General features: G+C 37.6%; 1 protein-coding gene across 5 annotated transcripts; it reads left to right on the top strand.

Annotated features, from left to right (window-relative positions):
• The first annotated feature begins 27821 nt into the window (after positions 1–27821).
• On the top strand, positions 27822–71964 carry LOC122327646 (ephrin type-B receptor 3-like). Of its 5 annotated transcripts, none has more exons than XM_043223106.1 (16): positions 27822–28375; positions 52742–52806; positions 56562–57234; positions 60206–60361; positions 61034–61369; positions 63114–63238; positions 63609–63771; positions 63940–64048; positions 65012–65064; positions 65163–65384; positions 66323–66570; positions 66977–67192; positions 67286–67435; positions 67521–67714; positions 69375–69530; positions 70822–71964. In XM_043223106.1, the coding sequence occupies exons 1-16, from the start codon at positions 28312–28314 to the stop codon at positions 70928–70930; spliced, it is 3039 nt and encodes a 1012-aa protein (XP_043079041.1). In that variant the 5' UTR covers positions 27822–28311; the 3' UTR covers positions 70931–71964. The 5 variants fall into 5 exon arrangements, with proteins under 5 accessions (XP_043079041.1, XP_043079043.1, XP_043079042.1 ...); XM_043223108.1 differs by having other exon boundaries at positions 65163–65297; XM_043223107.1 differs by having other exon boundaries at positions 65175–65384.
• Positions 71965–144179: the final 72215 nt, after the last annotated feature.

Consider the following 144179-nt stretch of genomic DNA (forward strand, 5'->3'; position numbering starts at 1 on the left):
CGAGCGTAACTCCTAGCAGTTAACATAAATTAACACCAGTCGGAAAGTGATACCAGTCTGTTCCTGGGAAACGCAACCTGCGTCTAAAATAAACTTTCAGACTCATTCCAGTAATGCAGAAATTGAGTTTATTTATTTTTATTTTATTTATTTATTTATTTTCAATCCCCATTTTACATAATGCAGCCATGTTATGCTGACCACTGCACGACGAGTGGTTATGAATTATGCAGGACGTATACATAAACTATGACATGGTGGGAAGGCTGAAAATAAAATCTTAATAAAGATCTCGAGCGAGGAATGGTTTTATGTTTGCTCTGGGGATCTGTGCGCTTTGGGACCGTGGGGGTCTGTATCGCACCATTCGTCATCGTGACAGGTCAGTGGCGTCAAGTGCCAGCAAGTGTGACATTCCTCAGTGCACTAGACCACCAGAACCGGAGCGTGCTGTACACACACACTGTCCTGACCCCGGCCACACATCTGGAGGGGAAGACGATATGGTATGTATACCCTCTTTGCTAAGCGTGTTACGCCTCCCCAACCCCCTTTGGCTTATGTGTAAGTTCAAAAGTTGTTGGGTCTGGGTGAGGGAGAATTCAAACCTATTTGTATCGCTAATCGTAAATATAAGAGTTAAGATTTTCAGAAGTCACAATCTGCAGACTCAACAAACGGTATTGTTTACGCAACTATCCTGATTACCTTATCTTTATCTTTTGACAGAAAATAAAACGATAAAGTGCGAGGAGGTCATACTGTGGTTAAAGGAGCCGTCAGTTATAGCACGAAGCTAAGTGCTTAAACTAGATTTTAGAATTTTTAAAATATAGATTTTTAATCTTTAATTGTGTCTCTCTCTCTCTCTCTCTCTCTCTCTCTCTCTCTCTCTCTCTCTCTCTCTCACACACACACACACACACACACACACACACACACACATATATTTTCTGCACAGAATAATAAATTGTTTTCTTCCTGTCTGCATTCTCATAATACTGTTCTGCTACATTATGCTGTGTTGCGTTTATTCTAATGTGAATGTTATGGAGAAATAAACTTTTATTGGGTTTTATTTTATGCGTGGGAATAAGTTATAGAGACATTCTCAAAAACCTAGGCGATGTGAACAGGAAGTAGAACAAATATTATTTAAATTTGCTTAAAAATAGGGCACAAATTAGTACGTTTTGTGAACAATTTAGTAAACCAAAGGAAACAAATTATTATAAATATAAAATAATTAACAGAAATGAATTAATGATGTAATATCAGTATAAATGCAGTGCAAAAACATGTATGTACAAAATGAGTGCATTGTACCAAATGATTCATTTAAATGCAAGTAGACAGTAGTTAAGAATATTAAATTTAACCGATTTTGTCTATCATCGATTTTACAAGTTTTAAATATGGCTCATCCAATCAAATTTTAGAGCTTGAACTACACACTTGATATGATTTCACATGGAGGAAATGAGAATTTTGCAGGTTGTAGGGGCGCACTCATAGCTTTTACCCCTGCACCATTCATCCTTGTCATGGTAGCATTAACGCTTATTTAGATTAGTGCTATGATGAAAATTCCACATGTGCTACATCAGACAGTGACTTGAGATGCCTTCGCCTTATGTGAATTCATGAAGAGCTGGCGCCACATAAAAAAAAAAAAAAAAATCTCAAGAACAACAAATGCATCTACACTTATTTCAACTTTTAACCTCAGATGGAGTTCAATGTTAAATTCAAAAGGCATAATTTCTTCAGACTCCTTCCGCCAACATTTTTAAAAATGACTATTATTATTAAAAATGAACATAAAACAAGTTCTGACATAGCCTCAATAAAGTTCTTCAAATTAACCACTTCAAAGAAATCTTTCACTGAAAAGGGTGTTGCGTTAAAACCCATTACACACTTTTGAACTTTAAATCCCAATTGCCCTTTTGTTTCTTTCTGAAATGTATTTCTTTTATGTTCTTTTGTTATTTATTTCTGTTATGAATTGACTGGTTGTCACACCTGGCATAAAAGGGTGATAATGGGAGAAAATCATTAATAGATTTCTTTTGAGAATACAAAAGGGGATACTTGTTAACATTATGAGGTATTGATCAACTCTCGACTAGATCCCAAGGCCACCCAAGCCTGGCCATTATTCACATAGACACGAGAAACCGTAGTGTCCTTTCTTCACAGTGTCCTTTACTTTTTATTAACACTTCAACTGATTGTTGTTGAGAGATAGAGAAAGGATCTACAATTTTCCCATTGCCGCCAGATGTCTTTTGATGCCAGGCATGGCACAAATCTGACAACAGTGGGGTCAAAAAAAAAAAAAAAAAAAAAAAAGAATAAGCGACTTCCACTCAGCAGAACCATCAAAACTAATTACTTGGGTTATGTATCATCTTGCCTTTTAATGGATTCTGAACAGCCAAACTAAAAGAGGTGACCTTGTTTCAAGGGGCAATTTCATTCAATCATTCAATCAGGCTTGGGTTGCATGTGTCTGGCCTGGTCTCATCCCAAGACTGAGAATCTCTGGTCAGGCAGGGCCAGCGCTTTCATCTGTCTATGACGGCGTCTGGCGTTGGAGTCTCTGGAAATGCACCCCAAGCATGGCTGTTGGACCAATCCATCACGGGCACTGCATCCAATCGCTGTGTCCTGTCTATTAATACACTTCTGATGATGATGGACGGTGTTTCAATGGATTGGGTGGACAGAACCAAGTCAATATGCCCATTTCAAGGCACGATTGTGCTTATTTCATTTGTCATGAAAGGTCTGGCATTGGTGCAGAAAGCAAGTATGCATCGGTGTCTTAGATCGTAATCTTTTCATGGTGGGGCATTTCAACAGTACGAACCATGGATGATCTATGCCTTTGGTTTCGTTAATGCCTTCACATGGACCCAAGTCCCAACAATTTGTTTGTTATACAAGTACATCCATCAAAGCCAATGCAAATCCAACTGCCACTTACTGCTCAGTTCAAAGTCACAGAGAGAGAGATGAAAAAATGAAAAATTTGAAATTTGCACTGGCATGCACCCATGGCCATGTAGAGGACAACAATATGTGTTCTAGTTTCAAACAGGCGAGTTCGTTTCCCAGTGGCTTGATGCCACAGTTCTGTGTTGGTTTAGCTACGCATCTCCCATGCTGCTTGGATTTGCTCAACGGGCTCTCGGATGTAACGAGCCACGGCAAGCTGAGCACACATGCAGTGTTCCCTCACCCCCTTCCAATTTGAAGATAATTACAGGCAATTAAACAAACGCTTTCCCTGCTAGGTTGAAGCCCCAGTGTGGGCACTTTCCAGTGTGCATCCTTTATAGACCCTCACAATGTGGTCAAAGGTGCCCGCGAGGGAACAATGAGAAGGGGCTGTGTTATTTAAAAGACTAGGCAGTGCTTGAATGTGGATGAGCTAAAGAAAAGGAGAACTGGAGAGGGGTCCACTTCAAACAAGAGGATCCGAAGAGTGGAAACTTGGCCCATTTTCCTTGTGAAACAGGAAAGAACTGGAGAGTAATTAACCAAGGGTTTCAACTGAGCAGTCATCAAGGTGATACTACACAGCACGTTTCTAAGCTTTCAACCACCAGCGCCGACCACACAAAGCTGTAGATCTGTAGGCGTCAGCAGTGCAAATAGGAAAGAGACCTTGAGTACAACTAGTGCTAGTTTTCAGAGGTTACTGTTGCATACTTGCGTATCAAATGAAGAATCTGTGCTTATGTCAAACTGCATCATAAATTTTCCATTCTATGGCTTCTGTTTACAGACAGTAACTGTCCTTGAACTGTTGCAGGTTAAGAAACTAATTTGTTGGCTGATTTTGCAATGGTCAGGGTGGTCAGCGGCCTTGACCCTTGCTTGTGGCTGGGCTGAATTTAAATTCTTTGCCAGACACAGAGGATCTGGGCTGTTTCTCTTTGAAGGACATCCAGTGACAGCAAGCACAGTCCCTTGGCAGCCCTGTCAGAGCATTGCAGCAGAACCAGACAGACAATGAGCTGTGTGTATGAGGTGCATTTGAGAGTCTGTGCCAGACAGGGGGATATTTTGCCCTTCTACAGGAAGCACAGGAACTCCCATTCCCACTGGGCTAAGTTCTCACTTTTAACTTCCTGTTGACCACTATTTACCATTAATGACATTGCTGAGGGAGCAAGTGATATGTCCCCTTTCTGAAAATATTTACAGAGCTTGATTATCTGGTAGATATTGAATAGGAAAGAAATAATTTAATTTTAAGCAGAATTCACTTTTACATGTTGTTTGTTATCATTTGTTGTCAGTGTGTGTAAAATACCATCCTATATTGCTAAAAATCTACCTGCTCCTTTTTTAATCGCCATAAAGTGTGGCGTCACATTTAATAAGCCCCACCCCATAGGTACATTACACTGTTGTCACTTAATACACAGATCTAACATGAACGTGATTTCTTTCTCAGCTGTTTCTCTTTTTGTAATTTGTGTGTTTTTAACATAAATGTGTGTGCATTTGACAGCACATTAAGACATGTAAGCGTACATGAAAGCAAGTCGCCTGACAGCCACTTTCTACACGCTTAAATCGGACGTGCGTACACCAATATGGTTTAAAACACACAAAAGCATGACAGATCATTGGAGGTCTATTGCAGAACGAGCTGTAAAGGCATAAACCCTATTTTGGAAAAGGTGGCAGAGAACGGCAGCTTATTTGCATTTAAAGAGACATGCACAAAATCTGCGGGTTTCTGCTTCCATTTGTCAAAACAATATAATACATGATCTTTGAGCTGTTCTGAGCTAAAATTTACAGAAATAGTTTGCCAAAAAATTAAAATGACGTCATAAACTGCTCACCCTCAAGCCATCCTAGGTGTATATGACGTTCTTCTTTCAGACAAACATATTCGGAGTATGACATGGCTTATGTCATACATTGAGTCAGAAGTCAACTTGTTGCTCTCGGGAAGGCTCATACGGCCATTCCCAGAAGTTAGTTATTTACGTTATCGTTTTAAAAATAAAAATATATTTGTTACAAAAAAAAAAAAAATGACATAACATAATAAAAATAATAAGTAATAATATGTGATAAACTTTGGAGGTGTAAAGGTTAATTTTACGACACTATACTTGTGCGTATATCTGATTTATGGAGCTTTTAAATCATGAGCTCTATCCACCAGCATTACCAAGCTTGGAAGAGCCAGAATGATTTTATTAAAAACTCAGACTGTGTTTGTCTGAAAGTCATATACACCTAGTATGGCTTGCAGGTAAGTATGATGTAATTTTATTTTTTTGGGTGAACTATTCCTTTTACAGACACATTCTGGGGATACCTAAGAATTATATTATACCAAAAGTGGCATAATAGGTGCCCTTTAAAAGATGAATGCATGACTACAGAATGGCATACATTATTTTTTTCACCTGTTTCCTCTTCATACTGCCAAAGAATTGCAAGTCTGATCACAAATGAAAAATAATAGCATACTTCTCAAAAATGCTATTTGAGGTACGATTTCCTCAACTAAAACAAAACCTGCTTTTTTCCGAGATAGATAGATAGATAGATAGATAGATAGATAGATATGAAAACATGAACAGCATGCTTTGATCAATCTGTACTCTTGGACATTGAGTAATATTCTTCCTGAAAGTTAAAAGAGATTCCACAGGATGTCCAGGGATGTGTACACTGCTTATCATTTACTTTCAGAGCAGATCAGACAAGGCAAGAGTAGTGTGAAGCGGACATGGTGAGCGCGTCCGTAGCTTCCTGTTCCCTCCTAACCCTCCGACATTGGCCTCCGTGAGGCAGCGGTGTGCAGAATCAAACAGGAGTCCTCCCTCAGGGACCACCCCACCCGTCTAAAAGGGGGTTTTGCTTGAGTGAAGCATTATAATGGCTCAAGGAAACAGTGCTTCTCTAAAAAACTTTCAGGGCTGTCAAACGGTGAAGATTAATGCCCGAGCGGGATCCCTCTTGGGGAATTAACTCTCCGTTCTCTCCCCCTTTTCTCTTTTCCTGCTCCCACACTCGGTAAACGTACAAGAACATCTCTCTGTCTCTCTTTCTCTTGTTCGCCTTGTTCGAAGTTTATTTCCTTTTCTAAACATATGCATGTTAAAACATTTAATCCAACTTCAAAAGGTGCCACTCAATGGGCGCATCTGACAGCCAGGCTCAGATCAGCTGAAGTGGGACTCAATGTGTCCTCAATCTGTTCTTGGGGAAAACCCAGTGAGGAGCAGAGATTTTGATTGATCCATGGCCATCGAATGCTTCTAAGAAGAGCAATCTTCTCTCTGACAGAAAAAGATCACACAAAGAGGCTTTCTCACTGTACTTATTTACTTACTTGACAGTTGGATCTCATACGGCCAAAGAAAGGGTCATCTTAGACTTGCTAGAAACAAAGAATAAGGATTTGATGTTATAAAACCACTCCTTTCTTAGAATAAAGATTTCATCGAAAACAGAACACACTTGTTTAACCTAATTTAAGGAAAGCTGTGGTGGAGACTGATTTCTTTGACATCCCAGAGCTGTAGAGACGATATGGATTTGTCTTTACTCATCATGTCTTTCTCTAAATTCCTTTGGGTCAGAGCTTTATTCTGTAATGGAATAATATTTCTCCTGTAGGGATGGACATTTGAACAGTTAAAGACAAATATGCACAATGTCATAAGGCAGAACTAGAGGGCAGATTTGTGAAATATCTTTTAAAACCATATTAAAAGTAAAAGTTACCCAGAGGAATTCCTGGAAACCTCAGCAATGTACTTTGTTTTCAAAGATTGAGGATAGTGTCTAGTATAGTCTCAAATCTTCAACTAGCATTTTAACGGGATATAGTTCATCCAAAAATTCTGTAAATAATTACTCAGCCTCATGTCATCCCACACAACACACATTAAGATGTTGAATTAAATCTGACCCAGCAACACAATTTACACATGACACAAGTAACGTAGTAAGGACATTGAAAAAATAGTCCACGTGACTATTTTCTTCACTTCTGTGTTAATTTCCGTTGCTGTCTATGGAAGGTCAGAAAGCTTTAAAATTTCATAAGAAATATCATAATTTACAAACATGATCGAAGGTCTTACATGTTTGAAAAGAAACGAGGGATAGTAACTAATGACAGGATTTTCGGGTGAGCTATGTCTTTGAGAACGAACAGTATCAACATAATGCTGTGGAACTAATGTTAGTGTCACTGACCATTCAATGTCATTATTTTTCCATGAGGTACATTTAGTTATGTGCTAGTATACCTAATGTGAACCTCATGGTTACACCATAAACAAGCAAGAACATTTTCCCAAAAGACCGCCCACTGCAATGTCTCAAGACACACTGATTACTATGATATTTGTATCGTAGCTCAGAGAAATCATCCTGGGCTGTATTCTATGACTTCAACAATATGTAATAATTTGTAGGCAGTGACCCAAAGACTGAATAACATGTGTGAGGTACTCAGATGAAGCCAATCACAGGAAGTGGAAGCAGTCTGATGTGAGGGAATGAATACTTTCATTATGAATCGCGTTAGAGAGCCAGAATCTATACTTTGGTTTGACCTAATGCATGTCAGATTCACTTTAAGCGAAGAAAGCTGCAGAGTTCTGGATTGTTCTTTGGGTGTATCTGAAATCTGGCAGTCTATTGCAAACCTAGATACATGTGTCTCGCAGACGTTTTCGTAAAGGGCAACGATCACATAATGACCGAGATCTGTTCTGCATGCCCAGATAATCAGCATTAAAAATAGCTCAATCAAAGCATGAAGCATCTCCTTTGGAGCTGGCATCCTACGAAACCTTTTCAACATGATCTCTTTCCCCCACCTCCTTGTTCTAAAAACAAAATGGGTGGCATTCCTCGCCCACCACAAGCACATATGGCCAGTTTTCCTTGTTTTCTCCTTAATCGAAGTCACTGGAGGAGCAGTCTGAAGCGATTATTCTTGCTTGGTTTCTCTCGGTGGATTTGGTCTTGAGGTTAAGCAGGCTTTTGGTGGAGTTGAACGCTGATGTGACCCCCAATGACACGGCTTCTGTCTGACTGGGCTCTTGAGGTCAAGCCAAGCCTTGTGATTGCAGGATCTTTAAGAGGGCCATAGAGGTCAAGTCCATTTCCAAGAGGGTCAATGTTTCTTCTGCAGGTGGACAAGAATAATGATGTGTCATTTTTTGTTACAGGACACTACACTAAACCATTTATGTGAAATAGCACATCTTCCTGGGTCACTTTTGGCCTTCTTGGCTTTCTTTCCTTTGGAATATAGGAGTCGCTACCAGAATTGCCATCTTAAAGATATAAACATGGAACCAACCCAATTGTTTGTAATTATTTTTGATTATATCTTTAGTCTACTATAAGTAAATGAGTAATGGCTGAACTTACCTGCAGTACACATTATAGAAATGGTCGATTGTTTAAAGGGAACAAGTGGAACAACGAATTAAAAAGGAAACATTGCATTGTTAATGGCATATCGCTACCAAAAATGTAAAAATCTGTCACCATTTACAAATTCTGTGGACCACAAACTTTTAACGAACATACAGTAAATCTCAATCTTAATTAGACACCAGATAACTTTGAAACAAAAGAAAGGGAAAGTTTGTTCATAACATTGATAGAAGTTTGCCAGAATCCTAGTTAAATCTCTGAGAGGATTTCATGTTAGCTGAGAAATAAGTACACATTTAAATTGAAAATTACATTTAATATCTATCTAAATAATTTTTGCCATTTGATTAAATAGAGATCTCAGTGATATCTAATACTAATAGTAAATTGTCAAAAATACTGTCAAAATTACTATAAAATTCTTCAAAAACCAAATAAATCTGTGCAATTCACATTATATTTAATTAAAAACGTTTAATAGAACATTATATAAAAGTAAAAGACATGCTTGGTTTCATGAAATTCATTCATTCATGAAAAAAGCACATTCCATACACATGTTATTGTAAAATATTCTAAAATGCAAGTCAATACCAAATGTGTATTGCACAATTTATAAACACTGATATTTTTATTTAAAGGCAAATATATTGAAAATAATTTTCTTTAGTTACTTTAATTTACTTTGCTTCAGAGTCATCCAGTCTTATATTTGATCTATTCCCGACAACTTAATTTAACTTTTAACACAAAAGTACAATAAATCAATGCTGATATTGAAGTTTATTCTTCTTGTGCAAACTAACCTAAAACATGCGTTTATGCCACCTACTGGCCTGGAGTTCAAAACCCTAGCTGTTGTACAGTTTCCTTAACGATTTTATTTTTAAATGGCTTCAGATTCAGATCGTTATTTTTTTGTATTTTTGGTTACATAATTACACTTTCTTACATTTGGCTTTTCCTGCCTTCCACTTGCAGCATTTCTGTTCCACACCAATCTATAGCGGCATAATAAAGCCGAAGGCCATTATGATGCAATTTTCTTTCAACAAATGCACATACAACATCATTAGAATTAAAATCTTTTTTGCCCAACCAGTTTTAATGATTATTGCTGTTCTAGTTCTGCTATTCTTGTCTCCTGACAGCTCGCTGTGTTAACAAAGGCTGATTTCCTGATACTGATTAAATAATAATATCCCTCACATTAAATTATCCAGAAGCCTCAACAGCGGCAGGCGAGTATGGAAGGCCTCCAAAACAAGCGCTGAGAGATGACTGGGAGAGTGTGAACATTTCAAATGGCTTCACCACAGGAGCTGCGCTTCATTAGTCGTTCCCACACTTAATTGTATCTGCTCCGTCATGCGTTCTGTTCTTTTTTTTTTTTTCAGCATCCTCCGGTTCAACTGTATTACAAAAAGACTCTGCCCTAATTCCCTCTACTAGAGGGGTTACGCCGACTAAAATTGACACCGTTATTTTATATCATTATCTTTTTTCTTTACATTTTGGTATTCCGTCAGTGAGTCTTACTGGAGGCTGTTCGTTTTTCGAGAACTAATTAAGGTTGTTTTTTCGAACGCCTCAAAACGCTTTAAGTATATTGCATTGTTTTAAAGAGATAAATATGCTAGCCTACATTTTCTATGACAAGTGGTCACGCATGTTCTATGCTTTGCCGGTTTACGATTTCAGCTAGTCGAAACAGCGTCTCCTTTGTTTGGATCACACAAATAAAAGCTGTTAGACGCTGTTTTAATTTATACTTTCACCTTGACAAATTATGCAAACAGAGCAAATAATTTTTTAACAGGTACATCTGCTTTGATAGTTGAGCTGTGAATCTCATTGAGACTCTGAGGGATGGTGTGAATTCGCTCACTCTCACCACACACACACACACACACACACACACACACACACACACACACACACGTACTTTCAGAGGCAAATTCACTAGACTGAGGGCTATCCGACAGCGTAACCTCTGCTAGATAAGGGAGGTTCACATCCTGGTGCCTCATGTCTTTTTGAAGCCGCAGTCTCCTGTCTCACTTCCTGTTCCATGAGTGACACTACAGAATAAAGAGTGTGTGATTACAGACACTGTTTATCACCGCGTCAAACAAAAGAAGGTCATTTAAAGAAGCTTTTTCATGTACAAAAAGCTAACCCATAGTTTAAACACTTAGCTCACAATATTTTATCATGTGTTTGTTTTGAGACCTTATAATGGAGCTTATGTTCTTAACTTTTTTTTTTTTTTTCTGTTACATTGGAACTAATTACAAATTTAAACGACTAATTACATTTTTTTTATTGTTTCTTTCACTGCTCACACACAAAATCTTTACTCATCATGCAACATGAGCACACAACAAATCTGAGAAATTGTCTGCTAGTTCTCAGCCTTTGATTTATTTTTTTTTTTGATGATAAAATGGAGAGTAAAAGGAAATTTGAACAATATCTAATATTTGGTAAACTGTCAAAAATAATGTCAAAATTGCTATCAAATTCTTAAAATTCAAAATGATCAAAACTGTGCACTCCACATTAAATTTGAATATAAAACGTAATGCAAAATTAAACACTGCCTGTCAAAAGTATTTGAACATCAAGATTTTTAGTGTTGTAAAATAATTATTTTCTGCTCACCAATCCAACATACATAAAAAACATTCATCACAATCTAACTGTTCAAAAACCGGTAATGCATTATAAATTACGTGCTTGGCTGCCATGGAAATTATGGTATGCGATTATGAAAAATAAGCACATTCCGTATGAAGTTTACTGCAAAACATTTAAATTTTAAAATAGTAAAACAATACTATAATGCAATAAAATACAAAAAGTGTATTGTACAATAAAAAATACAGATTAAATGCACTGACAACTGTACATTTTATATTAACTTTGTTTTTGGTATGCATTTTAGTTTATTTCGGATTCACCCAATCTTCACCTACTCTTAAAAACGCCATTTTCTTGGCACAAAATCCTCATCCTTTTTAACATATTCGATCCATCCCAGACTCCTTTTAAAGCATTCGTTTCTTGCAAACCCCTCTGATTATACCTCTTAGAGGTTCCAGACCGAAAAACACAAAATCAAAGCTATGCATGGTCTCTGTCCAGATGAACATGTAGCAGCTGTCAGGAAGCCTTTCATCTGAGACTGAACCTGTGATATGCAGATTCACACTCGAGGGCAAATGGCCATCGACGCTTCTCGTCTCGGGGGTCTCGGCTCGTTCCTTCCTCAAAAGAGTGAAAAATGACAGCTAACGACTCGAAATGACAGCGGCATTGTAAACGCTGCGGGAATGTCTAGACGCCCGAGTTCATGAGGAAAATTACCGGCTGACTGACAAACGAGCCCAGTTTTTGAAGGAAATTAGTACTCGTGGTTTGAAAGGACACGTTACACTGATCGAGAACACAAATAAAGCCCTGGAAAACCAAGCAGGGTGGATTCGGCGAGACCACAGGGAAGTGCCGTCGAAAAATGAGGACTTTCAAATTAAATTACCAAGTAATAAACTTTCTAGATAAATTGATTTTCTAAGAATCGTCCTTGCGGAGCGAGCGCCTGCCTGTAATTAACGTGAGAAACGAGCGGGGAAGAGCCGGACATGACAAGACAACACCGAGCCGCTAAAAGATGAGTGAAGGGCTTTTATTGCGGCGCTCCGTTGAGGCAGAGCTAATTTGTCGGGGACAAATGGTCAGCTTTACAAGGGCTTGAGATCCCAGTAGAGGTGACTAAATGAAGAAAGTCATGGTCAGGGGCTGTAAAAAGCCAGTTGGTCTCCATCACATCCTGCTCAAAACGGTCTTAAGTGAAACGGAGGACTCTGGGTTTTGTCCGGTGTTTGGGATCCTCGAGGGAAGATGGGTCAGTGTTTGGCATCAGAATTTCATATAAAAAGAAGCTCGGTTTTGTGTATTAACAGTTTTGGGAGAACATTGTGACATGCTTCATGTCTTCAATCACGGACAGCTTCTTTTTTTCTGTTATCATAAGTTAAGGTGCCTGCGAATTTAAGCGATAAAAACTATGACAAACTGAAAAAAATTCAGACGAAACATTTGTTGCGTAACTTGTCGTAATTAGGCCGCGTTGATTGTACGCAATTAATAGTTCATGTTTCCTAAAAGCATTAAGAGGGAGAGTTTGAAGAGGCTGAACACTTCAAACCGGAGGCCTCAAGTGATTAGAGCTATTTCTGTTGCTCTTCAGCTTCGCTTTGAAATGAATTGTTAGAAAAAGAGTCGCTTCTAATGATTCTATTTATGACATCACCTAGAATTTGAACGCTTTCATATCGGAGCTCATCTAACCTAATTACACATCTAAACTTGACACTTTGTCACACACATTCTGGAAATCTGAAATCAACTGTTTTATTATATATATATGTATTTAGACTTTCAGGTCAAGGTTATGCGATAAATGCTTACTGGAGCTGAGTTTTGTAACCCATCTGCTGCTGTTTTTACTGTATTGAAGGCATTGTTTTCAGGGCAGGCATATTGGCAGTCTTTCCAGTGTTTCAACAAGATAAATTACATCACAATCTACTTACAAGAGCCCACATTTCATTTCAAACCTCAGCGATATCAGAAAAGTATCCTCAAGCGGCTTCATTGTTTCAGTTTTGTGTATTTAAAACTCAGCATGCGTGCTGTTTGGTTTATAAATAATAGCCTGAATAAAAATTCAATTTGATGAGGAAAGTGACCTCTTAACGGACCTACTTATGGGGGAAGAAAGCCTTATCAAATTATAAAAGCTTATATACGCTGTGACCGTGCACATCAAAAAAGTAGTAATGTGCTCTTCAGAAATTAAAACGTGCTGGAAATGTATTAACCCTCAGGCCGTCCAAGATCTAGACGAGTTTCTTTGTCAGATTTGGAGAAATGCAGCATTGCGTAGGCGTCGCCAATGGATGCGAATGGGTGCCGTGAGAATGAGAGTCCAAACAGCTGATTAAAAATAATACATAAGTAATCCACAGCAGTCCTGTTCGTCAGTTAACATCTTGAGAAGCAAAGAGTGGCATGTTCGTAAGAAATAACAAATGCATCATTTTTGATTTCTCTTGTTTGAAACAGGAGAGAAATATGAACTGATTTAACACAGCTTTAAAGAAATGAGGGTGGACGTTGATGTGAGAGAACGAGAGGAGATGGACTTTTTGAATGGAGGAAGCGTTATCATGCACTGATATTTTGCAAGAAGCAACGGTTTGAAGTTGAAAAACGTCTTAACGATGGTATTGTTTCTTAAAAACACAAAGATTTTTACTTTCCAAAATGTTAACTGGAGTGCTGTGGATTACTTGTGGACTACTGTGATGTTTTATCAGCTGTTTAGACTCGGATTCCGACGGCACCCATTCACATCCATTGGTGAGAAAGTGACACAATGCTACATTTGTCCATATGTGACGAAGAAACAAACTCATGTACATCTCGGATGGTTTGAGGGTGAGCACTTTTTCAGCAAATATTGTGATCTATTCCTTTAAATGGATGGAACGTGCTTCTTTTTAAATGGGTTTTAAGTAAATTGAAGAATAAAGAATGAAATGCTGTACTGTGTTTGCATATGCATATGCACGATTGATACGCTACCGTAAAGACAGGAACACAATTTCGTCTTTCATTCGAGTCTGTGTAAAAGGCTTATTGAATTTGGTTGAAACTTGAGTGAGGTCGATCAAATTAGTGGGTGTGATTTCTCGTAGTTAAGCCAAAAGGATGATATGAAATCACTTCAGTAGCTGCATATACATCAGAAAGATTGCGTGTTGATTAGCTTGACTCTGAACTGCAGGTAATCGTTTTACCGCACAGTGGTGTATAAGAGTGTTTTAATGGAATCCCCCCAAGGTGCTGCTACAATTACTTACAGACAAAATGGCAGGCCATCAGAATAAACCTTACTTCGTACCCTGGAGATGTGATCTGGGAATAACATTAGGATTAGAGTGCAATAACACTTATGGAATTAGGCCAGATTTGCTTTAAACTTTTTTGTGCGTGCGTGTGTGTGTGTGTGTGTGTGTGTGTGTGTGTGTGCGTGTGCGTGCGAGAGAGAGAGTTAAAACAGACCACCTGATCTCCTAGCTGCTGGAAAGTGCCTCCACCGAATGCCAAAGACATACCAGAGAAATAATCAGAATTGATTTTTTTATTTGGGACATTAACATGTGACATATCTGGCTTCAATTGAAGATTGACAGATTTCCACCTGGTTAGCAATTGGAAAAAAAAAAAAAAAAATACATATTTCTATTAAATCTCAGGAGCACGCATATAAATAGTACAGCGAATACATCATTTTTTGCATACGAATACCATGAGTTTTCATTTTCATTTGGCGTACCATTTATATACACATTTTCATGAGACTGGGCTCCGACTTCCATGCCTCATTTTAGTTTTCTTTTAATAAATATTTAAATTGTCTAAGTATTAAAGAGAATTTTAAATATTTTCACTACTGTACATCGACTTGCAGTCATTAGTTCTCACTGAAAACTGGATATCGGGAAATATTTCAGGGTTTTTTGTTGTTTCTGTTCTACATTTCTACAAATGTTTGCCTTCAATATTGTAAATTATAATTAACACATTTGAAACACATTAGTTTTTTTGGAGTACTTCAGGAAGTTACAATAAGCACTTAGCATCATCTAGTCATGTATTTAACACAGCAGAAACCGTATTTATTTCATTGAAATTTAAGAATCGTCAGTAAACTGATTATATATTGCAGTGAAAGTATAGCTACAATAGCACATTCTTTATATGGTTGTCAACGAATGGGATATACTACATTTTATTAAAAAATAGGATATGACTACATTTTGGCATCAATAAGACTTTACCGAGAGATTGAACCTGGTCTCTTTCATGATTCTGATTCCTTTCAACAACAAAGAACTTGAACGCAACAATCTCGTGATTACGAACACAAGAGTGGAAAGACTTAGCTTTACTATGTTTCCTCCTCCTGCCAGTTATGCCAGATCGCATTTGTGGGCGCAAATTCAATCAGCACTGGGTGTGGAGAGTCTTGGCACCAAAATTAAATTTCGCTGTCTCGTCCTGAGGATCGGAAGCGGGTGCCATTTTAACCCCTATGAGCGGGCACCTTTCAATTTGGGGGATTAACGCCATGGGCATCTGATGATCTCAGAGCTGAAGGACGGGACACCCAATGCACCTAACGGCCCCTCCCCCTCTAACCGATCTGATTAAGCTAATTAACTCAGATCTTCTCCACCGATTTCATCTCATCAAGCCGCCCACCCAGTCATGCTTCAGACATGGGCTTTCCCGGTTGGCCGCCCTGGAAAACTAGAGATTGTCTGTTTATTAGGTTACGATATGGTTGGCCAATGACAAACAAGAGCGTCCACAACAAAGAAAGGAAAATGAAATTGTAGTGTAAAATGTATTTGTTCAGTACTTCTTGTTTTTGTATTTGTGTTGGATTGATTTAGAAAAAGCTAAGTTTATTCTTAAGAAAAGTTTAGAATTGTTTTTTCTCAATTTGTCATGTAGTGTAACTATGAAGTAAAAATGAATAGCATATTTCTCTTACATCTTGAATGCATTGAGTGTATACATTATAAATAGTATTAATTCATAAGTGTTGTTTTTTTTGGAGGGAGTTGCTCCATGTGACATATTCAATTTGGATTTAACTTGACTGTTAAAAAAAAATATATAAAAAGTTTAATACTATGTTTCATGTTGATTGGATCACATTTCTTTTGTGGGTTGCACCACAGGGCTTTTACTTGGCAAAATTTATATTCATTAAATATTAATGAATATTTAGTATGTATTAAGTGCTAAATAAGCATTGTTGTTTTTGTTATTAATATTTTATTTATTTATGCATATTGGTTGCACCACATGACTTTTACCTGGCAGGCAAAATGTATAGTTATTAATCATAGATTTTTAGTAGCTATCAATCATAGATTTTATTATTATTTTAGTGTTATTTTAGTGTTATTTATTATTTTTTTTTAAAGAAAATATGCAGTTTAAAAATGAATACAGTGTGCAAGTGTTAGAGGGTCAAAAAATAAATAAACATTGTTGTTGTTATATTTATTTTCTATTTTTTATTTCTGCATATTGGTTGCACCACATGACTTTTACCCTGCATGGAAAATTTTTAGTTATTAAAGATTTTTAGCAGCTAGTGTTAGCCTAGCTAGAGGCCTTTTCTTTAAGAAAACAAGCAGTTTCAAGTCAACAAATAGATACAATAAAATTAGAATACAGAGTACTAGTGTTAGAGCGTCAAATATTTTTGGCGGTTAATGAACAAGTCAGTGAAAGTGTCATTGTTGTGTCAAAAATGCATTGTTCACTTACAGAATGCAAGCTTCTAGAGGGCACGTGATTCTGAAGTAGTGACTTTAGATAAAGGGGCACAGAGTCAGTGGTGGTTTTGTAAGTAAACAGGTACACGTGGGATATGTGGGTATATCCAAATCAATGCCTGCATTAAATTAATTTATTGATGGGATAACAAATGTGTGCAGCATCAAGCTTATCAAAAAATCCTATAGTTTCATAGTTTCCTATAGATTCACTCGCCAGTCACTTAGATGGTACCTGAATCATCTGTAATAACCAAAGCCATACACCAATATTGTTTTTATTATCCCATCTTTATCTAACCCCTAAACACAGGAAAATCCACTCAAAACAGCAGATTTAGCCATGAATCTAGATCTCTTTTTCCAATTAGTTAGAACAGAGAAGGCTGTAGTGCAAACAGACAAGAAGAAAAGACAGAAAGACACTGTCAATAGGGTGTGAAATTCCGACAGAGACCTCCATCTGGCTGATGGCAGGAGACGCGTCAGTGCGTTTGCCCACACCCGCCATGTGGGTGTTCCTCCCCCGAGTGAAGCCTGGAGGTTTATCTGGTGCCCATACTGCCATGGAATCAAAACCATGACATCCGTGAACAGGACGAGTGCCCAGCCGTAGGGTACTTAGTTAAGAGCCAAGCTGCTTTCTGGGTGACTTGGAGCAGCTTGTTGATTTTAATGTTAAATCTGAGGTCGACGTGAGAAAATATGGTTCATTAATGGATCTTAAAAAAAGATTTGCAGGATATGAAAAACACGCATTTACGAAACTGATGCCTACAGTGTAATATACTTTAGATCAGAATAAGATCCACTGCCTTGATTGACACGTGCAGCAGCCAATCAATGTTTGTATGGTTTTAGCTTGTTGTTAGTAGTGGGTACATCTAGATATGTGATAAAAATGTATATGATAAAAAGGCAGACATAACTGGTGGAGAATGCAGGCATTTCAGCATCATCTGAATGTAATAATTACTGATCATTTCAGAAAGTAGAACATTTGGCTAGTTGAACTTCTTTATTTGAACAATGAAATATTAATGTTTATTAAAAGAAAACAAAAATCAATATTAAGTCCAAAAAGTTGATTCCAGAACAGCATTTTTCAACTAATTTCCAGTTTTTTAGTTAATCAGCGGTGGGGTTACAGTCTACTGGAGATATTTCAATATGTTTAGTTCTCTACAAATGGGTAGAGAAAGTCTCTTTAATGTAGACTGCCGTTTGATTCGCGATAAATCTGCGAGTTTAACAGGCCAATGCTCGGATATTTATTTTTACTGGGTCATTTCAGCCTAACGCTGCGATTCATTCTGATGTAAAATAGCTTCTTATTGGCGTGTAATAGGTAAGGATCTGGCCCTGCGGGGGTGAGAGGTTTTAAAGCATTTCTCTTTCAAAGATCGTGTTCTAAACATTCATTAATTATCTCACTGAGCACAGTGATAAAAGATGGGACAGATTCTTGCCCCGAGCTGGCCATCTCGTTTCATTTGAGTTCACTCAATATGAAAAAATCTATTTGTTTCATCAACTGTGAATTCAATTTGCTGTGTGTTTTAATACAGATACACCTTTGCCCCCAGCGCAGAGGACGGGGTTGTCCTTTTCTAATTTGATCAAATGAAAATAGACACAGTGAGGTAGGACCAGTGACCTTGATAACTCCAAACTGTTCAAGCTTGCACTCCTCTCAACTTTTCTCGCATGTACACATTTAAATTCAAAGAAGAAAAGTCATTTAGGGGGAGGGTGGTACATTTTTGTGTGTAACTTCTATCCCTCCTCACTATGGAGAGAAAACTTGTTTACCTTGAGTTTCTGGGGGGCTGTCAAAATCGCTTTGTTTGTTTGAGCACACCAATCAGTTCAGCATAGCAATACATTCTCAGCCAATGGAGGTGTCTGTTTGTCTGACCAATGACAGACAGAATCCAGAATCCTAATTATTTATTTTCACGATTAATTTGGTGTCTCTAGCTCTTTCTTTCTTGCTTGCTTCAATAAATGGAAGTATAAAACAATATTGTTAAAATGCCCATGTAATTGCGGAGCTTGTTAATTTGAATTACATGTCATGAAACGAAGTGACATTTTCCATTTCATATCATTAAGGATGATTAATCTTTATGGGATTGATTTAATATTGTAAAATATTAATATTTTGTTGTCCTTGTTGCACATATTACATGTACTTACTATTATAATAACAATAAATTATGCATAATTACATGCAAGTGACCCTAAGCCAAAGCCTAATCCTAAACCTAATCATATTTATAGTTAATTATTATTATTCAGTGAACACCTCATTTTGTAACATTGTCTATTGATTAATAGCTCCTCACTGTAATATAATTTCTTGTGTTGTGTTTTCTTCTTTTTGCTTGGATCACTTGACTTTGTGGGTCGCATCACATGACTTTAATTTGGTGGACAAAATTCGTAGTTAATAATTTTTAAATTAAGGCAGTGGAATTTTGGAATAGAAATATAAAATCTGAACTGGGACAAAATGTTTAATTCAAAATACAAGTTTCATTTAATTGTGTGCATATAAGGTGAACGTCTAAATACAGGAAACAGATTACATCTAAAAAAGGAAACAATATATCACAAAATTAAAAAATGTATTTCATCCACTAAAGGGATTCTCTGTATTGTGAAATGCCTTTTTGTACAAAAAATGTGTTCACAACGCAACTGGCTTTTTTCACTAAATTGTAAAACTCACCTGACAGACAAACATGCATCTGTGCAAAGATGGAGGAGGCGCATGCACAACAAGGCTCAGGTTTTGCAAATTAGTTTAAAATTATTCCTGGTTGTTTTATACAACAGTACCTGATTTGCCAATATGCATTAAAAATGCCATGCAATTTGCTCGAATTGGTGTTTGCACAAATTCGAGCTGCACAAAATGAAGTTAATAGTAATCTAAAATAGGTAAGTGCCAATACTTCCTGTTTCCTGTCTACGTTTTGAAATAGTGGTGGAGACCGTCTGAATAGGTGTACAACAGAACACAATGGCAGTATTCAGGTGAAGAAAAACAGATTGGGGATCAGGACTGATATGTTGGCAGCACTCAGACACTCTCATGAATAACTAACTCTGCACGAATAGGCAATAGAAAGATAGCAGGGCTTGTATAAATCACGATGGAGGGGCTTATTTAGCTGTGGGTGGGCGTGGAAAGTGTCGGAGTGGCGCTGAATGAGACCCAGTATTTACGTGCTGCATGTCAACAGTGAGAGTTGCCAAACACTGAACCGTTCAATCTGTCATGTGACGTTATACGACTGAACCGGCCCGAAAGTGTACCAGCTCATTTAGGCAACATATACACCCACTCTTTAGGGAGGATGATGTAAATTTTGACAAATAAAATTTTATTTGAGGGCGTCCTATTTCCTCTTACCATCTGATGCAGTAAAATATAGTGGGGCCGAAATTGATTTTTAATTGGCTTTTTTGAGTCGCTTCATAGAGAATAAATGGTGACATTAGTGACAGTCTTAGCTAACTTGGTTTATGATGTGAAATAAGAAAAGTAAGACATAACGTGTCTTCAATATTAACTTCTTCAATATTAACTACGCTTTCTTCCGCAATAAATTCTTAATTTTGGTAGGGTAGTGTTAAGTTTAGCTATTAAGTAGGATTATGGATGTAGAATAATGCATTAATATGCTCCTAATTATTACAATAAATGACTATTTATTCAAAATAAAAGTCTGAGAGAAATGCTCAGTATTAATGAGCATGACACTTCTGATTACAAGCCTGTCCTCTTTAAGGCGACAGGGACAGCATTTCTGCTCAGTCTGATTCCAGGAAGTCTGTAGCAATCCAGTGGTGTATATTACAGAGAATTTAGACTAAACAAGGTACCAGGTGATGTTTAAAACACCAGAGAAGGGGAAAAGCACATATAATGCAGTCCAGCCCGCCTGCGGATTGTCACAGCCAGGGTCCACTTTGAAATACCAGGTGCTGGCTCGGTGACGCCAGGCGTCCTGCATGTTTACATTTCAGCATAGGAGCCAAGAGAAACTCCAGACACCCTCGTTCTGCCGATTGTGAGACCAGCAGCAGTGCTACACCTTCCCTAAGGTACTGCAGCGGAGATGGCTGAAGACAAAAAGGCCTGGATGGCCAAAAAGCGAGTCTGACAGGACGCTGGGAAGTACGTCAATGACCACACATGTTCTCGTCTTCTACCACTTGACCTCAGCTTGAATCCCAAATTGGACTCGTTGAGAAATCTGCATTTCGGGAAAAAAAAAGTGATAATAATAATTGAAAGTTTATATTTAGCAATTCTGATTTTTTTTTTTTTTTTTTTTTTTTTTTTAATTGGATCTTACAATTCGAACTTTTTGAACTGCAAGTTTCTCTTGTTTTCCCCACAAATTTGCAGTCTCTTGACCTGATCGCATGCACACGTATAATTCTGAGAAAGAAAAAAAAGTTGAAATTGTGAAATTCACTTTACATATATTTCAGCTCTGTGACAAATGTGTGTGTGTGTGTGTGTGTTTGCCAAGTAGCCTTAAATATTGCCTGGCTCTTTAGAGGTGAAAGAAACTGTAGTGACACGAAACTTTCATCGATGTTGTTTCCGAAGCAATTCCAGACTTGTGCGCCGACAAACGTTGCTTAAGGGCGGTTTTCTATCAGATTTATTATTTCATAGTTCTCCATCAGCTGCGAGCAGTTAATCATCTGCGTTTGATGGATCGTTATCCGTCAGTCTCGTTTCCAGCACCTGTAAGATGCACAGAACAGGACAGTCTCTGATTGCCGTCCTGGCAGAGTCGGGCCACATAAATATGTGCGGGGGTACCGTATGTGTGCGTTACATTCTCTGGCAGGAATCTCAGCCTTTTTCTCGGGTTGGAGTTGTGCGTCACAACACACCCCGGTGAGATTTACAGGCCACACATTCTACAACTGATACGAACCATAGTTTCCATGCTAATCCCTAGACTATGAGAGCCAAAAGCCTGCCATTTAAAATGTGACTCTACGTAGTTCACTATACAATATATATATATATATATATATATATATATATATATATATATATATATATATATATATATATATATACATGCAGGATAGAGCGACACATCATTTTTCAGGCAAGTTGTGGTGCTTATGATTATAGGTTAACGATGCAATTCTGGTTTGGCGTTTTACAATTCAACTAGACATATAAACTGTGGTTTTAGCACACACACATTTTCGTACGTTTGGAAAGCAGAAACCGGAATGCATATTCTTATCTCAGACCACATCAAAAAATATAAATGTATTTTTTACGGATGATAGACGTAGGCATATTTATGAAGCATTTTAAGTTTAATCGTAGGTTGATTTTATTGTATTAAATACGTGACATAATTGCAGTTTGATTCTGTTCTGTGTGATTTTCTGCTGCCGTATTCTTGTCACGTATAACTTGTTTCGAAGGATTTCATCACTTTACCCAAGACTAAAACTTAAGATGTTAAAATTAATGAAAATTCTGTCATCCTTTTAATCATTATTTAATCATTTAATTATTATTTTGTTTGCCATGGGAAATGACATATGTCTTAAATAAAATAAGAAACTCCGGACTGCAATAATCGAAGCAAGAAAGGGAAACTGTGCTCGGGTTTTATTGGTTTTCCAGAGCTTACATTGTATATTCATATCTGTTATACATATGTATTTCATAGACAGTTTCACTGTTAAAAACACAATAATCCATATACGACTTCCAAATTTGATTCGTTGCTGGTTCATTTTATGCAGATTGTCATGCACTATAAATGCAATAACATTTTGGTTTTGATTACTGCAATGCAACGCACAATCAAATATTTTTATATATACAAATTAACCAGTTTTTGCATAGTTTAAATGAAAATACGAAAACCATCAACCAGCATCCAAACCATTTTAAGCCACTGGTTTAGTCTTTTGGCTTGAGATTCGATTAACTCTGTATATCTTCCCGAACGTGGCATTGGATATCTCTCCGTTTGCAGTTTCCTGCGATGAACTTTATCTGCATTTGGGCCGCGTTCATAAGCGTTGCTCAATAATATCTCCAGGTGTTCGCTGTGAAGCGAACGGCAATAAGATTAACGAGGCCCCCGAAACAATCCGACACTTGAAGACAAAGAACAATGATCGAGTGTGTGGATGCTTTGTCGCGTCGGGGTTTCTCTCCGTCCCGAACGCGTGCATCAGTCAACAGATCCCGGCGAACGTCAGTCAGAAAACACGGCCAACGACTCTGCTTCCCATTACCCCTGAGCTCCGGAGCCGAGAAATACGGGTGGTTTGATCACAGCCGTAGGGGAGCATGTTAGAAGTAGCACGGCTCTAATTCGAACCAGACGCACTTGTGGGAAGGTGCGTTACAGTAAACACTAAAGAGAGCTTTCCGCAAAGGTGCGAGAGTGACTTTGCCCGACCGAAGACGTTATAAAACGTAAAACGAATTAAACGAGATGACAGATGGGCTTTTAATGCCCGCTCGTACGTAATGGACTTTTCTGGATGAAGAACTTATCAACTTCCTTGACCTTGGGATCACCTCAATCCCGTAATAACCCGGCGATGGCATCCGTGGTGCATTTGGAAATGAAAGTGAAATCCCTCTCGCCCCCGAACGTCCCGCTTCCTCTCGGCTTCAGAGGCGGCGCTGACTTTGACCTATTGTGATCGACTCTTAATGGCCGCCGGAGCTGTACGGAGACAGCGGCCGTAATACGGCAAGATGGGACTCGTTTACAGGAATCCGTACCAGAGGTCAGGGGTCAAATAGGAGAGGGGGAATGAGATTGAAGGGACGTCGCTTTGTGTTTACATTTGGATTAGACTCTTTATGCAGCATCGGCGGCGAATGAGTGGCTATTTGTCAGCATAGTAACACGCTGAGAGATTTACCATCACATGATGAAGGCCAATATATGCAGAGTATATTATATATGATGCACATTTTCATTTTTATGGTTCTTTAACATTCTCTCTATCTCTCTAATTATATAATTCAGTTATTTCATTTAATTCTGATATTGATGTAAAATATTTTCTTACAAAAAGCCATGTTTAATATATGAAACATCGGTAATTTAAGTGGATAACAAATATATATATGATTTTAAACAAATAAATGTGGAAGAAATATTAATATAACACATATAATGTAATTATAAGTAATATAACTAGTATAACTAATAATAACTATATATATATATATATATATATATATATATATATATATATATATATATATATATATATATATATATTAATTACATTATTTAATTTAATTCAGATATTTGTTTAAATTATTGCAAATATATAAGACAATTAATTATAATAGTGTTTTGTCCATTGTTAGAAAGAAATATTATTCATAATATTAATTCATTTTATTTATAATTACATGATATTATTACAGTTAAATAATCAAATGCATAATTGCACTTTAGAAGTTATACACTGTAGTTATATTCCATTGTTTTGTTTGGTTAAGTATTATATTATGAGTCAGACATGACTTTCTGTAAGACCTTTGGCACCGATCAGGAGCGTTCGGTTCTGGGAACTGTATCAGTGTTGTCTGTTGGCACAGCCGGCTCTCTGTAGCACAGCAATTATGTTTTGTTCTGCGAGACAATGCATTTCCAAAACCCTGCACTTAAAGTGGGTGAAACCTGTCAGCCAGCATTTCACGCTTATGCCCTTACGCACATGAGTCCATACGAGTCAGGTGTGTGTGTGTGTGTGTGTGTGTGTGTGTGTGTACTGTTTTGGATGGTTTATAGGGACTCGAATCTGTATGACAGAGGTATTACTATGCGAGTGCGGTTTATAAGGGTACTGCCTATGTCTTCACATTCTAAAACATCCCTAATGGTGTGTGTGTGTGTGTGTTTTTTTTAATGTGTTTTAGGTGTATAGGGCGATAGAAAACACTTTGTAAAGTAGAAAAACCATTATGGCTGTTGGGGAGATGTAGTGTGCGTGTGTGTGCGTTAGAGATATCAGTACAGTAGACAGATTAGGTCGTTTGAAGTGCAGAGCGATGGGAAGAAGGCAGTGATAAAGAGAAGGGCAGGCTTTCTGGAGGTGTCAGGACATCAATTAACAATTCATCTCCAACGACGCCATAAACGACATTTCTACACGGTAGCCTACCCGCGAACACCTCACACGTCACGCATCTCCTTTAAAACTCTACTACTAGATTTGAGAAGACATTTCAGCATCCAAACTTCGAAACAGGCGGAAATAAAAACGCGCTGCAAATACAGACACCATGCACCCGTTCGTCCCGTCATTTTAATTAAATATTCATTCGCATCTAATAAATGTAAGATATCGATTTACAGAAATTTTCTTTTCTATATATCCTGAGAAAATATTTTAGCAATTGCACGCTGACGCAAATGAGATCATCATGCGCAGTGCAAATTTTTTTTTTTTTCACACAATAATTAAAAAGAAAAATCTTTATACTAATCAATTATTTGTGTATAATAATAGATACATTTGTAAAGGTTTATCGGATTTTTTCCCCCTACTTTTTTTCACACCTTCAAAAGTAAAACGGTTTTTTTGAGGTGCTTTTTTTTTGTATCCCGCATCCCAGGCCGCCGGCGTCGCTCATTACTGGTCCGAGTCCAACGCGTCCAAGGAGCGACGCGAAGCCAGAACCGTCTTTTCCCGTCTTCTTTTGAACGTTGTAGAATTCTGCCAAAAGCAGGCGCTGACTTCAGACGGGCGGACAAGGGGCTGCGTGTCTCGCGGCCTGCACTTCATCCGCACATTTTCGCTCCGTATACCCAGAAGAAAACAACATGCTCATACCCATGTTGCTTTAGCGCTTGTGTTGGTTTAGCATCAAAGTTAGCGTCGGCGCTGGGCGGGCAGGCCGACGGTGGAAGGGATCGGGTGTAAGTTTGAGAAATTTCCATATGTCCACATGGCAATAAAATGTCTGCCACTTTACTTATTGAGTTTGTAATGAATGCCAGGTGCGTAGTCTGTTTTCTCAAGGCACTCCGTGGACATGCAACTAAAAGAACGTTTCTTGCTGTCGGACCAAAAACAGACTATTTATTAAATACGCGGCATGCTTATTACGATTCTTAGGGACAGAGTTCTCAATGAATTCAAATAATATTCGCCCTTTAAATAGCAAAGCAATAAGGGTTTTGCAAAACAACACGGAACCTAAAGGCGACGGGCCAAACGCTCTATTAACTCGAATTTTCCACTCATGCGAAATAGGCCCCAGAGTTTTCGGTCGGGGGTTTTAGCTCGACCTCGTATTTATGGCTTCACGCGCATACTTTTTTTTACTTCAACAAACATTCGCGTCAGAAGACTTCCTCGGTGCGCGGCTGATCCCCAAATATCTCAATTTGATCTGAAATGCTTTTGCTTTTATTAGCTAAAACTAAATCATCGAACATTTGGTGTGAATCAAGGCTCTGTACTGGGTCCTTTTTATATTTGGCATTTATTCATGCCTCAAAACAATATTATCTTCTAATATCCTCGAGAGACGTATATATTATAGACTTAAAATACGCTCCTACGTGATATTTCTAGAAAATCTTCTGTTTTAGCCGTACACAAAAATGGCGATGCATTATATATCGAAGTGTAGTCTTCCCAGGAAAAAAATGGATCACGAATCCCTCAATTCACTTTTCTCCTATATTTAAATGTGCACATCTTTACTAGTCTTCACGTAAACTAAATCGGTAATCTCCTTTTATTTATTTTTTTTGTGCAAAACATTTTTTTTTTCTGAAAGCTGGAAAAAGTGTTTTTTTTTTTTTTTTTATTATACACAACATACAAGCAGCTGCTGTATGTACATGCGTGTATTAAAATGTGATTCAAAATCGGTTGCTAAATTAACACTGGAGATAAAATATAAAAAAAACTACATACTATAAATTAATTTTGCATTTCATTAAGTATGAATTAGCCTATTCAAAAATGATCAAATATAATGCCTAGAACATAAACCCACAGTAACAAAGAAATAAAAATATTTAGCAGTAATAGCAGAAGTAGTAGTAGTAGTAATACTAATAATTTAAAATATTACTACTACAATTTTACATAGCAAAACAACATTTTTAACCCATTTAGTTTGGAGACAGTTTATGTATTTAAAGGAGGCCTCGCAATTTTTATCTACTTCTTTTACCACAAGCTAGAAAAGACAGAGAGAAATAGCTGTGGGATTTGAGTGTGTAAAAAAAAAAAAAAAAAAAAAAAGATGAAAAGAACTTTGATGAGTTCAGGTCCGTTTGAAAAATTACAGCATACAGCCATTTCATGTAAAACACATTTTAACTGTATTTTAGTGTCATATCATCAATCATAACACGACAAGAAAAAAAAAAGGAGATCAGACAGGTCAACGTGGCACATCTGAAGCGTTTCTCCAAACCTTTTAACAATTCCCTCCTGCTTTGGGTCCGAAAGTAGCGTCCGTAATTCAAACGCTGTTACTAATAATAATAATAATAATAATAATAAAGATCACAGCGATCGTGTGCATATAAGCGATGAGCGACGCAAATGAGCGCGATTTCTCTACACTGTGCGAATAACCTACTTTGAATGAATAAATCTAGCGACGCGTTTTAACGCGCACCTCTAACGACGCGCGCGTCCGTACTGTAACATAAAACGCTTACGCGCGTCAGGTCTGTTCGTTTCCGCGAGAGTCTGAAGACACGCGATCGGTGAAACCCGCCGAGGGGCGCTCTCACCCTGCCGAGCGCGCGGGACCGTCGGGGGCGGGGCCCGCGGAGTGACTGACGGCTGGTTCTGAGCGAAAACTCCTCCCCCCTTCCGCCGCCTTTCTCTCTCTCTCTCTCTCTCTCTTCACTCTTTCCTTGATTTCAGAGCAGCCGATCTTCATTCCGGTGCACATGGAAAGGCAGAGGAGCAGGAACGGTCAGCGCTCGGAAGGTGAAACGCGCTCAGGGATTTTACGCGCAAAGCCTCTGTAAGGTGTTTTTTTTTTTTTTTACGGGACGCGCTTTATTATTGGACTACAACAGAATGCTATTTGAGGCGGAATGGACATTTAAACAACTGTTCTCCGCGTAGGGATTTCACTGTGCAACATCTACAAACGGACGCGCGTGTTCTCCTCTGATGAAAAATAAGCCGGGAGGAGCGTTTACCGGGCGGATGAGTTTTAAAGCTCTTTAGATATACATATATATATTTTTTGCACGTTGGATTACGCGAACACTGCTGCGATCGCGGTTTATGGAAACAGAGCCGAGAAGAAGACAGCTGAAGTTGGAGAAGAGGGTCTCTAAAGCTGGACTGAGGGTCTGAAGGATTTTACAATCTCCTCCCGGAGCTCCACTTTCATGTCCGAAGTCTCTGGTTTATGACAATGGATTATTTGCTGTTTTTATGCGGTTTTTTGCTGCCTCTTTCCTCGGCTGTTGAAGGTAAGGTCGCGCGTTTTATTCATTCTTTATTTCTTTATTTCTTTCTTTTCCTCGCAGTGCTCGCACTAGAGTCTGGGAAGCACGGGTCGATGCCGCTTGACGCGCGTCTGCAGGAGTTGCGCTTTCCGAATAGGTTTTTAAGGGTTTAGTTTCGCGCGGAAACACGCGCCCGGTCCGACGCGCTTTCCCGGTGAAGAACGACACCAACGCGCGCGCGATTACGCCGCAGAACTTCTCCCTCCTAATTGATGTTTATTTTCTTTCGCCAAGACAATAGTTTCTGTCTCTCGCGAAGGAAACGTCTCTACGGGGAGTCCCACTCTCTGTCAGTCAAAGACGCGAACCCCAGGTCTCCCCAAAAAGACCCATCGTGGATTTCGAGCTTTTTTATTTATTTATTTATCTATTTATATATCTATTTATTATCTGTGCAACTCACAAATTGACCGAAATGCTTCATTGTGAATACATTCGGCGTACCGGTTCCTTTTTAATCACAATTACGATTCGTTTATTTCATAATGAGTCCGTTTAGCTGGCTTTTGATTCAATTAATTCCTCAAAGTCTGGACCCCCATTAGTCCGGGGGACCTTTTGACACCAATAAAGATGAAAATGAGCGAGCGCTTAATAGATTTTCGCGGAGAACAACGATGCCGATTTATTTATTTCTTTATTGGTATTTTTAACCATACGATCGGCGACAGGCATGAAATCGTGGACACTTGCTCATTGTACTGCTGCTCAGACTCAGTCTATTGTGAGTCCACCAGTGAAAATTCTTTCAAACAGCACTTGTTATTTAATTAAACACGTATTTTGAGGCCATTAATGTCGACGTTGCCGTATATAACTACAGCCATTTAGCCATGGTTAAAATATTTAATTATTTTTTTTATGTGCTATCTACACACTCTTACTAACAAAACGAGTGGACGCATTGGTTCCCTTGTTTATTTTATTTATTTATTTTTTTACATTTATGTTTCGACTGAGGGAAGTGGACGGATGTTGAATGCTGGAAGTTGTTTGGAGTTCACGCGGGTTGTTTAGTTAATTTTATTTATTAGTCCCCCCCCACCCACCGCGGCGTATATTTCTATATTAGCTTTGCGAAGGTTATTTAAATAAACTCAGCTGGGTGATTTATAATTTTGTCCGATAACACGGCAGAACGAAATGAGTGAGTGTTTATGTGAAAGGCGTAGGGGCCTGTATCGTCTGATACATCGTTCTGCCCGAAAATCAAGCAGAATGTTAACTGGCTTTAATTGCTGTCAGGTATCATAATTATATTGTTTAGCGAAGAGCATAATTTGTAAACACAAGTTGTACGTGGTGACAATAAATAGCTAACTTAATTAGCGACTCGACTTTTTGTGTAGGTTCAAAGGGGTTATTTTACGCGTAGATTTAACAAGTGTGTACGAGTTTGATGCACATTGTAGTGTTCTCGCTGACGACGTTCATGCCATATTCCTGGACCCTGGAGATTTTCCCCACGCGAGGAAAAAAAGAGCAAAGCTGTCCAACACGCTTTAAAATGTCATTTTAATGCATTTCTGGTTTCTCCCGTAGCGTCCAAGTCCCTCTTCTTTTTTTCAGTCCGTCCAACGCCTGCTTTTTAATCCCCGCTTCCCTGCTGTACTTATTATTTAGCACAAAAGTGCGTGATAAACACAGTTTGCCCCGTGTACTTATTCTGAGGTAAATACAGTCATTTGAGGCGTAATCTCGTCGCTAAAACAGGCCTTCGCGGTATAACGCGAGAACGACGTGGACCGTTTGACCTCATAAATCAACGGGCTAAAATACTAACTTTGCTCTTGTTTATCTCCCCAGCACACACTGTATTTACAGTCTTTTAGCCGTTAAAAGCAAGCGTCCCGTGCCTGTGGGGACGTTTTAGGGTTTTTTTTCGGAGCGTTTCTGAATGTCCCATTGAAGTGGTAATTCAAAGGTAAACGCGGTTAACGCAGACAGAGCCCTCACTCGCGAAACGCACTCATTTTAGGGGGTAAACAGCATTAACACGAGAAACAAGAGAATAATTACAGGCCACGTTCGCTGCTGAAGAGCCGCAACGCGAGCTTGAAGAAAGGCCCGAACTCGCAGAGTTAGCAAAACATTTATTTGTACATATATATATTTTAGATTCACTCTCACGTGCGAGGTCTTGGGAACCTGACACGTTGTAGTTCAGGACGTGCCCGTTTTATTTAGACCATTTTTGCGCCGACTGGGAACGATAGCGCTTTTCAGAACCATTTATCAAAACGCAGGATAGGCCCGTTTAAAGCGGAACTGCTGATGGCAAACAAAAAAATTATGAAAAACTGAAAAGAAGTAACGACCGTCACAAAGCAAGAATCGCAGCCTACTTTAATATAAAACCTAAAAATCTTGTTAGCGGCCGCGACGGTAATTTATAGACTACATCTATTTTTTATTTTATTTTAATATCCTGTAAACACCATAACTAAGTAATAATAAAACACATATTATAATTAATAGCAGCATTCGCGTTAGTAATGGTGGTATTATGACAGCTGTTGAGCGCGGCACCCGAATTTTGCTAATCGATGCTACTCCATCGATCTGTAAAATATGCGGTCAATAGGTTTAAAAAAAGAGGTCAAAGCATTGATCCGTTCTTCACACCACACACACGGCCAACACTCAGCCGAGAGGCTCTTTTCTCAACTTATTCAATTACAGAAAAGTCGTTTTAAACGAACACGAGATATGATCGGTCTGGGAAAGTCAGCAGAGCAGGCTAACGCTTTTCCAAATCCGGCTAATTTAAAATAAAAACGCGAATCGCGAAATTTGAGTTCGTATAATATTTGTTCATATGCGTCTATCAATTGATGTTAAATATATATAAATGTGTGTCTATGCGTATATACCTTTTCTGACCTCGCCTATCTGCTGTAGACATAAATGTAACTAAATAGTTAAAATTGGAGAGGCCCAAATTTAAAAGTTTAAGAAAACTCCATTTTGATTATTGGGTGGGTCCCTCTTTCTGATGGAGGGCCTACATTTAATCTATGCTTGAGTGTGAGGCCTTGTGTTAATCCCCTTTGTGTGGTGTATTTAATTGCTTATTCGTTTATTTCCACAGATGTGCTATTTATGAAATAATTATTTTTGTTTTTATATATTAGTCTTGAGCGAGAGCCACGGAAAGGTCATATGTTAAACAGACGATAGGGTGAACAGATGTCCGCTGGCTTTGTTTCAGACTCTCATAAGGAGCTCAAAGGGGTCTCAGACTCGGGCTTAAAGATGCTATGAAAACCAGGCAGAATCACGAGTGGCTTACCGCGGTGCTCCGCGTAAGCTCGCACCGCTAGCCTATAAACATTAGCTCCGATAACCTTTTGAACGCGGGAATGCTTTGGCTGTAAAATTCAACGCCATTCTGAGCCCAGCGTGGAACAATAACGTGCGCTGAAGGCCAATATTTAACCAAGTGCTCTGTTAATTGATGAAGAAGTGGACTGGACGCTGACTGGAATGTAGAATTTGCTCCTTTTGGAGTGTCCACTCAAAAGGGCCATCCTGGCAGCTGACGCAAAGGCCTTTACAGAAAAATAGGTCTTTGACACTCACGACAGTGTGAGGAGAGAATGTGTCTGGGCCCGAACACTGCCAAAATCCCCCCGGTGCTGTCTGCAGCCACTGAAGCGGAATGAGAGAGAGAAATCGAGGCAGAAAGAAAGAGGGATTGAGAGAAAAAGAGACATTGGAGCTCGGTTTCTGTCTTCGGTTGGTCAGGAGCGAGATGGGTGGCGCTGGCAGGGAATATATCTGCTACCAAAACGCCCATTGAAAAGGGGGGCGGCAGCGCAAAATACCCAAACAAAGTCACATGATGACAGGCACAATAAATTTTTCTTTCCATCCGAATGGTTTTCCCTCTCCAGCTCAGCCACAGGGATTTTTAAAAGTTCGAAAATTTCGGAGTTGCTTGCGTGCGTTGGTTCAGTGAATTTAGAGCCAATCTGATTAGGGGGGGACTCAACGGAGAGTTTTTCCCTGTCCAGAAACAACTTTTTCTTAATGCTTTTGAAATTTGTCACATTCGTGCAGCGCCTGTGACCGTTTTATGGACGCTTGAGGATCGTGCCTCTTTAAAATCTAAAACTAGCTGTATTCTGTGACATGGTGGCTGCGTAAACGCTTCACTTTCGAACCACCAGATCAAAGCAGCTCTGTCTTTCTATGTGCATGTATGCAAAGAGAAGTAGCACACAGTGTGAGCTCTGACTATGCAGCTGACATATGATCGGACACACACATGTAGTCTGCTATACTCCTGAGAAATGACTAACGCGTTTTTACAAGAATGCCATAGCCATTACTCTATAGTCAAGCCGTTCTGCAAGTACGATTTGGAAAAGCAGTGTTGCTGCAGTGTTTTTGATCCCTTGCCGGACAATCTTTATGAGCTTTAAACCACTCAGGCCTGCTCTGCTGATAAAGCAGAGGAGCTCTTTAATAGTAACAAAAGAAATGCAGCTTTTAAACCCAAAAACTAACCAAAAGGTCATATCAAGTGATGGTGAAATGCGCTAGAGAGATACTGCGGTAGTTCTCAAACCTAGTTGAGTTGGGGGAATGTGTGATGTTAGAAGCCCTGCAGGAAATGGCTAATGCTAACGCTAGGTGCAAATGTCTGCTTTGATTAGCAATACGGACATGTGCGAACAGGGTGGGGGGTGTTAGGACTAATGATGGCTTCTAAACTCCACGCTACCAATCAACCCAGGCCTCTAGATGGTTAAAACATGCTCCAAATCTCCACATCAAACACGGAGAGCCCCAGGCAGGGGCCCAAAAGCACGCTGGCCCTTTACCCTTTCTGTTAAATCTAGACTCGAATTTGCACTTTTGAGGCACGCTGTTCAATTACACATCTGTGGACTTTCTTAGCTATTCGTTTTGTTAATGCGTGTATCTACAGAAATGAGTTCTGACCGGTTAAATTTTTGCATTTGAGAATGTGTGAGGAAGAGGAAAAGGCTGGAAACATAGTTGTGAGCTATATATTTCTCCTGTAAAAGAATCACTAAAATATTACAATCTTTAAATAATGTACGAAAAGTTTGCAAAATATTTGTCAGTCTTGAAATAGTGTCTTTTTTCACAGTTTCATTTTTACGGTGTCCTTGTTACAGTGTAATTAGACATTTAAAATAAATCAATTAACTACATCTATCTTACTATCTGGTTAGGATTAGGATGAGGTTTTGGATTAGGATTATTGTTATTTCTATAGTAAGTGCATGTAACAAGGACACAGTAAAATAAAACGTTACCAACAATTTTTTACTGTGGTATGCTTGTGTAAGCGTAATTTGTTTTTAGCTGACAACACAAAATGAACTGGTGTTAGACAGGAACTCTTTTAATGCTTACGTGATCTGACACCTCTCCATTTGGTGTTCGAGGTTAGAGCAATGGCACCTCGGCAAGGTGCAAATGCAGGTACTTGTGAAAAGGTATGTGTTGTAAAAGTCCCTGAAGGCATTGCAAGTCTGTCCGCTTTAACTGTACTATTTTGAAATTCAGCTTGCTGGAAGTGGATCAGACGATTCATGTAAATGCAAAGCAAGTGCCACGTACGCATGTGCCACTTTTATTTGGGGAATTCCTTAAGACGCTGATGGCAATCTCACTGTAGATAAAATTTTAGTTTGAATGCCATGCATGTTTGAATGTAAAGTTAATATATTGCACAGTAATTTATTAGTCACTTTGCTTCTGGAAGTATAAGCATACATGTGTTTTCTTTCTGTTGCTCTAACACCACATCCGGTTTCAGCAGGGTCACCAACCACATCCAATAAGGGATTCTGAATGAATATTTAGTGACTGATTCATTTATAGCTTGTTGTCAGGCTTGATCGATCACACTTCCTTCTCACTTAGCCTTTCTGGCAACTGCCCTTTCGAAATGTGCCAAGCTTTCTAGAGCCTCTCATTACCAGCTTTTTAAGAGTGACAGGATGGAAGATCCAATAAGTAAGAATATAGTATCTGTCCAGTGATCTTTCTGTCAACTTCCTTTGTAGATGGCATAGGCCAGAACTGCCTTGGAAAAAGGGCGCTCGTCACGTCTCAAGAGCAACCCTGGAGATGAAATGACATGTTTCTGCAGCGACCTCAGAACTGCCCTTTTGCAGTTGTGTCCCAAGTCTAGAGAATATTAGAGGCATTAGATATAAGGCAGGCAGTCGGGCTCCTGCGATCCACTTTTCAGTTGGACCCTTAGCTATACACTTAGATAATCAAAGTTTTGGGTGCTGATTAAAAAATAATACAGTTGTGTTACAACACCAAAGGTAGATATAAGGCAGGCGGTTGGGCTCCTGCGATGTACTTTTCATTTGAACTCTTAACTATACACCTAGATAATCAAAGTTTTGGGTGCTGATAAAAAACCAAAAAAAAAAACAAAAAGGTAGATCTCCAAGAGGAGGACTGAAAACCCCTCGATATAAGGTATGCCGAGCACCCCCCCAAGTCACTTGCGAGCCACGACGAGTGGCTTATCTTTTATTAAAGTGCCCTCAACCTGAACGGGAGAGATGAGGACATAGGCGAACAAAGGGACAGAGAAAGACTGAGAGAATTGTCCAGTATCCAAAAGGCACTTGGTACAGTGTTGGTTGAGCAGTTCATCTGAAAAGGTGCTGAGAGGAGAGACAATGAAAATACACTGGAGCTGGTCAGATGGGGTTATGAATGCAGTGGGAATTGAGGCAGAGCTCAGGACAGCGAGAGCAGAGAGTTTTCATCTTCTGTCTTGGACAGCTGCCACGGATCTATCTCTGCATCTTAAATTTTACTTGCTCGGCCTAGCTATGCCTGAGAGGAGATCATTGTTTCTGCCTTTTCTCTCTGTCTGTCTTTCTACCTATCACTCTCTTTTTCTGAGCTACCCTAAGAAACTCTTGTTGGGCAAGGGATATGCAAGGGGGTTTTAATGAATCTGAAAAGCCAGTGAGCGTCAATCAATGATGGCCTTGAGCCTGCACATGAGATCAGGTCCACCTGAAAAAGAAGGTTACAGGCTGCATGCAGAATGAAGAAACTCTCGAGGCAAGAAAAATGGCTTCCCAGTGTAACAGACAGATGTTATCTCTTGTGTTGCAACAGTTGGAGGCTTGAAACTGTCATTCTTTTCATTGGTATACTAATTTGTAAAGCTGAAACACCATCTAGATGCATGTCGACTGTAAAAGGGATGACAACCAGGTGAAAACACAGAGAACAAATGTGGGAAGTTCAGAGGCCTCTCCTCCCAACAGGTGGGCTTTATCCAGGCAGAGAGGCTAAAGACAATGCACGTCTTTCTCCACTCTGTTTACAGTTCCCTGTTCCACGTCCCTGTCACTTCTTTTCTACACTTTCCCACCATCTTTTTACAGCCCTCTCTCTCTTCACTGCTGTCCCTGGGCACCTTATGTGGCCATTTCTTATCAGGGAGATAATTCTAATTGTGGCATTATTTTCCCTATCTGTTATCTCACCCCTTCAGTGATATCAGAATCCCAAAACAGGACTAGAAGCTTGGGGACAGGGCCTATTTACCCACCTTTGTTGTATCCAGTCAATGATAAGATTTCCGACTATGTGTGTGTGTTCTTACAACTCTATTCTGTCACAGTATCCTTTGGGAGCTAAGTGGTATGTCTATAAGCAATGTAAGTCAAGCTCTTGCGGGATAGATTTGACAAGTTCAGTCTCTTGATACTTTATTGCCCGTGGCTTTTAAGAAAATCTCAGCGCAGGTTCCCACTCTTGACATCTTATGCAAAATAACGAAGGTGCAAAAGCCTCAAACCATCGTCATCCAAGCACAGCTTGGAGGAGAGTCAAGTAAAGGTCTCTAACTAAGAACAGGAGCAAAATCAGCATGCTGACATGACGCAAAGTCTCGTGGGGTGTGAAAGCAAGCATATTGACGTGAAATGGAGCTGGCACTGGAAACAAATTAAAATATCCCATGGCCAGATGGGGATGGTGAACTGAGGGGCCATATTTGTATCATGGGTGTGAGACGCACCACAGTGAAACAGCTTCATTGCCATTTTTGCCCCGTTGTGTCCTCTGGGAAATGACCTAAAAGGATGGTGATGATTACCGATTCAATTTAGCCAGCCACCCTTCAAATTGGCAGGCAGAGAGGAGATGGTTGCCTGTTGTTGATGCTGCCTTGCCATCAAAATAGGTGGCGATCGAAATGTCTAGGGACTAGATTTCCCTTCCTTGGTTAATTAAGCAAGCAGTTTGTCACTGTTCTTACTTATTCATAAATCTTCTCTTCAATTTCAGACAGCTTGGGCTGAATGAGCTAGCTAAGTAGAAAAGCACTTAAGAGTAATCTATAGAGTTCAACACTGGGCACAGCTTTGTGCCTGGTTAATTAATCAAGACACTGCAGCGGTGTCATAAACACGAAGACACTTACGTATACCAAGGGAGTAATATCTAGAGGTTTTTCTTTTAGGTTAAGCGCTTTTGCCACTTGTATTGATTCAGAAGAGGAAATGAGCCATATTTTAATGTGTTGTACAATGTTTGCTAACTGCTATGTCACCGCAGACACTAGAAAGGTCCAATCATCTATCCATCCATTCTCCAAACCACTTACACAATGTAGGCAGCGGGGATGCTGGAACCTGTCCCAGCATCTCGGGCCAAAGGCAGGGCACCACCCTGGACAGATGGTCAGTCACAGAGCAAGCAACTTGTTTGTTTAAAAGTTTGAGTGTTCAGGAATGCAGAAATGGATGGAAAATACATATCCTACCACAACAAATTTGCCCTGAGCGCACTACACACGTTTATTATTAAAGGTTAAGCAATCTGTTTTCTTATCTCTCTGTTCTTCTTGTCATTCGTTTGCAGCTTTGTTCTCGCCTGTCCTCAGGTTATGAAGTTCAGGCTCAGAGAAGCATGTCCATTCATGCATGACTCGTAAGTACAGGGTTGTCACCAGTAAATATGGTCAGTCCTCTAGTGATGGAGCTCCTGTACAGCTGACTTGTTCCTATGAGTAATCTACGCCAAGGTTCAGTACACACCCTGTGGTTCTTTTGATGAGCGCTTCCATGTCGAGCTCATCCCACTTTAAGACCACCAAGAGATGTAACGTACCTGAAATGCAGAAGTTCACGTGTAGGTTCCAAGCAGTCAATGTGTGGTTAGCAGGTCTGTAATTAGGTTGAGGCCACAGAGTCTTTGTGACGGCACGTCTATCTTGTGTGTGTGCTGGATTTAGTGGATCTATGTGTGTGTGTTCAAGTGTGCGAGAGAGAAGAACAGCAGAAAATTCCCAGACTTCTCATTATCTCGATACCTGTCAATTCCATTTCTTAGCACCTGTACTTCCTAAATTGAAGGGCGTTGTCACATAAAATTCTCTTTCCCAGTCGTCGTCTATACTTCCCACGCACCGTAACAAACCAGCACTTGTACATTTATAACACAATACAGAGACTTTATTGGCTCAGTGTAGACACTCGTTAAAGCCACCGTGTTTGATTTATCAGTCAATGATTAACTCTAGATTGCTATAACCGTCCATGTCACCTGCACTACAAACATACACCCAGCGGCAGCCCAGCATTTCTCATCTTTGGTACACTGTTCCTGTTTATTCAACTCTGTTATCTCATGTGTCCACTTGCCTTAGTTCTTCTATCAGTGCCACTGTCTTGACTTTGTCATTTAAAGCTCCAGATTCACCCGCATTTGGACTTTATAGATTTGATTATTATTCACGTTATGGGTGGGAAATGTTTTATAACCCAATATGGGCCTAAAACTGTTTTAGATATTACATATCCACATAGTGAAAGCATATATTGGAATAAAAAAAATTAAACCCATCTCATGTCGAACTCGGCCCTCCCTCCATCCTTTTCTCCTTCTCTTAGCCTTCTCACCAGGCCCTCTACTGAGACCCATAAATCAATGGAGCTCAGTAGCCTGTCGGGGGTTTACCGTCTGTGGGGGGTATTGGTGGCCCAGGCTCCCCAGCCGCTGGCTTTAGTTACACATCAATGAAGGGTGAATAATACATTAGTCAGCCCCTGACAGTACAGTTATAGGCGGCCAGGCAGACGGAGCCTCCCCTGGCCCTTCATCAGTGCATCTGTGCCATAATCAGCCTCTGGAGATATACCTCTTAGCTTTGGCCTACCTCTCTTCCACCTGATTTACGTACTGTGTATGCAAATATTATGGTGTTTAAACACCCGCTCTGGGGGTTAAAGGAACAGTTCTCTCTAAAATAAAACCCCTGTCATCTGTTGTTCACCCACATATTCATCTAGTCCAAATAGTTGTTAGGATGAACTGTATCTCTATAGAATATGCAGTGCCGATGGTAGTGTATATAAGGTAATAAATGCAAATAAATTGCACCATTCCTTTCATTGAGGCCAGGAGCTGCAAGTGACACCCATAAAGTCTAGGTTAATGATTTGAAGCGGGCAGGAAGTATTGCGCCTGACCCAGGTCAGCCAGCAAAGACTGTTGAGATGGATTGTTGTGGCATAAACGGTCCCAGAACTGTAGCCTACTCAGCATAGTTGCACTGCATACTGATTTATATCTGTAGCTTTTTTTTTTTAAGTGGCCTTTCCTTGCACACGCAATTATAAAAAATACATTCACATGTATCAAGGCTTTTATTTAATTGTTCGGAGACATCTAAACCCCTGGCCATATGGGGCACCCTGGAATTGGATGTCAACCGTTCTATCAACCTTCTCCAGCATAATTGCCCAGAAATGAACTTCCATCGCTAATACCTTCTGTCACAATCTGTGAGTCAATTTGCTGTAAGTGAAACACTTTAGTGCATGATTGTGCAATCGCCAATGACCTAGACGCCCAAGTGTCCTAATCACGCAGTTGTTTCTTTTTTAATCAACAGTCTCGGGGGGTGGAGTCTGTGAATAAATTACTTCGATGACCATCTTCCATACACTCTGGCAGCCTGTGTCTGTGCGTTAAAGAGCCGAAAACCATTTAGAAAGGTCTAACGAGTCAAGTTAATACCGCAGCCAAGAGTGAGATTAATTAACTCAGCAGCAATTAAGAACATGGCTGAAAAGATCTAACAGATAAGCATGGGGAGAATCGCAACCAACATTTTTATTTTTTGCTTTAGCCAACAGGGAGGGTACAAGGAGTAAACAGAAATAACAAGCTATAACCTTCAATTAGAACCCAAGCGCATTGGAAAAACATGCCTGTGGCGACATTTCTGGAAAGTGAGTTTACGTTTCTTTTTGTTCGTTTCACAGCACGTTCATCGTGAGGTATTCAATTGGTGGCGCTAAAGCGAGTTTTTGTTTGTGCTGATATCCGATAAGTGGTGCTTAAACATAAATGCTTCATTGCATTTTGGATATATAATGCCTCACCTACTCTAAACCTGACACTAAATATAACCGAGAGAGTTTACAAAAGCAAGAGTGACATTTCTGTTTGGTTTTACAAATCTTTGAGCTCATTTACCATGACTCGTGTTTCACAGGAAGTATGCTAGCACTTCTATTACATCAGAAAAGTGTTGGAATAAATATAAACATCACTAGTGTTCATTTCAACTGGAAACTCCAGTAATTTCTGTAGTTAGAGGCATGTTTTTCCAGTGAGCTTATGTTGCCAAATTAGCAAATAATACAATTCTCGGTACGTTATTATTATTCACCTAATTAATACATACCTGGATGTATGTACTTGACCGGTTCCTGAACAAAATTCCCATCAAATGATCAGTTTCCTGGCTTGAGCTGTAAAATGTTGATGGAGGAACATGTTTTATGGGGTAACATCACCTTGTACTTGTATGAACATGTAGATTTGTGAGAGCTTCTCAATTTTGCATATCTCTGCGCCCCGCTTTCTTTTATTGACATATTTCTAAAGTGCCAGAGCTTGGTAGAAATTTCCAAGAAGAGTGTTCTCAAATACACCATGAATGATAATGTCCATTTCACGCAGGACAGTTCCAAACCATGCTTTAGTCATTGAGCGTATTCAGAGTGTGGGTGTGTATTTGTTTTTGTGCGACTATTTGTCGGTTCAACATTCACAAATGCCCTACCCATCCACATTCTTGTCGGCAACTGCCTAACCTTTCTTTGTTGTTGCAGATCTGACCTGAATCAGATAATAAGTAGGCAGGTAAACATTAACGAGTGGCTCTGGGCTTAATGAGCTAACGTGAGAAGAGCTAGTCGAAAGAAGCCTGCGCTGCCTCAGGCTAATGTGTCATATGTAGCAAGAAATGTAATAGAAAAGAAGTCCAAAGAACTTAACATAATAACTCCTATTACTCTGTGGTGTAGTTGAAGCCATTAGACATGTTTTCTTTGTTCTAGCAGGTAAACCACAACATATCCTGATAATTAGCATGCAGCATGACAGCCGAAACTGAGCTACGGATTTGTTCCCATGTCTTCAGCAGTAGCTGCCAATGCTAATATGTGACGGCACTGGGAAGTTAGCAGGGTTCTTGCCCTCACAGCTTGGGTTTTCTTCTCAAGAAATGAAAAGGAATCGCAACCTCACTTGCTGCCCCAGACGGTATATTTGAAACATTACGAAGCGATCGAAAGCCACTGGAACGCTGGAAATGTGGACCACATCAGTCCAGTAGCTGCTAACAAACAGCTGTCCCGTGATGCAAACCAGAAATCTCATATTTGACAGCCATTAGAGGTTATTTGTATGTTTGCATAGTAAGATGAGACTGTATATTTGGCTGATGACTATATCAGGAGTAATTTTACCCAGACATATATCTCACTACATAATTTAAAGCAGAACCATAAAAAATCTAACCAAAGCCTGTTTATACATACTACATTTTTAGATCCTTCTTAGAGACTGCAAGGATAAATCCAAGATTTTTAAGGTTTCTTCAACTATGGGCATCTTAGGGTTTTATTTATTTTGTCTTTTTATATAAAAAAAAAAACTGGAACAAAAACAAACAGCATTTATCTTTTTCTTAGGTTGTCACAAATTATTTTAGATAAATATTTAAATGTTCTTTTTGGCTTGTTTCACACATCAAGAATTCCAGTCTTGAAATATGGCAAATATGGAAATCGTAAAATGTATATATGTATGTATTATTATATATATATATATATATAACTTAGGGGTCCAACGATTAGCCTGGCTGATTATTGGCACTGATAATCACCATTTTTATGGTTCATTTATTTTTCAAAACCAATTTACCGTCAGTGTTTCCAAGTATGATATTTTATAACGATTTATAAAATATGAAGATAAGTCTACAGATTTCCAAGTATGGAAAATCTTTACTTCCAACTTTTTGTATCATAAAAATGGTCATATGTGTGATTTTTGTGATCACTAGTCACACTTTCGCATTGTGTGCGCGCCGTTATTGATCGGAAACTGTGATGTGAGCTTAGACATCACCCCCAGCCTCCTTTCACAAGCACCTTCTCTCAAGGTAAACGTGGTTGGAGAAAATGAGGGTTTGGGGGCATTTCAACAACCGCCCCAGTCTGAAGTACCTCCTTAGTGTTATAGCATGGAAAATGCCTTCCGGTGGTCCTGAGGGATCGTGCCATTACCATATATTTAGCCTAGATGTCTGTTGGCTGCCTCTGCAGTGGCATAATGAACGTGTCAAAGGGAGGCAAGTATGGCAAACGGGCTGTTGGAGGATGGAGATGAGTCCCTGGACAGCAGCTCCAACAGACAGCTCCTCTCCGCGGCTGACAGGCAAGGCCAGTGGGCAGCGCAGTGCCAAAATACCTCCATAATGAACCTGGAATGGAGGTATGGGGAAGTCAGACATGCCTCCTGCCTCGTTGTTTGGCTTGGATTACAAAACACAGGAGGGGAATACAAAGATATCTCCAAAACCAACATATTCAGGATTTCGAGGAAGGGCGCAGTGCTCTCTGGAGACCGGGGCTAGTTGTCACAGTTGTTTCTCCAATGAATATTTCTCAGGGTCGGTTTCTTTTCCAATTTCTAGTTTTTACCCTGTAAACGAAGATGTGTCGGCTTTCATGGCAACATGCCTCAACAGCACTATACGAATAATGCTAGCGCACTCAGGTTGTTTTTGATTTATGTGAAAACCTCTCCATCAGGACCATCTGCCAGATTTTGGGACATAGCTTGACTGATAATATGAGTTGTGGGTAATGATGCATCGAGCTCTCTATTGAGCATGGAGGCATATTTTAGAGTTTCAAAAAGATTTTTTTTTTTTTCCCCTTGCAGTATTGGCAGACTTGCATTCCTGGCAGTTTATTACAGCCAGAGTTGAATTTCAACCAGAACGAGAAAATCAATCAAAACATAGTTATCGTGATTATAGTCCTTTTATACTTTTCGCTTGAGGAGAGAGAGAGGTGTTTGACTGTTGGTTAAAAATGCGCTCACGCTAGTCTCAGCCAATGGCAGGATTCATCATGCTCGACGGATTGCAATTTTCTCCGCTCATTTTGAAAATAAGTTTTTTTACACATCTTGGAGGCTTTAGGTTTGCTTTTTTGACGAACTAATGCTACATTGCTGTTTAGACTATTTCCAACTTTTCCCTTTCTGATGATTTATTCACACTTGTTTAATTATTTACTGAACAATAGTGTCTTTTTAGAAAGCTCTATTTCACATTTAAATAGAATGTCTAAATGCAATGTTATTAAATGCAAAAAAAATCTTTTTTTTTTATATATATTTCTGACTGTGTTTATTTATTTATTTTAAATAATAGAGAGATGACACCTTGGTGACACCAGAAACATAAAAGCATATTCAGGCGAAGGTTTTATGTTCCTCGGGAAGTGTTTTTTGGACTGAATAAAAAATATTTCTGTGTATTTAACACAATGAAGCAAATTGGCACTTTTGCTGACCCCTTTGCTTGGGTCGCATCAGTGTGACATTTTGCGACCTAAACATATGTTTTATTATTTTCTCAGTGCCATTTACAAAACGCTTTAGGAGTCAAAGTGTGCCTCCTCCTCTTGCAAACCTTCCGTAAACCTGTTTTTTTCTCGGCGGCTTGCGTTTTAAACCGGCTAGTTGAGTCATCTGTATTTATTCTAGCTGGCCCTGCTCCCCGCTGACAGTAATGGAGACCTGGAGAGCATGATGGACGGGGAGAAAAAGAGAGAAGGGTTTTCAGAGATATGGGGGGAATGAGAGAGAATGAAGTGGATGGAAAGGATGGCTGTGATCACCGTCGGCCTGTCAAAACACTTCCTGTTGACTGATAAACCCTCAGACGCTAGAGAAGAGAAGACAGAGATGGAAAAGGTGTGAATGAAACATTAAAAAGGCAGAAAGAAAGAGCAAAGAGTTTAATTGATGTTCTTAGTAGTGCTGTCAAACGATTAATCGCGATTAATCACATGCAAGGTTTTCGTTTACGTAATATGTGTTTATTATGTGTGTATATATATTTATATATATATATATATTTTTTTTTTCTGAACAAAGTTTGTGTTTCCCTGAGAAACTTTGCGTAGTCGCAAAAGCTTGCGTTCAATAAAGATACTTCGCGTTCTGAGAAACGTTTGGAGAAACTCGCAAATCGCTCGCAATCCCACAAAGAAACTTCACACATTCAAGCAGAAAAGCACAAACATTTCGCAAGTGACAACTACGTTTCTTGGGTAGACGCGCAGCATAATACAAACAGCACTGAAATATACATTTTCCCGCCATTTCCTAATTTTTTCCATCACCACATCCCTTTTATCGAAACTCTCGTTCTACAGTTTTCCTTTTTAATTACATACAAAACCCCAAACAGAAACTCTTTACTTCAATGTCATAAACATGTGACCATTAATCACATGCTCTGACGCATAAATCACGTTACGCTAGTGTTTCAGATGAGGTATCCACACGAACCACATCATACATCATAAAAGTCCAGCTGTCGTTCTCTCTGATCAGCAAGCACTATCATTACAGTTGCATAACCGTGCCTGAAGAGTCAGCGGTATCGAAGACGTCATACTGTAACGTTTTTAAGAAAAAAACGGAGCACCTAAAAGTACACAAGCGTTTGAATGAAACCCTCGGTAGATATTGATTAGTGGAGTACACATTTGAGTCATTTCTATCCAAAAATGATAAATAAAGACGAGGCCTACACATTCTTGTTTGCCTTGCGGCCGTACAATAACTCGCTTCTACAAGAAGAAACACGAACGCATTAATTGGTTGTACTCCTGCAGCAATGTGAGTCTAACAGACGGTTCCCGTTTAGTGTGAAATCTGTAATCGGATCAACGTTCGGTATCAGAATACGCCGGCGTGTTAGCTTAAGTGCTCATTAATAGCTGATCGTGCTTTATCTTCATCTCAACGCATCTCGTGTCCTGTCTAGCCACAACAGAGTAGCTGACGTGCGCTATCGTAACTCTTTCGCTAAGTGCTTTAGGGGACCCGTGCCGAATTCGTGGCGATTGACCTCAATGGGTGTAGGCGCTCCGAATAGTTTGTGTCATTTTATACCTCAACTTTCAGATGTAAATAAGGTCCTAAAATACATATTTTGAATCATTTGCACCCCGTTGGCAGGTTTTGTACCTTTTTTTCTGACTGTATAGTGATTTTCCACTGAACATTTTAATGCCAAATGTTGTATAACTACGTAATAATATCTTTATTACATCAGTATAATTTTGTAATCCATACACTCTAAGAAAAATATTAAATATTGTAAAAAATAATGTAGAACAGGTTATCCCTTTTCCATTTTTTTATTTTAAAATACATTTTATTGTCTACCCATATAGGTTCATAACAGTACCTTTTAAGGTACTAAATGCATCTTTCAGGTGTAAATAAAGTCCAAATATGTATATTTTAAAATATACCCAACCCAATGTTTTTTTTTTTTCTGTATGATGTTCTACTAGGAATTTTAATGCCAAATGCTTAAAATATATTGCATAACTGTGTAATAATATCTTTATTACAACATTGTAATGCTGTAATACATGCATTCAAAAAATGCAAACGCTGTACCTTTTGTACCTTTTAAAAAAGGTTTTTCCTATTTCCTTTTAAGATGCATTTTTATCTTATCTACCCATAAAGGTTCATGGCAGTGCCCTTTAAGTTACTGGGATACAACAACTTATCCTTCGTCACAGTATTTTATACCATATCTACCCCTAAAACATTCATAGTAGCACCTTAAGGGTATGTAATACTTCCCTAAGGTACTAATATCAATGACAAGTCAGTCTCATGTGAAAATATATTACAACTCTAGAGTTATTCACGGGGAGAGGGGAACATTGCTACTTCACGCTACTTCAAGAGCTCTGGACATGCTACAGTAGTAATAAGGACACGCGTTTAGACACTGGGAACACGCAGTTGTGAGCACACCTGGTTAGCAGACAGTCGCCCCAGGGGCTGCCTGTTCATCAGATTGACTCTGCTCTGTAATTAAAGGCCTTGGAAAAGAAACGAGAACGAATGCGCGTAAAGGAGGGGTGCAATGCCCATTTCTAGAGCTCAAGCTGGAATTGAAACGCACTACGGGGTTCATGCAAACACGAACAGGGCTTGAATATTCATCTCGTCCGCGGCTCATCTTTTGCTCTCCGTCTGAACCCGCCGCGCTCGTCTTTGTGCTGTCTGTGAGCGTGAACGGCATGTCTGACTCCGTTTGATCAAAGCAAACGGGCTCATTTTCAACAACCCCGTTCCCTTGATGATGTCAACTTCAAAATCAGACCCCCTAAGACCTCGCGCCAATCCCGACGTCTTCTAATGTCAGCCGAAGAATAATTAACACAACAAACAAAAAAAAAAAAAAAAACGGAGCAGACGCACTTATGCTCTTTGTCACTTTCCTGTCAAATGCTGTCATTTTAACCGGCGTCAAAGCGGTTGAAAGAGTCTTTGAGATTTGCGTGACGGCCTCATGCAGTTCCACAAAATTATGAAATCGGGCAGATTAGTGCTCCTTGAAAAACAACAAAGTAGAGAATTTTTAAAAATTTTACTTATTTCGGAAAATAATATGCTCTAAAAGAACAAAATTAAGTGCAAACAGAATGTTTTTTTTTTTTAGAAAAAATATTATAAATTGTAAATAATTTAAAATGCAATTAGTTGTATTTTTAGAGATTTCTGATCCACTTAAGTATAGCATTTTAAATAAACTTCTATTGTTTTTAAGATGTGGTAAAATTTTACTATTAAATATATTTTTATATATACTTTTGGACACATAATTGCATGTGTATTGCAAATTATTATATATAATTTGCAGAATTTTAAGGTGTTTTCTAACCATGAGTAGGTCTTTGACTTTAAGTGACTTTAAGTGTCGTATAGCACTTCTATTGTCTTTGAAATACGGTTATAATTTACTATTAAATGTATTTGCAAGCATTTCTGGTAAACCATTTTTTGGACACTTGCACGTTTATTGCAAATTTATTATAATTTAATTTTTTTGCGATAAGCTGTGTTTTCAGATCCGCTTAAGTACTATACTGCAAATCTGCTTTGACTCAGTCTATATCATCAAAATATACCGGCAAGCATTTTTGGTTAAACTAAAATATACTTTAATGTAATTCCTAACGTACAAACGTAAAATATTATTTAAAAAGATTTTTTATCATGCCATTATTCAAAATCAAAAAAAGCACACTACTTTAAAGCAATGCAAACTATTATGAAAACAATGACTTAAAATGTACTTTTACTGCAAGTAGATTTAAGTACTCTCTTTAAGTAAACGTAATTGAATTAAATGATATTTAATTCATGTTTGTTACATACAGTTGCACGCATTCAATACAATTAAGCACACTTTTACGTACAAAAGTAAATGATCCCAAATTCGAATTTCGAATAGTAAAATGCGTAAATGTCGCGCAAATTTTGTGTACGTAAGTTTAAGCACACTACAAATGGACGTTCAATACACTTAAGTACACTTTAATTTGCATCTGGAAATTGAATACATGTAACTTTGAGTAGAATTTTATTGTTTTACGTGTTTTAACGATAGTCAAGTGTTTCTCTTGAACAATTCCGAATGACAAATTTTCAAGCAATTTTGCGATTTTACAAATTGCGGTAAATCCATCATGGCATGAGCGCTACATCTGCAGCACTGACAGTGAGTCTTGTTAGTAGGTAAATGGCCGGGAGAGTGACAGGCATTGTTGCGTGACGGATGGGGCCGAGGAGGCTCTTTCATGGGTTTCCCAGGGAGGATTCAGGGTGTTGGAGATCCAACCACCTACATCAAGAAGCGTCCACCAATTAGAGGATGCACGCCAGGCTCGCCAAAAGCAGCCTTCTCCTCTAATCACCACACTCCAGCGGGGCACAAAAGCCCGGGCCGCTCACCACATTTCAATTTAAATAGGATCCCCCCTTTTTCCCTCCGTCCTCTTTCAACGACTTTCCCCCTCTCTCCCATACTCTCTCCCCCACTTTCTGCTGCTTCATCTAACCCCCCAAGAGCTAATAAAAGCAGCAACAAAAGCACACACAAAGCAATCAGTCTAATAGCTTTAATAAGTTTAATGCAGTGTTTTCCCCGCGCTGTTGACACATCTCAGTGTTGGGTGGCAAAACAGAGCTCAAGTGTTTGGGGACGGAGAGTGACATTCTTTTTTTTTTTTTGGGGTTGCGGAGCCTGCCGTTCGGGACCTTTTCACAACAGCTCTGCGGGAGACAAAACTGGCCAACCTTTAGACGCAAGACGGAATGCACAGAATTCCAGAGAGTTCATTTATTATTTAATGAATGAGGAGTTATTTATGCATATGAAAATGTAATGGAAACAATGTTTATATATATATATATATATATATATATATATATATATATATATATATATGTATATATATATACTGTGTATATATATATACATTTATTACACATTTATCATGTGTATAATAACAGTAATATATACAATTAAGAATATATACATATATATAATATTGCTGTCAAACGATTAATCATGTTTAATAGCATCCAAAATAAACATTTATATAATATGAGTGTATATTGTTTACGTATATATAAATACAAACACATACAAGTAAATATTTAAGACACACATGTTACGTGTATATATTAAATATATTTATATATGATATAAATGAGATAAATCTATACGTGTAAATTTATATTTTCAAAATATATACTGTATGTACAGTATATATACATAATATGTACAGTACACGCACTTGAACAAAAATACATAATTGAAAAAGAACAAATAAACTGCTCAAATACAGTAAAATATTTTTAAAGAATTATAATTTCCGCTAGTTTCCAATGCAGCATTTCTCATTTTACTTTTAGTTTGATGTAGTAAAATAAAAAAAATAAAACTTAAACAATTGGAAACACTTCAAAAAGTAACTATATAGTTCTAAACTAAGGAGAAAACCAGTTTAACAACATTTTTTTTTTAATATTGTTATTTTTGTAGCTCCATTTGGTGATGGTAATGATGCAGAAAGTGAACACTTGGCCTTTAATTTCCATGAAATGCAAAAGTATATGTAAATTCAGTTCTCTTTAGCTCTCAGTCTGCACTCTTCTGGTCCAGTTCTAACTCCTGGTCTCCTCCTGACTCCAAGCGTGAAAACGTGCAATCATCTCTCACCTGTCGGCCCACACACTACTGACTCAGGTTCTGAATCCACCGAACATTCTTTGTATCAATAGAGGAGATTTTGTTCACATACCCTTCTTCAAAACCATTGCTTACTGGAACAAAGGCATATTTTAAGGCTCTCGTAAACCCGCAGAATGTGTGTGAGTGTGTGTGTTGATTCAAGTGTTTCTCTGTCTTCCTCTGTTATTAGCACTACTCTGTCATTAGAGGATTAGAATGGAAGAGCTGACCTTTCTTACTTCAATGTGTGTGTGTGTGTGTGTGTGTGTGTGCGCGTGTGTGTGCGTGTGTTTAACATGCAACTCTGAGGATGAGAGTTTGAATGTGTGCAAGTCATGCAACTTGTATGTTTAGTGTTCAAACCAAAAATACTGACTTGTCATTTTATAATTTGAATAGTTATCCATATTTAATTCTAAAAATCTGACTACTCATTTATGTTCTTGCAGTGATGGTGTTTTGATATGCGTTTTAATAACCTCAAATATGTACCTTTCCTGGGATTTACAAACCCTGGGAGTTTATATGAGAACCTTTTTATTATCGCAAATAAATAAATCATTAAATAAACGAAAACAATAAAAATTGCATATAGGTAGATAGATCTAGTTAGTTAAATAATTATTTTAAACTATAAAGTGAATCCTATTATCATTGTACATAATAAAAAAAAAAATATAAAAAAAAAAAAAAAAAAAACATATATATATATATATATATATATATATATATATATATATATATATATATATATATATATATATATACATTAAAAAAATATATTTAATAAAGCTTTTTAATAGTACTACTAGTAGTAGTAGTAGTAGTAGTAGATTTTATAGTATACCGTTACCATTTTCTTTATGCTTCAGTTTTTATAGTTAAAAAAAATGTAATTATTTTTTTATGACCGTTAAGTCAACATGAGGTGAATAAGTAAACCTGCGTTTCATTTTGCGGCAGTCAATTTATGTGTCGGCCCTGTTTTCTCAAGTTTCATACATGTTCTGCCTCACCGACTAAAGTTTATGGCGTGTGCTTTATGTCGTTGAGTTTATAGCCTAAAGTTTGCCCGAGCTTCACACTGAGACATTCAGGTTCGGCGAGGGCGAGTTTTCGTCTCGCGCACTCGTCAATCAGGTTCACCGTCCTTCCAGAAAAGACCCGTATTCTTACGTTTTTCCTCAGAACCGAGGGAATCAGGAAATAAACTGTCGTCTCGCGGCCGGCCAAACAAAACTTTCCCTGTGTGGAGCCATTTTAACAGCAGCGAGGCGTAATGCTGGAGTGTGAATGAATCGTGGCATTGAGGGCACGGCCTCTCGCCCCCCCCTGACTGCGGCGGGACGGGGTGCGTTCTCTCTCTTTGAGCAGGGACTTGCCTCCTCATCTAAACGCGCGCTCAGCTGAAACACAATGCCCGGCTTTGCTGTTTTTCAGCACAGCTTACAAAACGCAAACAAAACCGAACGTTCACGGCTCGCCTGCACCGCTCTGCTTTTCTCTGGGTTTGTCTTGCGTTTTATTTGCGCTGGCGTTTTCTCATCTGGCAGCTGACTTGTGGGTTTCTTTTAAAGGGGTTGGGATATCGGCGGACCTGTCAGTCGGTGACACAATATGACGGTCCGGACGCACCGCATGACATGCCGACAGCAAATCGATGGCCGGTTCTGTCTAAAGAATAAACAGCTGCCTCTGATTCAGTTTCTACTTATCTTACAAACACCTGCGTTAGAAACTTCTCAACCCACAGCTGGTGGGGATTTTTTGTGGTAGGCTACGTCACACCAGTAGTAAACAACGATGAGTAGAAAACTTACAAATGACATAAACTTGGTATTAACAGCCGTTTCTAGTGATCTGCGAAAATTAATCAAATCAAAATCCAGACAGCCATATATATCCATGCTGTAATTTTACAGTTGTATTAAAAAACTATGAAATATAATATATCCATTATATATATATATATATATATATATATATATATATATATATATATATATATATATATATATATATATATATATATATATTTGTATATATGTTTGTGTATGTATATAATGCAATTGATTCTATGTAGTTAAATAAATAAATATGCAAAATAATAACAATAATTCATACATTATAAACATTCAAAATATTGTTATTATCATTAATACTACTACTACTACTACTACTACTAATAAAAGTAGTAAAAATAATAGTAATGTTGAGCCATGTTTATTTCTTTTTAGAATTGTAATAAAATTACTCAAGTATACATTTTAACATTTTACAATAAACTAACTTTTATTTAGATTATGTTTAAACAAACAAACAAAAACAAATAAATAAATGTCCTGCATAGTTAACTAAAAATACAATAAAAATTTGGAAAATACAATGTAAAAAATGGAAATACAATGTAAAAAAACTGTATTATTTTATTAATGGTTGTATTTCAGATCTTTACTTAATTAATCGGATGCTAAAAACTAAAACAAAACTCAAATAAAAATGTATTAAAAACATATACAACAACAAAAACTAAGAAATATGACAGACACGCAGTAAAATTATTAACTAAAGAAAACAGCAAACTCTCTCTCTCTCTCTCTCTCTCTCTCTCTCTCTCTCTCTCATTTACTGAGAATAATAATTATTTTCAATAATTACAATTTTTAAAATTTCATTTATTTTTATATTTATATAATTATATTTTATTTTATTCGATTTTTTACTTGCCCCCAGAACGTCCTACATGTGGTCGCAACCATTTCAACATTTTTACACCTTAAACGAATGTAAATGTTAATACCAGGTGTGACGGTGTTTTTATCGCTCACTTTAGAGGACAAGAATCATCCTCCGATATTTATTTTAAACGCACCCATTCATCTAACTCAGTAAACACAGTCTCAACGTTCAATTGTAACTGCAGTCGCGGCGTATAAACAGCCGAAGCAGGTGGCGGAAGGTAAAATGGTTGACTCAATATGCTGGTATTCTAGGCTGAGCGAGTGTGCTTTCATTATAATAAAAACAGAGAGCTGCACATATGGCTGGTGGGATAAAAACAGAAGAAAACAGACAGGCAGAGCATATTGGGTATTGAGGAAATTGTGAGGATCTTCCTTTTGTGAGTTTTATGGTGCTGTTCAAGAACTCCTTTGCTCTGTTATATATCCTCTTGAGTTTTACAGCTGCTAGCTTAAGGGTGCGAGTGTGTGGATGTGTAGTGTGTGTGTGTGTGTGTGTGTGTGTGTGTGGGAAGGGGAGCGGGTTGTCTTTCAAAAACACTTAGCTTTTCTTTCCCACCCAGCAAATACACGGCTAATTAAATCTAATTAGAGGAGGGTTGTCATAAATCTTTGACAATGCCTTCTGGATCACCCACAAAGCTGCTTTCGCCTTTCTGCCGTCTTTTCACCGTTGATTAGCACGATAGCGTTTCTCCGTTCCTGCACCCATGAATTTACCGCAACAAATTAATACCTATTAACAATACGGACAGTGACGGTTACGCGTCGCTCAGCTCAGCGTGAAATCACTTCCTCCCGAGGTTTTACGTTTCCATTCTGCTGCTATTTTGTTGCCAGTTGTTTAGGCTGATCTTGTTCCTCAAGCTGAGTGGATCTTTATTGTTTGCTTTTTGTTTTGTTCTGCAGAAACACTGATGGACACCAAATGGGCCACCACTGAACTCGCATGGACCTCACATCCTGAAACCGGGGTGAGTTATGATTTTGGTTAACCTGAGGCCGTCGTGCTTATATGAGCCGATCCTTCAGTCAAAATAAAGAGCACTGGGGTGAATCTGCAAAAAAAAAAAATAAAAATTCTCTCCAACCTCAACATAAAAAAATTAAAAATAAACTGACTCCTCTGTTTGTAAGACAACTTTTGTTTTGTCATTATTATTATTTTATTTTTTGTGGATATTTTATTTTGGTTTCTTTGTTCATTTGTTGATTTTTTTATATTTTTTGTTTAGTTTTATTTTTAATTCATTTTGTTTTGTTTTTCATTCTTGTTTTGTTTCCGCCGTTTTGTTTCATTATTTTAGTTTTCCTCCCTATTTGTTTTGATTCACTTTGTTTTCACTTTAGTTTGTGTGTGTGTGTGTGTGTGTGTATAAATGTGTGGGAATTTGTTTAGTTTTGTTCTAAATGTATTTTGTTTCCTAATTTTTGTTTTTGCTGTGTGCATATAAATCTGCTACCTTTATTTTGTTGATGATTTAATAATGATTTTTCTTCCCTTGTTGGCATTTTGCCCATGTCAGACGAGCACATTTTCACCACCATAAAATAAAAAATCAAGGATGTTTTATTAGTTTTTTTTTCATTACAGTAATGACACTTAAAAAGGGCTTAATTGTAATAAAAAATAAATGCTTAAGTAAATAAACTAAATTATAAAGTCACTTCATTTCTTGCTCTTTCCAACCAAGTGTTTCATTTGAGGGTTAAAAATGACTCGCACACGTTTATGACCGGTTTCGTGCGATTTTCTCATAAATGTAGTTACCGAACCTTTAAATCAAGAGGTACTATGAGAGGTCCAGTTACAGCCGTGTTCATATATATTGTGTTAAACACAGGAAGCTCTGAGTTTCATCAGATAAAGGCAATGCCCAGATCAGATTTCAGCCTTAGCCGTGTTACATTCGTTCTCCAAAACTGAAATCTGTGCCCACGAGCTTTTGGCAGACGCAGCAGAAGTATCCTTCTCTCTGTATATCTTTCACAATACCCAGACGCCGCTGCCTTTTCCTGCTTCTTTTGTTGGGGTTTGTCTAATTCTTCGGGTCCTCACCTCTTGTTCTTCAGGGGCCTGCATGTGTCCATCAGCCCCTTCCCGCCCCCAGTCACACCATCTCAGCTGTTGCAGTCACCCCTCCCCAAGACCTTTACTTCCGAGTAACTTAGCACCAATGCACCGAGGAGCAAGAGCAGCCCCAAAGACACAAATCAACTGGCATTTCACCTTCCCCGTCCATATATTATTCTTGTAAATATCCCTCTCACCCCCGTTAAAGCACTAAAACTCACCAGCACAATGGGCCCAAGAACAACCCCTTCACACCCCAACAGATGCCTCTTTTCAGAACATACATCGCCCAATGCTGTCCCTTCTGCTCTCTGTCGTGCTCACCGCTATACATTTGACCCGCGCCGGCCCACTGTATTTTAGGACAGACAGGACAAACGTGGCGGCAGTGTCTTCTTGCCTTGAATTTCCCAGCGTTCTGGACACTTTTTATTTCAGTGCTCCTTCTGGAGCCAGTCCCACAACAAATGCTATTTCAGACTCGACCTAAAATGGAAAATAGGATGTTTTGCGAAAGTACAATTTAATTCATTAATTCATTTATTTTTCACACTGCACAAAAAAAAAGTCTGCATATTTTCCCTGGAAATATAACCGTATTTGTGACGCATTCACATTTTTTTTCTGCAAAAATAAAGGCTATAAATCATATATATTTAATCATTCATTTATACCAGTTATGAAGAATTTGGGGGAAGTAGGGGAGTGTTTTGCTTGCTTATTTATTTTTAGCTAAATATAATGTCTTATTTCTGTCCGAGGTTAAATGTAATTTAGACAGATTTTCCTCTTCTTCTTCTTCTTCTTCTCCCCAGCCACTAGTTTAATTGGCACCCTCCATATCTCTCTTTCCTACGGCACACTCGTTTCTAATTTTGTGTGACACTAAGTTCAATGGTATGTCGCACCCAGAAAACCGAAATGGGAACTGTGCCCAGATAATAAAATACAGGGGCAAGAAGTTGGAATAAATCCCAGTCTGATTCAGCGTTTTTTTTTTCTCTTTACATTTAATCTGCCACAAAAAAAAGAAAAGAAAAAACTCTATTAGTCATTAGTCTGACACCTGTAACCTGAAAAATAAACATAATGACCTGCTGCCGCTTAAACCTGACCCGCTAATTCTTCCAAGATAAACAAACCGAGGATAAAAAAAATTGTAATGCACTTATATATTTAAATAGAAATAAACCACATCATTCCACAGCAGCATTTAAAGTAAATGCATTCATCTTTTTTCCCAACAAATCGAAGAGATGCAGCAAGAGAAAATGAATGTGCATAACTTTTCACCTTGTATCTGAAGTGTGTACTTTCTCATATCAACGAATATGCAGAAATAGTGTAAAGCTCTTATTTCCCTGAAAGAACTAAATTGATTGGGCATCTATATCCTGTATAGACGTATGTTTGTTGCCCCACTATCCCTAAAGGAGTGCGATGTGTGGTCCACTTCCTCGTTCCCATCTTCACTCTCTCAGCAATTTATTCCACTGAACTAAATGCCCATTTACACCTCATCCTTTCTCCTGTCGCATTGACCTGATGCTTATTATTGATCTCAGCACCCTTGGCTCAGAAAGGCAGTGGTAAAGCAGAGACTTCTGGAAGCCCTGTCTACCTTGGGTCCCCAGGGCCCATAGGGATGAATGGCCTGTCCACACAACATCCATATCTCTGTGTTAATTAAAGACTTCACCTCTACACAAACAGCACGCTACCCTCTCAACAAATCTCTCGATGCCATGCTAGTTTTCCTTTTTCCTGTTCGGATACAGCTCTTTCTCTTCTTTAGGATCGCTTTATTCAAAAGCAGTAGGATGGTTGCCCAAGTTTGAGCATGAATCTAATTGTTCCTTTACCGAAATGAATATGAATAAGCCCTAGAAAATAAACCCTTTCTTCTAGATTGCTAATAGGCGTTCTTACTCGACCGGATGGATTTATCTCAGATGCAATCAACTTCTAACCTGTCTTTTCAAAAAGATGTGCACTCTTAATTTTGGTAGATAAGACGACGAGTATTTTGGTAGAGCATTGAAGTATATTGTTGATCTGCATGAGTACAATGTAATCATGATGGTTTAATTGAAAGGTAATTGATTGTGAAGTGATGCAGAGAGTACTCCACGCTCGAGGTATACGGTAAACATCCACTCGTCGCTTTTATTCGATGGCGTTCTGACACTCCACGGTAATTTTGATGAATTTGCCAGGCAGGTTTTCTCATTGAACTGGCGAACGCAGATGAAAGACCAGCGTTCAGCTCCCCACTTAATGACACCACGCACAATACGTAATTGAAAAGGCACAAACCAAAAAGCACAAAATTTAATTTCCCCTCTCATTCACTCTTTTCTCGGCTTGCTCCCGCCGTTATATTGTTTCTTAGCTCCGGCGTGTGGGGCTGGAGCTGAGAAGCAGCAATTTATTGCCTGCCGTACCTCTGTAGCGTAACACCTTCGAGTTCTAAAGCCCTGGATAACATCAAAATGAGAATGGTTTCATTTGTAATACTGACAATAAAGCGTATTGTACCGCACTTTAGATAAAGCATTTGTTATTGCTGGGAGAGTCCTCCAATGCAGTATATATAAAGTGCTAGCTCATTCTGAAGGTGAACTTGTGTGACTCTATTTTCCATTTTTTTCTCAGTGGGAGGAAGTTAGCGGCTACGATGATGCCATGAACCCCATCCGAACGTACCAAGTGTGCAACGTTCGCGAGCTTAACCAGAACAACTGGCTTCGCAGTGACTTCATCCCTCGGAAGGACGTTCTCCGTGTTTATGTGGAGATGAAGTTCACCGTTCGAGATTGCAACAGTATTCCCAACATTCCAGGATCGTGTAAAGAGACCTTCAATCTATTCTACTACGAGTCCGACTCGGATTCTGCCACCGCCACCAGTCCTTTTTGGATGGAGAACCCTTATGTTAAGGTGGACACCATTGCTCCAGATGAGAGCTTCTCTATGTTGGAGTCTGGCCGAGTCAACACCAAGATTCGCAGCTTTGGTCCACTTTCCAAGGCTGGCTTCTATCTGGCTTTCCAGGACCTGGGCGCCTGCATGTCTTTAATCTCCGTCCGAGTTTTTTACAAGAAGTGTTCCACAACCATTGCCAATTTTGCCGTCTTCCCAGAGACGGCCACAGGAGCCGAGGCTACGTCACTGGTCATCGCCCCGGGCACTTGTGTGCCGAATGCTCTGGAGGTGTCTGTCCCTCTTAAACTCTACTGCAATGGAGATGGAGAGTGGATGGTTCCTGTAGGCTCCTGCACTTGCATGGCTGGGTTCGAGCCTGCAGTTAAGGACACCCAGTGTCAAGGTGAGTGCTGATATATGTGTTTTTCTCACTGTGCAATTTGTCTTATCTCTCTGTATCACATTAAGCCAAATGGACAAATCATCCAGTATTTTTTTTTATTGAGTTGTTTGGCCTAACTGCAAATTTGGGCATTCGACCTCAATTTAAGCAAAGCAAAGCAATGCATAAGTCTGTACGTCTATCAGAGTGGAACATTTTGCTGAGAGAAAGGAGCGGTCTTGATGAAAAACATATCAGGTTCAGGCTGAGGTGAATTAAGCCAGCGTGTAACATAGCCGCGGTGAAAGTGAGCAGAGCAGACAGCGGGAGGTCAAGGGTCAAATGGAGAGCTGGGAGTGAGAGGAGACCGGAATCGATTTGCGGACCAAGGGCAAGGGCTGCAGTGAAACATTAATGAAGAGCACGAGATGGAGAAAGAAAAGTAACCCTGACAGTCAAGGCACTAGAAGTGAAAGGTCACAAAGAGACAGTTGGTTCCAGCACATTAAAAGAAGTACAAAGACAGAGCCACTGAGCAGTGAACCTCTGGGGTAAAGAACTAAACTGAACAGCAAATCGTTTGTGTATAAAGAAAAGAGGATTATTTGTGGTGTATGAGGCAATCATAACTGTTTAGATTGTTCATACAGAGAGTTGGAGATTTACACAAGCAACTCTACACAGTTTGTGCATAACACATACATAAATGCTGCTTTAAACCTTAAACTATATATATATATATATATATATATATATATATATATATATATATATATATATATATATATATATATATATATATATATATATATATATATATATATATATATATATATATATATATACTGTATATATACTGTATATATAGGGACATTTTAACTTAAGATGGTAGTAAGAATGCATTGCAGCTCCTTGTCAATACCACAAAACCCTAGCAACAGCATTGTACCCTAAAAAGTTATGATGCCATACCGACAATTTAAAACACCTTAGCATAATTAAAAGCAAGTTTTGCATAATGTATTTTTTCTGAAAATATATGTAGTTGTTAAAGCAATGAAGGACTTTTTATACTACTGCCAAGTTAATATCAAACGTGTGTATACCTCTAGGGAATAGTGGGCAGTCCTTTGGAAAATCTGCTGCCTGATGTACAGTTAAAAACTCATTTGTTTGCTTGTGGTGGCTCAAGGTGAAAACCCTGGCAGCTGTGCCCTGATAAAATGTTCTCTAATCAAGCCAACCGGAAACTAAAGGAGGGATAAATCTCTCTGTCACCTCTCTCCTGCCCGCCTTCATCTGAAGGCCGTTGGTCTCATTAATACCCTGCCAGAGCACAGTTAGGACATTCGCATGAATATTAATCGACAAGACCCTTTTTTCCCTTAACGCTCCATATTTCCCCTATCCGTTCTTTCTTTGCGCTTCCAATTTCACCACAAATTCTAATCACTCCCTTAAGTCCTATGTTCTGCTCTCAATGAGAAAGGGAGAGAGCGAAGAAGGTTTGGGCAATAGAGTGTGAGCAATAGACTGTACTGGAGAGAGTGTACAAGTAAGAGAAAAAAGCCACAGGATTTGCATTTCCTTTGCTTTCTTTTACCTCTCTTCTCTCTCGCTCTGTCAGGAGAGCTGCTAGAGGAAGGATGAGGATGAAAGGAAAGGGCTGACTTCTTACCTTCTTGGAAGCGATTAATCAGCACTTTCAACCCTTCAGAAAACAGCCCGAGTTTTTTTGAAGGGGAATTTCAAGCAGTCTTTCATGGGGGCTAGAACTAGATGGTCTCATTTGTCTCCACAAGATTTTGGTTGATTTATGTACATCTGAAATGCGCTGCAAAACACTGACGACTCATTAATCTCCAAAGTGATACGTTATGTGCGATAAACCTAAACGCACAAGGCCTACACTCTTTTCATTTTTATCTCTATGGGAACTGTTTTCTATGTTCCTTCTTCACTACCTATCTTTGACCTCCCCTGAATAATGGTTAAACAAATAAGCTCCCAAGTTAACAGTATCCCTGCACTAATGAAGCCTTGTGTCAACACTGCACATTCTGAGATAGGGAACTTGGAAGGTGACCTCAGGAACATCACTGGTCTTGTTTTCTGCTTTGAGCACAGACCAGAAACCAGATGTTCAATTCTTTTTTACCTAGCGACTGATTGTTATTTGCTGTTTCTAAGCCTTACTGATTAAACTGCTTGGTAGGTTGGGAACTGTCGCCATACTCCTTTCCTTGTTTGTAATAAACATAAAACTGACTCTTTGATTGACATTCTGAGCAGAAATATCACAGTGGCGTTCCCCTGTTTTTATCGTAGACAGGATATAATGTGTACACAATCTCCGTAAATGGTGTCAGTGCTCCACAAAGGCCAAAGACCTGTGAATGACACACTAATCTTTGTATTCATAAGATAACAGCTCACACTTTCCCTTATAGTCTTTAATATGCTTTGTTTATCTTAGAGGAACACTTCCCGCAGTACAACATTGACATTCCCTGTGTTTGAGTATTGATTGAAGGAGTTCATTTTGAAAAGTGCTCTTGTTTGGAACTAACAGGCATATGTTTGTAATTGAAGTTGACGGTTAGCAAATGCACATGGGGTTTATGCAAGGCCAGGGTATGTTGTTGGAACTCGTCAGTCATGAGGGGGTTATTTCCCTGGAGGAAAACAACAGCAAATTAACGGTGCCAAACGAATACGTAAGCAAGAACCTGTGCGCCTTCGTATTTTACAATGCCAAGATGGAAAGGATTAGACTGCATACTGTGGGCGAGGAAAACAAAAGTAAGAAACTAAATTAAGGCAAGCGGAGCTCACAAAATGCAAATTGCTAAAAGGAAATTGCTATTGATTTTGCTGCTGAATGCAATGAAAGGATACCTAGATGGAAGCATACACCATAAATGAGTAGCAAAAAAGTAAATATGCTGTTACAGCTTTGGCAGTCGAAGTAAACAACTCTTTCTCTCTTCAGCTTGCAGTCCAGGCACCTTCAAGTCCAAGCAGGGTGAAGGTTTCTGCTCCCCGTGTCCACCCAACAGCCGGACAAGTTCTGGAGCCGCCAGCATCTGTTCCTGCAGAACCGGCTACTATCGGGCAGACAACGACTCGCCTGACTCAGGATGCACCAGTGAGTAATGCCCTCAAATAAACTGTTATTTCACCCACCATGAACTTATCTAAACATAAGGAGTGTTGTTTATTTGCCATGTTCTCTGCTCTCAAAAGCCACATTGATCCAAACACCATATGCACATTCATTTGTTCATCCATATGTAAAGCAAATCCTCCATGCAACACCCAGAAGGCTACTGGGATTGTTTCTAAACAATTTTTCTTTCTCCTGTTTTATATTAGCTTTTTTCTGCTTGTGTTCATTGTCAGCACTCTGAATAGATACATGCAAAAAAAAAAAAAAAGTTTTCCCAAGTGAACACCAAAGCTATTTCTAGCCATTTTTGATGTTAAAATGAACAGCACAAGCGGGAAAAACTGCTTTTGCTTTTTAATTTTAGTTATATGAAAACATTTAATCCACATTAAGTGTATGTGAAGCCCCATTTGACCAATTTTATTTAAATTTCCTGCTTAAAAACATTTTAAACTAGCCTAATTTAGTCTTGTCTTAGCTGCTTACCAGGTTGTTTTCCTCTGCTCAACAGCTGCTTGGGTTTAGGGAACTCGGTCAATTGTTCAGCTAAACCAGCTTTGTGATCTAAACTAACTGAATACCAGTTTTAGTAACGGACCTACTGGGAAAGCAAACTAACCAAGGGTAAAAATATATATTTTATCTTTGCAGCCGTGCCCTCAGCTCCACGCAGCGTCATCTCCAGTGTAAATGAGACGTCTCTTGTACTTGAGTGGAGCGAACCTCGTGACCAAGGTGGAAGGGAGGACCTTCTCTACAATGTCATCTGTAAGAAATGTCTTCCTGAACGTGGTACCTGCACACGATGTGATGACAACGTGGATATCTCTCCCCGCCACCTTGGGCTTACTGAGAGACATGTTACAGTCAGAAACCTTCAGGCTCATACCCAGTACAGCTTTGAGATTCAGGCCGTTAATGGAGTCTCCAACAAGAGTCCTTACGCACCCCAGTTTGCCTCTGTAAACATCACCACCAACCAGGCTGGTGAGTTCAGTGATTTCTTTCGATTTAAAGCTACTACCATCCATCATTGTCCAAAAACCATGTCCCTAAAGTGTTTTAGTTTTACAGACTCTAATAACCAGCCTTGACCAGTTTGATCATCTACCATGTTCCAACTGGTTACAAATATTCTCTTCCATGTGTGTCCCTAAATGTTACAAAAATGTTTTTCTTCACATGCTCTAGTTTGAAATAATGAAGTGTAATGGCCTCTCTTAAGATATTTTCAACCCACGGCACTCTACCCAAAGAGCTCAGCCCACAGAATGCATTGATGCCAGAGAGCTGTGCTATGAGGCTCGGTAGCAAAAGCTAAGCTACTCTACGCTAGAGTGTGCTGGTTTAGTGAGATGTAGAGATGCATTAACCTTGTGAAAAAGCCACTTATTGTGTGATTTCAAGTTTTGAATTGACATCAGACTTCTCTGCCGAAATATGCATATGCATAACTCTCCCTTTAGCACTCTGTGCTAGCACAAATGCCTCTGTTTTCTATCAGGGATTGACCGCAGGCATTGTCGTATAACTCAGGCAGTTGTTGCACGGGAGTCAATCCTGGGGTGACATGCACACCCACACAGCAGCCCACCCCCATGGCTACAAAAATTCAGAAGGATCTGTGATCAGATTATCTCCCAGGACTGTGCTTGAATATTCATCCGCCTTTTAAGACAAAAAATAAATATGGGCCATCGGCTCAAGGGACGTCATGGTTACTTCCACTGTCTCCTCAAGATGAGGCCCCTTAATCCTGGGGTGAAAGTAAGCAAGAGGGCTGCCCAGGGAGCATTGTCTTCAGGGTGAGGCTTTTCTGAGCAAGGCCTGGGTTAGAAGGTTGATGGTGTTGGGTTGGGGGAGAGTGAGCTTTTGGGGGAGGTAGACAAAGAGACAGACAGAATAATAAAGAGCTACTAGGGAAAGGATCAAAGAACCGGACCTGGGGATTAAAACGCTTTTAACAAAGAAAGAGTGAGGGAGAAAGAGACAGAGGCAAGAAAGTATGGGATGTTGAGAGCTACTGTAGTGTGTGAACAGAACTTGATAACATCAGAAACTGGAGACGGCAACATCAGGTCTGGGGACAAATGGGGACGGTAGAGATTATGTAAAGCTAGGTGCGAAGATAAAGAAGGAGCTATGGGAGAAATTGTGTTAACATGAATACATGGGTAAAAATGTTTAATCCTAAAAACAAACAATAGATTATATATTGGATAAAAGCAGTTTTAAAGGATGCGATGATTACTCCAAAATTCTAATTTTTAAATTAAATTAAAGAGAGAACAATTTACACTAACCTGATGTAAAAAAAATATTTTACAATTGAATTAATACTTATTTTGCACATAACAGTAATTTGGCAAGGTAAGTGTAAAAATGTCAAAAAAAAAATTGTGAAAGACAGTAAGTCGCCATGGGTCATAACAAAGAGCATAGGGAGTGGACAGAGGGTGTGGGCAGCTATACACATATTTGCATGTGTTTGTAGGTTGTGCGAGCTGGATTTGCCAGATACTAAGCCTTCCGGTTTGTCTGTCATGGTACTTTTCACAAGAGACTTTAGAATCCATTCTGTCTGTGCAGTTTGAGAGTCTGGGGCCCCAAAAAGGCCCAAAACTTACACATCAAAGCAGCTTTTTGGTCATCCTGAATGTGAGCATGCTCTAAATGTGAAAAACATAGAAATTCTGCTTTCATTAAGATTTCTCTCATTTTCCCTACACAGCTCCCTCTGCAGTTCCTACTGTCCACCTGATGGGGTCCTCAGCCAACACCATGAGTCTTTCCTGGCTTCCCCCTGAAAAACCAAATGGCATCATCTTGGATTACGAGATTAAATACCATGAGAAGGTAAGAGCCAGTGTAAGTCAATGAAGCGAAGGGCATTCAATCACAATTCCACCACTGTCATCCTCTGCTCTATACATAATCGTTCATCCTGACAACAGCATCAACCCTTCCTCTCTCTCTCTCTCGTACCCTAACACTCCTCCCTAACTCCTTCCTTGATTCATCCCCTTCTTTTGAACGCTGATACCGCAAGGCAGTTGGAGTTTGGCAGGGATGGAGGCAGGAGGATTTGCATAGAGGAGAATAAAGGGCCAGGCATATCTGCTTCGTGTTTGATGTGTTGTACTGACAGATTAAACCAGAGCTGCCAGACGCTTGCTTTTGGGTGCTGGCTGGTTTTATATGGCTTGTTTTATCACTGTTCCCACAGGACCAGGGAGAAGCTATTGCCCACACCATGACAGCCCAGCGTAGCTCGGCACGCATTGAGGGTTTGAAGCCAGGCACGCCGTATGTTGTGCAGGTTCGAGCCCGAACGGTGGCAGGGTATGGCCGTTACAGCAACCCTACTGACTTTAGCACCAACCACCAGGGTATGTAAAACAACCTATTTTGTTACATAAAATCTATTTTCTTTCAAAGCATATCAAGCAATTGTGCAAAAATACATCTCATAGCAAAAGAAAAGATATAAATAGATCAGAGAAATACCATTCTCTTGAATACATCCCATGGTATCTCTCTTTGTGCCTTTCACACAGCCGATGCAGACAAGACTCTACAGGAGCAGTTACCTCTCATTGTGGGTTCTCTGACAGCAGGGCTGGTCTTCATCATTGTTGTTGTAGTCATTGCCATCGTCTGCCTCAGGTAAATGTTTTTTTGTTTTTTTTACTTATCTTAATGACATTCACAAAGAGTACAAGAACAATTAGAAGTCAAAGCATACCTATGAAAAAAAAATTCACTGCATATGCAATTTAGTTAGATAATGCTTCCTTAGAACATATTTGGCAATTAATGTAAGCAGTTCGAGAAGTATTTTCATTCTGGGTTGTCAGTTATTTTGGATCATGTACTTGGTAAATTGTAGCCAGTGGTCTCAAATGTGCATATGCCCTACATTGGAATTCCGCAGTGTCCTGATGATCGTTGGCACTGGCACTTTCCATCTTGTGGCCACTTTCCCATTTCCACAGTTGAGGGCAAGGCAGCAGTGTATTTAAAGCCTTATCAAGCAAAAATTCTAAATTTGCACTCTTTTTCGTTCTAATCAGCACAGTGTGTCTCAGTATCTTAACTTGTCTGCGATTGAAAAAATGTAGGCCTTGGCATATTCCGGAACTGAATTTGAATTGGAAATGAGATACAAATCACCAGCGGGTATTATTGGCCCGGTTACTAGTTAGACAACAAAGGGATTGCATTAACATGTACTAGAGGGGGGTTGGGTTTGTTGAAATTGCATTGCATTTAATGGACTGAAAGTGTAAAAAAGTGTAAAAGAAGGCATTAAGAGACAGGAGAGAATTAAACAATGTGGCAGTGAAGATTCCTTAGTAACCGAAGCAAGACAACCAATGCTGCTACTGTTGTTCTTAGCTGTCTTTATGCAGATTTGACTTCCGTCATGAAGTGACAAGGGTCTCTTGAGGCTGATTCTGTTGTTCGCTTAATTTTCATATTATTCTCGTTCTTTAATCGACCTCAATTTATATCCCTAAAGGGGCTGGGAAGGAAAAAAACAGGTCCTTTTCAAAATGCATATTTTCCTACATTAAGATAGGAAATCATCCACCTTTTGTAACTGACTGTATTGTCTTTGGTTCACAGGAAGCAACGCAATGGCTCAGAATCAGAGTACACAGAAAAACTGCAACAATACAGTAAGTCTCTACAGAGTTTACTTGCCATTTGATGACTAACAGTGCTATAAATATTGTGTATTATAGCAGTGTGATTCATATGGCTATTCGCGCTATTGAATCCCCTATAGTCACTCCGGGGATGAAGGTCTACATTGACCCATTCACCTACGAGGACCCGAATGAGGCCATCCGCGAGTTTGCCAAAGAGATTGACGTTTCCTGTGTGAAAATCGAGGAAGTCATTGGCGCAGGTAACCAACAACACAAGCTCCTGAGCAACAGGGGGAAGACAGCTAGGCACACCCAGGCCATACCTTTAGAGGACTTCACACCAAGCGGTACTTCAATCAACTCATCCCGCTCCAAAATCAAAACCCTTAGCACCTTACCAACGTCTCTAACAGCTTTACTTACAAAATGGAGCTTCTGAGGTTATCTTCAGAGCTAACTATAGAGCTACCATTCCTGCTAACTTACCAAGCCTGTCCTGAGCCTGATGATACCTCTCGGACAATTAAATGTCTTCTTGACCCTGTGACCTGTCAAATTTTTCCATCCATGGTGCTCCTTCCTTGCCCACTCCCTTATGTTTTGTAAATATTTTACATCTTAACATTAGCAGTTTAGCTTCTAAAAGCCAAAAACAAAAATAAGTATTCTGGTTCAGTATGACTTGTAGCCATGATGTAATGAGTTGAAGAGCCCCATCTCAGACTCCAACAAACAAGGCTTTTAACATCTAACGCTGCTACCTGAACCTGTTGTTTCCTAGCTTTGTCTAAAGTGATGAACCACTACCATGTCCTCCCCTGACCCCTTTGTTCCTCTTGCACTTGCTTACACATTGGCCTAGAATGCAGACGCAAGCCGTCCAATCCTCCCAAGCTTCTGTCCCCACCTTCTTCCCACATTTCTACCATCACTCCCTCCAGACCCTAGCCCTCTCTGATTGTACCCTTTACCCCTTCCTCTCTTCCTTTTTTTTTCTCATTTCCTCTTTTGTACCTCAACCCCCACCAACCCTCTGAGACCTTTTCCCATTGAAGCACTGCTGATCTCACCCTACCCCTTCCCTCGCCCCCTGGATACACTCCAATAGCATCACCTTTAGCCCTGGCTTCTCTTGCTGTCTCCCCCCGCTTCCCCCTGGCTCCTTGATTCTAACCAGTAACTGTCCCTCTCCCCTTTCTCTCCCACACTCCTCCACTCTTCCCTCTCCTCTCTCCACTCCACCATTTCTTCCTCTCTCTCTCTCGTCTGTCCACTACCTATGTAGGAGAGTTTGGAGAGGTGTGCCGAGGTCGTCTGAAACTGCCTGGACGACGTGAAATCATTGTGGCCATCAAGACTCTAAAGGCAGGCTACACAGAGCGGCAAAGAAGAGACTTCCTGAGTGAGGCCAGCATCATGGGCCAGTTCGATCATCCTAATATTATCCGCCTGGAAGGGGTGGTGACGAAGAGCCGTCCAGTCATGATTGTTACTGAATTCATGGAGAACGGAGCATTGGATTCCTTTCTCCGGGTCAGAGATGCTTACCACTATAAAATTAATTCCTAATGTTGTTTGGGGTTTTTTGAGTTTGATGCCTGGATTCTTGTTGTGGGATATGTATGGTAATCCAAGTAATACTTAAATGTATTTACTTCATGAAACAAATGCCACATTTGTTGCTGTCTATCATGAGTTTTAATGCCCCATTAGTTTTCTAAAAGAGTTTTTTTTTCTAAAAAGAGATTTTTCTCACCTGTCCCTTTGAAAAACATCCTAAACTTTCTAAACAGCGATGACAAATAGCGTAGCTGCTAGCTGTGACTTTGAGAGATGAATCATCTCGCTGATGAGTCACATCCTGGAAAGTTAAAAACACTTAGACAGCGGACATTTCTGTTATGAATGGGTCTGTGATTTTTCCCACTCTCTCCAACAGCTAAATGATGGACAGTTCACAGTCATCCAGCTCGTTGGTATGTTGAGAGGCATTGCAGCTGGCATGAAATATCTGTCTGACATGAACTACGTGCACCGTGATTTGGCTGCTCGTAACATTCTGGTCAACAGCAACTTGGTGTGTAAGGTGTCCGATTTTGGCCTTTCTCGTTTCTTGGAGGATGATCCCACTGATCCAACCTACACCAGCTCATTGGTCAGCATTCACGTCTTAATCCTTTAATATTCATATAACAATGTACAGCTTTCATTTGAGATTAAAAAGCATTATATGCTCTTGCATCTGTAGGGAGGGAAAATTCCTATTCGCTGGACAGCACCAGAGGCTATTGCTTATAGGAAGTTCACTTCAGCTAGTGACGTCTGGAGCTATGGCATTGTGATGTGGGAGGTGATGTCGTATGGCGAGCGCCCATACTGGGACATGAGCAACCAAGATGTATGTTTTTTTCTCTAATTTGCTTCTGTTCAGCTTATTTTGAAGCTCAACTAACACCAAACAATAATTATATTTTAATCAACAGGTGATCAACGCAGTCGAGCAGGATTACCGACTGCCCCCTCCTATGGACTGCCCTACTGCCTTGCATCAACTCATGTTAGACTGCTGGGTGAAGGAAAGAAACTTGAGACCCAAGTTCTCCCAGATCGTCAATACTTTGGACAAACTTATTCGCAATGCCGCCAGCCTTAAGGTGGTCACCAGCACACATTCTGGGTAAGGGCATATATGGCCATATTAAAATTTTTGCATCTCCTCAATTAAGCAAATAAACTTGTTCACTCATTTTAACTTCAGAATGAGACCAAAGTTGCAAGGGCTTTTGAATTAAGGGCCTATTGATTCCAGATCATTTTCAAATGACAAACAATATTGTAAGCTGAGAAACTCTGATGTTATGAAAATGAAGATGAACTTAAGTCGATAAAACATTCGATTTAATTGCACCATCACAGTGCTATCGATTGTTTTGCCTGTGAAGCTTGTTCTGATCCCTTTCTGTTTGATATTTAATTACATCAGCTGCCTTCCAGATGAAGTCCCTATATAACAGAATTTCACTGATTGATCAGCATTTCTGCAGATTAGATTTTTTTTTTCAGTTAGACACATGGTAGTTGTTAGTCAAAAGTTTCAGGAAGGTTTTGACCCACCTTGGGGTGTCTACCTCTAGGCTCTAGGTCCTGGGGGAGGAATTCTAACAACCAGGAAACAGTGGGAGACACTTTGTCTACTCTGGAATGATCAGAGGATAAAGGAAGAATCATTAGTTAATGTAATTCAGAGATGGGAATGGTTTTAATTAGCAATTAACGAGATTTTAAAGGGGCCAGTGGAGAGGTGGCCTGCCTGCTGAGTCTAACGAAAGACAGAGGTGGGGCTTGTGTTGTTGCAATATTTGATGCTCTGTGTGCTATCTTCAGTAATCGAATCCTTAACTAAACTAAGGGGAGTTTAATTAGTTAATACTTACACTCAATGCTGAGTTAAGGGTAGTTTAGTTATGTATTTGTTCTTTTAGTTTCCTCATGCATAAGTCTTGCACTTAAAGTCAACGTCCCTAAGATGTGAAAGCCAAGCCAGCTCTAACAATGCCCCATTAAGAAAAGCTGCCTTCCAGGTTAATGACCACAAACCCTTCAGCCCTAAAGGCAGGAGCTTATTAAAAAATCACTCTTCCCATCCATCTACAGACCTTGTGCTCAATAGAGCCTCTGTTCCTTTCTTATTAACTTTTTTCTTATGCTTTTAATTGTTAATTAATCTAATGCCATCAAAAGACAGCTAGGTTCAGCAGAGCAGAGAGCTCGCAGACAGAAGTGTCTTTGCTCTAAAACTTTGCCTCCCTATCCCCACTGCCCAGACCTCACTGTTAGTTATTAAGACCCCAATCTGCTCATAGATCAAGTCTGGTCTCTGTTGGTTTTGTCTGATCTAATTTAAACTGGCTGCTTTTATGCATGACATTAAATTAAGTTGCGCTATAGAGCTAGAAGGATCTTTTTGGGTGTATGCAGGCAGTTTTAATGAATTGTTTCTTTTGGACTGATAAAGGAGGTGATCAGCCTACTTGGCTAAATCATTTTAAAGTGGTATTTTTAGGATTAATGCAGAATTGGAGAATGCCAAGTATCGATACATGTAAAGTCCAGACTTCATGCAGACCCACACCCACAGCGTCATTGCAGTTCTCTCTGGCGGGCACCTGCACGTCTCCAGCCAGTAAGCCACAGTGGCAGGTTCAGGCCCTACAGGCCAGGAGAGGTGGTGGTGGTGGTGGTGGGGGATTTGGGGGTGAGGTTTCGGTGGAGGAGGCCTGGCGTGACCTAACCCTCTCTCTCTCTCTTTTTATCTCCACTCCTCTCTTTCTCTGTAGGGCCTCCCAGCCGCTCCTCGACCGCTGTGTGCCTGACTACACCACCTTCACCACTGTGGGCGACTGGCTGGATGCCATCAAGATGAGCCGCTACAGAGACAACTTCCTTAATGCTGGCTTCGCCTCTTTTGACTTGGTGGCCCAGATGACTGCAGAGTGAGTGGGATTGCTTGTCTTTGTTTTAGTGGTCTCGCAGGAGTTTGAATTCAAGGCTCTGTGCATTTGCGCAAGTACAAAAATAAGCATAGTTTTATAACAGTGCTTGTGGTGTGGACCAAATACGTAGAATTGAACTCTAGTTTGGACCTAAAGCAGGGAATTAAGAAGACAGTAAGGAAATAAAATTTTTCAGTGTTCAGAATAGGGATAGTGATAGAGCTTTTGAGTATGCGATTATTTCCCTCATCACGCTTTAATTTATTGCAACATTTCATCCTTGGAAAATGTCATGAACAAAGTATCTTACAAAGGTCATATTCCAGAAAAGATCTATGATTTGTCCCTATGTTAAATGTCTAGACAGATGTGAAGAGAGCGGTTGGGATCAAATAAACTAATAAAGAAAAAAAATTATAAATTCATCACGGCCATTAAAGTGCAATAAAAGATGGAGGTAGGGGTAATTTGTTTCAATTTGGCAACTTGACAGGTGGACCAGTCGGTGGTTTTCTCGTGCTCTTAATGACTAGTAATTCTCTTAATGGGCTCCATTTATTATCATTTTATCCAACATTGTTGGGCTTGATGGGACCAACAAAGGAAAAAGAGAGAAAACACTTTCACATTGTGTGAAATTACTGTGCTAATGTCGTGCGATTGCAGAGATGAGAAGGGAAGACAGACTGGGGGCCGCCACGGGGCGCTTGCTCCCTGACAACGTCCTCTTTGCTTATCGGAAGGTGGAAAAAAAAGTAAACGACAAGAGTCTGCACTAGCTTTTAGCTACACGTGTTGCTGTGCAAACTAAAACCTCATGAAGGGATTAGGTTACCTCAGCCAATGAAACAACAGGAAGCGTTTTTATCACAAAGCCTGTGGTAACCTTTACACCACACTCATTCTAAAGTATAATGACTGTCTGTTGCGCAGTGAAATATTATTCCAAGTCACGTCTGTGGTTACACTAATAGCGCTTTCTTCACATGAAATTTGACATCTGGTAGCCTTAGGTGCAAAACCTTGCTAATCATTGACCAGCACTTGACCTATCTCCAGTTTGAGAACTAGCTTTGCACCACAAACTTGTCTCAGTTCAGTAGCCAAAGGGTGGGGTTGTTCTATTTGCTCAACCTAGAGACAATTTGCTAACGGATTTGTTCACCTGGCTGCATTCCCATGGGATTTTATCGCTTCAATAACATCGATTCTGTTCTCTCTTTTAGTAACGGCTGCGTACTGTATTGTATAACAGTGGCAATATGATTTCTCCTCTTGTTGTGTTTTGCAGAGACCTGTTACGGATAGGTGTAACACTAGCCGGCCACCAAAAGAAGATTCTCGGCAGCATTCAAGACATGAGACTGCAAATGAACCAAACGCTGCCCGTCCAGGTCTGAGATGGGGGGCGGAACTGTTCTAAAGCGAACTAACAGACGACCCCAGATCATCTCCACTAATCAGATGAAACTGGCTCGCAGTGCCTCGGACAACTTTTTCTTTTCCATTTTCCTGTTTTCCTGTAACGACTGCATTATTTTACACCCGACAGGATTAGATAAGATTATTTTGTACTTATTTTTAAGAACGGAGAGGAAAGCCTATATCCCATGCATGCCTCACGAGGCTCCAGTGTGGGGTTGGCGATTGCATGCGTGCGTGTGGTATTTTCTTTCGCGAGGCTGGCTGGGAAGCCTCCCATAATGCATTTCTCCCTGAAACTGGCTCTGAGAGATGGACTCTCCCGGATGGACGTTGCTTATGGAAGAGATACTCCTCTAATAGTACACGTAACTTGAATATAAAAAGACAAAAAAAACAAAACAAAAACTAGACGTGAATATAAATTCACAAAGCGTGCGGACATGATTGCGCAGAAATCCCTCCAGTGCTAGCAGATGTTCTATTGTGCGTGTGATTTTGTGCTTATTCCCCATCTTCATATTGAAGGTGTTTTATTTAAGGGCACATGCCTCAAACGGACAGGAGGGAGAGGCACAGCCGAGGGCGAAAGATCACGGATGTCGCAGGACCGGATTTGAGGAAGTTGCATTTGTCCACCAGGTTTAAACTGACAAAAGGACTTCTTAGAATATACCTGGTGAACTCAGGATGCTTTCATAGTTTCAAATAATGGATTCTCAGCTGTGCTTTCACAATTTCAATTGATGTTTTCGTTTATTCTCTTCTGTTGTTTTCCCTCAACCTGTTTAGTTTCCTTTCCACGATGAGTTGACATTTAGCTGGTCATCAGTCATTATATCAGGATTCTTTAGCAGTTAGAAAAGAGAAGGACTGTGATAACCTGTACTACACTGCAAGAAATCTTTTTTTTTTTTAAATCAGTAAATTTGTCTCACAACGAATATCACAACATTGTTAAAACAAGATCAATCTGAGAAGTAGCGCATCATATTAATACTTGATTTTTTTTCATCTGTCAAATTCTTAAGCAAAACTCTAACAAAATTCACATTTTAATCTTGTTTTGAGAATGTGGACAAAATACTAGTGCTGTCAAATGATTAAATCGCATTCAAAATAAAACTTTCTGTTCATAAAGTATATGTGTGTGCTGTGTATATTTATTATGTATATATAAATATACACACATACAATATACATTTAGAAAACATTTACATGTATATATTTATATTCATATAATTTATCTCTAATATATAAATGTAACAATTTTCTTATATGCATGCATGGGTGTGTATTTGTATATACATGATAAATATACACAGTACGCACATGCATACTTTATAAACCAAAAGTTTTATTTTGAATGTTAAAAAAAACGCGATTAATCGTTTGACGGCACTCCGAAATACTGATTTGAAAAAAAATAATAATAATAAATAAATAAATAAATAATAATATTTTTCCAGTGAAAAGGTCACTGGCCATCTCTACAATGAGTGAGTGAGTGTGTGTACTGTCAGTATGAGTATGTTGTAGTGTGTGTGCGTGTGTGTGTTTATAAAGCAAAGGGAGAGTATAAGGATTATTATGCACACATTCTGTACATGAACGTTTCAGTTGTGTTCCTCAGGGGAGCACCAATGCATGAAAAGACTTGTGACAAGGCGCTCCGGTTATACATAAATCAATAATATTAGGTTGAGAGACAACAGTTCATTGTGTTTATTTCATGATATCCCTAGAGGCCAAAAAACAACCGTTCTTTTATTTAAAGATGCTATATTAATTTGAATATTCGCATTCAAAAAAAAAAAAAAAAACATTTTTGGAATGCCTTCACGATGGAAACAATAATGCAGAGGAAGTGTATTGTAATTGGTTTAAGAGAAATGAATAGGGGTGTTGAACATCTCATCAACGTCGGGGCAAATCCTTAGTAAATCTTTTCAATATTAAAGCAAAGCCTTTCCGTCGCCGCCACAAAAACAAACTGTTAGTACCAATTGTGAAGCGTTTTGTTAATTTCTCGCAATCGCGTTTCGGAATTACAGGATTTCCGGGGGGGCGTTTCCAACGGAGATCTTGAACCGCAATAGTAATTCACGATAATGCTATGCGGTAGGCAGGATACTCTTTACTTCCTGAAATTCCAAATGTTTTATTCTCCACCTCGTTTTCTTGCTCGTGGGCTTGGGCCCGTCTTTAGAGCCTGCCGCTCTGATTAACGCTAGCAAATCTTTACAGCCCGGACGAAAGAGATGACCAACGCGTGATTGTTTGCCTTCAGGTTTTGAATGGCCCTTGTTCCGGTCCGCTCTGGTTATTTTTCTCCCTTGCCAAACAAGAAAGACGTAAAATATGCAAACCAGTGGCATGTTTGATGGGCTAAGAATCCAGTACAGGACGCTCTGTTAACCAAACTCTGTATCTAGACTAGTTTCAGTGCTTATATACCGCACTATGGGAAACGGTACTGCATATATTCTGCACAGTACTCCTCTGTTTGTGGTTTTGTTTCATTCCTAATTTGAAAATACAAGAGCTCCGTGTAAAATAACGCGCTGAAGCGATTCATCCTTTTCCTTATATGACAGATCTTGATGTATATGAACCCTGTTCCTTAAAGTTCCTGACTTACAGAGACGTTCGGGAACCAAACGTAGCTGCTTTCGTCACATTCAAAATGTCTGATGGTATATTCTCTCATAACTGGATTTGAGCGTGTGTATGTTTGTACGTATGACTGTATTTGGTGCTATTGTTATTGTTTTTGGGGTTTTTTTTTTTAATCGAAGCAGTTTTGGAACATAACTTGCATGATTTTGGTTCAATAACTCTGTGCCAATGGTCGCTCTCCATCTCGGACTCTCTCTTTCTCTTTCCTCCAATCCTCTCTGTGATAGTTTTCCTGAGTTTTGAAGTTACTCTTTTTATAGCAAGAATCGAGCAAAAAATGTTTTTTTTTTTTTTTTATTATTATTATGTTTCCCAAGCGGTCTTCTCATCACATCACAAATCACTGACGTGGAAAAGCGAAATGTCTGCTGAGTGCTGTACTTATATTGAGAGAAGCAAGACACATTTCAATACTTTTTTTTTTTTTTTCTTTTTGTTTTGGAAAGCATTGAGATGTATTTAATGGTGAAGACAAAAAAAAAAAAACAAAAAAACAAAAACAGCGATTAAATAATGCATTCTTGTAGAAATATTTTTAAAAACCCTTTTGCAATTAAATTATTTAAGAAATACCTTGCGTTTGCTGTCTGATTTCTTTACGGCCGTTGTGTATCGACATGTTCGGTTTCGGTCGCCAATTGTTGTCCTTTCCCGGGCATGCTGGGGCCACAAAATTCTTGCTTAATTGAAAAGCCTGAGGATTTTTAAGACCGTCCTCGTCCTCTATAAAAACATTCTGGCCTGTATTTGAGTGGGGAAAGCTTTGATCTTTACAGGTCAGGGCACCTGCCTTGCAGATACAGACTGTGAGAAAGTATGTGCTGTTCAGACTGATCTGGACTTTATAAAATGGAGGATCTTCATGGTCAGATATATTGGCCTTGATGTTTTATTATTTAGCTTTTTATTGCTTCTCTATGCAATGTGTGGTTTTACAGTCTTCATATGCTTACCACTAGTAGGGGGTGTATTATAAACTTTATTCATACATTTTTCTTAATGTAGTAATAACAATAATTATAAGTAATAATAATATAATAAGTATATCAATCACGATTATTATTATTATTATTATTATTTATTATTTCTTTCCCAAATATCAAATGTAATTCCTGTAAAACAAGTTTTTGGGAAGTTGCATCAAGTGATATTTTCTAATTTAACTGACTAATTGTTTTTTAATACATGGTTATTGTTGCCTCCAGGTGTCCTCTAGGATATAATTTTACGTTTAATTTTTCTGTTTTGAGGTTTTATTTATTTTGCGGTTCATTTATACTTTTTTTTAATTCACTTTCTTTGTGTCGTCTGTTTTGTGTCCGTTGTTGGCTTGGTTTATATTTTTTTCATTCAATTTTGTTTTGCGCTTCATTCATGCATTTAAGTAGCTGCTTTAGTTCTGCATGTTGTTTTCGTGTTGTGTTTATATTATATTGTTATTATTATATTTATGCAAGCTGGGTTTATTTTTCACTGTTGATCGTTCAACACGTTGGTGTTGCTTTGTTTCATTATTTATCTCAGCATATCAATTTTTGTTTTGTTTTGCATGTATATATTTCTGCATGTTGTATTTATTTATTTATTTATGCATGCGTGTTGACTCTTAAAATATCGATAAGCATTAAGCACAAGTTAAAATACCAAAATTGAGTTACATTTGAACTGATCGAGATGATTGATTTAATTGATTGTCGTTGCGAACAAGTATTTATTATGACAATTATGGCAATTAAATGACTATGAAAACAAGTGGTGTATGCAAACAAAGGATGAATTGGGACAACGCACAAACAATTCCTTCTGCACCTTCTCTCCTTCTCTTGTTGTCAAGGATCTGTGTGCTGTTGCATGCTTCCTTCAAGACTGCGGCGATACGCTCAGAGGTCCTTAAAAGGAGGATTACTTGTTTGTTGCCTGCACAGAATGGAGAGCCGGAGAGAGAGAGAGAATACAAAGAAAATGTTACCACACCAAACCCTGTCTGCAACCGTTCCTTGGCCGTGCCAGATAATAGATTCAGTTAAGCAAGCCCTGACAGATATTATGGGGCAGGAATGTGATGACACAGTGCTTGTATTGTGTGCTATCTCTTGATTTGCAATGGCAACCAGTCTCTGTCAGTCTCTGCGGTGAGAGCCGTGACATTACAGTGGCTGGCGCGCACATAAGAGCTGTTGTCAGATTGGAAAGGAAAAGGAGGTGCTTCCAGACGGGGCAACCGCACATCCTATACGGCAAAATGTTTTGACAAGAGCAGACGTGAAAGCTTCTTTTGACAGAGATAACGTTTGCACAGATTTATGTGCTCACGGAGCAATATTTCTACGCATTTGCGCCGTTTCAAAAGTTTCTTTGCTAAAGCGAGCCTCGCTTTCATTATCACACATGCTATTTTGTCTTTTTTGGGTGTGCTTTCCTTTTGAGAAATTTTAAGTAATTTTCCCAAACTGTAATTCGAAGTCACATTTTTTCAGTAATCGAATATCGCATTGATATGCTTATGGTTCTCCGACGTTAATGAAGGTGAACATTTATGGAAACATTTATGTTGTTAAAGGATTTCTGACAAATACGAAGATAATAGAATTAAAAACATATAAAGAATATTTTGTGCTCGTAAATTCGTATCAGAATTTTAAATGTCAAGTGGTACGACCGTGATTGATCTTGATGCATGCATTATTATTTATATTATTGGAACAAAAAATATGAGCTAATTATTTACAGAAACTCAAAAAAGTAAATACTTTGTTTCTAAACACTAACTACTGAGAACTTATTTTTAAAACAATGTTATGCGTGGTAAGGAACTTATTAATTTTAAGATGAATAACGGTCGCACCACCTGACATTTTTCATGTTTATATATATATATATATATATATATATATATATATATATATATATATATATAAAAATGCCAAAACAACTGTAATAGATATTATTGTTTTATATTTGAAGAAACTCAAGTTTGATGAAAATCCTTATACCTGTGTATTTTTTAATATATGAATTTATTTATTACATACAATTATATTATTATTATTATTGTTGTTGTTAATTTGCAGTTATGCTTTTTATATTTTAGAAATCTCTCTTCACACACATTATTATTATTATTATTATTATTATTATACAATTATGTATTTAGTTTTATTTGACTTTTTTTGATTTTACAAACAAACAAAACGCAAAACTAGCAAAAGCATGTAATGCGCAAGCATAGTAAATAAAGAAAGATTGATCGTGATTAATGCGTTAACATATTTAATTTAATACAGAGAAGTATTGTTAAAAGAACTTTATTAGCCACTCTGCTCGCTGTTTTTATGCCAATTAGAGAACTGTGTTGTTATCTCAGCTTCATGCTAATCAAACTCTCTCGTGCACATCACCGCATTTTTGCGCGAGAACTTACAAAATGATTACAAGATGTATTAAAAGGCTTTTTGGAGTACATGGCGATGCATTACGTCAACCTCCACGATGCATTAAACATGCAGCCTCCACAGACAGCGCCGACTATTTTAATAGACCGAGCTTTACCCAGCATGCTTTGATGAATATTGTACCCCGTGTTTTGGTTAAAGAAATGATCAGTACAGCCTCAGAACACGCAGAAAGTACAGAGAGAGAGCACAGCCTTCCACCTCCCTCCCGGCAAAGCCTTTCTATGTGTTCTTTTCTCTTATTCCCATTAGATTCGGCTCGTTCTCCACCCACTCCTCTCCCCCTCGCCCTGTTTTCATCCTCGCCCATCTCCTCCGCTCTAATCCCTTTTTTCTTTCTCTCGCGCGGTGCAGAGGTTCGGCTAATTGGTCACGTCTGTGCCGTGACACGGGGACCTGACATAATTGTTGGACAAATAGTGTGCCGTTTAGCATCAGGCCCGTCTCGGCCAAGCAACATGCAGACAGCGACTGACTGGAAACGCTAATTACAGGCCCAGCGCCACAACGTTTAATTGGAAGAGGGTTCCCACAAGAACGGGGGTGTTTGTGTGCTCATGTGTGCAGTTCAGAGGAGCTGACAGCGGGCTGCGTTCGCAGCTGAGGTCGGTGCCAAGACCGGCAGAACCTACTCGCTGCTCCTTGAGGGAAATTAACACGCAATCACGACACATCTGTTTTAAGTGTTTTTCCAGCGCTCATCTGCTGGACGGCCTCAAATCGCAGCTCTTATGTGATTTTGTGTTATTTTTTTAGTTTAGTTTGTTTTGACTTTTTTGGTCATGTTGTGATTTTTTTGTTTTATTAGTTGTTTTTAGTTTGTTTTACGACTTTGCTGTTTTGGTTTAGTCTCGTTCTGTTTTGTGTTTTGTTTAGTTTTTTTGTTACGCTGTGAATTTTTGTTTTATTTGTTGTGTTTTGTTTCGTTTTTTTGTTTTGCATGGTGTTTTGTTTTTACGTTGTTTTACTATTTTTTTATTCTATAAGTTGTGCTTTTGTTTAATTTTATTGATTTAGTTTTTATTGTTTAGTTGTTTTGAATTTTTTTTAGCTCTCGTGTTTTGTTTAGTTTGCTTTGCTTTGCTAGGTTGTTTTCTTGTTTTATTCTTTGTTGTGTTTTGTTTAGTTTGTGTTATTTTATTTGGTTTATTTTGCGTGGTGTTGTTTTAATTATTTAAGTGGTGCTTTATTTGTTTTGTGCTTTAATTTCATTGTTTTGTTTTGTTGGTTTATTTTTTATTTTGCTTTGTTTGTTTTGTTTGATTGTTTTTTTTTATTAGTTGTGTTTGGTTTAATTTGACTGTGTTTTATGCTGCTTATTTTAGTTTATTTGTGTCTTTCAAGTTTGTGTTTTGTTTGCCTTTTTTGTTTGATTTGCTTCTTTGTCTTTATATTTGCTTGTTTGTTTGGTTTGATGTGTTGAGCTTTGTTTGACTTGCTTTTTGTTATATTGACAGTTTGTCTTGTGCTGTTTTCTGTTTTGTTTGTTGTTACGTTTTATTGCATTGCTTTGCTTTGATTATTTCTGTGGTTTTTTTGGCAGTGTGTAAAGGTGCAAACGAACAAATTATGTCCTCCCCAACAGCCAGCATAAAGTAAATGAGGCAAAAGCAAAAACAATTTCTTTCCCTTTACATAACGCTGCCTGTGTCTGCAGAGGCCGATGCCAAGATCTGTCAGAAAATACATACTGCTCCATAAGGGAAGTTAATACACAAGCATGACATATCTGTGTGATTAAAGGTTTTAATTGTTTTTCCAGCGGTCATCTGCTGAAAAGTCACAAATCACAGGTCTTATTATGCACCGATTCATATAGTGTTTCATTATGATTTCTGACTGCGTCTTGATACAACAACCGCAGTCTTACCAGGGGACTAATAAAACCTGTTTTAACAATTCTCGTCGTGTCTTCAGTTCTGTATTTACAGTGAATAATGAGCTCGGATATGTATTTTGGAGTACTGAAAGCTTCCTGTTGATTCAGTCTAAGTTAAACTGCAGAAGGTGTTGGCGACATTGCATTGTCCTCTGGTTTCCATGTCACTGAGTGTACAAAGTCGAAAGGCAGGGCTTTAGCTGAGGTTGCTAGAAGCGGGGCTTTTCTCCATTTTCCCAACCACGTCAAGATGGATTATCCCATTCCAACCTCCAGCCCCTAAAGAAACGTTGTTCGCCTCGACTGATCCATCCAAAATGGCAGCCTGCAATGACAGTGGTCCAACAAGCGGGTCTTTGTTGAGATTTCGTAGAGCGCAGCTGCGCACGCCAGACTGGATTAGTTCACCTTGCGCTGTCTGTGTCATAACTCAGACAATAAATTAATTATCATCTACCGTAAAGTCTCGGATTCATCGAGCGGACCGTGTTGTGGCATTATGGACCAAAGGACGGAAGACTTTGGGTGAATTTGTTGAGGTTGTTGTCTCTTTCGTCCATTTAGCTCCTGTTTGAAAAAGTACTCAGCAACAGTTTTACCTATTAACAAAATGTGACCAACTACATAACTACGTTTACCAAAAAAAGAAGAAAACCATCAAACAAACAAACAAATAATATTTAGCTTTCTTTAGTTTGATTTTATTGTGCTTTATTTTACCGTTTTGATATTTTTGTAACCCTGGTTTTGTTTTATTTGTTGTATTGTGTTGTTCACTTTTATTTGACTTTTTGTTTTTGCGTTTAAATTGCTGTTTGTTTTTGTTTTATTTGTTGTGTTATGCTTTTTGTTTTATTTTATACTCGATTGGCGTTGTTGTTGTTTTTTTTCATAGGGTGTGTTTGGTTTAATTTTATTCTCTTTTGTTTTGCTTCTTTGTGTGTGTGTGTGTGTGTGTGTGTGTTTATGTGTGTTTGTTTATTTTGCTGTATCGTGTCGTTTTACTTTTTTTTTTTTTTTTGTAATTTGTATTACTTTTGTCGAGTTATTTCAAAGCCCAGGAGATGTTTAAGTATAAAAAAATAAAGCTGTGTTTATCAATTTTTAAAAAAGGTTTTTAATAATTTTAGCTTTATGCTACTTTTGAGTAAATGTAAAATGCCTGTACAAGAAGTATTTAGCAACCATCACATAGTTACAAAGAAAAAAAAAGATGCTTCAAGTACATTTATTTATAAGTAAACATAAGTAAATTTATATGTATAATGTATACATAATGTATATTTCACAACTTGTGAAATAACTACACAAATTGTTAGGTATATTTTGAAACAAACAAACATATAACAATAGTAATAGGACTACAGTGTGCATACAACTGCATTTCAAAATAAATAAAAATATTATTATTATTATTATTATTATTATTATGAATACTACTACTACTACTAATAATAATAATAATAATAATAATACGAATACGAATAAATTGTTACAAATACCAACATCAAGCTAGTGATTGAGTGAATGTGCTTTTTATTTCTTTTTATTTTAACACATTTTGTAAGCGCTGGCGGTGATGTGATCATTTTTAAGACAAGCTTATGTACTTAAACATTCAGTTCCTTTGATGTCTATGTGAGGAATTCATTTAATACTCGATACCCTGAACTTGTAATCGTAATGTTCTTCTCGGTTATGAACGGCTCCATCTTCTCTTCCTGAGTCATGTTTTGATGAACATGAACAGCTCAGATACGGGACCAGCGCAGTGAAAGACCTTGAGATATGTGGGAACGAGCCGTCTTGTTTCTTTTTTTCTTTTTTTTTGTGGGTGGAAAAGGTTAGGCTGAGAAAGTCTAGTTGGCGTCTGACATCTCATTAACCGAGGGTTGATATTTATCAGTCTTAATCAAATTTGCAGCAGACATGCTGTGATTATTTCCCAGTGGCCGCAGCGTCTCCTCACCCGCCCTTGATACCCGAGACCACCAAACTTGCTTTTAAAATACTGAAAATAATAGCCATATATATGATAAATTAATACGTTCAATATAGTAAAAATTACATATTTTGCAAAAGTTAAAACATTTATAGTACCCTAACATTTAAAATTTACATAAAAAACATAAAAAAACATTATTATTATTATTATTATTATTATTATTATTATTATTAGTAGTAGTAGTAGTAGTAGTAGTACTACCCACAACAACAACAACAAAACTATTATTATTATTAATTATTATTATTAGTAGTAATAGCAGTAGTATTATCCACAACAGCAACAAAAATATTATTATTATTATTATTAGTAGTAGTAGTAGTAGTAGTAGTAGTATTGCTCACAAAAACAGGAAAAAATATTATTATTATTATTATAAATAGTAGTAGTATTACCCATAACAACAACAACAAAACCATTATTATTATTTGTTATTATAATAATAATTATTATTATTCACTTATTCTGAAGGGTTTTATATTTTTACATGTGAAGACATTTTTGCTGCATTTGTAACTATGCCATACATATTTAATTCAATCAAATCCAATAGATTTTTTAAAACCCTATGTGTATTTTTTATATTAAAACTAATAATTATTCATACTAGCATAACTAGTTTTCTCTAACATCTTATAATTATTATTATACTGCTATTATATTATAATATTATATGTAAGTATTATTATATCTCCCTTTAATGTAGGATGATATTTAAGTGTTTTATAAGTACTTTTTTGTAATATCCAAAATAGTACTTTACTTATTTCACCTTAAAAAGTACACACATATGTTATTCTAAAAACAAAAAGAAGGGTTAGAACCGTCGTGCTCAAAGTCGGTCGCCTTGAAAGCGTTAGTGTATCAGTGAAAAAGCATTGTTTATTAGCAACAATTACATTACTAGCGACAAACTAATCAACGAATTGTGGTATTTTATAAACGTGTATTAAGCCTAATTACTAATAAGCACTAAACAGACCTGCTGTGACCAGGTGGCCCAACTAGCACAGCCTCGGGTGAGTTTTGTTTTTCTAATGCTAGCTGACAGGCAGACAAAGCCGCTAACAGTGGGGGTGTTCAGGGTTGTGTGCTAACATCTCTGCAGCTGTGTGAATTAGAGTAGGAGGTGTTTTTACGTTCAACACTGTGTCGCCTCATTACGCCTCGCACTTCATCTCACTCTGCTGTTGCTGACCTGTAAACACAGCTAGCTGTGAGGACAACAAAGAATGCGACAGAAAGACGACACCGAAGAAGACTCAATCTTCGCAGGAAGTAGACGCGCTCATCACCGACAATGGGACTCGGTATGTTTGAGAATGTGTGAGTGCGTCATGCGAATGACGTTAATATTTTACGATAGGTCGGTCGCAGCTGCGCTTCGGTTACGTGACGAGGGGCGGAGTCTGTTTGCACACGTCTGATTGGTTCGCGCCGGCCGTTACGTGACTCCGCCCGTGGCTAGACTGTGACATAATTGAAAGCGGGGTCATAGAAAGGACAACGAGAGAATGCTGCATTATGGGAAAACATTGGCGGGGATGAGTGGGGTGTTGCAGATCTGAGGGGAAAAAAAGCTTTTGTAACGTTTTTATCATTTCGTTAATTACGGAAATATGTGTTTGTGCTGATGTTTCAAGATTTCAAATTTGTAAAGCCTTATTTTTAAAATACGGGGACCATAATAACCATAATTCTTAACACAGTATTAATGCAAAGAAGAAAAAAAAGTAATATATATATATATATACATATACTGGGGTGTATAAATATATTAGGGGTGGCACGATACACAGATGGGTCATAATTGGATACAATTTCGGTACAAAAGGGAAAAAAAACATCAACAAATACTATGCTCAGTTTCTTTCTTAATTTTGAACAGACAGTAGTACAAGTTAAAAAAAAAAATTTCACCTACATGTGAAAATACAAAATATTATATCACATTATAATATTATATTTAATCTGCAGTACATATACATACAAGGAATAAATTCTTTAAACATATTTGATGTAGTTAACAGATAAAAAGGGGAAAGATCAGAGCAACAGGTAATGTAGCTTATATATGCGTTTCAGTTCATTTTTGTGATATGCCTAATCTGCTTACAAAAAGGAAACTCAATTGTTAGAAAGCCACATCCTATCTGTATTCTTTATTTTATAAAGCCACAATGTATCAAATATATAAAAGCAGACCTTTATACAGTGATGCAAATGGAGTTGAGTGCAAACATTTGAGTGTACTCAAGTATTTACTTATTTAAATCTGTACAGTAAAAATCGAAGGAGCCTTCCAACTAACGCGTTTTTTTTCCACACGATCAAACCCCTCTTAAGCATTCCTATCCGCTGAGCGCTTGGAACATGTCCAAAATACCATGTTAATTTGTCAAAATTAGTATAAAGAATCGTGACATTTGAAATTGCGGTGAGCACACTCAAACACTTTCTCCCACACGCACACACACACACACACACACACACACACTGGATTTCTCCTGTACACTCAGGTAATGAGGTTCCTCTGCACGAATGGATTGATTTGACGGTGCAGTCCGATGCCGATTATGTTAATGCCTCTTTGTGCCGTGGAAAATGGGGCCAGTTTAAGAGCCTTATTTTTTTTCTTTGTGCCCCAGCCGCTTTGTTCACGTCTATCTGTCTGTCTCTCACCCTATGGGTGTCTCTCTCTCTTTGATCTACTGTGACGATAACTGCTTAATCCACACGGCCACCAGCGCCAGCCGAGAGGTCACGGATGGGTCATATTTTCCAGAAATAGTTTAATTGGTGTGAAACGCTAATGCGGTGTGTGTGTGTATTTGACTCCGATATCCAGAAGTCCCATCTCTTGCATCCTACAGCAATCAAACGCATGACTGAGGGAATTAAACATGCGTGTGTGTGAGATCGCCTGTGCTTGCGCTTTTCTTTCTGTTCTTTCCGTCGCTCTCCAGAGCCGAAATCCGCCGTTCGGACGTAATGTGTGGGTTGCGTTGGATGTGTGGAGCTCTGGAGAGCATCGCTATGGCGTTTGCTTTTATCGCATTTGTATTCATCCATATTTCCCTCATGACAAAACTGTGCCTGTAAACAATCACTTCTAAGAGGCTGCTGACAAAACACTCTAGTATATAATTATGTCGACTTCATAAAGTCAGACTTACAACAGCTGTTTATTTAGTTCTATCATTTCAGTCCCATCAATCCATCTGAATATTTGCCAATCTAGCAATCCATCCATCCTTCTAAAATCCATCATCCATCCATCTATAATCCATCTATAAAAATATTTGCCTATCCATCCACCCAAATATTTGCCAATCCATCTATCAGTCCATCCATCCTTCTAAAATCCATCCATCAAAATATTTACCAATCCATTTATTCATCCACCTGTTTATATATTTGCCCAGTACATCTATCAGAATATTTGCCAATTCATCCGTTCATCCACTTATTCAAATCCAAATATCTATCCACATCCATCCATCTATAATCCAGCCATCAAAATAGGTGCCAGTTAATTTAATCATCCAACCATTCACATATTTGCCCATCCTTCTATCACCCATCTCTATTCATTCATCCATCAAAATATTTACCAATCCATTTATTAATTTACCTGTTTATGCATTTGCCCATCCATCCATCCATTCATCTGTTTATCTGAATATTTTTCTCCTATCATCTATCCATCCATCCATCCATCCATCCATCCATCCATCCGAATATTTGCCAATCTATCCATTCATCCACTTATTCAAATATCTGCCAACTATCCATCCACCTGAATATTTATCCATCCATCCGTCCGTCCGTCCGTCCATCCATCCATCTGAATATTTACCAATCCATCCATTCATCCACTTATTCAAATATCTGCCATCCATCCATCCACTTGAATATTTGTCTATCCATCCATCCATTCGAATACTTACCAAGTACATCCATCCATCCATTTGAATATTTGCTAATCCATCTATCCCCTATTCATCTGTCTGTCCATCCATCTATCCATAGATACGTATTCCAGAGTATTTATTATATTTATAATTGTAATATATTACATTTTTACTGTTTTAATTAAGCAACGCAATAATATGTGAATAAAAACAAATGTTGTTAATTTGAAATGTGTTCTGTGGGCAGCAGGCACACCAAAATCCCATCAGCGTGGTGCAGAGGCAGAGCTCTTGTGGTGATGAATAGGTTTCAGTCAAGACTAAAATGGGTTTGGCCATGTAATTGCTCTGAAGGAACCCCAGGCAGTTGTCGAAAAGATTGGAAACTAAGAACTTCATTTGCATGAAAAAAAAAAAAAATCATTTAACCTTGATAAAAGTGAATTTTATTTTCAGACGTGTATATATTTAATCTGCATCCACTTAAAGGCAGCAGGTGGAGGTTGTGAGAAGATGTGTGAGCCGGGCTGCTCGCTCTGAAACCAGAACTGTAGCCTGCATACACTGAAGCAAAACTAAAATATTCATGACCTGGGAGACTAACCCTCAGAGCTAACCAGCTTTACTTAGCAAACACCTTGACGGGTCGCCACTGTAAACAGATTTAAGAAGAACCAAAAAACTACACAGTTTGACACAACAGAACAGAATTCCTCAAGCCTTGAAAAACCAGTGTCTACTGATAGAAACATATGTAAATGCTTAAACGAGCAGGAAGGAAGTGCTCAACCAGGCTTATTTCTTGCGAGAATTTTAATCAAAGTCTGTCTATTAATGACATCTGCAGAGGAGGGAAGGTCAATAACAGTTCATACTGTTTCTTAAAACGAAATAAAGTCTGTGCTGTTCCTGGTGTGTAGCATCTCTGCAGACCTTTCTGAACAATGTCACAAATTACTAAATAATAAGTACTTTAAATGAATTGTGACATTTATATTTAATTATTTACAATTACAATTAGGCAATATAGCAAGTCTGTGAATACTCATGTAGTACCGAGATTATTAATTCATCAAATGTACATTTATTGAATTATTTTCAACGAATTACAATTAAGAATTTTTGCAAGTCTGTCAAACCTCTTGGGGGCTCTAATATATTTTAATAAATTAGCCTTTTTCCCAAAAATCAGGAAATATATCAGCGCAGGGTAAAGAAATAAAGCCATGGAGGAAAGGAATAAAGTCATGAATCTCAGTCTCTTGTTTACAGTTTTTCTCAGTCACTTTGGTACATTTTCAGATCAGAATTGAAATTCTCAGAACTACCTGTTCAATCTCCACATCATTGTGTTCCTTGTACACATGGGGAAAAAACAGTTTCTTATTCTGTGGAACAAATTGTACATTGTACAACTTCAGTTGCTGATATCATGTTGCTAATATATAGTCTTACCCCTCAAAACATCTAGTCATTAGTTCACCGTACAAGCTAGTCTAGTTGTCATAAACTGCCAAAAATATTTTCTACACATTTCTCGTACTTGACTTTGCCAAGAATTGTGCAAGTGAATCTTGACTTTCACTAATGAAAAGAATATAGATCAATTAATTATAAACCTGTTTTCTAGCCCAAAGTTGCATCTCATGAATCTACAATTGGAAAGCACATATAGACAGAGTTACAAATTCTGAGAGTGGACGAACATCCAAAAAAAAACGATCGGTGTCAACAGCCGAGAGGAAGAAGAGGAGTAAAGATTTGTAGTGGAAGAGTACAGAGGCACAGAGGCACATATCAGATGAAATAAGGGCTACTATTGTGGACTGTGTTGTCAATCAAGGTCTTACAATGGCTGAGGAGTGCAGCTAAATATTGGGAGATCGACCATACCCTCAGTTCAATTCGAACTTTTTGAAACAGTCTCTTTCGATCAATATCCCACATACAATAATGTGTAAATTTGTACTTTTGAAATGGATGACACACATTGGAAATGCAGCCTTCTCCATTTCAGTACAGTAACTGTCATCCAAACTGTAGCCAAAGTTTACATCAGAACATCCCTCCAGACTACAGTGTTATATTGACAACATGACTAAGCAATTTGACTGTCTTATCCGTACACGGTGACACAAGGACTTCTCATTCTGATGGCACTGACATGTTTATTGGCACAGATATTTATTTTTGAGAAGAACTAGGGATTTTGAGCAAGAGGCTGGCTTTTGCAGGTAATCCATGGTGGTTTGCTATTTGTACGAATTGTTTTGAGAAACGCACTTACTGTTTTGCAAATGTCAAGGATGATTCGAGAATGCACCAAAGTGACCGAGAAAAACTGTAATAAGTATTTCCCAGGGCATATTATACAACTTGTAATACTTGTAATAATAGACTTCTTGAACTCATTATTGTTAAGTAAAGCTGCTGTTGTTCATCGAGATTTGTTAAGGTCACACAGAATGCTTAAACAAGACTTGGAAGAAGGTGTTCAACTAGAGTCTGGGACTTTAAATCAAAGTCTTTTCCCTAATGGAATCTGCAGTGGTGGAAAGGCTATTAATGGGTCATATTTTCCTCCTAAAAATATATATTTTAATTGATCCGAAATTGATGTAATGAACATATTTTGGCTTGATTCTTAGCCTTGAGCCCCAGAGGGCTCGTTGACTTCCGCCACAGCGGACACAATCACGGCTCCGGCTGAAAGCAGCAGGCAGACAGGACAGGTCACAGCCCAACAGAGGAAGTGTCGGTGGGTCACCCTCCAGAGGACGACACTTTAACCTCCACTGAGGAGAGGCCGTCTGAATGGTGCTATCACACGGCGGGACGTCATGTTCCCCTCTTGCCAACAGCCGAGTCCCGCTGTGGCCCGGCACAAGCTCTGCCTGCTCTGCTGACACGCACTAACACCCTGCGTAACACCGCTCCCGGTGCGTGTCCGGACAAGACCTCCTGTCAGCTCGCAGCTGCTCAACAAACACACTCGCAAACTCCATTGTATTGTGATGCAATATTCCGCAGGTGTGTGCGAAGATCTCTAAGGTTTGCTTTTGTTGCAATGAATTGTATTGGAAACGGAATGTTTCAATGACTTGTGCATGATTCACCTTTGCACCTTTTGTTTCTTTAAACTTCTGATGTCCTATAGATGTATGCATCGCCTGAAAGCCTTTTAAGCGTTCAGAAACTTGCCTGACCGGAGCTATGGAAGTAGGCTATATGTATATGACACTGAACAAAATTGTAACACTTTTGTATTTGCCCCCATTTTTCACAAGCTGGACTCAAAGATCTAAGACTTTTTCTATGTACGCAAAAGGCCCATTTCTCTCAAATATCGCTCACAAATCTGTCTAAATCTGTGTTAGTGAGTACTCCCCTTTTGCCGAGATAATCCATCCGCCTCACAGGGGTGGCATATCAAGACGCATATCAAGATTGCACAGGTGTGTCTTAGGCTGGCCGCAATAAAAAGCCACTGTAAAATGACACAATGCCACAGATGTCGCAAGTTTTGAGGAAGCGTGGAATTGGCATGCTGACTGCCAGAATGTCCACCACAGTGAACTGAATGTTTGTTTCTCTACTATAAGTCGTTTTTCAGAGAATTTGGCAGTACATCCAACAGGCCCTCACACTCATAGACCACTTGTATCCACACCAGCCCAGGACCTCCACATCCAGCATCTTCACCACCGTCTGAGTTGAGCCACAACCAAAGAATTTCTGCAGCTGTCAGATACCATGTCAGGGAAGCTCATCTGCATGCTCGTCGTCCTCATTAGGGTCTCGACCTGACTGCAGTTTGTCATCGTACTTGACTTGAGTGGGCAAATGCTCATGTTCAATGGCGTCTGCCACTTTGGAACTTTGTTATCTTCACGGTTGAATCCCGGTTTCCACTTTACAGGGCAGATGGTAGATAGCGTGTATGGCGTCATGTGGATGAGTGGTTTGCAAATATTTGATAAGCCTTCAAATGGCAAAATAATTAAACAAAATAAACGAACAAAAAAAATCCATCCATTTCCACTCCACACATTAATTATTCATTCATTATTCAATACATTATTTAAATGTCACAGAAGTTGTAAATAATCATAATAAATGTTTCAATTTGAAATAATTGTATGTAATATTATTAAGAGTATTAAATGCTCTCGATTTTTATAAATTGGTTAATATGTTAAATTTATCCTGCTTTTCAAAGAAACAGGAAACCGTTTGCCGAAATGTGGTTTCATTCTAAAATGGGTATGGAGGCAAACACAATGTTGTTTACTGATTAAGTGCCAAAAAAGGATGGCTGGTAATTTAATAACCTGTAATACGACTGAAAACAACCTCAGGGTGAGTGAATCTCCAATTAGACTCAAACAAAGATGACTTACTGAAGCTGCTGTGTGGAATAAAACACGGTTAAAAGTTTCAATTACTACAGACTTGCTTACAGTGACTGAGGCAGTGCAGCAGAATTCATCCACTTCCAAGGACTTTTATAACAGCAGTGATTCAGTGCTGCTGAGCCGATTGTACAGACAGAGAGAAAGTGCAGATCACTGTCTGCATCTCTCTGCTTTTTGTGCTATCTTTGCAGCCCATAGACACACACACACACACACACACACAGAGGACTCTTGCCTCTGCAGTCCTAAGGCGTTCTCTGTCTTCTGAAGTTTCTGGGCTCAGAGGAGATGCAGAGATGCAATAGTTGGATTATTTGTGCGCCTAGATCGGGAGAAAGAATCTAGCGGACTAGCGGACAGGCTTATTTGTTGATTTTATAGCATTTAAAGTGATTCCTAAAACACATTTATCTTAAAGCACATTTGTTGAAGGGTTTGTCCTTAAATGAAAGTGAAATATGTGTTAATATTGAAATAAGAGCAGTCATATTCAAAATTCTACGAATCTATTATTTATTTTTTAAAAATGTATTTACTTTAATAATTATATAATTAATTAATAATTAATGAAATGTAATTACTTTAAGGAATCTATGAATGCATGATTTTTAATAATTATTAATTCATGTTTTTTTCCAAGCATTACTTTCAGGACTATTAAGCGCACCATTTCCGACCACGGTTAATTCCATAACTATTCCAGAATAGAATGGAATCAAATGGAACGGAATAATAATAATTATCAGTATTATTCATTTTATTAATATTATTTCAGGGGGGGGGGGACTATTACACCTATATTTAATAAAATGTTAATAAAAGGCAGTACAAAAATACTATCACAATTTTATGTACGTTGCAATAATTCAATAATGTTTCATACTGTGCGATTTACATAAAAATAATTTTGATCGACAATTTGGATAATTTACAAGTAAACTGTAAAAAAGCAAAACAGAAAAACATTAAAAAGGAACAAAATACAAAAAAAATGTACTGCAGTAAACAAACTGCATTATCGTTGAGTATATTTCATGTTACTGTGAAAAATACTGCAATATATTTACACAATATTTACAGACATTACAACTTAATATTTCACACTGTATGCATGGTGCACTGAAATATGAGAAAATTGGCCTGAAATGTGCATAATGTTCTTAAAAATACTGACACAAACGGTAAACATCGATTTGGATTTAAAGATGAAGTACACAAGTCGTATGTCTTCGCGAGGATTCATAAGATTGCGTTTTCCGTGAAGAAAATCGAACTGCTACTCTCTACATAAACAGAGTTTAGTTTCCAATAGTGTACTTTCTTGGTGCTTCGTCTTTTGGGTCTGTTTGTATCCCTGTTCGTTCCAGCTAACTGCTTTCATCTGTTCTGTCTGTTCTCAAACTGTGCGTGTTTCTCATTTGTGTTATTGAATGACTGCCTTTGTTACTCCGTGTGCTTTTAAGCAAAGGCTTTTTATTGTCTTACCTGCCAACTCCTCATCTGAGCACTTTTTGGATGACGAAGCATATTTGTATTGCTTGAAGCCCGAACCCAAAAGCTATTGAACATTTCTGACTGCAGAACAAATACTCCGGGGCTTTGATGGTTACTCACTAAAACTGGTTAGATAGCAGCCAGAGTAATAGTCGAGTCGCCGACGCGACGCCTTCGCTCTATCGTTCAGGGCGGTTTTAAATGCGAACAATCATTGCGGCTGAAAAGCAGGTGTCTCGTCTCCTGTCTTACTTCAAAGTGCGCAACCAGCCTTTGATGTGACGCCGCTTATGCTGCGTGTTCAATTGTGTACGATGCTTCTTCAAAACGCACACAGCAAAAAATGAGCAGGTGCAAAATGGGGTTAGGTGGATTCTTTCGCTGTTTACACTGTTTCGAGCTAGCAGACTAAACAGAACCATTTGATCTGGAGTTGTTTTGTTTGCGGTGCAGCCGATTTACCTGAAAGTGGTAAAAAGGGCTACTAACTTACAAAGATAAAAGATAAAAAGATACAATGGCTAATAAACAATACCTAACTAACATTGCTTTGATGGGTGGATGGATGGACGGACAAGTAAATGGACGGATGGATGGATGAAAAATAAATATGTGATACTATAATCAATAATACCAACTAACATTACTAAGATGGATGGATGAATAAGTAAATGGATGGACAAATAATTAATGAATAAATAAATAAATTTGATGTTATAATAAAAAATATAAACAAATATTACTCAAATGGATGGCCAAATAATAAATAAATGAATAAAAGTGATTCTATAATAAATAATATTAACTAACATTACTCGAATGGATAAATAAGCAAATGGATAAATATAGAAATATATTAAAAAAAGATAGATAGATAAATAGATAGATAGATAATTTGCTAAAATATCTTGTGAGATACGAGTTGACTACTTTCAAAAATGACAGCTAAAACTAAGTTTTCAGAATTTATTATTACCATTTATTCATTTTTTCAGCACGGGATGCTTAAAAATAAATAAATAAATAAATAAATAAAGTCAGAAAATGAAAAGCTGACGTTTCAAATTCCTGGCGGTATCTGTTTCTTCTCTGGTCCAAGATCCACTGTCACTATTTTCCCACAAGCACTCAGCGGCTGTCAGAAGAGAGAGTCGTCTGCTAAGCATCTGCTTTGAGCCGCAGCTCTCAGTGTCCAAATCCAGCACAGCTCGCTCTCGCAGGAACGCTGAGGACGATCACTGGGCTGCCGTCTTTGTTCCTCGTTTTGTCTCGCGAATCAAAGTTCCCCCTCATTTATTGCATCTGAAATGACACATTGGCATTTCTGCTTATGAGAGTGACTGGATCAGACAGAAGAAGAGGCCGAGGCCTTTGTTTTCATCGAAATGTGGCGAACCGGTTTTGGGAAAACTGCTTTAAAAGTTTACTTAGAAAATACAAGCTGCTTATAACAGTCAAACAAGACAAAACAAACTTGTGCAAGATAATAAGACTAATAAAAAGCACAATTATCATCATTTTAAACGTGATAATTAAAAAAAAAAATTTAATTAAAAATATATATTGTTTTATATTTATATATATTTACTATTTTTTATTCATTTTAATTTCTTTACAAAACAATAAATTATATTACTTATTTCTTGTATTTTGCTAAAAGGTTGATAAATAAACAATACATATTTGATTATTATTATTATTATTATTATTATTATTATTATTATTATTGTTGTTGTTGTTGTTGTTAAACAAATAAATAATTATTTAATGTGCACAATATTTATATTTATAAACAATTAAAAATTATATTATTAAAACTACTAAAAAACATATTATTAATACTACTTCTATTATTATTATTATTATTATTATTAGTAGTAGTAGTAGTAGTAGTAGTGCTGTTAAATTATTTATTTATTTATTTATTAATCAGTTCATATGCACAATGTTTATATTTTTAAACATTTTGTTGATGATGAAGATGACGATGATGGGTATTATTATTATTATTATTATTATTATTAGTAGTAGTAGTAGTAGTAGTAGTAGTAGTAGTTGTTATTTAAAGTAATGTAGACCAAAATAGAAGAAAAATAATTCAGAAAATACAGTGCAGTGTGAAACAGCATTAGTTTGCATAATCATCAATTAGCGGGGGCATGAACTCTCAAAAACTGAATAGATAAAGCACAAGAACTGAAACCTAGTGAAGCGTCTTCTTTCCACCAATCAGCAGTCAAAGCGAAAGAAGGATAAAGCACTTTCCTTTCAGGCCTGGATCCTTCTCCCTTTAGCCGGGAAAAACAAAAGAGCGGGAGGGAAAGGGGTGGAAAAGGCCATTCAGGGTTCGAAGAGTGTTGCTAAACAGGATTAAGAATTTACAGAATGAAATCAACAGCGTGTGTGTGAATGGCGAACGGACGAGTGACGGAGACAAAGGCCAGATTAACCATCTGTGGGGTTCGGTGTGCTGCTGCGATTAACAGGCTTAGGATTCATCGGCGACTGTTTGCACAGAATCAGGCCACAGGGGATGAATGGAGCGAGAAACTGACCCGGCCAAAACACGCCGCTCACATCCAGCTCATTCCAGAGGACGCTCAAAACCGAGGAAGACATGTGCTCTCGAAACTGGCGCTCATCAAAGACGCGCTTCTATCGACAATACAGTAAAAATTACTACATTTTTAAATGCTGTTAATAACCGTTAAATGATCATTCGTTTATTCGTTCATATATTTCCCCTGCTCTCTGAGGTTGCATTTAGTCGATAAAAAAAATACAGTAAAAATATAAATGTTGTTAAATAGTATTACAGTGATTTCTGAAGAATCATGGTGCGCTGAAGCCTGGAGTAATATTTGTCAAATTGTGCATCAAAATTCTATGGAAGCCTGTTTCAGGTGCTGAATTAAAAAATGTAAAAAAAGTTATTGGGAATTTTTAATTTTACAATTCGGCCTTTTTCTCAGAATTGCGAGATATAAACTCTTAAATCGTGACTTCAATTTTGTGATATAAGGTCGCGATTCTGACTTGTTAGATATAAAGTGACAATTGTGAGTTATAATATATATTATATTATATATAACTCACAGTTCAAACTTTATAACTCACAATTACAAGTTTATATTTCACAATTCTCAAAAACATAGAAAATTGTTTTGTACTTTTTGTAATTGTAATAACATTGTTTGTGCATTTTTGATCAAATAAATGCTGCTTCATTCATTACTTGAAATATACTTTAAACAAATAAACAGAGAAACTAATAAATAAGCAAAATAAATAAATAATTTAGCAATCAATTAAATTTATCATTTTGTGTCAAAGATAATTTCAAATGATCATTAATGTTATTTTTGCTGCTTGATATTTTTGTGAAAACACATGGAATGTGTGTTATTTATTTATCAATTTATTTATTAGTTAGCGAGTAAAATGCTTATGTTTTTTAACATTGCACATTTGTAGATATTGTTTGTATTGTGATTATAGTATCACTATTTATAGATATTTGAATTCATATAGACCAACACTCAGATTAGGAAGATTTAAGCAGTAGCTGAAAAAACAACAACAGCAACAAAAAACATAATCAAAATTTATCTAAAGTTATAAATGTCACTTTTAATCAATGTACTGCGCAATGCTGAAATAAATTATTATTACCATTATTATTAATTTTAAAACTAATTATTTATCTAACAATACTTTTTTCCTTATAATTACAGTATTAATTATTAATTTTATTTAAAAAGAAGAGAAGTCTAATTCCATATTCATCACTGACCAGAACTCTCAATGCTAAATAAATCAAATGCAGCTCAGAATGCAACCCTTTTTAATCCAAGCTCTGTACATATTTACAAAACGTCCTGCTAGTGGGCTGAAGGAAGAGCTGCCTAATACAGATTCTGACTGTAGCTAATCTAAAAATAATTCCTCCATCTGAAAGCATTTCCTGACACCCACGTAATGTGCTGAATGTCAGATCCTATACTCCAACCATTCAATACACATTCCAGCAGAATCTGCCTCGTTAACTTAAACGAGTCGCATAATGACTGAGCTAATTTCAGCGTTTTGCAGTCAATTAACATTGTACGGAAACAAAGTTTAGACCTAAGCGTCGGTCTCGAGGCTGTGTTCACTCAATATCAGAAGTATAATTGTGATGGATGAAATCATGGCAAAACCATTTTCTTCTTCAGCGGTTGTTAGAGGGGAAAAACAGGTCACATCCCTGCCCTGCTTTTATTCAAAACGGATCACAATTCATCCGGAGATATGTACTTCTGTCTCGCTTGTCATAATTCACTGACCGAATCGATTATAGTTTGGCAGATATAACTAATTCCATTTCATGAAATACAGTACTAAACCACTTATTTTGGCACTGCGCCTTTAAGACATATATGCTAATTAGCTCTGTTATGATTAGTTGAATCTTGCTGTAGAAATGTAATGTGTAGGATTCTTTATTTAGTTGCTGATAACATCAGATGACTTTAACTTTCATCACAAGGCAAGATTAGTGCAGGGTGTTATACGTCATGCGGTGCGACTACCAACTCTATTTTTTGTGTTTTTGGAGGGAGTTATGGGGGGTGTTAGGGGCGGTCATTCGTACAAATTGACACTGTATAAAATACACATGATTTTTCACAAAACCTACGAACGTGTGCAAGTAAGGTCGTACGAATTAGCTACCCGGTAAAGCATGTGCGAATTTTAGTTTAACTTAGCATAAGCTTATTGAAATAATTAAAAAGATAAAAATTCAAGTTGTCAAGGTGTAAGAAAAATACATCTTTTAACCCGATGGTGGTTACTCTGCGACATTTTATCAAATAAAGTAAAATATATCAAACCTACATATGTATAATAAAAATAAATAAAAAATGATACATGTATAAATAAAAACAAGAACAAATATCGAAACTATAATGAAAAAAAGCTGAAATAAAATAAAACAGAAATAAAATACAAACCTCACGTAAAAACCATACAGTTAAAAAAGCTTAGTACTAAAATTACAACTGAAATAAAAATAAATGTAAAAAGTGAATTAAAATAATGTTATTTATTTGATTCCTTGTTTGTATTTTTATTTATTCATTCATCCATCCTTCCTTAAAGTTAACTCTACGAATTACCAATTTTGATGTAGAGCAAAGTTTGTCGTTTTACGATTTTAACTACAACTCTTGTGCATATCACCTGATATTTGCGGAATTTTACTGTACCACCGCATTCATCGCACCGAAATTTGCGAGTGATTCTACGACACGCCTACCGCATTTCAATATTTCGGTTGAATATTTCACCCCCAGACAAACCGACACCTCGAGACGAGAAATCCCAGCATGCACCAAACCCTCCTCAGAAAGCGTTTCCGTTTCCGTTTGCAGCAACGACCCGTGAACTCGGCTGTTGTTTTCCGTCACAATACGGTTCCGTCTGCACTAATCCTCTCGGCCCGCTCTTCGTCGAGCTCCGTTTGTGCGCGGGACTCAAATGAGGCCTTTGGCAACTTCTAGAGTCCTTCTCATTAATTTGCCGGGTTTGCAAATTTGCCGGCAGACTAAGAGAGGTTTGCTCAGGCTGATTAGTCTGCCGCCGCCGCTGTGAGGAGGATCAGCGCTAGAGAAGATCTCCCGACCGGCCATTAGCGGATGGCGTCTCGTTTAATTAATCAGCCACGCTGCAAACACAAGCTTTAACTCGGCTGTGAGCGCGTTGAAGATATTTTCAGAGCGCCATCTTAAATTGGCTTCTCGGGTACGGAGTTATCTGCCCGAGGTAAATATTTTACAATTGATTGAGGAGGAAAACGCGCGCTCTGCAGTTCCCGTCCTGCGGTCTGCGGTGCTTCTGGGGCTGTATATCACAGAAACAGCAGCTCGCTCGGACCGAACATATCGCTGTCTGCGCAGTTATTAACAGCCCACGCCATACTGAGAGAAACAAGCTCTTCATTCGCTCACTTTCACTATTTATTTCCCATCTACGCTTATTCACGCATATGCTGTGTGATGGCAAGTGTTACACTGCCTTCAATAAAAAATTATTTTCTTACCAATTAAGCACCTTTTCCAGTACTGTAATACACACGCAAAATCACTAAATAAATATTTATGGCACAGTGCTGCATTGTAGCAGTGTTAAAATGAAAATCAGTACGTATACATAAAATATATGTATACTTAAAATCGATATATAAATTTTATGTAAGGCGTGATTTTAGAAAAAACCTTTTTGAAATGATTTATATTATATGTTTAAAAATATTGTAGCGTATGCCACTATAATAGCAATACTAATATTAGAGTACGATACTAAAATAATCATACTAAAATTGCACAGTGCAGTACAACCCCGATATTAGGTGAAAAGCATCATTATAGTATAGTAAGTCCTGAAAGTATAATATAATTAAAAGTATTAAAATAAACCGAGAGCATAAATAAAATCAATTCAAAATATTAAGAAACGTTATAATGTATGGTACACAGATATTGCTTAAAATAAGTGTTCTGGATTTCCTTTAAGCGAATAAATAAACAGAATGCATAACGCAATAATAATAATAAAAATGAGTCAAAATCCGAATTGATAATGCTTAAAATGGGCCTTTCTGTCTCGAATGGTTGTCCCACATATTTATTTACACCCAGCAATGGCATAAAAAGGAGAGCAAGCGGAAACCTTCCTGATTTCTCTTATCTATTGATTTTTTTTTTTTGCTTGTATATTTCGGGTTTTAGAAGAACAATACTACAGGACAGACAGGAAATAGCAAACGTCCAAGGCGTGATTAAAACACAAGCGATGAACGAAGTAGCTAGCGACCAATTAGCATCAAACGGCAGAAATATGCATTTTATGAGCGTTTCTGTCGGTTCCAGCCAAGGGTTTCCGGTCTCAGTCTTTCTCTCGAGCCATAACGAGGACCTTCTTTGAAGCCACGTTGTGATATTTGTCTCTCTTTATTGTAGTGCCCTGCAGTCGAGCAGCAACAGGCTCCTCGGGCTGTTTGTTTACTCTGTGTTTTGGACTCCACAGGTGGCTAATGTGGCCTTAACAGCAGCCTTTCTGCTCCCAGAGAGACAGACTTATCTCTCAAACACCAGGGGCCTATCGCAGATTCCCACACAATTACTTCCCCACTCCTGGCGCTCTTGAAAAGCCTCTCCAGCACGCGCGCACACACTCGATGTCCCGCGTAACTTATAGAGCGCGTCGCGCTTAAATGTCAGGGGAAGAACCTCGACGCAAATCAGCCCTGTCGGGAATCTTCACAGCAGGAACAAAATGGCAGAACAAGGAATGAAATCCTCTAAATTCTTACCGAGCAAACACAGGCATACGCCATCAGGGGATTTTAACCTTGTTTGCAGTATATAAACGTATAAGATCGACGTCTCTTGAGAAGCTGAAATTAATGGTGTGTTAGAAACATTGTACTTATTAACATGAGCGGCACCGCAGCAAGCCATAATTAAAAGGGGGAAGCTTTCTTTACAGCCAAGACTTTCTAGTTTTTTGTATTTTGTATTTTTCTTTATAATTGTAAGTCATTATGACAGTGCTTTCCACTGTTGTGTACATTTTTAAAAATGCATTTTCAAAATTTAAGTTTACAGTTGTCATGCAAAGGTCACGTAAAAGATTAAATAACACGCAAGTCCTCCTGAAAAGTTCTCACGTTGGAAGTGAAGTAGTTAAGGGTGCACCGAAGTCGTGTAGGAAAGAACACGTTTGTGAATGCACATGAATGAAACAACAAAACCCTCATTACATAATACTTTGGATTTCTGACGCGTTACCGAGTCTACGCTGGCAGAAATAAAGTTTTATAGTCAAAAGCACATGAAGGCCACCACAAACTTTTAATACATGGGAAACTCTAGATTTTATTTTAGCAACAAGTTTCCAAGTTAAAGGCATGGTATTAAAAATACGGTGAAAACAATGAATACGACATCTGTGATGATGGCAAATTTGTAAAAAAAAAAAAATGATGCATTGTTTGCATTTCAACAATATTCATTTTTTTGTACTAGACCTCACAATGTAGTAAAAAAAATACATAAAGTTCCATAGTAGGATTTTCCTGAAAAAAAAAAATTATATTGATTACACTATATATATATATATATATATATATATATATATATATTTTTTTTTTTTGTATTTTTTCAAAGTAAAAAAATAAGAAGTCTTTGGAATCTGTATGGAATTTATCTACAAGTTAGCATGAATTGCAGACATTTCTATATTTTGTTTAAATAAAGACTACATTAATTCATTGCATTGTCAAGTCTGTTACTATATATATATATATATATATATATATATATATATATATATATATATATATATATATATATATATATATATATACTAATTATAGTCAATGTTTTTTTTCTTTTAATTGACAAGTCTCCAAAGAAAATTAGGCCTCATGTGTTTATGAGATGTGCGCTCATCCCATAAACGAAATCATTGTGACTGCAGCTGAAGACTGCGTGTAGTTTCTCAGTGTTTCCTTCCTTTAGTGAACTCCTGATGAGATAAAACTAGAGTAAATACTCTCCTTGAAGACAATGATTGGCAGATCGTTCGGATATTGCTTGGGGATGTCTGTGGAAAAATGATTTCTCTCTGCATTATTTTGCAACATCAATCTCTCATAACTAATTTCATTATCAGTGTTTATTTCAAGCGCCAGGACTTCACTAAACAGAATGACAGCGGTCTGTCCGACCATATCTCTGCCAAAAAACAAAAGAAAATTTAATAAAAAAGCTAAATTTATAGCAAAAGTGATGAAAAGGTCTGTTCGGGATGAAAGACATTGGAAATGCGCACAATGGGACGGATGCAGCGGTGGAATTCAGCACAGCTGTTTTTTGTTAGCGCCACTCTGGCTGTGTGAAGATATATTATATTTTGTTCTTCTGTTTCATACATCAAGCTGAAGAAGCCAATTAATTCAGAAAATGCTCAAAGACACTTTGGGATTGGGCCGTAATGACACTCTTAACAATAAACAACGTATTAAGCGCGCATTCATTCCCAAGAGTAATGCCATTTATCGAGGCGCGCAAACATATGAATGTAGACCGTCTTTTATGTTTAATTTTAAACCAGCAATAAACACAACTGCTACCGTTTAGAAATTCAAGCAGAACGAGTGAAAAACATGATTCTTTTGTCCAGTGTCATTGGTGCTAGAATTACTGTGAGATTTAAAAAAAAAAAAAATTAAAATTTTGATATATATATATATATATATATATATATATATATATATATATATATATATATATATATATATATATATATATAAGAAGTATATGAAGTTAGAATTATGCAATTTAAAAAAAAAAAAAAGGTTTAATTTTGATCATTCAAATAATGTGGTGTAACCAAGTTGCTTTTCCTTACACCCTGAATACATTTGAGTATGCAAAACCGAATCATTTTAAATATATTTTGCAAAGCAAAAAAGCCTGGCTTACAAAAATCATCAATTATAAATTCACTTATGTCATTGTCTTTTGAGGGAGTTGCACCGCATGACATTTTACAGCCTCAAACTGAATTGCCATTTAGAGTTAAAAACTCTTATATCTCTGTGATATGGGTTTCTTTAAAACTATAAAATAAAGTTTAACCGGTGGACAAATGCCTTGGTCACACTTTACAATGACGTCCCATGGGTTAACAGCGCGAATGAAAAAAACGAAAATGTTTTCATTTTAGTTATTTTAGTAAATTGAGTTATACTAAATGCAAATGTTGCAGTGGATTTTGGGTGAAATAAAATAACATAAAATAACTATTTAATTTTTGCTTTTTAGAAAGTAATATGGGCAATTTCTTGTTGGGTTTTTTTTAAGCCAGAAGCGATACTTTGAAGTTATAAGCAAAATAATTATAGATTTGTTTACTAGAAACAAAATTTTTTCGCTTCTTTACAGTGGTGTGGATTATTGTGAAGTTATTATTAGCTGTTAAGACTCTCGTTCTGACGGCACCCATTCACTGCAGAGCATCCATTGGCGAGCAAGCGATGCAGTGCTGCTTTTTTCCATATCTAATGAAGACAGATCATCTACATCTCGGATGGCCTAAAAGTCAGTAGTTTTAAGCAGACTTTGAATTTTGCACGAACAGCCCCTCAAGATTTGGAAAGTTCTGTTTCCCAAGTGAAATGGGCAACTAAACAGAATTTCGTTAATTAAAATGACTAATACTTTCATGAGTTACTACAAAAAATCTTGGAGAATTTTTTTTTTCCTCCCTTCCTCAAGCAGAGCAGCTTCTCATCTACCCACACACACACACACACACACACACACAGCGGCGTATCTGCCAGACGATCGGTGAGAACTGTCGAGTGTGTGCTTCTCTACGCCTGCACACCTGCCAGAACTCAAGGAGAAGTGCAAAGCTCTCCAGGAACAAACGTGCAGTTCACCATCCTCCTGGATAGCTTGCAGTACCGCTGTGAAGCCAATATCAAACGTGTGCAGATCTTTTTATAGAGATATTTGTTTTGCGACCAACAGGGCTTCCTGGCAGAGGCTAGCAGTCAGCAGTCCCAGCGCTTCTACAGTCTGCTCTCGGCCAGGAACCCGCTACAACACACAACAGATGCAAGCATCCCGGCTTTATTGGTTAAACAGCATTGTGTTGTCTTGGAGTTCCCCCCCTCCCCATGTTCCTGGTGCTAAAAATAGTTTGGCAAAGCAGAATTTTGCGGTAACATCCCATAACAGATGTAGGAGTGGATATTATTTAGTTGTCTTGCACCGATTGCAGCGCCGAGGAGTGGTTAGATCAAAGAGGGTTTTGTTAATGCCATGAAATGATAATCATAACTGCTGGAGAGATCATTATTAAAGTAGTACGACTGGAATGCGCCGAGTGAAACTTTTTGAAAAAGAAGTGTGCTTAATTGAACTAAGGGAACTTGAAGAGCATTTCAAATCAAAACTTCACTTCATTCCAAAACTACACTTAAACATGTTATTGTATTAATGCAATATGATGTTAATAATAAATAAAATAAATAGCATTTAGTTGGGTTTTAAAGAAGTACGCTTATTTCGATTAGTGCATTGAAGTATATTTAGCATAAATGTTTGTCAGCAGTTTTTAGCAGTGCTTTTTAGCCAATGACAGACTTAAACTACTTGATGTACTCAAGCTACTTGAAATAAAAATATGATATTATTTAAGCTAGTTTCCAATTTTCCAGTGTAATATTTCTTATTTACATAAAGGTTTAAATAATTTAAATAAATAAATGCAATATAACTAATAAAAACAACAAAACACCCCACACAGTTTTACTTTAATTCCAAATATTAATAAAAAAATGATCTAAGTGATACTTAAATCTTGCCAATTTAAATTAAAATTCAGTTAATTAAGGCAATGAAGATTAAAGTGGGCGAGTTCCAAAAAGTCTAAAAAAATAAAATCAACAAATTAAATGAATTAAATTAAATTTGGCCAATCACACAACGAGAAAATCTAAATGATAGTTTACTATCAAATCAAAAACATTGATCGACCCCCGTATATGGCAATGGGGAATAAATAAATAAAAATAATCAACGCCAACTTCTCTGGTTCCCCCACAGTCTTGACCGATGATTTGACTGTGAAACAAAGCACCAGTCAAACCGCATGAATTATTTACACTCTTTTAGAATTTTGGACCCCATTGATTCCACCATCTTATATTTCGTAAGTGAAATGTTCAAGAGTTCACACGTTTTCTATCTGCTTTTGCTCAATGTCTAGTTGTCGTTGGGTGATCCATCAATCTGTCGGCCCCAAAGCCTTTGTTTCACCTTCCTCTTCAACCCTAACTTCCTTTCATCCTTCTTTAAGTGATTCTCTTTTATCTTCTTTGCCTCTCTCTCTCTCTCACTTTGTCACCTTTCATACCCTAACGTCATTTGAGTTTGCTTCCCGGCCATCTGACGTCCCTCGAACACATCCGGCCCGTTTCGTTAGATTTTCCTAGCTAGAAACGAACTCAGATCGGGAAAAGTTCAGAGCGCTTGATGTCGATGTTTATTTGCCTCAAGAAACTTCATCCTCAGCCAAATTCCAACGAGTCCATACATCATTCATTAGAGATCAAAAAGGGGCGTCTTGGCACCCTCAGCACCCTTCAGCTTGTTCACTGTCCCTCAACATTACTGCTTGGCTTGCACTTTTAACACTTCCACAACTCGGAGCTGTTTGTTAATGCACTGCAAATGAACACGAGCCCCGTGTGACTGAAGCGCTGTGATGCTCGTATCGACTGTTAAACACTGGTCATCAGAAGCTTGCTCAAGTAAGCTGAATACTAATGAAAGCTCCAAAGTACAAGACCACTCTGTGTTGTAACGTTGGGAATAAGATTGGAAATGAACACTTTCCAGGGCCAAACCTAAGCAAAAACTGGCTTTTGTGAGGAGATGAAACGGAACGACCTCAATTTGTCAAGAACGTCAGGGTGGTACAACTGCCCTTTTATATATTTTAAGGAAGAAAATAAGATAAAAGAAGGAAATTCTGCGAAGTGTTATGTATAAACTCTTGATATTATGTTTAGTTGATTAAGCTGTTTGTCTGTCAGGTCATATGGGGCAACCAGTGGTCAAATAAGAAAATAAGCCATAAGAAACTCTAAATAAGTGGTTCACTTATTTACAATTGAATGTGTAGAGAGAGAGAGAGAGAGCCAGGTTACATTTTTTAAATTCTCATGGTTAAAAGTATGCTGCTTATTTAACAAAAGGGTAAACATGAGGAAAAAAATCTAAACGTTGGTTTACACAATAACTTGCACAGTTTGTTGCAACTACAGCATGCGGTAATACGAAACATTTGTCATCTCAAGTCAAGCTAAACGATGCATTACAAGTAAAGTGCTTTCATGTTTTAGGTCCAGAATTGGTATGAAGAAATATTGCATTTCGAATGTCATTTTGCACATTGGTGTTAAATAAGGAATATGCTGGTAAATGTAGCTAAAGGTCCTACACTCTTACCGGCAGCTGAAAGAATAATCAATTCAGCTAGATTGTTTAATTAAAAAAATGTAAAATCACGCAAGAGGACGGAATGTGTGCAACTTGATTTGTTGATGACAGGCATTGTAATTCAGCAGAAATCCACAGGGCTTTTCTGTAGACTTCTGCAGTTTTCACATGAACCTGCTAATCATCGCATCTACGTTCTGGAATAAAGACTTTGTCTTGAGTGGAGACCCTCTGCTGGAAAACCTAGAAAAGTAGCTAGTCAAAGCAGGATTAGGAAGTTAACAGTGCATGGCATATGAGACTATCTTGGTCAGCTTGGTTTGAACATACCACCATGTGTCATTCTGGTTTAGATGGCTAATGTTATCTGGTTGACCGGTTTGTATAACATTAATTATCCAGCATGATTTAGGTGTTTCTTTGACTTTGACATGTTTGAATATGAATACATTTGAATATCGTGGTTATTATCTGGTTTAAATTGCTTATACTCTAACAGTTAATTATACTAAGCTATCTATTTCAGAAATTGCTAACTATGTATTTTTTATAGAACTTGGAATATATCATAGACAAAGTTGATAGTAAAACTATTTTGTCACATTGTTAATGCAGGCTACACTGTGGACATTTTTAGCTAAACTAGTGTGAAAAATATGTTTCAAAAAGGTAAAAAAAGTCCACAGCTATGGCTAAAAGTGTCCACATTTGAAACAATACCCATATTGAAAAAGATCTTGTTCATCTGGACTTCCTTGAATCCCTGAAGTCCCACACTACAGGAGCGAGGGCTGATGAAATGCTCCTTTAACACACGGGACGGTAAACTTTCCGATTGTTCCCCACAGTTGTGTTCAGCTCATTAGTGAATCTGAGACATAGATGAGGTCGCGGTGCCATGCGCCGTTGCTGTTTGATCACATGACAGTTCCTCAACATTATCTTCATGGTCTTGGCAACAAACCAGGCAGGGACCGACAGTAGGCAGCCTTCCCATTCTCTTTTATCATCTCTCTTTCAGCCAGCCTCTGTAAAATTATGAGCGGGAAATAATGAAGCCAGAATGCGCACACAACAGTCAAGTTCAGCGAATCTGAAAGGTGCTGGAGTTTCCCTTCACTTCCTCCTTCCTTCATTTCCCAGTTTGCTGCATTGCCTTCATCTCCAGCTTTGATCACTGCCCCTTTTCTAGGAGACATCCTCTGTCTTTCGCTCTATCTCTCCTTCCCTTCCACGTCTTTGATCAGTATCAGGCAGTCTTTCTCATCTCTGGCCTCATTCACTGGCTCCCATCTCAGAGGCTTTTACAGTGAGAATCTCTGCTGCTTATGTTTACGTAATGCTCAATATGTATCTTCTTGGCAGATGCTTCCTCATCAAAACCGAAAAAGTTAATGTTTTTATAGGTTATTTCAACCATTTATAGACGTCTGCTAAATTTGTTTGGGATGTTCGTCCAATGCTCAAAGTATGGGGTGTGAAAATAAACAACAACAAAATGTAAAAAGTGTATAAATCTCTCGTTGTCCAACAGCGACATCGGCAGATCAATGTATAGCAGGCCTCCCCTGAGCCCATTGAGTTTTAATAGATCTCTTAAAGCGTAAACTGACTTTTTTGGGGGGCATTTCCTCCGCCGGGATGTGATATGGCAGGTTTTGCTCAACTGTGATTGGTTCTTGCAATAATCCCACATCCCACATTAATGAATCAGTCTGAACGAACAATATTAAACCGTTAATGTGAAGACAAAACGACTTACACACTTAGATATAACCACTTTGTTGTGTCAAAAAAGACTTTTTGTAATTCAATAATATGTTATGGTAGTACATTTTATTTTTATTAAGTGTCAAATTCATCATTATGTATAATAACAAGTACCCTCAAATACATGACATGGTACAAGTTTAAGTATAATTATATATGTATTTCAATGTAAATGCAAATTTTGAAATTACACATAAAAGTGTACCAGCTAACGCCTATCTTAAAAGATTATAATAAATATGCATTAGATACATACTCTTACACATTCTTACAAGAACATTATTTCTGTGATGCGCTAAATACTAGAGTAGTGTCCTTCTTCACAAAATGACTTTCGTTAATATTACAATTTTCGTGCATTAAGACATTGACTTTAAATTCAAGAAATTGTAAAAACAAATACATTTTACGCGTGTCAGCATGACATCGCAGCGGTCAGGTTGTACAAGTTCTCTGAACATTTTAAAGATGAGCTCTACAAACGCGATTTTCAAAAGTCTGAATATTTAAATTGCATGACATTGCATTTATACTGTTTCTAGGTTGCAACACTGGTTTAAAATATATCATTAAACTCAAATATTAGCTACCTATTCCTGAAACGATATCTTACTATATTATATTAGCAGCAGCCAATGCACTTTTGATTAGAAGTTTATGCAGCAAATCTTTAGAAACCAATGGCTTAAGAAATGAAGAAGTTGGTGCTAGTAATCACTCTAAGGATGATATTTAGCGTTCATTAATTCATTTGCTATATCCTATATTTCTTTGACAACACTGTCCATTTGTGATGATTGCAAAGCAAAGGATAAAGTTTCTTTGCAAATATGTGAACACGCTTGCAAATGGGCGCTAATGCGAAGGTACCTCAGCTCCGAGAAGGTGGTAGTCATAGAAACGGCAAGAAAAGAAGAGAGAAGGTAGGTAGACATTGAACAACGGTGACAGGTCATTTCTTTGCAGGGCTAACCCTTAGCAAACGACAGCTCCATTCTGTTGAGTAAAGACATTACTCCTGTGGAGAGAGGGACATTTTCTGGAGCTAACTCTATGAAGGAGCCATTTCTGGTAATGTGCAATGCCATGAGAGCTTGTATTGGCTAAATTTGCTTGTAGCACGTCTCTCTTGTTTCTATTTATCCGTATCTCTAACTGCGCAGGGACTTAAATCTGCTTTAATTCCAAAGGGACCTATCAAAAATTGCTTTCATTGGGACTTTCGCTAACTGCTCAACAATAAGAGTTGAAATCGTTTATTTTAATCTAATTAGTGAAAATTAGCTAAGAGATCTTAGAAGCTAAGCTAGCATTTTCTGGAAGCGTAGAAACGCAGGATTGAGAGATATCAAAACAAAATTAGTCTGAATTGCGAGATGTTAATTAAAAACGTTGAGAAGAAAGGTCTGAATTGGTAGACAAAGAGTCATAGCTACCTATTTTATTATTTTTAATTTTTTTAAAAATTCTGTGGTGTAAATAACTAAACTGTGTAAACTAAAATTTGCCATTAACAGGTTGCAATTATTATTTTTATAATTTTTTTTTCCCCATTTGCGGAAACAGGCTTAACTGTTGACGTGCGATCGCTTTTACCATTGCTTGGTAAAATATAAAAAATTTTAATATGCAATCTTGTCATTCCAGCAGATATCAGTACAAATGTGAGTTTCGCATGGCGTTTCGTCTCATGAATTTTGTGGCATCGACCATCAGAAAAACGTAAAAAAATTATCAGTTCCTTGGGAGTTGTGATTCATACATCACTATTATACTATTGACTAGGGCGGCAAAACATAGTTGCAATAATCGATTAATCTAACAAATGATTAATCGACTGATAGCTGAATATTTCACTGATTAATAAGTAGGCTTTGTTCTATTATTAAGCTTTTACAGTTAGTTAAAAATATTGAGTTATAACAACAACAACTACTACTACTACTAAAAGTAATAATTTCAGCTTTGAAGTGAATGTCAAATGTCAAACAATTACATTACAATTGGAGAATTTAATGAGAATTTAAATACCATATTTCTGCTTTCTTTAAATTAATCTATTGTACAAAGCTGTAGCTACATGAATAAGCGTGACGTGACTGATGTGCAAAGCCGATGCGAATGTATCCACGTTTCTATGATCAGATATTTTCCGAACTGCTATTTTTCCCACCGCTGTCATTTTTGCTGTTTGTTCGTTTTGTTATTGAGAGGAAAGCGTGCGACACATTTGCATAATCTTGAACCGCATCCGGTAGAGCTGAATTGCAGTTTTGTGCTACAGCGCCACCCTGGTCAAACCATGTTATTGCATGCCCTTAATAGCGTGAGATCAAACGGTTAGTCCACAACAAAAAAAGTATAAAAAATTATATTTGACAAATGCAAATATTTGACAGTTGTTAATTGTCGACATTGTCAATAATGTTGAGTAATCACAATAAACAATAGAAATTTCATTAATGGGATAACGAAAAATGTAGTTAACTCTTTCCCTGCCATTGACGGAATTTTCTAATAATTGATGTTTTCATTGACATACGGTAGGGGCGCTATTACTTCTGAAAGTCTATCTCCAGATCTAAAAACAAGAGGTAGCAACAAGCAAATATCAAATATTCAACAGCATATAAATCAAAACAGGATTAAATGCTACAATTTTTACTTTGATTTGGTCATAATCCAAAACGGACAGTCTCTGAGTAAAGTGCTGTTTTGTTACTTGTGTTTACGTCGGTGCTGACTGGCAATTAAAAAATAAGTAAATTAATAAAATAAATATGAATAAAAAGTTAAGTTAGCTTAATTGTTGACTAACTATTTTTCCCCCTCCATGCTTTGAAATGGCATTGCTTTTTTAGGAAAAATCTGAATCGTTTCCAAACGGCTTCAAACATAGTTATTATAAGTGATACATTTAACTACTTTACGATACCTCTCAAATGATATAATATTGTAAGCTGTAATGTGGATTGTTTAAGTGCATAACGACAAATAACAAGAAAGCACATCAAACATCTCGCTACGAAAATTTGGCCACTCAACCAGTTCTCAGATCTTTTACTAATTACTAATTATCGACTCTGCTTTTAACAACTTGTAATTAGCCGCGCGAGATGTAATTAAGAGTTTGACTACAGGAGGCAGCTCCGTGGAAAGATCTGAAGAGAAAAGGATTACATTCTAATCTCGTCAGAATTCGCAAACTCGAACTCTTAATTGCACGGCTAATTCTAAAACTTCGACTAGCCTAGCGCGCGACGGGAAAAGCGTTTTTTTTTTTTTTCCTCTTCGCCTTTAATAACAAAGGTGCAAAGTTCAATACAAAAGCAGAGAATAGAAAAGTTGTAGTTTACGGAAGAGGAAACTTCCACAACAGAGGAACACGGTAAGCCATAAATGAGCTCTGAGTGTTGCAGGGCAGCTAACTAGCTGTCAGCTGAGAGCTGCTTTGTGGTTTGCTGTCCAAATCCAGGCTGAAGTTGAAGAGGGTGGAAAAGCTTAGCGCATGGCCTTCATTATTTTCGGTTTACCTGAGCACCGGGGATTTAAAGTAAACAGCAGAATACTCACTTTGTTGGCACCAATTAGTCGGAAAGCTTTCACGAGCCTGAAGTGAAAACAATTTGGCTACATAATGATCATCAGCACACCTGAATTCACATTTCAGGGAAATTGTAATCTTATGGAGTAAATGCTCGCTGGATCATTTTATGGAAAAGAAGGGTGCATGTTGGTTTCTTATGTGGCTGTAGAACAAATTGGCAAGGGAAAAAAGAAAGAACAAGCAGAAACTAAAAGAAGCTTCTGGGAATGTACATGTGTCAAGAAAAGAACTCAAAAACTTAACAGTTTGGGTTAGGAAATTTTAGCTGCTTTGAAGAGTTCTGTTATTTTAATTTATTTAAAAATATATATGTCTATGTTTATGTAATGTTTCTAATAAATGTTTTTAAAAATATTTTAGTTTTTTTTTTCTTTTAAGTCGTCTCTTAACAATAATGCTTTCATAGGGTGTTTGCTTTTATTTGCATAAATAAATAAATAAATAAATAAAAATACATATTTTTAAGTCAAATCTTAAGTCATGATTAAATGTGATTTCTTTGTAATTATTTGTGAAATTTACTAGCAACTTTCAGGTGTATCATATTCAAGAAACGTTTAGCGAATATATAAATAAATGCATAAATAAATAAATAAATCACACATATGTTTACCGCAGAGTTTGTAAACAGGAATAATAAATAAATAAATAAATAAATAAATAAATAATGTTTATATGTAAAATATTTAAAATAATTTCCATACTGAAATTAAAACCCAGATTATTATTTATTTGCTTGTTTCATTACTTAATAATAATGATTATTATTATTATTATTATTAGTAGTAGTAGTAGTTTATTTTAAAAAGTCATAAAAACTGGACAAATATTTGTTTGATGAACAGCTGGCACAGAACCTGTTGCTATACATCGGTATCTATTTTTCTAGACTCTTGTTGTGAGTTATTCTGAGACTGATGGCTCTTGACTGCGCTTTGCGTGCCTTACCTGTGTGCTTTGGCTCCAGTCTCGCGCGCTACGCCCACCTAGGGCTGTCAGTCGTGCTCGATCTGTCATAAACTGCCATTATTCACTCATCTGCCGCAGGTTATGACAGCATTGCTAATCGCCAGACACACAACATTAAACATCAAGCGAGTTTCGGATCTGTTAACACGTGACTACGACCGGTGGTGAACAGTCAACTCTCTGAGCTCATCGGTTTAAGAGGCGATCGTAAACAATACCTGAAACTATCTGAAACTGTCTTTAAAGTAACATTTTATTCTAGGTCTCTTAGCTAGTTAGTTCTTAGCATGGGCGTTACCGGAATGTTAGCCATTTATTTGTGCTAATTAAACTCTATATTAAAGCTTTATTCTACATCCCTAATCCTAACTATTAATTAGTAACTATTTCACCCTAAAATGTAAATGTTGTCATTAATAATTTACCCCCATGCCGTTCCAAACCCAAAGGCTTTGTCTTCAATTTTAAGATATTTTTGGCTTGCGACTGTCCCATTGACTGCCGAACAATTTCGACTTTCAAGGTGTAGAAAAGTATGAAAAAGCGGCGATAGAATACTCCATCTGCCATCAGTGGTTCAACAGTAACGCTATGAAGCTACTAGAAAACTTTTAGTATTTCAATTAATTAATTTTTTTTTTTAATTTAATTAATTAAGTACCTGTGTTAAAATTGAATGAATAATGTCATCAGATGGTGAACTTTCTTTTTATTATTATTATTAATAAATAATAACAAGTTATATCGGATATAAATGAGTCAATATTTGATATACATTTTTTGCTCACTTCACCTAAAAAAAATAAATAAATATATATATATATATATATATATATATATATATATATATATATATATATATATATATATATATATATATATATATATATTTTTTTTTTTTTTTTTTTTTTTTTTTTTTTATATATATATAGTTTGCATCCCACATTTCTGACTTTATTTCTCAAAATTACTCGCAAAATTTTGACTTTATACCTCACAATTCTGAGCAAAAAAATTAAGAACTGCAAGTTTATGAGACACACACACACACACACTTTAATTTTACATAGGCCTACTTAACTTAATGAAAATAATTATTGGCTTATCAGTATTGGCAAGAGTTTTAATATAGCAAACAATTTACATTATTTTATGCATATCTAACACTTCACAGTAATCTCAAAGTTATTGTAAAGCTTTAGACAATCAGGAGCGTAGCGCAACAGTGACAAGCAATAAATCTACATTTATATTTATGACACGTCTTTGTCCTTCTTTTGAGCTCGACGTCATTCCGCTGTACGAAAAAATAAAAATAAAAATAAGTTACTCATACGGGGGGGGACTCAAGCTGCTGGACTCGTCCCACGCGCTCACATTCCCCGAGGTCTTCACTGAAGCGCCGTAAAATAAAGTGACAAACTAACATACGCGGGCGAATGCGGTCACAAGCATCCAGACGTAGTTTACGGGTTAAAAGGTTTCGGCTCGCGAAGTCACCGAGGTGAGAGATGATTCACCACCGAGCTGTCGAGCTGCAGGCGAAACAAAAGACTCCCATACCGCGTTGTTACAGAAATGCGGAGTAAATTCCCTCGGAAGTCACAGGACGGGCCGGCGTTTCAAAGAACGTGCGATTTTGTATACGATACGAATCCGCGATTCAATACAATACGGTAACAATACGGTACATCACCGATTCCTTTTCTTCTTCTTCCCTAGAAAGTCTAGACCTTTCCGGTATGTGATTACTTCTCCCGAGCTCTTTTTTCCTCATCGTTTCTGTTGTCAGTCTAGCAGGAGAGACGGGTCTCGGGGGAGATGTATGGCTTTAGGCTGTACAACAGCAAATTTACTCATTCTTCCCGTCTCTCTCTCTCTCTCTCAGGCCGTTCCTGTCTTTCTTTACCAGTTCCTTTCATCTCGTCACCTGTCTGTTTGACTGACACACTTTCAAGTTTATTTCCGGCCTGCACCGCGCAGTCACGCACAGAAAGTCCCAGAGTTAATATTTGATCAATTCGCTCACCTGCATGCCTGTAATTCTTTACTTATTACTTTTTCCGTCTCTGTTATTATGCAAACAGCCTTTGTCATCATAACAGTAAAGCGCGTGAGTTCGGCGGGTACGACAGTAACATGTTTAGCGACGCACTAAAAATAGAACCAGTCGGAAGACCTTTTCGCGAATATTACGATCTTAGAGATTGACTTCAAAACAGCAGGATGGCAGCTATATCCTTTTCCTCTTAAAGTCCTGTCAGCGTTTACTCGCTCCGTTGTTTTCAAAACTCAAAAGAACGGAATTTAAGCAGAATATCAATTATTTGTTTTTTTTATGAAAGTAAAGTGAACGCGGACAGAGCTGTCAAGTTAATAAAAAGCGGGCACTACGCTTAAGTCAAAATCACGTGATAGTTTTGTTCGACGAACGGTAGCCCAATCACTTAAAACGCTCGAACATATTCAAATTTAGATTATAATTCAGTAACGTGTCAGCACATGCATAATAATGAACAACAACTTACATTTTGCTTGAAACATGAATAAGCTAAAATATTCAGATTACACAAAACTTTATAAATACACAAATCTGTTGTACACATATACATATTTGTGAATATACGCAACATATATGTATGTTTGAAACTAGCAAAAATGTTAAACGAATTGCGACACGGGTGTTAAAGTATTCAGTGTTCGATAAAAAATGTTAAAGTTAAAATTCAGCTTTGCATCGCAGGAATAAATGACATTTTACAAGAAAAATAAATAAATATATAGTAAGGGGGTGACATATCTGTCACACGCTTGAGGTATCCAGCCAATCACAGGCCGTTTTATAACCGGCCAATCAAAGCACGCCGTACTTTTCAGAACGGTAAGCTTTGTACATTTTTTTAGACGTTTCAGAAATGAGGGGCATAGATGAGCAAAGATAATGTATAGTATCTGAAAAGTTGTTTTTTTATACCTAAACCACGTAAATGTTGCATTATACACAAAATAATGTTACTTTGGCACTGTCATATGACCCCTTTAAAATTCAGTAAAGGCTAATTAAAAGAGGAAATTGAAACCGGAAAGGTTTCAGCTCATTCATGGGGTCTTTAATAAAGATGATTAAAGTTACTAAAATATTATCAAAATGGCATTAAGCAAGTGTAATTTCCTATTAGCTGAAGTAGATTATAGGGTGTATAGTAGAAGCATTAACAGACACATTAAATAAACATTTAAAAGTTTTTCTTATTCAATCTTATCATTTTTTTTAGCTTTGATTCAGAAGAAAAAAACAGAGCAGAGAACACGTCTTCAAAACAAGGTGGAAATGAAACCTCATGCCCGCATAACAGAAAACATCTGCACGTGGCGTTTACTGGCCGTATATAAAGAAACGGAGAGAAGCGTGTGGGCTGATGGGAGTCTGAAACAGACGCAATGCAGGTATGTTTCATATCACCTCGAATCAAACAAACAACTCTTGAGTTAAGGAGAAGACGTTCTGATGAAAGCAACTACGGGTGGCATTTCGACATCTCGCAACAGACAGTTTACCGGCGTAATCTGGACCATCTCAGATGGCGATAAACGCTGTTTTGGCTACTTTGTTATTCTCTAGTGATCACTGCATTTGGACGAAGTTTGAGTCGAGATAAAGCTTCGTAAAAAACAGAGATGTGATACCGGACGCTTTCGAAACATTTTTCAAAAGCAGCAATGATAAGCTCAACATTTTCCAAAGCTTCAAAATCGCCTTGAAATGCACTATTTGTTAGCGAAATTAAATATTTGGCTTTCTTGTAATTAAAGCGCTAAGGCCAAAGCGAATTATTACAATATTACGTGAGGCATTTCATTTCTCATTGGCAGTAGCAAGGCATGTCAGAATAGAATACTATGACTGTTATGAATCTCGTGACTCCTGACCAGTTTTTAGAAAACAAAATGAAATGGTAACAATCGACGACAAAAAAACCACCAAAAAAACCTACTGGTTGAGGCGTAAAACTGCAACCCTGCGTTCCAATGTGCATACTGCCCACCATATCTGCCCTAAATAGCATTAAAAATTCATAATTATTACATCAAATTTAGGATGAATAGTATGCGCATTGGGACGTGGTTTTTGTTAGTGACGTGCGTTGGGATTCGATTAAAACCATTGGCACGGATTTATACAATCGTTTAAGACATGATATCCCTTAAAGACGCGGCTGTCACGTCTATGGACTCTTTTGTTGTTGTTTTTGTCGTGTGCCGTGTGTTCCGCGTGACCTACTTTAGTTAATTGTCTTTATCGTCTTCAGCCGTGTCTTGTTAATTTAGTCCAATTACGTTGTATATTTAAGTCCTGTGTGTTTGACTTCACGTTGGTGCGATCGTCGAGGTTTATATGCGTGGTTTATGTTCTGCCTGCCTACCTGTATATTATCATTTTGTCCGTTTGAAGAGGATTAAATCTGTTTAAGTTTAAAGTAGTTTGCTCCTTCCCGCTAAACCACACCCTGACAGCGGCATAACGGTTTCTTCCAATAACGTCATTAACGTCAGAAAACGTCAGAAAACGTCAATTTCTGGGTCGATCTTAGATGCTTTGAAGTGTCCTCGTAGTAGTTTTACAAAAGTTTAACTCAATACTATTTTCTCACATTATTTTGTGCCATTTCGTACTTAATTTTTAAAAAATGGCAGACTATTTCTAAACGAAATAATGCAACAGGCCTGCTAACTGAATTTGCCAACAAACAAAACTCAGTTTCGAAGCCTTAATTAAATATTAATCAGTTTCCCTCCAAAAATCCCGTCCCGTGTCTTCGAACGTTTGCAAGAAGATGGTAAAGATTACGGTTTCATGGTTTTCTTGAAGCGCCGCGCTTAAAGTCAACATGGAATCATCACCTCCGACCGCTTTTCACCATTCGAGGGATAAGATTCGATTAAATTACTGAAGCGAAATGGCTTGCAAACAACATTTCACGCTGAGTTTTAAGCCCCGGTACGTGATAATGATCTAAACAGCCAGAAAATACAAAAAACGTTTTTGTGCGACTCAAAAGACTTTATATGTTTAAACATGTGGAACCCGCCGTATTATTATTGGTGCCATGAATGAATAATGCGCTTGAAGCCTCCTCCAAAAACAACACGTAAATTGTTCCGGCTCTAACTTTTAGAGTACTAGATAGCTATCTGTCACCGCATGAAAGGACGCAGTCATTCTGATGGCTCTAGAGCAGTACCTCTTCACAAGGTAACCTTTCTCTAAGTAGGAAAATGAGCAGACATGATGGGCGTAGTTTAGCTTTTTGCGGTATAAATTGCTTTCATCCTTGTTTAGGTGGAAAAGCGGACATAAAATGCCAGGCTGCCTTCGCTCAGACCCCATCAAATGCTATACAAACATAAGTCAGATTACTTTCCTCTCAAAAGGATGGATTGCTCGGCGTAGCAACTGAGTGTTATGCGCTAAGTGAACAACAAGGCATTTGGAATGATGTCAGGGAAAGGACATGGTGTGATTAATACTTGATGTTGTTCTGGCACCATTTCTTCCAAAGAAGGCAACTCCAGCTGGTAATGTTACGGATGCAAAAGAGAGCATCGCTTTATTCGCCAGCAGGGACACATAAATTACTCTCATAACAGACGTTTTGATTTATCTTCCGTCGAGAAAAGATAAACCCCGTGCAACCTTTCACAAATTTGACCTATACGTTATATTCAACTGCGAACGTGCGCTCTGTGTGAGTTTTTAGTTTTACAGTTTTGATCTGTTGTGATTGATGACGGTATATTTTTTTGTATATTATATTAACGTGAATAAAAATTGACCCTGTTGACTTAGGTCTTGGTCCTGGTGTTATAGTATAGTAAAATAGCATTAAAAAGTAATAATAATAGTAATAGTAGTAGTTTACAGTATGAATGATTAAGTTTTTAGCCATTATTTTAATACAAAGTACATATTAGTGCTGTCAAACGATTAGTCGAATTAATTTATACAAATACTCATGCATGCATACGTTTGAGAAAAATGTTTCATTTCTATGCTAAATGTATGTATATGTGATATGAATGTAAATATTTTCAAAATGTATGCTGGATGTGTGTATTTATATATACAGTAAACAGGCATTTATATATTATGTAAACGAAACTTATTTTGGATGCGATTAATTATGATTAATTATTTGACAGCACTAATATAAACATAAGGTATTGTTCTTAAATACGTAAGTGTGTGTGTGTGTGTGTGTGTATTGACGTAACCTAAATACACTAAAAACTATTATTTTGGATGTGATCGATCATTTTACAGCACTAATACAAATCTAATAAAAATACATACACAATAAAAATACAAAAAAAATGCATTTTATATATATATATATATATACTAAAATAATAACAATACCTTACTATATTTGCTTTTAATACTGGCCTTCAAAGTATGATGTGTGTACATATACTGCTGTTTATTATAATAATAGTATTAATAATACATTTCGTGTGCAAATGGTAGTATAGTATAACAGTAATAACATAACAGCTTTCCCAACGCTGGTCAAACCCTGTGTAAACCACATTTAAAACCGGACCTTCGAGAGCTTATTCATCTTCAGATATGTACAAAATTTGAGACAGCTCTCTTTTTAAAGATTACGATTTGTGACGACTCTCTAACGGATAGCGCGCGATGTTTTGGACAGGTACGGGGAGGTGCTGCGCACAGATGTACTTGTTGGCTTGAGCAACTGAACTTAAAACAGAGCCAAGCCAAACAGCTTCTAATAGGAATGAACCTTGTCTTTGGCAATACTTGAGAACTCCTCCCTTGAATGATAGGACACTCAATATCCCTCCTTATTTGGCTCGGAGAGGACTGGATGGGGTTATCAATTTTAAACAAGGAGATAAACCCAAAACATACCAGACACCTTCTGGTCAGCATCTGTCAAGTAGTTTTCCAACAACCTTTTTTCGTTAACGGACTTGTGTTCGGGAGGTTGTTTCAGGACTGCGAAAAAGATGAGAAGAAGACTACTTCTTCTTCCAGGCCCTCGAAAAAACAAAGACCTTGTTACATCAGTCTCTTATTTCTAGCACATCTATCAATCAGTCATAAAGACGATCTGGCCTGACAGCTGTGGCAGCAGGCTGTGAGCAGAAGATGAATATGGTTTTTTGACACATCGCAGGTCATTACCGTGAAAAGATAAGGTGAGGAACGCACCTTTTGAAGACCGATGCGCTGCTTAAGAGTGATTAATTGTCCGTGTCGGAGAAATGTACACAGAGAGAACAACAGCTGTTTTCATTTACATATCTGAGGTGGGAATGTGTGCTTAATCTGACGGCTAGAATCTCTGCAGAACTGGAAAAAACGAAACATTGCTATCTATTAAGAAATAAAATGAGAAAATAAAACAGCATGAGAATTCATCCAGGTGTGTTTTTCCAAAAGCGTATAATCAGTTTTTTTGGCTATTGAACCCGTAGATATATATATATACGTAGATGCCTCATTAGCGATGGTATCTATGGGGCGTTATACGTAAGCCATCCGCCATATTGTAGTGGTATCGACTTGATGTCATTCACAATAGTAATCACTGAATGCCGTTGACGCTGGCGCGGTCCTTTTACAGGACGACGATGATGGTGTTGAGAATCCTATAGCGTACTTCTCGAAAAAGTTTTTATCACACCAGAAAAACCACAGCACCGATTGAGAAAGAGGCATTAGCTTTGAGGACTTTTAAAGACCTACGTATGCATCTCATGATGAAGACATTCCTTGTTTATTGGTGCAGTTCTAATACTGTTCTAATAATGGAAATCTGTTACGCCAATGGTTTTCTAATATAGTTATTATTTGAATTGAAGAAAGTGAAGTGAAGAAATTGAGTGAAGTGAAAATATCTGGCAAGCGCAGTAAAAATAGGAACATTTAATTATTCAGCAGGAATTAATAACAAAAATATTTATTATATTTTCAAAAACAAGCAAAAATATTTAAATTTTATATAAAATTCTGTATCTATGTATATATATATATATATATATATATATATATATATATTATTTTTTTTTGTTTTTATATAATAAGACTATTTACAAATTTAAGTGAAATCAGAAACTAAATACTATAACACTATAAAACAACACTGTTAAATGCATTAATATTCTTCATCTCAAAATAATACTAAATATTTCCAAAAGTTATTTTGAAAATAATGAAATGAAAGACAGAAAGAGAAAGAAAGAAAGAAGACATACAGTAAAATTAGAAAGAAAGCAGACATACTGCAAGATTAGAAAGAAAGAAAGATACAAAGAAAGAAAGAAAGAAGACATACTGTAAAATTTAAAAAAACAGACATACTGCAAAATTAGAAAGAAAGAAAGCAGACATACTTTAAAATTAGAAAAGAGGATTGAACGAAAGAAAGAAAGAAGACATACTGTAAAATTAGAAAGGAGGATTGAACGAAAGAAAGAGAGAAAGAAAGAAGACATACTGTAAAATTTGAAAAAGCAGACATACTGCAATATTAGAAAGCAAGCAGACATACTTTAAAATGATAAATTAGAAAGTATACGTACTAAAAAATAAGAAAGAAAGAAAGCTGGGCGGTATTATATGAACTCTTAATATGTAAATGAATGTAATTTTGCAATTCGATGAGTTTATATCTTCATCATTTTGTATATAAAAAAAACTTTCTTACAAGGATAAGACCGTAATTTAGCCTCAGCATGCAGCATACTCTCGTGTCAGACAGCGCCATCTATTCCTGTGTCATCCTGAGAAAAAATATTGACTAAGTGCCCGAATATGAAAGAAAGACTGTGGTGAGAATTGATCTTATGTCACCCGGTGAGGAACAAGCTTTAGACTGGTACCATCTTTAGCATTTAGAGAAGACTTACACCATTAATGCCAGAAAAAGCACTCGACTCAAAGTTTAGTATGCGAGTACCTACACAGATCCTGTATTAGTGAGAGATTAAGAAGATTAGAGGCTTCAGTCTGATTCTGATATGCGTGGTCGGCGTAATTGCGTCGTTGTTTCCTGGGTGAGTTATTCACAGATGATAGTTGCCTGCCTCGGTGTTGTTTTTCTCCCAAATGTCTTAGTCATAGAGCCAGATTCACTTGAAAGATTTAGTACACAGCTTTAGGCATTGTTCTTCACTAGACAGGAGCAGATAATGCAAATTAAAACTAAAGATGTTTCGAAAACAATGCAGAATTTCAGAAAGAGAGTTGTTTCACTCCTGAATCCCACGCGTGAGCGAACTTTTAATGTAATCAAAACGACTCCGAGAAATGAGTTTTCAAACTCGAACTGTTTTTCGGATTACGCCACACTCTTGTGCTTCAAGTAATTCTGCATGATATTATGCGCTTGTAATGAATCTTTACACTTTTGTGACATTGCAAGCAAGACGATTATTCAATTAGACTGAATACATTATTATAAAATCCAATTTTGTTCTCATACTGAATGCGCAGACAGATGCTACGGTGAGTGTTCTTCACTTGACTTTGCTGTGAGTCTGGACAGCTCCAGTGAACTTATAAATAAATGTATTTGAAAAACCAAATCAGTGATGCCGATGAGGATTGCTTACGAAACTAAACCAAGTCAGCGTGGTATAACCAACTTAAAGGAACCTATTTAGTTTTAAAGTTTCGAAAATCATAACGCATTACTTCATTTAACAAAAAGTGCCTTTACAACTCATTAGAACTGTGTGCCATTTCAAATAAATACGATGAGGTAAAACTTTCATTTGGTGCAACCCTATGCAAAATTATGATGATCTTTTGACTAACTATCCACTAACAAACTCTAATAAATAAATACAAAGCTTTTTAATGCGAAGCAAAGTTCGTTGAGATTGTCAAATGGTGCAACCCTAGGAAAAAGTATTGATGTTCCTAATTGCAATGATGTTTTTAATGTTCTTAATTAATACATAATGCAAATAATAATAATGCATTTGGAGCTTTAAATAATTAGTTAAGATTGTCAAATGGTACGACCCCTAAAAAAACTAGCATTCTCAAACTGACTAAATAAAAGTAAAGTAATACTAATATTTTCACTATGGTTAGTTACAATATATAGATAAATCTGTATAAAAATGTATTTTAATATGCTTTAAAATATTTTGTATTTTATTATTTTTTTGTATTTGTATTTTTTGCTATTACAATTCTCCGCCATAGTTATCAATACAACTGATTGCCTATTTTAGCCTTTTTTTCTTATGCTTCTCTCGCTTCACTACAGAGTTTGATGCAATTCCTCACCTGTAATCTTCCTCCAGCCTCCCACCTGCAAAGAAAAAAAAAAAAACATCACAAAGCAGAAAGCACCACAATCACAATGAATAAGCTGCAGAGGACAAACAATGCCGATTCAGGCGAGATGAGGTGAGAGTTGCGGTAAACTAGTTTATCCTGTGGCTGGTTGTTTTGTCATTTGGTGCTGATAGATGACAGCAGAACTGAAGCAAAATATTCATTAAGTCTGTGCGAGAGTCAAAAAAGTGGACAGATATGCAGATCAAAGCTGCGCCTTCCACGCACTGTCACACGCAAAAAAGACTTTAATCTCGCAGTTGCAATATTGAATTAATTAGTCTCACAGTCTAGCGTGAGAACCATAGACTTGCATGTCTTGGCACGTCTGAGTTTGAGGGAGCGTTTATGAATTCGCTATAATTACAGGCATGTGGTGGTGTTGTCTGGTTATGTCAGGAACCTCCGAATTGATGCGCCTCCAAGTTTTGCTGGAGCGAATATGGATTATGTTAAAGGTGCTGTGAGCAACTTTTTTTAACAAGCACAAAATGTCTCTATTACCTGACAGATATGACTGAAATAGCTGTTGTGAGAAATCACAGCTGTATCGGCGACAGCCCAAGGCCCTGTAAACACAAAAAAGCATCAGGGGAGCAGCGGGTTCTTTTTTAGCCAATTGAAAAAAAGTAGTCATTAAGAATTGGGCTCTGCAGTCAATCATTTTGAGGGCCGAGGATGCTTGAAGTCTGCAAAATGGCAGAAGTTAGCAAGGCTAAGTGCTCAAGGTTTTAGATAGATAGATAGATAGATAGATAGATAGATAGATAGATAGATAGATAGATCTCACTAATTCTTAAAATGTTTCATTGCACTGTATACTACATCAGCTATGTACATATGGACCAAATGACAATAAAAGCTTCTTGAATCTTGAATTTCTGGTGTATGATTTTCATTAGAATCTGCACACATCATGTCTGTGCCTGGAAGCCAGCTCAATCAATGCAGCTATAACATGTTGAAACCATCACAAACAGCCCTAAATTATTCCTCATTTGAGCCTTTATGAGCTTGTTTACTCGTGCTCTGATCCAGCAATAACTTCAGAACATGAAATGAGTCTGTATACCTGTAAGCAGTTTATAAAGCACTTATGGCTTACACCGCTGTCGTGTGCTAGTTTGAGGTTAGACGCTAATCTAGCCAACCGCTAAAGCGGATCTTGCTATCAGATTGCTAAACGGCGAGACGCCAGAGTTTATAAATGCTGCTAACGCGACAGAAATTTACAGTCAGTTTTTCTGGTATGACTGCAAGTTTGACATTTTACACATTGCACAACAACGTATTTGCATGTTTTGGGGCAAAGCTAATTAAGTCTGTAATTACTGCAAAACAGCGCTGGGGAAGCTACTTAAAATAGCTACATCCCAAACTACAAGCTATGCATAAATGAAAGCAGCTATAGTTACAGTCAAGATTAAAATGTTGTTAGTTACACTATGAAAATATGATGGTGCCAGTATCTCTCTCCCTCTCTTTCCTTTTCTTTTTTTTTTTTTCATAATATACATGAGGTTTCATATTATTTACCCAAGTCATTTTGCTTCTGTGATGTGACATACAGTATTTGAACCAGGAGAACGACAAGATAATAAATTATGAAATCAAGTAAAGTAGACTAAAGTAAAGTAAAATAAAATAAAATAAGATGTAACTATTTTTTTAATAACAATTTACAATAACATTAAAAACACAAAGTAAATGCTGTAAAATACACTGTTTATAGGTAGTTTATGCTAGTCAATGCAATTAAAAATCTCTTAAAAATACACTATGTAACTTTCAGTGCTTTCAGCGGTGCAGATCATCAATGAAAAACACCAAAGGCTGTTTTAAGCTGTCTACAGATGAGCATAATTATCAAAAATGTAAGCACTATTTTAGTTGCTTACTTTTGGCTTTACTTTTTAAACATATGTTAAATAGTTATAAAAAAAAATTAATTACTAAGATTTTTTCTTAGTTTGTAATTCCGAACAACTGCAAAAGTCGTTCTCGAGAAGATGTGGAACTTGCGGTTAACAAAATGGACCACAAGCACAAAGTTAAGTCCGTTGTAAATCTTATGGGAGCTTCCAAGCGCGCAAGATCCTAAAAGATTTCTCTCCCCCCTCGTGTGTGGGAGTGGACAACACCGCCGATCTGTAAGTTATAAATGAGTGATTATGGGAATGATTAGAGGAGCGTAAAAGAATTAAAGGCGCATGAACGTACGCCACGGTTGAATCCGACGCCTGCGGCGTTATGCGTCACGATGAGCTGAGGCTGGGGTTAAACTAATAAACAAACCCAACTTACGCTATTAAAACTTAATCAAACGATGATTTGTATGGTTTCTCGTTGGACGGAAACTGGCAGATATTAAGAAGCAGCAGCTGGCAGTGAGTTTGAGAACCGTCACAAACAGCATTCGCCGAGATCATCCGAAATGTTTATTTAATGTCGTAGGTTTACATGGAAGGGAGTGAACAAAACATTTGGAGCCCAGGTCAAAGTGATTACTTGAGGGTCCATCAGCCAAACAAAGCAGCGACTCCATGCTTTAAACTTTATTAAAAAGATGAAAACAAGCAAAAAAATGTATTCATTTTTTTAAAATTGATGTTCTTTTCTTTTCAACTGGAGATAATCACTTGATTAAATTCCTGGAAAATAAAGCCTGATTCAATTACAGTTAAGACACACTCACTCAGAGCCGAAACTGGCTCCTAAACTATTATTGTACAGAAAAGAAAATAGACAAACTGTGAGACAAATGGCTCATTTATGAGAAGCAAAAAAACGGGATATCATTATGCCCCGCGAGTAAAAGGACGTCGAGTCAAATTATAGATTTCAAAACACTAACTATAAGTTTTAGTGCAGAATTAAAAATAAACGGTGATCAATCATCACTGATATGATCATCACGGATAAGCTCTTTCGAGAGAATGTTTGTTTGTCTCCCGCCGCACTTTCCCAAAGCACTGGTTTTCAAAAATCTCCATAAAGCCCAGCTGAAAACATTGTTCTCTCACAACTGGTTTCAAAGGCTAACAGGGAAAATGATTGTTTGCTCTCATCCACTCAACGATTCGCGCTCATTTTCCGGTTTAACTCCCCGCTGTAGTCGCCCGATCTTTTATCGCGCTCTCACTATTTTTACGAATGGAAATTTTACCAACGAAACCCTCAACCCACCGGGCCAAACATGAAGTGTGTCTAAATTGTAGCGTTTTTCTTCTGTAAAATAGTGCACGGCATTTCAGCTTTTGGTTTTTGTTCAGATGCATAACAAAATTGAATAATCTGAAAAAGAGAAGAAAAAACTGAGTCTAGTGAAAGGTGAACCGTGTGATTTCTATGACAGAAGTGGCCCCAACGTGGGGACAAATGTATCGATACAAGACCAAATCATGAACATTTAAGATAGATAGTTAAATAGAACATTTGCAAAACATTTCTATAACGGTAGACCAAAAAACACATCCTTTATGAACGGCACCTTGGAGATATTAATCCTGGGACTTTTTGGATTCTGTGAAAGCAGGTTAGTCAGTCTGCATTCTTTCATGTGTTTTATGTGTGCAAAATCTACATACCTCAAAGACCGTAATACCCATAGCAGATGATCACCGGTCGTTCATCTACGGCCAACAAGGCTCCTTCAACACTGCGAATATGAGCAATGGAGGACTTTGAACATGAAACCGGGGCGACGCTTCCAAGACACACTCGCTGCAGTGAAACATGGAGCATGGAGTCATGGAAAGATCAACATCGACGATGATAATGAAAGAGAGAAAGAAAGAATCAAATCAAAAAGATCAACAAAAGGATCTGGCAGAGCATTAGGAATTAAACGTAACCTCTTTTGAACTCTCGCAACGCCCAATTTAGGGAAAGTACACAGTCATTTTCAGAGATGTACATAGTCAGTAAAAGATTTTTGATGTGTAGCATAAACAAAATTTTCCACAGTTTCCCATAACTCTAATAGCCTCGGTGTCTAGGAATGACTGGGAACGCCATGTGGGACGAGTCGCCACCCTGTTGCTGTATGTCTGTCAAGCCTTTCTTTTGGCTCTGTCATCAAACAGACAAAAAGTAAATGTGTACTTTTAGATGTTTAACCATACGATTGCCAGTAGATTAGAATAAAGCAGAATATAAATAAATGGATGCCAAATTTACTTAACGATCAGTGATTAAATAAAAGTAAGAATCTAATTACAAGCAATAGAACAAAACACATTTTACACACATTGTATAAAGAATTCTGGAAATGTTTAAAATGTGAATAAATTTTAAAATAAAAGAGTTTTAAATCACTTGAGCCAACATTTCAATCACAATAGAACACGGATAACACAACAAATTTTACACTTTTATCCACTAAATGAGCCCATTTTAAATTTGAGGCTTGCTACAGGTCTCAAAAAAGTTGGCACGGGGGTAACAAAGGCCTGAAAAAGCAAGACATTTTTGAAAAGATTCAGTTGGGAGAACATCTAGCAACTAATTAAGTTAATTGACGTCAGGTCTGTGATATGATTAGATATAAAAGTCTCCCAGAAGTAACGATGGGCAGAGTGAAAGTCCGTGAAAGAGTGCATAAAAAGGTTGTGGAACACTTTGAAAACAACGTTCCTCAACGTCAAATTGCAAAGGCTTTGCGAATCGCATCATCTACAAGTGCAAGTCTTCATCAGAAGATTCAGAGAAAGGCTGAAGAACTTTGTTGGATGCCCGTGGTCTTCGGACCCTCGGATGACACTGTATTACTCATTGCCATGACTCTGTCACTGACATTACTAAATGGGCCCAGGAATACTTCCAGAAACCACTGTTGGTAAACACAATCCTCTATGCGATCTGCAGATTTCAACTAAAACTCTTTCTACTGACCAAGGTTTATTAAAAAAATGGACTGTTTTAAAATGTTCTATGGTCAGCTAAAGAAGAGGGAAACCTTCCAGCGTGTTATCAGGGTTCAGTTCAAAAATGCATACGGTATGGGCATCTTGCATCTTTTGAAAGTCATTATGAATGCTGAAAGGTATATATCGGTATTGAGTAACATATGCTCCTCCAGATGACATGCATTTCAGGAAGATCTTGCGTATTTCTGCAAAACAATGCAAAACCACATACTGCAGCTAGGAGTTTTAGTCCAGAGAAGTGAGAAGTAATTTTTTTCTTTCTCTGTTGTTGTTTAAGAGGTACCCAGAACCTATACCTTCTATATATAGAACAATAAACATATGTGTTTTTTAGCTTTGTGTTTTCACTTATGTTCGGGGTAGGCCTTCAGGTTTACATTAAAAATAGATGCATAATTTGATTCAAACAGTACAAATTAAGACGAAATCACAATGAACACTTCTAGTCAATTTCCATAAACTTTACAGAGCTTTCTAGAAATGGTCCAACCCTAATCACCACCTCATAAAAACTTTTTTTTTTTCTGTGAGTTGATATGACTTGAGTTCCTCCATCATTGTGAGTCTACAGGAATTTTACAGCTGATTTATCATTCTGCAAACAACAATCCAGTCCAATGACTTTCAGAAGTATTCAGATAAACAAGGATCCACACACACACATACACGCGCATTTGTGCAACTACACAAAAACGCATATGCTGACTGGGCCGGGCTCAGTGCTTGTTAATGACAGAGCGGCGAAAGTATCCAGGTGCTGTGAAACTCCGTTTCTTTCTGTTTCTCTCACAAACAGCGCACAGACTTGCAGAGCATTGTGGGAAAATGCCGGGCCGTGCAGACTGACCCCCACCTAGAGCTCCGCCCCAAGCTAAACATTAATTAACGCGTAACTCCACTTCCCGGCAGTCAACGTGCAAGTCAGTGGAAACCGATAACTTCCTGTCGAAAAAAAGAGGAGGAAAAAAAGGGGTTGCTGAGACGAGCAACACTGCTGCTATTGCTCATACAAAAGAAGTGCACAATTCAAATAAAAAAATACTTAGCAGCGTGTTGGTCGTGGCCAGGTAAACCTTAATAATTGTATCACAAAACAAGATAACCCTGTCATGTGCGTGAGATGATATGAACATTCCTTAATAGAAAACATTGTTATCTGCTGAATAGAATTCCAGCTAAGTCATCTGCCACACAACCTGGTCATTGACGTGTTTATTAGTTTTCTTCCTGCTTTATTGTTTTGTTTCTGCATAAATCAATATTAACGTATCATGTCACATACTTTTCGAGCTCATTAAAGGATTTTGAGCTCATTAAACCTCAACAAAAAAGCTACCTTAGACTTGTGAGCGCTCGAATATCAATGCTCTTTTTGTCGATTTTGAGCGGTCACTTTGGATAAAAGCATCTGCTAAATGACTAAATGCAAATGCCAAAACAAAATGGACAGTCATCGGCGTGTGCGTCACAAGTTGAGATTAATCAGCAGATGAGGTAGCATGACGACAAACCTCTTAGATAAGTGCTTTACGATAGTTTCGGACTGTGTTGCGCCCAGGTGTAAGCTGGTGCGAAGCAGGATACTTTGCATTCCTCCGGCGTTGATCTTATCCCGTCTCACCTTATCTCTTCTTCTCAAACCCCTCCCTCAGAGAAAGACGCGACCGAAAGATCGCCGATTCTAACATGCCTGTACCTGCTGTGTGCTCTGTAATGGATGGATTGTGGCACAGCCAACACCACACCGACATCAAAGTTGTTTTGAATGCAATATCTCAACGCCTTCGAGGTCTGGAGACTCTGTTTTGCACCCAAACAGAATACGCCGCGATGATAAACGGGGATGAGTGATGAATTGGAAGGAAACACGCATCGGTTTTGCTGATCAACACTCGCCTCAACTGTCTAAGACAGGATGGCTGCGTTTTATAATCAAGCGAGCTGCGCATGTAGGCAGCATGTACTGTATTAGCAATATTAAAATGGTATAGGTGTGATCCAAATATATATATATATATATATATATATATATATATATATATATATATATATATATATATATGTATATATATATATATATATATATATATGTATATGTATATGTATATATGTGTATATATAAAACATATTTAATTACATTTAAAAAAGATGCAAACAAAACAAAACAAATGTCCGGATAATCAAGCCAAACAAAACAAAAATACATGTATAATTAAAATAAATGCCTGGATAGTCCAAACAAACAAAACCAAACCAAACAAATATGGATGGATGGATGGATGGGTAAAATAATCCATCAACCTGAATCCTTCAATCAACTTATTTCTAATTTCTCATTTGATCAGTTTCTTACTTTATTTGGAATGTCTGCCTGTTTGTTGCCTTACAAGGGCGCTGTAGTAGACAGCCAGGCAGCCTGCTAAGTTTTAGACTGTAAGTTTTCAGCCTATGACTCACATTACCAGAGTCATTCTTACCTGCTTTGCCCCAGGATAGCCTACTCAGCTACTGCTAACAGGACGTGCATCAGACAGATACCTATTGCGTGACAGAGCTAACAATAAACTGCCTTTTGGAGCTTTTACATCTCGCTTGGCTGCATAAAAAAACTAATTTGTGCAAACTTTCAAGATTCCTCTTTATTCTCACAAGGAAATGGGGAATTCAGAATCCAACATTTGCATGGTTTATCAGGTCGATCTCATCGGTGGCTTGATAATGTAAGAGATGGACATGGATCTCTCAAACAAACGCTTCCTGGTTTGGGTGGATGGCTTCCAGAGGTCCAGGGTCAGTGATCCATCAAGGTTCTTGAGAAGGATCATCACTCAGGATGTGTTGACCCAGGGCAGTCCTGATGGTGGGGTTAAACTCACCCTAACACTTCTTATCAATCACCTTCTCGGCCCCTGGAAGACCCTCAGGGTAAAGCGACTGCTAACCCAAACGACACTTTTGCCCGACCGGAGGGACTGCAAATTTTTCATCTTATCAAAGCACATGTAGGAAATGGAACACTGTATGAAAAAGGTCAGAAGACTGTGGCGTCATGGTTTAGTGATATATCAGATGGTATTCACATGATATTTTAATGTTTATGTCCAAAGTTATCATTTTAAAATTTATATATATATATATATATAAAGGCACAGAACATTCACTAAAATTCACTTTAAAAAAAACTTAGTTTAGTCTTATACTAAAATTTTACTCATTTATTAACGATTCTAGCTAGTAACAAATCATTTTGCAAGATTTGATCTGTATTGGCCAGCTAGCCTAGGTTTGTTTTTGTATTCAAGCGGATATATCCTCTTATTATTTATTTATATTAGGCCAGTTTGTTTTTGTATAAACCCGTGATGGGAAAAAAGGCTATAAACAGGAAAAGAAATTGGAACAGAAGATACGATGATCCCATGGAAGACATTGCAATTCCACTGAGCAGAAGCCTCTAACATCTGGCCTGGAGACTGAATTGGTAATGAGTGATATGGCAGCACTTCCTGTCTCCCAGGGATGTGATATATGTGAACAGGTGCGCTAAAAGTCCACTGCATGACTAACTTGAGGAAACAAAGGTTTGCTATCTCTTTGTCATTAGAAAGGTTATTCCGCTCCTTTCTTTTTTCTCTTTAAATTACCCTCAAATTTATGGCCAGCACAGAGAACATATTAACTTGTATCAAATGGCCCCAGGTAGGCATGTCTACTCTAATAAATACCAGACTACAACCAGCAATAGATGCATTCTTCTCAGCGGCTGTAACAGCCTCATCATTCACAGCTTACTGCGAGGAATGAATCATTTCTCTCTCTGGTATAATGCTTGATTTTTATTTATTTATTTTTGCCTGTTCCTATCTGTTTGTGCGATATTGCTTGTGTGTTATTGGAGATTGGGAAAAAAAATAAAATAAAACACCTTTCTATTACATATGCTGGTTAGACTTCAAAATGAATCCAATGCCCTAGATAGCGCTTCAACTTCTGTATTGATCCGAAAGTATTTTTAAATTACAACGAGGCAGATACTTCAAAATAACGCTCTCGAATCCACATAAAACAACATCTGCGAACCATTCAACGTGATTTGAATATGTAGGGTGGGGCTTGATTTTACCCATCAGGAACTGACTGGATTGACTGGAAAGTGGTGCCTGCTTGTACTACAGTCTTAAAGCATTTACTCTTTCGGTGGAGAAAGCTTTGGGACACGCTATCACGCCACGCAACTGCGTCTTTAACTGAGCGCCTGTTGCGCCTGTAAACTGGCCTGTCAGTCGTCTTGCCACCGTTAACATTCTCCACATTTCATTTCATTTCACTTCCCGCCGTGTTGAGGAGAAAAGAAGAAGCTCAACGATCTTAAAGTCTCAGGGAGGACTGCTCATATTTTCTATATAATGATGCATTTAAATTTAACAACCACGTTTTGCTGTTGTCACGCACGTCCGCCACGCTTGTAGTTTTTCTAGTGCGTTTGTAATTCTGAACCGAATCCTTCGCCAAAAGTGCAACGGATTGCGGCGATTTTAGCCTTTAGAGTGTGCTCCACATTTTTAAAAATCGCTAAATAGTAGACCATCCCGGACTTTTGGGATACTCTTTTCAACATACTACGCTTTGGGACATACTTATGCTAATCTCACATACTATTTAGGTGGATAGCATACATTAGGACATTGAAACAAAAATTACGGTAGATAAAATGTAAAATATAGGGCAGGGAATTGGTGAAATTCATTGGTTGTTAATTGATGGAGGCAAATGCGTGCATTTAAACAACAAGTACGCACTAAAATGTAAGTAAATTTTTATTTTTCTAATTTTATTATTTTTTATTTTTTCAATTAGTTTTGTGTATAGACAGCAACGCTGTCACAACGATATTCATTCACATTGATCCCTAAAAACAGTAAGAAATGCTGTATAATTTATTATCCGCCAGTATAAGTTTTTAATTTTAGTTAATTTTTTGTGAAGAAAGCTACAAGAATCCTTTTTGTGCACAAACAAAGCGAAATTTACTACTTTATTCAACAATTCTTCTCAAAATCATCTTCCACCATTATCGAAAGTGCATCACGTAAAGAGTTATCGAATAACGCTTTGACTGCACTCATGTCACATGGACTATTTTTGGTGAAGATGAACGAAGGTCTCAATTAATAACAGGATTTAAATTTTTGGGTGAACTATCACTTTAAAGATTTAAAATGGGACGCCTCACGCCCCTATCAGTTCCTGCCCTTAGGGTTGGTGGATATCAGAACTGAGATCACTAGACGTGGAGGTTCTTGGAACTCATCCAGTCGTGCGCCTGGGGGTCTTTCACCCCGATACAGCAGCTCTCTACTACTCAAGACGTACTTGTTTAATTGAACCCAGGTAAGATCTGTGCTCAGATGTGGTGCAACACTGCTGCTGGGAATGTTTTTGGAAAATTATGGCTCCTCCATAATGATTTCAAGATGCATTTCACACCCTTTGATTGGTTTTCATTTGCCTCCTCTGTCTTCATGTGTGTTTTACAGTTTGGCTGCTGGTTGATGCTTAACTACATCATTCTGGGCATATAAAAAGCTAGTTTCTTCAAAAGTAACTGTGTTTTATGGTCTAGCAACCACCTAAAACACCTTTTGTTAACTTAGCAACAACTAATGCGACCACTTAAAATGTCCTACAAACTATGTGCCATAGCAAAACCCTACAAAACCACACTGAGTGCATATAGCAACCACTTTCTCTCTAATAACGTATCCCAGATTTCTCCAATCATTTTGTTCGCACAAACCACATCCCAAAAGCTGATGGATAGAACCAAGACCCAAGACCTACGTTTGTCTTTTTTTCAAAAATCCACTATGTTTAGAAAAACATCGCAATAAAAGTTGCCCATTTTCAAGTAAACTTTCTTTTAATAACAACTATCATCTTTTTCACAATTTTCGATGAACACTAGCATTTTCAATTGCAATTTTTTTTGTAATGGAAAGCATTGGTTTACAACTTTCTTTTAATATTTAATCACAATTTTAATGATATTAATTACTTTTGTTTCATCTATTTTATCGCAGCTTTCGTTTTAATAACATTTCTTCAATTTGTTTTAATCAATTAATTAATTCATAAATGACTGAATTCATGAAAAAAAACGTATAAATTATTCAATGAAATAATTCAAAACTGATCGTTTTAGAATGCATTTCTGTTTGAATGGCAAGACTGGAAGTAGTTTATTTAATATTAAACACATCATCACACTTATCGATATCAGTATGCAACACTATGTAAATGATTTCATACAGAGTATATAAATGAATATGGAAAGTGGCTCTGATGTCTTTGCAGCTGTTATAGAGATTTCATTTTGTGCTCAAGTGCTCATCTTAGTGCTTGAAATCTGGCCTTTTATAATTGACTCGCATCCTCAGTTAAACTGAGTTAATTGCCACTTGCTATATATGTATTTCACGCAAGCACTTTAGAGGACGTCACTTGAATGTACTGAATAATTCACTATAGTCAAGTGCTTTAGTATGTTAGTCAACACATCAAAACAAGTGTACTTTGAAGTATGAGAAAAAATATTAGTGCTGTCAAACGATTAATTACAATTAAATTATAAATACACACCCATGCATATATTTAAGAAAATTATACGTTTATATATGAAATATTTTTAGATATAGTATATGATATGAATATAAACATATATGTGTAAATATTTTTGAAATATCCTGGCCGGGCTTTTTATATTGCCTACAAATATCTAGGCTGATCTGTGTATGACATCGGTTTCTTACGTTTTCAAAACCCTCTCGAGGTACTTTGAATCGAAGCAATACAGAAATCCTGGCAAGGACACATCCTGGGAAAATGGCTCTTATGGTCACCCTGTTCTCAGAATACTTTTAATTCAACATTTGAAGTACCCTATAAGTGCACGTTCAGTATTAAATGTACTTGTTTTCCACAAAAGATAACTATAGAAGTGTCACAAGTATGAATGTCTATGAATGGACTCATGACTAGCAACATGCGCTAACTGTTGCGCTAACATGTGATTTTGCTGTAGACCAGAGTTCTATTTAAAATCTAAATCTACAGAGTATCAAAGAGACAGTATTTGACATCTGTGTCACGAAGCCCACAGACGAAGAGTCATCTTTTCTTTTGAACACAAATGGAATGTTTTTCTTCTCGTTTGTTTTGGTCGTTCGTGATATCCATGAAAGAAATACGCCGTGCCAGACAAAGCAATCTTCTTTCTGCACTTGTTTTTTCGTACAAATGCCAGACTCTACCATAGATTAAGAAGCTGAAATATGAACTCATTAATGCAACTTCAAAGGAATAGGCTACAGTATGTCTTTGGCTAATAAAATATCTGCTAAGCAGACATTCCTGGTATATATTTCAAATCGTATCAATTAGCGCCATCCTGGTATTGAAGCTTCTTCCTGTGTGGTATCTGGTTTGTGTTATAAGATTGAACTGCACTGCTAATCCCGCATTCGCAATGAAAACGAAGTCGATTTAAAGGGGCCAGTACGACCAAAAATGAAAACTCTGGCAATGTTGGTTTGTCACACAAGTATATTAGTTTGGCCAGTTTATGCTAGCGGTCAAATCTAAAAAGGTCAGCCGGACATCCTCTATGGGTTTGTTGTTCTTCATTTAAACCCAACTGTAAATGCTAATAAACTGTCAAAGAGCCATTTTGTTTAGGAGCTACATATGAGGCCCAATCTGAACTATGGAAATGAAAGTCATAAGAAAGACTTCCTAAATTGAATTACCATGTGATGCTTGTTGATTACCGTCTCTTTAATTTGATTTCTCCTTCCCATCTCCCCCTCTTTCTTTTTTCATTATCTCTTCCCATCATTTGCTAGTACAAAGCAGCAGATTGGAGAATGAATAAAAATCAACGAATTCAATCATGAATGTACGACATAGTGAAAGCAATGAGTGACATCAGCAAAATGCAGAGAAGGACGGTGCAGCCACAGTTCAGTTCAAGGTTAGCATAAATTTAGTTCCCAACTTCGGAAAGATTCAAATCTCTATGCCATTATGCTTTTGCGTGTGTCAGTCAAAATGTGAATTTCGAGGGCACCGAAGATTTCTGTGTTAAACTTTTTTGGGAGCTTGTCTTTGTATAATTCCCAGCGAGAGAGGGGCTGCCAAAAGTTGTTTTTAGAGGACTTGAGTTTCTTTCTCAATTCTGGAGCCAGAGAATAACTACAATAAGGAGATCATGGGAAATGCATTAAAACCATTGCTTGGCCAATGAACGCATTTTTCTTTATTCTTCACTTGAAACTCAATTTCGCTGTGAGTGAGACTGTTACATTCTGTGAAGAAGATTATGGGATAGATAGAAGAGAAATGGACATATTTCAAACAGCAGTAAACATTGCCCATCACCTAACTCTGTTAGGACTGATGTGACGTGAGCAACTTTTAGTAAAGCAAGCTAACCAAGTAAAGCGATTTGTTTCTTTGCAGTAAACACTAACTCCAAAAGCTTGTCTGTAGAGCAAATCAAAAAATAAGAAAAGAGATAAAAAATAATTACATAGATGAATGAATGATACAATAAGTCAATCTGAAATGTATATGTCATTGTTGTATTTTTTTAATTTGCTCTCTCTTTAAGTAAACAAAACATTAATATCTTACATGAATAAAAATTAGCTTTTATTAGGCGTACATAGCCCCACCTCTAGGCCCTTTACCAATACAGATACAGATACCAATACTGACAGGGCGACGGATGGACTGACTGACTCACTGACTGACATACGGACCGACTAATGGACAGACTGACAGACAGATGGACTGACGGATGGACTAACTGACCGATGGACAGACAGACAGACTGACTGACTGACTGACTGACGGATGAACTGACTGACAGAAATACAGACTGACTAATGGATGGACTGTCTGACTGACGGACAGATGGACTGATTGACTGATGGATAGACTAGCTGACTGATGGATGGATGGATGAATGGATTGACCGATTGACTGACTGACGGACAGATGGACGGACTGACAGACAGATGGACCGACTAATGGACAGACAGATGGAATGACTGAATGACTGACGGACAGACTGATGGACGGACTGACTGACTGACAGACTGACAGACAGATGGACTTACTAATGGACAGAAAGACAGACTGATGGACTGACTGACTGACTGACAGACTGACAGACAGATGGACTTACTAATGGACAGAAAGACAGACTGATGGACTGACTGAATGACTGATGGACGGACTGACTGACTGACAGACAGACTGACAGACAGATGGACTTACTAATTGACAGAAAGACAGACTGATGGACCGACTGAATGACTGACGGACAGACTGAAGGATGGATAGACTGGCGGATGGACCGACTGACTGACTGACCGATGGAAAGACTGACTGACTGACTGATGATGGATTTGTTTTTAAGTTTTATATTAGTATTTAAATAAAATAAACAAATAAAAATTTACTTAATAGATATTTCTACTTTTAAATATCCAATTTTATCGGGTCATTCTTTAGAGGGAGATTTACTAATACAATAAAATCACAAATGGCTGCAAAAGTCATTGAAGTTCATCGGTCAAAAAGCTTCCCTTTGAGACTCACCCTTTGATAATTTTGAAAGCTCGCACACAATAAATGCGTAATACCTGACATGAAGTGAACCCTGACACTATAAGGTTACTCAGTGCACATGCAACCATAAATCCAACATGCCACAGGATAGGTGTCGCGGATGAGTAAATCTCTGATAACTGAGGCCAAACACAAAGCCCTGGTGAAACCAGAGCCCCAGCAGACGGCATCTGCTCACCTCAAGCCTGAGGCATGATGGGAGTACCAACTTCTGTTTTTGTACTCCGAGATCTTAGATGAAATATGCCAATTATGCGACCTCTCTGACGGTTTTGGCAGGGCCTGGAAAACTCAATACACTCCTTCCCTCGTCTCCTTCTCTTTTTGGAGAATGTGAAAGAGATACGCTAGGTGTCCGACCGAGGGTCGCTTTGCTGTCAAGGTGTCAAACAAAGGCCTGTTTTGTCGAGGAACCGCAGGACAACCTGTAATTCTTATCCTCCTCCTTGGCACCAAAGCTCTCGGTGAAATAGGAAACAAAGCAATAATTCGACACCACCGGCATTAACAAATTGCTTTTTGTTTTCTCCCGTGTCCCGAGGTGATGGGGAACAGGGAGGTGCAGAGAACAACGAGATATCTTCTTCTAGACGGCTTTTCAACATCTTTTGTGTTTCTGTCTGGCCTCGGTTGTTTGGGTTCGCGACTCTACCGGAGAGCATCCATCATTCCTGCGTTGTAAACAGGGGTAATGTATCGGTACATTAAAGGCATTTTCCTGTAAAGGAGGTTTCGATGTGCACTGTTATTAGCGCTTGCCGTTCCCCTTGAATCGCGCTTATCGTTTTATTTACGCTTTTAGCCACACCTGGAAAGTTCAGTCCAAGTGTCAATCTTTCAGCGATGGAGATTGCGAGGTTGACTGCACTTGCTGACAACTCAAGTCACACCTTCACAAAACCCCGTCGCTTCAAATGGATCACTGGTCAAGGCGTCCCGATAGAGATAAAGTAAATCGAACTGCGCTTAAAGAAGGAACTGACCCTATTTTCGGTTTCTTAATTATTGTTCTAATCGCTCATCTTTCATTAAGCGCAGTCATTCGCTTCGGCTTCTTAAACCATTTACGGCTTGTGTAACCCGTGCACGGGAGTGAGGAGGGGAAAGGGAAATGTAAGGAAACGTTTTTGAAAATATAGTATGAAAGAAGTAAGGTTTATGGATTATGTTTGAATTTAAACTTCAAAAAAGAAATGTGTATATATATACATTTTGAATGTATTTATCTCTCCTTTTTTTGTAAATTATTATCTGTGACAGTGACCTTAAAAAATTAAATCAACAACAACAACAACAACAATAATAATCCAAAATGGCTTTAAACAGCTTTTTAAAACCTTTTTAATCAGTTTAAAAGGAAAAAAGTTTTATTTATTTCTCTAAAACGTTCATGCTGCAAATATAATATGGTAAAACATTTTTATACCACCTTGAACGCATCTATTATTTTGTCAACACAAAAGTATACCAAAAAGTAGTTCTTCAAGGTCATTTTTCCCGGCTTTGACTTTATAACACAGTTATAAGACATTCTATTTTATTTATATTTTCATTCCAAATGTTGTTCACACCAAGTTTTAAATAAGCATTATAGTTTTAAAAGTCTAAGCAGAGGCAATAAAAATAACAGTTTTTACACGAATAGTATATGCACAATACAGTCAAAAATCTAGTATCAAATCTTGCAGTTTGTTTCAGTATTGCGCTTATAATATTGTGACACCTCTCCGTTTCTTACACGTGTCCGCGTGCCGATTCAGCCGTGGCCTTGACGTTTCTAGCGCCACACTTGTGTAAATATGTCAGATTGCGGAGGTTGAATGCGTCGAAATGCCGTTTTTGTCCGAATCAATGGCTGCAGCTGAAAAGACCAAGAAATCGTCTAAAACCGTGTTTCTTTGAATAGCCATTTTTGATTCTGCTGGTTTTGAATGAGCTGCTTTGGGTTGTTAGAGACCGAGCGGAAGATCAGGGCCATGGCCTGTCCGAAAACAGAAGTCATCCCTTCCAGCGAGTGTATTCATGTCTCTGAAAGAGGCCGGGCTCCTGCAGCACAACAGATGGGTGTGATGAATTAGTAAAGGTTGGGTTATGAGGGGGTGAGATGTTCCTGAATCACTGCACGCCGACGGACTGCTTTCCGCATAAAAGATTCAATCAGATCTGCAGGTCAAACTGTTAAAATCGTTCAGCTTCTCCTCTCCGCTGAGTCCTTGTGCTGTGATACTGTTTATAGGTAAAAAAAAAAAAAAAAAAGATTCATATGGTTCGTGTACTTTAGTATAGTATATATATATAAATCTTTTTTTTTTTTGTTCCTCGTGACAGAAGCTTGTATTAGAAATATCCAAAAGGGAAGACTAGTACCCTTCAATATATGTGATCATATTTTACAACAAAATAAAAATTGCGTAATACACGTGTATATGAGTATAGCATGTATAAATACATACACACGCATGTGTATATATATATATATATATATATATATATATATATATATATATATATATATATATATATATATATATACTGTGTGTATATATATATATATATATATATATATATATATATATATATATATACTGTGTGTATATATATATATATATATATATGTGTGTGTGTAAGAAAAATTGTTACATTTGTATATTAAATATGTTTATATATTATATAAATTAAATATAAATATATACATGCAAATACATGTGATTTATTTTTACATATTAAAATGTACACAGTATGAAAAAGTGTGTATATATATATATATATATATATATATATATATATATAATTACACATTTATTTATAATACAAATTATATCAATATATAGATATGTAAATGCATGTAAATATTTACTGTACGTTTGCATGTGAGTATACAGTATATATACAGTATATAGCAGTACACAAACAAATATATAAAATAATCACTTGAAAATTTTTAAAGCACATAATAAAAGTTGATCATAGTGCAGTATAAACAAAATCAAATGAATTAATGTGTTTACCTACTGCTTTCTTACTTATTTAAGGAGGAAAATCAATTGGTTTGTTTTTCTGAAATGCGTCGAGAGTTGAAGAAAGCGTTTGGTTTGCAGTGGCGTTGGGAATGGGGCGGCCGGGTTTCTTGGAGGCAGTAGGTGGATTACTGGAGTGTGTGAGGAGACCAGAAAGATTAACATTCCTCTGGGATTTTTAACACTCTGGGTGACAAATTTGCAACACTGGCCCTCTGTATTCCCCGAGGGAGCCCAGAACTAATCTGCCAGGCAGTTTGGGAGAGGTCAGCCGGAAAAGAAGTGGAAAAAAAAAAACTGTTGAATGAGTGGAGCGGAGAGGAACAGCGGCTTTCTCATTAACAGCGCATGAACCTGAAGTTACCAGGACATGTGTTTGATTTATCTCAAACCTTGATAAAGGCCAGTGTGTGAATGGACTGTAATAACTCCTCCTAATGATAATGTTCTTCTCTCGACATCATTGGATTAAGATAAAAAAAAAAAAAAAAACTTCTGTGTTTGGTCTTGAGGCACTTTCATTAACCGACGTCTGAAAGCGTAAGGGACGTGACACTCATTATTGGGCTAAAAAGCCGGTCCATGTAGGGCTGCTGAGTTCACACTAACTAATAAGATGAATAAGTCAACATCTAATGGCATCGCGAGCCATTTTATTTCCATTCGTGACCTATTTCTGAGTGAAAAAGGATTAGGGGTTTGAAAAAGGTGCTTAATTTTATCCTTCTGAATTTATGCGGATTGAAGAGTCAGGTGGTTGAAAAACGAGAAGACTTGGCTATAAAGGAAAGTCATTTTAGATACAGAGCATGTTATTACGTTTGGATGAACCTGGAAATATAATAACTGCCGATGGGAACGATAATTGTGTGTTTAAAGGTTATTTAAAACTTTCCACGGAAAGAAATGAATCGCGCTTTTGAGAAGCATGTTCGCTATGTATACTTCAGTCATATTAGTAATCTAAAAAAAGCTGTTTATCGTAATCCGAGGACATGTTCACGAGGACAAACGTCAGAATCACATGACCAAGTGAATACTAGTCACTCAGAAGCTCTCCTAATATTGGTCGCTGTTGTTTCTGGAAGAAATAATCGATTGTTAATGTGATTGTTGCAGTTTTTATTGAAGTCTTTGCTTTGCATGATAATACATCCAGACCAGTAGGTGGCAGTCAATCAGACAGTGGAATAATAGCTTACATTTATAAATCTAAAATAATAAATAGCAACGATATTAGAAACATAAAGTTAAAATTAAAATGGCAACTCAAAACAAAGATAAAATAAAATGATAATAATAAAATAACATTGATGTATATCAGGTTACTAGTGTATAAATCTACAACAGTCAAATATGGCTGATATAAAATGTGAATATTAAATGATTGAAATCATCAAATATGTATTTGTACATCATATATTGGCACATATTACAATTTTAAATATAATAAGTGGTGTCAAACGATTAATCACAATTAAAAGACCAAAAACCTATATACAAGTCTTATGATAAAAGACTTTGTTTATTTGTTTATGTTACTGTTATATATTAAATATATTTATATATGATAGAATTTCTATTAATATAAATATATACTTGTAAATGTATATATTTTCTAAATATGTGCTGGGTGTGTGTTTATATATACATAATAAAAATATACATAACAAAAACATATTTTAATTGCAATTAATCTTTGACAATACTAAAAATAACTATTAACAATATTCTTTTGGTTTTTGTTTATATATATATATATATATATATATATATATATATATATATATATATATGTATGTGTATGTATATATATATATATATATGTATATATATATATATATATATATATGTATATATATATATATATATATATATATATATATATATATATATATGTGTGTATGTATATATATATATATATATGTGTGTATATGTGTGTGTATATATATTTGATTGAAAAAATTTAAAAAGTCCGCAAAAAATTGTGGCATTTTACAAGAAATTACGATTTTTTTTGTCTCTGAGTTATCATTATTGAATAAAAATAGGACATTTTCAACACAATCTCAATTTGTTCATATTTTACAAATTTATATGACCTCATACATATTTCACGAAATTCATATGACCTCACCTGCAATGATTTTATACGATTTGTCTAAATGTATTTTTAACCTTTTTTTTTTTAAAGAATATATGTGAATGGCTGTGAGATCAGGCTGAAATATTAGCCATGTTGATGCATTAATCGTGTTAACTACAAATAAAGGAGTTACTTCAACCTTTTCATAGCTAGCATTCATACAGTAAACCTCACTAGTAGCTACAGCTAAGCTCGAAGCATGTATACTTGAAGTCAAAACACACCTACCCCCCGTTTTCCACCAGTTCCTATTGGTTTTACCGCGGTACACGTGTCGAGCTGTTGTTAACAAGACACAGAGCCTGAACGCTGTCTCCTGAGGCGTCTATGACATGCTGTCCGCTCAGGGGTATTAGCAGCAGGAGGTTTTGTTTAGCGCTTTTTCAGAGTCTGCTTTTTGTTGCAGTCGGCCCTCCATGTGTGCTTGAAGAAAGCCAGCATATTAAGCCTTTTATACATCGATTTTAGCCGTGAAATGAGATATAAAGGTCATTCCATTGGAGTCGATACGCGACTGCTTTTCACCTGATTAGCCGTTAGCTTGATTGGTCAAACACGTGAACGGAAAACCACTGATGGTGGCTTTTAGAGGAGAGCTGTAGCTGATGGATGAACTCTTTGACTTACCTTTTGAAAGGGCAAAAGGACAAGGTCCAAACACAAACACACCTGTCCAAACACGGGCCGAGAGCGCTGCGCATTGAGATGCATTGCGTTCGGCCGCGCTGAGAGAAGCGCTGTCGGATAATTCATTCTCATTTCCTCTTCTGTCCACACACATCGTTGAGAAACGCCACAGTGTGTGTGTGTGTGTGTGTGTGTGAGAGAGAATACAGGGTGGAGACAGAGTAAAAAGAACAAATGTAAGCATAAAACATTTATAAACAAAACACTAAAGCCCTGAGGAAAAGCGTTTAGAGCTGCCTGAGGTGGTTTGTTGATGCTAGGCTGGTTTCGCTGATTGGCTAATGAAGTTTCATCACTTACCTGGTGTAAAAAAGTGTATTCCAGATATTATATATTCAGATAGTTTATTAACACACTTAAGTGGACTTTTAAATGTCAAATTAAACGTTTTAGTCATAGTCTAATAAAGTATTTATTTTTTGTTATTTTTAAGAAGCAGGGCTACACTACACCATGTGTACTAAAGTACGGGTAACATACTTGATTATAATTTGAACTGAAGTGCTTTATTCATGTACATCATTTACCATCAGTTTACATTACATCATTTGCCCTACTCATTCATTCATCCATCCATCCATCCATCCATCCATCCATCAACTCAACCATTCACCCATGTACTCATCCATCCATCCATCCATCCATCCATTCACCCAACTACTCTTCTATCCATCTATCCATTAAGTGTCATCTATTCATCCACCAAATCATTCACTCACCTGCTCATCCATCCATCCATCCATCCATCCATCCATCCATCCATCCATCCATCCATCCATCCATCCACTCTTCTATCCATCCATCCATTAAGTGTTTCATCGATTCATCCACCAAATCATTCACTCACCTGCTCATTCATCCATCCATCCATCTATCCTACTCATCCATCCATCCATCTACCTGCTCATCCATCCATCCGCTCATCCATCCATCCATCCATTCATCCACCCATCAATCAAGTGTTCCATCCATTCACCCAACCATTCACTCACCTTCTAATCCAGCCATCCACCAAATCATTCACCCACCTTCTAATCCATTCATCCATCTATCCATTCAATCACCTACTCATTCACCCCACCATTCACTCACATACTCATCCATCTGTTTTCCCATATAAAACATCAGTTTTAATGTTTACTCTCTGGCCTTGTGTACTTTCCATACCAGATTGATTGATTAATTGATTAATTGATTCAATCATCCATTCATTTATTAAACGGCCAAGCCTTTTTGCATAGCAATTATAATTTAATCTTTAATCTGTAGCAAACCTTAACCGAAAGTCACTTCTTTCAGTCATAGAAAGCATGTGTGTCAATTTATTCAGCGTTTTGTCTCATCGCTGACATTCTAGAGGAGTGACGCAGAGAGTCTGCAGGTCTGATTCATGAGCACACAATGAAAACAACAACTTGAGCAGCAAAATACTTTATTAAGTGCTTACCTGAATGGAAAAAAACCTGAAAAATCCTGCTGCAAAGCAAGCATAATAACTCAGCTTTCAGTGTCAGCAATATCTGCGTCTGCATTGTGCAAATATAAACAGAGTTTGTGCAGCGGCCTTCAGAACAGACGGACATTCGGGAGAAAATGGGGAGCGCTTCCTAGAATCGCAAGAGTAATTAGTTTGCAGTGGGATACAATTTCTGATCTAGTTATTGAGTCATCCATAATGTTTGGATGAGCCGTCATTATCTAAGCACTTATGAGGTAATTAATTAATCTTTCCTGTTAATCTCAACTCATCAGTGGCTTTTTGCTCTGACAAAGTACACCTCAGATATGGAGGAGGAGGAGAAAATGCAAATCATGATGGATTCGCACCGTCACAGATGCTGTAGCTGATAGATGGTCGCTGGAAATGCAGATTCTCGCATGTTTTCAATAATATCCTCTAATTTGAACATTTTCAAACATTTAGGCGAGCGCAATTACTTAATGTAAGTAATTAGAACGGAAAGGCTGAATGATGTTCTCAGGTGTGAAACAGTGATTGATGCTTTTATTGTAATTTTATAAATTAAATGTTAGAAGACATTGTAAGCGTTCAGTTAAATACATTATGACAATTATAGATAAATACTACAATATATAAAAAAAAAAAACTATTTCAAAAATAAATGTTTTTATAATAATGTTTTAAATACTGTTTTTAAAATAGTGAATGCTAAAACAGTTTGACTCTAAATTTTATTAATTTTATTAAAATAGAATAGAAAAAAAAGCTAGTGTTTTTTTTTTTTTTTTTTTGCTTTTGTGTGTAAAAGAAACAGAATATACGAATAAAGGAAGCTAGAGTTAGTTATTTTTTATTATTAAAAAACTATATATTGAGTTAATTAATCAATAGAGTGCAAGTCTAAAAGGGCAAGTTTTATATATACTTCGAATTTGACAGTGTTATCTTATTTTAGGCTTACCATTGTATTATAATGCTTCTATGTAACCCCAGTTCTGACAACAAATTCAAGCCTGCAGTTATAATACACAGAATTACATACATTTTTCAACTCCGATCTCACAAAAGAAATCCCAGTTCACTTTGATGTGTTTCAACTGGGGTTGTTCAAACACCAAAACAATAAAAAACCAGATAACAAATACAAAAACTAAGAGAATCCAATTAGTTTGTTGAAATCCAACATCTCTGGACCTTCTATGATGGAGTCATGATATATTGCCCTGAAAGACTTATTAAAGAAGCAACTGGGCTTCACTTATACAGCATTTGATCAAACTGCGATCGTATCTGGAGGCATGCAGCAACGCCTCGCTCTCTTTCTGCTTTTGTTGGCGCGCGCACTCAATGGACATGCAGCAATTATTTTGAGCGTTTGGATACATTCAGACACGGAAAACTGCTGCCTTTCCCAGTCATGGCAGTTATATAGCATTCTGCGTAGGGATATATCAATGCAAAACAAGGTTTACATGCAAAAGTTATTATCCCATCCCTGCTGTGAGACCTAAAACTCTTCCAAAGCCTGTAACTGTGAAATGTGACCCACCTTTGCCACCAAGTGGCTAAACACCAGCGGGACTTAAATGCTGCTGAACGCCAGAAATGCAGTCAGTAAGCTTCCTGAACAATCATGCCCTGTGTAAATGACAAACAAACTACATAAAGCCA

Source organism: Puntigrus tetrazona, chromosome 22 (assembly GCF_018831695.1).
Source record: "Puntigrus tetrazona isolate hp1 chromosome 22, ASM1883169v1, whole genome shotgun sequence".
In the NCBI taxonomy this organism is placed as follows: Eukaryota; Metazoa; Chordata; class Actinopteri; order Cypriniformes; family Cyprinidae; genus Puntigrus; species Puntigrus tetrazona.

What these genes read in the sequence shown, in the direction of transcription:
- LOC122327646 (XM_043223106.1), top strand. Translation starts at nt 28,312, where the DNA reads ATGACAATGGATTATTTGCTGTTTTTATGCGGTTTTTTGCTGCCTCTT. An exon ending in TCTTTCCTCGGCTGTTGAAG is followed by an intron (nt 28,376 to 52,741) that starts GTAAGGTCGCGC and finishes TTTGTTCTGCAG; the next exon opens with AAACACTGATGGACACCAAA. An exon ending in CTTTAGCACCAACCACCAGG is followed by an intron (nt 63,772 to 63,939) that starts GTATGTAAAACA and finishes CCTTTCACACAG; the next exon opens with CCGATGCAGACAAGACTCTA.